General features: G+C 42.4%; 1 protein-coding gene across 6 annotated transcripts; it reads left to right on the top strand.

Annotated features, from left to right (window-relative positions):
• The first annotated feature begins 69,407 nt into the window (after positions 1-69,407).
• On the top strand, positions 69,408-132,140 carry psmg3 (proteasome (prosome, macropain) assembly chaperone 3). 6 transcript variants are annotated; one of them, XM_059979797.1, is made up of 4 exons: positions 112,050-112,090; positions 114,823-114,875; positions 120,120-120,408; positions 131,569-132,140. In XM_059979797.1, the coding sequence occupies exons 3-4, from the start codon at positions 120,193-120,195 to the stop codon at positions 131,719-131,721; spliced, it is 369 nt and encodes a 122-aa protein (XP_059835780.1). In that variant the 5' UTR covers positions 112,050-112,090; positions 114,823-114,875; positions 120,120-120,192; the 3' UTR covers positions 131,722-132,140. The 6 variants fall into 6 exon arrangements, with proteins under 6 accessions (XP_059835782.1, XP_059835779.1, XP_059835781.1 ...); XM_059979793.1 differs by lacking the exon at positions 112,050-112,090 and adding an exon at positions 112,091-112,158; XM_059979799.1 differs by lacking the exons at positions 112,050-112,090; positions 114,823-114,875 and adding an exon at positions 69,408-69,529.
• The last annotated feature ends 12,039 nt before the right edge of the window (positions 132,141-144,179 follow it).

The raw sequence follows: 144,179 nt of genomic DNA, 5'->3' as shown, positions 1-144,179 counted from the left end.
ATGACGGTGAAGCCAATAAGGTGCGCTGTTTCATGTTTGTTGATCCCATTGCTCAGATCATCTAAAGCCTGATTGGCATTCGTCTGAGCAAGGATGTATACTGCTACCAAAATGATTACGGACATCTCCTGTGGTAGGTAAAATGGACTGCACTTAATTGCGAGAAACAAACTGTGCAAAAAAAACTTCTATGTTCATGGTCATCACATTCAGGAATGTCAACTTTTTTTAAAAAAGCAAACGTAGCCTCAAGCCACTTGTGTGGTCTCTGGGGTGATAGACCCTTTTCACTGTTTGAGAGGCTTTCTGCACTGACCCACCCGTCCATGTGCAGTTGGGGAAGAAGTTAGTCCGTGGTCCTTCACCCTCAGGATTAACGTTGGCTGCAGCGAGCTTCAATGTGCCCCTCAGCAGACACTGCTGCAGTCTGCAGAATTCCCTTAAGGACACCTCACTGTGCTGGAAGTCCAACAGGTTTTGGGCAGACCAAAGGGCATCTTTCACTGCGTTGATGATTTTGCAGCAGCACTTGATTTCTGTCTCAGTGTGTGTCACTGGGAATGGCCCTTAGATTACTCTGTTTTGCAGCTGGTGGGGATGAACTAGAACAAAGGCTCCTCCACACCCTCTTAGCAAAGCAACAGTCAATAAAGAGGCGGCTGATCATTTTTCACCACTATCGCCATCCCAAAGGCAGCATACATTAGTGGGGAAAGGTTGTTTGTACAGGAAGGCTCTGACTGGGAGGTAATCTCTCATCAGAAACCAAATGAAGTCTTGGCACTTGTTAGACTAATCTGGAGATGAAGTATTCTGCCCCATGACTTGGACCATTTGCTCAAGAAATGTATAATTCATAGTGTCCGTGTCCCACAGTGCCTGAAAGACATTCCACACTGACTACTGTCTGATGAACTTCAGGTCAAAGGTGCTTGCTTGGAAGTGCTCTTGCACAAAGGACAGGTAGTGCAGCAACATGTAGCTAACTGGAATCCTGTGTGGTAGAGGAGCCAGGCCTGTCTTCTTCAACTCCAGAGACAGATGGAACCTCAGCATGTTGTGACATTTTGTGTTCATTTACTCTTGGTCCACACACTGCCTGATACAGCCACCATGAAGGTGGTCATCAGGCTGAGGGCAATGTTGGGTACACTTTAGCCCCATTCCTGGGAACTTATGAATACTATCCCATCAGGTTTTCTCCATCTTGGACCCCGGATCAAGTGCAGGAGGCTCTGAGTGTTTACTGAGGCAGAAGAGCAAATAACAGACCATACCTGTATCAAGTACAGCAGTACAGAGCATATCATACCTGATAACCATATTCGTCCCAGTTCTTCACAAAGAATGACATTTCCATAAACCCAATTTTCATTTTATCTTACCAGTCCACTTCAATCAATTCCTGTTACACACCTCAGCCCCTTTGAACTAGATCCCCAGCACCTTCAGATAGGAGCCAGTTATCAAAAAGCATGATTCACTCTTCCTGCGGTTTGACACTGACCACTGTTGTAAACTCAGGTGGTTGCAGGTTCTGGTAATTCTGTGTACTGACCATGGATCTGAGCAGAAGACAGTGACACTACCCATGTACAGAGAGATTTTGATCAGCATGGGCAAGACATACACAGTGATTAGATTGAGCAGAGTGTTTTAGTACTTTACATCTGCCACAAGGAGCCCCCTTCGGCCTTTTTTGACTTCAATAATTGAGCACTTGTTTCCCTGCAGCAGTATCCCCTGGCCAGATGTGAGACTATCATTCCACTCCCTCCTCCACCCAACTATATAGACAAGTCAAGGGGCCAACTTCACAACAACCTCTGATTGTTGTGGAGGTATAAAAGCCCAAACTCCTTTAAAAAGGTCACATCTACCTTGACCTTGACAAACTATAGCAAGGTGTTAACATATTGCATGGTGCTTTTCACACTGCCCATATTTAGAGATGCCAGTTTTATCTGCATTGTTATACTCACTTGACTTCTGCGATCTCAAATACAGCTCATCTTCAATCAGCTTTAGCCTTGGTTTTGGGCTCAGATACTGGGATCTCAAGGTGTGGCAATAGTAGATGTCTCAGTGGGGGAAGGTTAGTCTCTGTTCCAATCCCTAGCTCTGGCTGTTCCTAACCCTCCATCTCTCAGAGCTGGGGTGCATCAGGCACAGTTCTGCTCACAGCTGGACGTTGGCAAGCTGAGTTTCTTCCTCACCCCTATTTGTCTGTCGGCACCCCTCCTCTTTGTCCCCTCCATTTAGACTCTTCTGCATGCACTGTCATTTTGCAATGTTTGCTTCATTCTCCAGTGAAATGTTGTCCTTACCTGTCCATTGCATTGCTCTTTTCTTCCCTCTACGTTTACTCTCAGAACCTGTCATCTTTTGTGCGGTGTCATCTGGGACGCTTTCATTTTCACCATCTGCCATTCTCCTTCTTGTCCCTCTGTCATCTCATCTATGTTATTTCCTCTTGGAGATGGGCCTGGGGGCTTGTGATTGGAGTTTGGGAGCCAGATGTGCCTGGCCTTTCCTCAGTCTCTTCAAAGGTCTTTGCACTGATTCTTATGGGGAACCAAATTCCTATGGGGGTTGTAGGTTCCTGCTTGCCCTCTTATTGTCTGGGCATAATTACAGGGGTGTTTTGGGCAGACCCTGTACAAGTTGCAACTTTTGCTTTCGCTGCAGTTCTTGGTCTGACCAGAACTGTTGGATGTTGTGGTAGTGAATAGTTTTCTTCCTGTGCCACTCAGCTAGCCACTCCCATATGGGAGGAGTTCACATCTGTACAAGCAAAGATATCAATGAAGTTCAGTCACAAATCCTACATGCTGCTGTCCAGGTGTGGTCTGCACCATCCTTCAGTAACAAACACAACATGGTGGTTGATCATTGATGTATTAGTGTTACAGACAAAGTGAAATCCCAACAAGAAACACCTTACAGTAAGACTGTTCTTTTTCACGTATATCTATGAAAAATATCCAGAGACTTATCAACCCACACTGCCTCCGCTAGTTTGCTAAATGTATGCACCATGAGACTGAGCTGAGTAAGAGCCAAGGTTGCCAGGCAACGCCTTCGAGCAACACCCAAAAGTGGATGTACTGTAATAATCCGTAGGCCACTAGCCTGGGGAAGTGCACCGAGACACAGAGACAGCAGAGAAGTCAGTCAAACTCTCAGGGTGAGAAGAAAGGACTTTTGTAGTCTAAATAAATAAAATAATAAATAAACAAACAAATAGGGAAATGGAGCAAATAACTGCAGTAATTACAACCACTTGACTAATAACCACTTCCCCCCCCCCCCCCATCAAGACATTTGATTCCTCTAAACCAGGGTACTTTAGAGATGGCTCAGACACTTTGAGAGATTTAAGCTATCTCACTCAGCTTCAGAGGAGCATCAAGTAAGCACACTGATATACTGCATGGGTGACAAAGCAAATGACATAATAATTGGATTAGGACTGACTCATGCTCAGAAAAAGGGGTACAAAACAGTGCAGGACAAATTCAAAGAATATTTCACAGGAAAACGAAATGTGATATATGAGAGGGTAAAGTTCAACTTCAGCAAACAGGAGCCAGATGAAAACGTAAATGAGTTCATCATGGCATCGTATATCCGCTCAGACAGCTGTGCATATGGAAATCTGAGAGATAAGCTCATTAGAGATAGGATTGCTGTCAGGTTAATAGATACAGATGCTCAGAAAAGGGACAAACTGTTCAGGACAAATTCAAAGAATATTTCACAGATAATATTCAAAGGGCGGAGCTTAGGATGATGGCATCTAATGGCAACTCCTTCGCTTGCGTCTTTGGAAACAACTCTATTTCTACCTTTAATATATCTTTTTTCCTTTCAGGTTTCTGTTGAAGACCCTGACCTGGAGTTATACTCTGACATCGGTTCTTTGCAGGAATGGGACCCACTCTCATGGCCTCATGACCGGCCAATTTTTGATATGTCAAGAACACGGCCTGGAAGACCAGCGCACCTTCAGGGTGCCACGGTTTCGTTGCTCTGGAGGGGCGCAGATTCCAGGTCCGTGCTGCCGCAGAAAACTGGTGTGTTGTGGGAGATGGAAGATCAAAAGCAGCAAGCTGGCTGTTGGCTGTGTGCCCAGAGACTCAAGATTATCGGTCACAGAGCTCAGGAAAAACGACGCAACAGACCTTTAACACCATAAATTGGCGAGTTGTTTTGTCATGTCTCCCCTCTCGCTGTGAAACGGGGGCACCTCTTTTTCCCTTATTAGGGAGACAGAGCCTGTGGTATGTTGAATTACCAGGTGAACGACTGGTCTTTGGGGTACTGTGAGTCTGTCTTTATTGATGCTTTGCTGCACACTTAAGTGCTTGGTGGAGAGTGCAGATTCTTTTTTGCTGGTGGGAGGGGGGGGTCATCACTTTGCTGCTGCTTATGTGTGGGAGCAAGGAGCAGAGGGGTCTTTGGCTATTCTTATGCTACCAATTGTCCTCAGAGCGAGTGCAACAAGATTCAGAGAAGCAGGCAGGAGATAAAAAAAACATGGAACAACCTATGAATGTATCAGAGATCCACAGTTTCCTTGGCATGGAGAACCAGCTGGTAAAGTTCATTCCAGATTGGGCGAAGAAAACAAAGCCATTATGAGACCTCTTCTCTCAGAAAAACTTTTGAGGCTGGGACACACCACAGCAGAAAGCATTCTCATCACTTAAAGCAGAACTTATCTCTCCGCAAACATTGGTATTCTTTGATCTGAAATAAGTAACCAAGGTCTCAGCAGATGCCTCATCCTCTGGCCTAGGGGGAGTGCTCACGCAAACCTGCAGTGGTGTGAGGAAACCGGTGACATATGCATCAGGAGCATGAAGCCCCTTTTGACCAGTGGTATACCCAAATCAAAAAGAAGATGTTAGCTCTCGTGTGGACTTGTGGATACTTCAGATGCTGCTTGATGAAGACTAAATTCCCATTTGAAGCAGGCCACAAGCCACTTGTCTGCCTCTTCAGCTCAAAACACTTGGCTGACTTGCCTCCATGTCTGCAGAAATTCAGAATAGGGCTTATGTGATAGTGTTATGACCATATAACAATTACAGCACAGAAACAGGTCATCTTGGCCCTTCTAGTCCATGCCGACACTTACACTCACCTAGTCCCACTGACCTGTAATCAGCACATAACCCTCCATTCCTTTCCTGTCCAGATACCTATCCAATTTTACTTTAAATGACAATACCGAACCTGCCTCTACCACTTCTACTGGAAGCTCGTTCCACACAGTTACCACTCTCTGAATAAAGAAATTCCCCCTCATGTTACCCTTAAACTTTTGCCCCCTAACTGTCAAATCATGTCCCCTTGTTTGAATCTCCCCTACTCTCAATGGAAAGCCTATCCACATCAACTCGATCTATCCCCCTGATTATTTTAAATACCTCTATCAAGTCCCCGCTCAACCTTCTACGCTCCAAAGAATAAAGACCTAACTTGTTCAGCCTTTCCCTGTAACTTAGGTGCTGAAACCTAGGTAACATTCTGGTAAATCTTCTCTGTACTCTCTCTATTTTGTTGATATCTTTCCTATAATTCGGTGACCAGAACTGTACACAATACTCCAAATTTGGCCTTACCAATGCCTTGTACAATTTTAACATTACATCCCAATTCCTATACTCAATGCTCTGATTTATAAAGGCCAGCATACCAAAAGCTTTCTTCACCACCCTATCCACATGAGATTCCACCTTCAGGGAACTATGCACCATTATTCCTAGATCACTCTGTTCTACTGCATTCTTCAATGCCCTACCATTTACGATGTATGTCCCATTTGGATTATTCCTACCAAAATGTAACACCTCACACTTATCAGCATTAAACTCCATCTGTCATCGTTCAGCCCACTCTTCTAACTGGCCTAAATCTCTCTGCAAGCTTTGAAAACCTACTTCATTATCCACAACGCCACCTACCTTAGTATCATCTGCATACTTACTAATCCAATTTACCACCCCATCATCCAGATCATTAATGTATATGACAAACAACATTGGACCCAATACAGATCCCTGAGGCACACCACTAGTCACTGGCCTCCAACCTGACAGACAGTTATCCACCACTACTCTCTGGCATCTCCCATCCAGCCACTATTGAATCCATTTTATTACTTCAATATTAATACCTAACAATTGAACCTTACTAACTAACTAACCTTCTGTGCGGAACCTTGTCAAAGGCCTTACTGAAATCCATATAGACAACATCCACTGCTTTACCCTCATCAACTTTCCTGGTAACCTCTTCAAAAAATTCAATTAAGATTTGTCAAACATGACCTTCCACGCACAAATCATGCTGACTATTCCTAATCAGACCCCGCCTATCCAGATAATTATATATACTATCTCTAAGAATACTTTCCATTAATTTACCCACCACTGACGTCAAACTGACAGGCCTATAATTGCTAGGTTTACTCTTAGAACCCTTTTTAAACAATGGAACCACATGAGTAATACACCAATCCTCCAGCACCATCCCCGTTTCTAATGACATTTGAAATATTTCTGTCAGAGCCCCTGTTATTTCTACACCAATTTCCCTCAAGGTCCTAGGGAATATCCTGTCAGGACCTGGAGATTTATCCACTTTTATATTCCTTAAAAGTGCCAGTACTTCCTCCTCTTAAATTGTCATAGCTTCCATAACTTCCCTACTTGTTTCCCTTACCTTACACAATTCAATATCCTTATCCTTAGTGAATACCAAAGAAAAGAAATTGTTCAAAATCTCCCCCATCTCTTTCAGCTGCACACATAGCTGTCCAATCTGATTCTCTAAGGGGCCAATTTTATCCCTCACTATCCTTTTGCTATTAATATAACTGTAGAAACCCTTCAGATTTATTTTCACCTTACTTCCCAAAGCAACCTCGTATCTTCTTTTAGCTTTTCTAATTTCTTTCTTAAGATTCTTTTTACATTCTTTATATTCCTCGAGCACCTCAATTACTCCATGCTGCCTATATTTATTATAGATCTCCCTCTTTTTCCAAGCCAAGTTTCCAATATCCCTTGAAAACCATGGCGCTCTCAAACTTTTAACCTTTCCTTTCAACCTAACAGGAACATAAAGATTCTGTACCCTCAAAATTTCCCCTTTAAATTACCTCAATTTCTCTATTACATCCTTCCCATAAAACAAATTGTCTCAATCCACTCCTTCTAAATCCTTTCGCATCTCCTCAAAGTTAGCCTTTCTCCAATCAAAAATCTCAACCCTGGGTCCAGTCCTATCCTTCTCCATAATTATATTGAAACTCATGGCATTGTGATCACTGGACCTGAAGTGCTCCCCAACACATACCTCCATCACCTGACCTATCTCATTCCCTAACAGGAGATCCAACACTGCCCCTTCTCTAGTCGGTACCTCTATGCATTGCTGCAAAAAGCTATCCTGCACACTTTTTACAAACTCCAAACCATCTAGCTCTTTTATAGAATGGGCTTCCCAGTCTATGTGTGGAAAATTAAAATCTCCCACAATCACAACCTTATGCTTACTACAAATATCTGCTATCTCCTTACAAATCTGCTCCTCGAATTCTCGCTCCCCAGTAGGTGGTCTAAAATACACCCCTATACGTGTTGATACACCTTTCCCATTCCTCAATTCCATCCAAATAGCCTCCCTAGATGATCCCTGTAATCTATCCTGCCAAAGCACCGCTGTAATATTTTCTCAGACAAGCAATACAACACCTCGTCCTCTTGCCCCTCCGGTTCTATCACACCTGAAGCAACAAAATCCAGGAATATTTAGTTGCCAATCACACCCCTCCAGCAACCATGTTTCACTAATAGCTACAACATCATATTTCCAGGTATCAATCCAAGCTCTAAGCTCATCCACCTTTCCTACAATGCTCCTAGCATTAAAATAGATGCATTTAAGAAACTCTCCACCTCGTCCTCTCTGTTTATCCCTAACGATGTGATCAACTTTATTATCTTTCTCATCCTTCTTCCCTACAACTTCAGTCTGAGCACTCCCCTTCCCTATCACCTGCCTATCCTCCCTCACACACTGTCTACTAGCTTTCTCTATTTGTGAACTAACCTCCTCTCTCCTAGTCTCTTCAAATTGATTCCCACCCCCATCCATTCTAGTTTAAAGTCTCCCCTTAGCAAATCTCCCCGCCAGGATATTGGTCCCCCTAGGATCCAAGTGTAACCCGTCCTTTTTGTACAGGTGTCACCTGCCCCAAAAGAGGTCCCAATGATCCAGAAACTTGAATCCCTGGCCCCTGCTCCAACCCCTCAGCCATGCATTTATCCTCCACCTCATTCCATTCCTACTCTCACTGTCGCGTGGCACAGGCAGTAACCCTGAGATTACTCCCTTAGTGATGAAACAGTGAGTGGACGGAAGCTGACTCCACCTCATGGAAGACACCAACATCTACTTAGCTCAGGAACAGTACCTGAAAGCTTTCCTGCCTCACAGAGTAAATTCACACTGAATTGAAAAGGGACCAAATCTGCAGCGAGGTAATGCAATACTGTGAGCTTGGATGGATAGCTGTTCAAAAGGAGCTCATGAACTCAGACCTTACTGGCCTGAAAGAGACACACTCACCATTCTTCATCATTTGCTGCTAAAGGGCGACAGACTCATCATTTCTGCTTCAATGCTCACCAAATCCACCAGGAAGTCAAAGCATTGAAACCAGCATCCTTGTGGTGGCCTGGTCTGAGGTCACAGCTCAGAGATTATGTAAATCAATTCAGGAAACTGCACAAAATCACGCTGAGTCTCTCTGTCCCACGGAACTCCCAGACTTCCCAAAGCAAATTGCAAGCTCAGGCATTATTGAGCTGAAAAGCGACAAATATCTTCCCACTGTGAATTGCTACTCATGGGATGTTGAGGTGTCCGAGCCGTCATCTACAATCTCAGCAGCAGTTACACGGCACCTGAAAGTTGTATTCACTCACCATGGAATACCAGGGACACTTGTGACTGACAATAGTCCACAATTCAGCAACTCAGAATTGAAAGCCTTTGATTGGAGCCATGAGTTCAAACACCAGACAGGCAGCCCACCTTACCTACAGGCCAACGGGGAAGTGGAAAGAGCTGTGCAAACTGTTAAAAGTCTCCTACCAAAGGAAAAAGACCCCTACAAAGCACTGCTAGCTATCGCTCTTCACCTCTTACGACAGCTACAGTCCATCAGAGCTGTCAATGGGCCAGAGACTGAGAACAAGCCTGTCTGTTCCTCCTTCCCTTCTCCACCTCACTTACCAGACTTAGACAAAGTGAGAAATTTTGAGACAACAGTGTGAGAAAATGAAGAGCATGCATGATCTCAGACACAGAGCAAAAACTTCGTTGTCACCCAGGAATGGTGAAGCTGTTTGGGTTTCAGACCCATTCACAAAGGAACTACAGTCCATCAAAATTGTTTCTGATCAGAACATCGCCAGGTGAAATCAGGTGGAACAGACGTGCATTTATGTGCCTTTGAAATCCATGAAAGGTAGAGAAGGAAATAGAGTGGCCTAATCCCTTTGACAAGGATCTCTTACCTGTGGTGGACACAACTGTTCAAGAATCTTTATCCACTCCCAAGCTTCCAGGACCTTATACCAGATCGGGCCGTTTATCTGCCCACCACAGAGGTATACTCCATAGCCTAATACCTGAGGGCAAGTGACTGAAGAGGCAGAGTAATCCTTTCATTTTGCCATAGTGCTCGGATAGTCTACCCTGACCTCCATTAGATTTAGTATTTTTTAAGTTCTAATGTTGAAAATAGCTTGCAAAATGAAACTAAAAGGAATTGGTGAAAATAGGAGTAAAGCAAAGAGAGAGAGACCATTAAAAACAAAGAGAAAGACAGTTATAATCTTGGGCAAATCGTTTTTATGTTTATGCAAGGAGCATAGGTTATGAGGGGCAATTGATAAGTTTGTGGTCTAAGGTAGAATGAGTCAATTTTAGGAAACCTAGAACATTTATTTTTCAGCATAGTCCCCTCCTACACTTACACACGTAGTCCAGCGGTTGTGGAGCATATGGATCTTGGACCTCCAGAAAGTATCCACAGTACGGGTGATTGATATGTTTGTGGCCTAAGGTAGAAGGAGATGAATTATTAACTTCAAACTTTCTGCAAAATCACTCAATGAGTTGACCTGCATGTTCATGTAACGTGAGCTGTATCTTCTTCTACCTTAGGCCATGAACTTCTCAATCACCCCTTGGATGTGCTATTTGTAAAGTGAATTGAATTGCGCCATTTCACTGACTTTAATTTCAAAACAGTGCTATGGACAAGAATTAAATACTTAGTTTTCATTTTTTTTCAAGAAACAGAGATGTAGTGCTAGTTAATGGTACTGCACGGTTAGCCACTCTCATATGGGAGGAGTTCACATCCTGTACAAGCAGAGATATCAATAAAGTCCAATCGCGTATCCGGCATGCTGGAGTCCTGACGTGCTTTGCACCATCCTGCAATAACAAACACAACAGCGGAGATCAGAGATCATGGAGAGCTGTAGGAAGTTAAAAACATGAGCGGGTGTGGCAATGAAAGGACAAGGGCAAGGGATGAGAATATTATAACCAATGTTTGGCTTAATAATAAAGCAAGAACAGTGCTGACGCTAAATTGGATATACTTATCGAAGTCTTATGAGCTTGTGTTGGATAGAGCTAATGTGCTTTGTAATAAATTACATGAATAAACTAATAACATTAAGACACAAAGATTCAAAATATACTTCTTATCAAAATCTGAATGCAGTCTAGAACCCTGAGAATCATATTCCTCACAGACAGCATACAACAATCAGAATCAATTTCCCCACAAACAGTATACAAACGTCAGAATCATGCTCCCTACAGAGAGCATACAACTGTCACAATCATCTTCTCCAGAGGCAGTATACAACACAGAGAATCATTTTCCTCATATACAGTATATAGCGGTCAGAATCATCTTCCCCACAGACAGTGAGTACACAACTGTCAGAATCATCTTCCCTACAGAAAGAACACAACCATCAGAATCATCTTCCCTACTGACAGTACACAACCGTCAGAATCATCTTCACTACAGACAGTACACAACCGTCAGAATCATCTTCCCTACTGACAGTACACAACCGTCAGAATCATCTTCACTACAGACAGTACACAACCGTCAGAATCATCTTACCTACAGAAAGAACACAACCATCAGAATCATCTTCCCTACAGACAGAACACAACCATCAGAATCATCTTCCCTACTGACAGTACACAACCGTCAGAATCATCTTCACTACAGACAGTACACAACCGTCAGAATCATCTTCCCTACAGAAAGAACACAACCATCAGAATCATCTTCCCTACAGACAGAACACAACCATCAGAATCATCTTCCCTACTGACAGTACACAACCGTCAGAATCATCTTCACTACAGACAGTACACAACCGTCAGAATCATCTTCCTCACAGACGGTATACAATCGTCAGAATGAACTTACCCCAGACAGTATACAACCCAGAAAATCATCTTGCTCACAGACAGCATACAAACAACTGAATCATCTTCCCTACAGACAATATACAACCATCAGAATCATCTTCCCCCCTGACAGTATAAACCAAGAGAATCAACTACTCCACGGACATTATTCAAACGTCAGAATCATCTTTCCCACTGACAGTATATAACCATCAGAATCATCTTCACTACAGACAGCATACAACCATCAGAATCATCTTCACACAGACAGTACACAACCGTCAGAATCATCTTCCCCATAAACAGTATACAACCTTCAGAATCAACTTCGCTACAGACAGTATAAAAATGTCAGAATCATCTTCCTCACGGGCAGTAAACAACAATCAGTATAATTTTCCCTACTAGCATTATGCAACCATCAGAATCGTCTTCCCCACTGACAGTATACAACCGTCAGAATCATCTTCCCCACTGACAGTATACAACCGTCAGAATCATCTTCTACTCTGACAGTATTCAACCAAGAGAATCAGATTCCACACAGATAGCGTACAACCGTCAGAATCATCTTCCCTACAGAAAGAACACAACCATCAGAATCATCTTCCCTACTGACAGTACACAATCGTCAGAATCATCTTCACTACAGACAGTACACAACCGTCAGAATCATCTTCACTACAGACAGTACACAACTGTCAGAATCATCTTCCCTACAGAAAGAACACAACCATCAGAATCATCTTCCCTACTGACAGTACACAACCATCAGAATCATCTTCCCTACTGACAGTACACAACCGTCAGAATCATCTTCACTACAGACAGTACACAACTGTCAGAATCATCTTCCCTACAGAAAGAACACAACCATCAGAATCATCTTCCCTACTGACAGTACACAACCATCAGAATCATCTTCAGTACTGACAGTACACAACCGTCAGAATCATCTTCACTACAGACAGTACACAACCGTCAGAATCATCTTCCTCACAGATGGTATACAATCATCAGAATGAACTTACCCCGGACAGTATACAACCCAGAAAATCATCTTGCTCACAGACAGCATACAAACAACCGAATCATCTTCCCTACAGACAATATACAACCATCAGAATCATCTTCCCCCCTGACAGTATAAACCAAGAGAATCAACTACTCCACGGACATTATTCAAACGTCAGAATCATCTTTCCCACTGACAGTATATAACCATCAGAATCATCTTCACTACAGACAGCATACAACCATCAGAATCATCTTCACACAGACAGTACACAACCGTCAGAATCATCTTCCCCATAAACAGTATACAACTTTCAGAATCAACTTCGCTACAGACAGTATAAAAATGTCAGAATCATCTTCCTCACGGGCAGTAAACAACAATCAGTATAATTTTCCCTACTAGCATTATGCAACCATCAGAATCGTCTTCCCCACTGACAGTATACAACCATCAGAATCATCTTCCCCACTGACAGTATACAACCGTCAGAATCATCTTCCACTCTGACAGTATTCAACCAAGAGAATCAGATTCCTCACAGATAGCGTACAACCATCAGAATCATCTTCCCTACAGAAAGAACACAACCATCAGAATCATCTTCCCTACTGACAGTACACAACCGTCAGAATCATCTTCACTACAGACAGTACACAACTGTCAGAATCATCTTCCCTACAGAAAGAACACAACCATCAGAATCGTCTTCCCTACTGACAGTACACAACCGTCAGAATCATCTTCACTACAGACAGTACACAACCGTCAGAATCATCTTCCCTACAGAAAGAACACAACCATCAGAATCATCTTCCCTACAGACAGAACACAACCATCAGAATCATCTTCCCTACTGACAGTACACAACCGTCAGAATCATCTTCACTACAGACAGTACACAACTGTCAGAATCATCTTCCCTACAGAAAGAACACAACCATCAGAATCGTCTTCCCTACTGACAGTACACAACCGTCAGAATCATCTTCACTACAGACAGTACACAACCGTCAGAATCATCTTCCCTACAGAAAGAACACAACCATCAGAATCATCTTCCCTACAGACAGAACACAACCATCAGAATCATCTTCCCTACTGACAGTACACAACCGTCAGAATCATCTTCACTACAGACAGTACACAACCGTCAGAATCATCTTCCTCACAGACGGTATACAATCGTCAGAATGAACTTACCCCGGACAGTATACAACCCAGAAAATCATCTTGCTCACAGACAGCATACAAACAACCGAATCATCTTCCCTACAGACAATATACAACCATCAGAATCATCTTCCCCCTTGACAGTATAAACCAAGAGAATCAACTACTCCACAGACATTATTCAAACGTCAGAATCATCTTTCCCACTGACAGTATATAACCATCAGAATCATCTTCACTACAGACAGCATACAACCATCAGAATCATCTTCACACAGACAGTACACAACCGTCAGAATCATCTTCCCCATAAACAGTATACAACCTTCAGAATCAACTTCGCTACAGACAGTATAAAAATGTCAGAATCATCTTCCTCACGGGCAGTAAACAACAATCAGTATAACTTTCCCTACTAGCATTACGCAACCATCAGAATCGTCTTCCCCACTGACAGTATACAACCGTCAGAATCATCTTCCCCACTGACAGTATACAACCGTTAGAATCATCTTCTTTACAGAAAGGATACAACCGTCAGAATCATCTTCCCCACTGACAGTATACAACCGTCAGAATCATCTTCTTTACAGAAAGGATACAACCGTCAGAATCATCTTCCCCATAAACAGAATACAATGCTGACATTCATCTTCCTCACTGACAGTATACAAACATCAGAATCATCTTCCCCACTAGCATTATACAACTGACAGAATCATCTTCCATACAGACAGTATACAACTGTCAGCATCATCTTCCCCACAGACAGAATACAACTCTGACGTTCATTTTCCCCACAGACAGAATACAACTCTGACATTCATTTTCCTCACAGACAGTATACAACCATCAGAATCATCTTCAACACAGACAGTATACAACCATCGGAATCATCTACCCCACAGACAGTATAGAAACATCAGGATAATCTTCCAGACTAGCAATATACAATCGTCAGAATCATCTTCACCACAGATAGTATACAACCGACAGAAAAATCTTCCCTACAAAAACAGTATACAATCATCAGAATCATCTTCCCCACTGACAGTATACAAGCATCAGAATAATCTTCCCTACAGACAGTATAGAACCATCAGAATCATATTCCCCACTGACAGGATACAACCATCAGAATCGTCTTCCGCACTGACAGTATTCAACCCAGACAATGATCTACCCAACAGACAGTATATAACCGTCAGAATCATCTACCCCACAGACAGTATACAACCGTCAGAATCATCCTCCCTACAGACAGCATACAACCGTCAGAATCATCTTCCCAACAAACATAATACAATGTTGACATGCATCTTCCACAGAAACAGTATACAATTATCAGAATCATCTTCCCCACTAGCATTATACCACCGTCAGAATCATCTTCCAACAGACAGTATACAACCGTCAGAATCATCTTCCCCACTGACAGTCTACAACTGTCAGAATAACATTCCCTACAGACAGTATACAACCATCAGAATCATATTCCCCACAGACAGTATACAACTGTCAGAATTGTCTTCCGCACTGACAGTATTCAACCCGGAGAATGATATTTCTCACAGACAGCATAAAACCGTCAGATTCAACTTCCCCACTGACATTAGACAACTCAGAGACCAATCTTCCTCACAGACAGCATACAACAATCAGAATCATCTTCCCTACAGACAGTATACTAACGTCAGAATCACTTCCCTGCAGTCAGTATACAACAGTCACAATCATCTTCCCCACAGACAATATACAACCATCAGAAACATCTTCCCAACCTACAGTACACAAACATCAGAATCATCTTCCGAACAGACACAAGCCAACTGTCAGAATCGTCTTCCCCAGAGACAGTATACAAAAGTCAGAAACATCTTCCGCACTAACAGTTTTCAACCCAACAAATCAGATTCCTCACATACAGCATACAACCATCAGATTCGCCTTCCGCACTGACAGTATACAACCATCAGTATCATCTTCCTCACAGACAGTATACTACAGTCAGATTCATCTTCCCCACAGTCAGTATGCAACCCAGAGAATCATTTTCCCAACAGACAGTATACAACCGTCAGAATCATCTTTCCCACTGACTGTATACAACCGTCAGAATCATCTTTCCCACTGACTGTATACAACTGTCAGACTCATCTTCCCCACAGACAGTATACAACCGTCAGAATCATCTTCCCAACTGACAGTACACAAACATCAGAATCATCTTCCGAACAGACACAAGCCAACTGTCAGAATCGTCTTCCCCACAGACAGTATACAAAAGTCAGAAACATCTTCCGCAATAACAGTTTTCAACCCAACAAATCAGATTCCTCACATACAGCATACAACCGTCAGATTCGCTTTCCGCACTGACAGTATACAACCGTCAGTATCATCTTCCCCACAGACAGTATACTACAGTCAGAATCATCTTCGTCACAGACAGTTTACAACCCAGATAATTATCTTCCCCACAGACAGTATACTACCCAGAGTGTCATCTTCTCCACAAACTGTACATGTCCGTCAGAATCATCTTCCCCACAGATGGTCTACAACTATCAGAATCATCTCCCCACAGACAGGATACAACCCAGAGAATCATCTTCCCCACAGACAGCATACAATCATCAAAAATACCTTCCTCACAGACAGTATACAGCCATCAGTTTCATCTTCCCCACAGACAGTATGCAACTCTCAGATTTACCGTCCCCACTGACAGTATACAATCGTCAGAATTATCTTCCTCACAGACAGTATACAACCATCAGAATCAGCTTCCCCACAGACAATATACAACCATCAGAATCAGCTCCCTCACAGACAATATACAACCGTCAGAATGATCTTCCCCACTGACAGTATACAACCTTCAGATTCACCTTCTACACTGACAGTATACAATCGTCAGAATCATCTTCCTCACAGACAGTATACAAACGTCAGAATCACCTTCCCCACTGACAGCATACAACCGTCAGAATCATCTTCCCCACAATCAGTATACTACAGTCAGAATCATCTTCCTCACAGACAGTTTACAACCCAGATAATCATTTTCCCCACAGACTGTATACAACCCAGGGAGTCATCTTCCCCACAAACTGTATATGACCGTCAGAATCTTCTTCCCCACAGACGGTCTACAACCATCAGAATCATATTCCCCGCTGACTGTATACAATCGTCAGAATCAACTTCCTCACATACAGCATACAACCGTCAGATTCGCTTTCCGCACTGACAGTATACAACCGTCAGTATCATCTTCCCCACAGACAGTATACTACTGTCAGAATCATCTTCTTCACAGTTTACAACCCAGATAACTATCTTCCCCACAGACAGTATACTACCCAGAGTGTCATCTTCTCCACAAACTGTACATGTCCGTCAGAATCATCTTCCCCACAGATGGTCTACAACTATCAGAATCATCTTCCCCACAGACAGGATACAACCCAGAGAATCATCTTCCCCACAGACAGCATACAATCATCAAAAATATCTTCCTCACAGACAGTATACAGCCATCAGATTCATCTTCCCCACAGACAGTATGCAACCCTCAGATTTACCGTCCCCACTGACAGCATACAATCGTCAGAATTATCTTCCTCACAGACAGTATACAACCATCAGAATCAGCTTCCCCACAGACAATATGCAACTGTCAGAATCAGCTCCCTCACAGACAATATACAACCGTCAGAATCATCTTCACAACAGACAGTACACAACCGTCAGAATCATCTTCCCCACAGACAGTACACAACCATCAGAATCATCTTCCCCACTGACAGTACACAACCATCAGTATCATCTTCCCCACTGACAGTATACAACCGTCAGAATCATCTTCCCCACAAGCAGTATACTACAGTCAGAATCATCTTCCTCACAGACAGTTTACAACCCAGATAATCATCTTCCCCACCAACTGTATATGACCGTCAGAATCATCTATCCCACAGATGGTCTGCAACCATCAGAATCATCTTTCCCACTGACTGTATACAATTGTCAGAATCATCTTCCCCACAAACTGTATATGACCGTCAGAATCATCTTCCCCACAGACGGTCTACAACCATCAGAATCATATTCCCCACTGACTGTATACAACCGTCAGAATCAGCTTCCTCACAGACAGTATACAACTGTCAGAATCATCTTCCCCACAGACAGGATACAACCGTCAGAATCATATTCCCCACAAACAGTATACAACCGTCAGAATCAGCTTCCTCACAGATGATATACAACCGTCAGAATCATCTTCCCCACAGACAGGATACAACCCAGAGATTCATCTTCCCCACAGACAGTATGCAACCCTCAGATTCACCGTCCCCACTGACAGTATACAATCATCAGAATTATCTTCCTCACAAACAGTATACTACCCTCAGAATCATCTTCCTCACAGACAGTTTACAACCCAGAGATTCATCTTCCCTACAGACAGTATGGAACAGTCAGAATCATCCTCCCGCAAACAGTCAGAATCATGTTCCCCACTGACAGTATACAACCCTCAGATTCACCGTCCCCTCTGACAGTATACAATCGTCAGAATTAACTTCCCCACAAACTGTATACAACCATCAGTATCATCTTCCCCACAAACAGTATACTACAGTCAGAAAGATCTTCCTCACAGACAGGATACAACCCAGAGAATCATCTTCCCCACAGACAGCATACAAACATCAAAAATATCTTCCTCACAGACAGAATACAGCCATCAGATTCAACTTCCCCACAGACCGTATGCAACCCTCAGATTTACCGTCCCCACTGACAGTATATAATCGTCAGAATTATCTTCCTCACAGACAGTATACAACCATCAGAATCATCTCCCTCACAGACAGTACACAACCATCAGAATCATCTTCCCCACAGACAGTACACAACCATCAGAATCATCTTCCCCACTGACAGTACACAATCATCAGTATCACCTTCCCCACTGACAGTATACAACCGTCAGAATCATCTTCCCCACAAGCAGTATACTACAGTCAGAATCATCTTCCTCACAGACAGTTTACAACCCAGATAATCATTTTCCCCACAGACTGTACACAACCATCAGAATCATCTTCCCCACTGACAGTACACAACCATCAGTATCATCTTCCCCACTGACAGTATACAACCGTCAGAATCATCTTCCCCACAAGCAGTATACTACAGTCAGAATCATCTTCCTCACAGACAGTTTACAACCCAGATAATCATTTTCCCCACAGACTGTATACAACCCAGGGAGTCATCTTCCCCACCAACTGTATATGACCGTCAGAATCATCTATCCCACAGATGGTCTGCAACCATCAGAATCATCTTTCCCACTGACTGTATACAATTGTCAGAATCATATTCCCCACTGACTGTATACAACCGTCAGAATCAGCTTCCCCACAAACTGTATATGACCGTCAGAATCATCTTCCCCACAGACGGTCTACAACCATCAGAATCATATTCCCCACTGACTGTATACAACCGTCAGAATCAGCTTCCTCACAGACAGTATACAACTGTCAGAATCATCTTCCCCACAGACAGGATACAACCGTCAGAATCATCTTCCCCACAAACAGTATACTACAGTCAGAATGATCTTCCTCACAGACAGGATACAACCCAGAGAATCATCTTCCCCACAGACAGCATACAAACATCAAAAATATCTTCCTCACAGACAGTACACAACCATCAGAATCATCTTCCCCACAGACAGTACACAACCATCAGAATCATCTTCCCCACTGACAGTACACAACCATCAGTATCATCTTCCCCACTGACAGTATACAACCGTCAGAATCATCTTCCCCACAAGCAGTATACTACAGTCAGAATCATCTTCCTCACAGACAGTTTACAACCCAGATAATCATTTTCCCCACAGACAGCATACAAACATCAAAAATATCTTCCTCACAGACAGAATACAGCCATCAGATTCATCTTCCCCACAGACCGTATGCAACCCTCAGATTTACCGTCCCCACTGACAGTATATAATCGTCAGAATTATCTTCCTCACACTCAGTATACAACCATCAGAATCAGCTCCCTCACAGACAATATACAACCGTCAGAATCATCTTCCCCACAGACAGTATACAACCATCAGAATCAGCTCCCTCACAGACAATATACAACTGTCAGAATCATCTTCACTACAGACAGTACACAACCGTCAGAATCATCTTCCCCACAGACAGTACACAACCATCAGAATCATCTTCCCCACTGACAGTACACAACCATCAGTATCATCTTCCCCACTGACAGTATACAACTGTCAGAATCATCTTCCTTACAGACAGTATACCACCGTCAGAATCATCTTCCCTACAGACAGTATACAACCGTCAGAATCAGCTTCCTCACAGACAAAATACAACCATCAGAATTATCTTCCCCACAGACAGTATACAACCGTCAGATTCATCTTCCCCACTGACAGTTTACAACCGTCAGAATCCCCTTCCCCACTGACAGTATACAACCGTCAGAATCATCTTCCCCACAATCAGTATACTACAGTCAGAATCATCTTCCTCACAGACAGTTTACAACCCAGATAATCATTTTCCCCACAGACTGTATACAACCCAGGGAGTCATCTTCCCCACCAACTGTATATGACCGTCAGAATCATCTATCCCACAGATGGTCTGCAACCATCAGAATCATCTTTCCCACTGACTGTATACAACCGTCAGAATCAGCTTCCTCACAGACAGTATACAACTGTCAGAATCATCTTCCCCACAGACAGGATACAACCGTCAGAATCATATTCCCCACAAACAGAATACAACCGTCAGAATCATCTTCCCCACAGACAGGATACAACCCAGAGATTCATCTTCCCCATAGACAGTATGCAACCCTCAGATTCACCGTCCCCACTGACAGTATACAATCATCAGAATTATCTTCCTCACAAACAGTATACTACCCTCAGAATCATCTTCCTCACAGACAGTTTACAACCCAGAGATTCATCTTCCCTACAGACAGTATAGAACAGTCAGAATCATCCTCCCCCAAACAGTATACAGCCGTCAGAATCATGTTCCCCCCTGACAGTATACAACCCTCAGATTCACCGTCCCCTCTGACGGTATACAATCGTCAGAATTAACTTCCCCACAAACTGTATACAACCATCAGTATCATCTTCCCCACAAACAGTATACTACAGTCAGAATGATCTTCCTCACAGACAGGATACAACCCAGAGAATCATCTTCCCCACAGACAGCATACAAACATCAAAAATATCTTCCTCACAGACAGAATACAGCCATCAGATTCATCTTCCCCACAGACCGTATGCAACCCTCAGATTTACCGTCCCCACTGACAGTATATAATCGTCAGAATTATCTTCCTCACAGACAGTTTACAATCCAGAGATTCATATTCCCTACAGACAGTATAGAACAGTCAGAATCATCCTCCCCCAAACAGTATACAGCCGTCAGAATCATTTTCCCCCCTGACAGTATACAACCCTCAGATTCACCGTCCCCTCTGACGGTATACAATCGTCAGAATTAACTTCCCCACAAACTGTATACAACCATCAGTATCATCTTCCCCACAAACAGTATACTACAGTCAGAATGATCTTCCTCACAGACAGGATACAACCCAGAGAATCATCTTCCCCACAGACAGCATACAAACATCAAAAATATCTTCCTCACAGACAGAATACAGCCATCAGATTCATCTTCCCCACAGACCGTATGCAACCCTCAGATTTACCGTCCCCACTGACAGTATATAATCGTCAGAATTATCTTCCTCACAGACAGTATACAACCATCAGAATCAGCTCCCTCACAGACAATATACAACCGTCAGAATCATCTTCCCCACAGACAGTATACAACCATCAGAATCAGCTCCCTCACAGACAATATACAACTGTCAGAATCATCTTCACTACAGACAGTACACAACCGTCAGAATCATCTTCCCCACAGACAGTACACAACCATCAGAATCATCTTCCCCACTGACAGTACACAACCATCAGTATCATCTTCCCCACTGACAGTATACAACTGTCAGAATCATCTACCTTACAGACAGTATACCACCGTCAGAATCATCTTCCCTACAGACAGTATACAACCGTCAGAATCAGCTTCCTCACAGACAGGATACAACCATCAGAATTATCTTCCCCACAGACAGTATACAACCGTCAGATTCATCTTCCCCACTGACAGTTTACAACCGTCAGAATCACCTTCCCCACTGACAGTATACAACCGTCAGAATCATCTTCCCCACAGACTGTATACTACAGTCAGAATCATCTTCCTCACAGACAGTTTACAACCCAGATAATCATTTTCCCCACAGACTGTATACAACCCAGGGAGTCATCTTCCCCACCAACTGTATATGACCGTCAGAATCATCTATCCCACAGATGGTCTACAACCATCAGAATCATATTCCCCACTGACTGTATACAACCGTCAGAATCAGCTTCCTCACAGACAGTATACAACTGTCAGAATCATCTTCCCCACAGACAGGATAAAACCGTCAGGATCATATTCCCCACAAACAGTATACAACCGTCAGAATCATCTTCCCCACAGACAGGATACAACCGTCAGAATCATCTTCCCCACAGACAGGATACAACCCAGAGATTCATCTTCCCCACAGACAGTATGCAACCCTCAGATTCACCGTCCCCACTGACAGTAGACAATCATCAGAATTATCTTCCTCACAAACAGTATACTACCCTCAGAATCATCTTCCTCACAGTCAGTTTACAATCCAGAGATTCATCTTCCCTACAGACAGTATAGAACAGTCAGAATCATCCTCCCCCAAACAGTATACAGCCGTCAGAATCATGTTCCCCACTGACAGTATACAACCCTCAGATTCACCGTCCCCTCTGACAGTATACAATCGTCAGAATCAACTTCCCCACAAACAGTATACAACCATCAGTATCATCTTCCCCACAAACAGTATACTACAGTCAGAATGATCTTCCTCACAGACAGGATACAACCCAGAGAATCATCTTCCCCACAGACAGCATACAAACATCAAAAATATCTTCCTCACAGACAGAATACAGCCATCAGATTCAACTTCCCCACAGACCGTATGCAACCCTCAGATTTACCGTCCCCACTGACAGTATATAATCGTCAGAATTATCTTCCTCACAGACAGTATACAACCATCAGAATCATCTCCCTCACAGACAGTACACAACCGTCAGAATCATCTTCCCCACTGACAGTAAACAACCATCAAAATCATCTTCGCCACTGCCAGTATACAACCGTCAGAATCATCTTCCTCACAGACAGTTTACAACCCAGATAATCATTTTCCCCACAGACTGTATACAACCCAGGGAGTCATCTTCCCCACCAACTGTATATGACCGTCAGAATCATCTATCCCACAGATGGTCTGCAACCATCAGAATCATCTTCCCCACTGACAGTACACAACCATGAGTATCATCTTCCCCACTGACAGTATACAACTGTCAGAATCATCTTCCTTACAGACAGTATACCACCGTCAGAATCATCTTCCCTACAGACAGTATACAACCGTCAGAATCAGCTTCCTCACAGACAGGATACAACCATCAGAATTATCTTCCCCACAGACAGTATACAACCGTCAGATTCATCTTCCTCACTGACAGTTTACAACCGTCAGAATCACCTTCCCCACTGACAGTATACAACCGTCAGAATCATCTTCCCCACAGACAGTATACTGCAGTCAGAATCATCTTCCTCACAGACAGTTTACAACCCAGATAATCATTTTCCCCACAGACTGTATACAACCCAGGGAGTCATCTTCCCCACCAAAGGTATATGACCGTCAGAATCATCTATCCCACAGATGGTCTACAACCATCAGAATCATATTCCCCACTGACTGTATACAACCTTCAGAATCAGCTTCCTCACAGACAGTATACAACTGTCAGAATCATCTTCCCCACAGACAGGATAAAACCGTCAGAATCATATTCCCCACAAACAGTATACAACCGTCAGAATCAGCTTCCTCACAGACCATATACAACCGTCAGAATCATCTTCCCCACAGACAGGATACAACCCAGAGATTCATCTTCCCCATAGACAGTATGCAACCCTCAGATTCACCGTCCCCACTGACAGTATACAATCATCAGAATTATCTTCCTCACAAACAGTATACTACCCTCAGAATCATCTTCCTCACAGACAGTTTACAATCCAGAGATTCATCTTCCCTACAGACAGTATAGAACAGTCAGAATCATCCTCCCCCAAACAGTATACAGCCGTCAGAATCATGTTCCCCACTGACAGTATACAACCCTCAGATTCACCGTCCCCTCTGACAGTATACAATCGTCAGAATTAACTTCCCCACAAACAGTATACAACCATCAGTATCATCTTCCCCACAAACAGTATACTACAGTCAGAATGATCTTCCTCACAGACAGGATACAACCCAGAGAATCATCTTCCCCACAGACAGCATACAAACATCAAAAATATCTTCCTCACAGACAGAATACAGCCATCAGATTCATCTTCCCCACAGACCGTATGCAACCCTCAGATTTACCGTCCCCACTGACAGTATATAATCGTCAGAATTATCTTCCTCACAGACTGTATACAACCATCAGAATCATCTCCCTCACAGACAGTACACAACCGTCAGAGTCATCTTCCCCACTGACAGTACACAACCATCAAAATCATCTTCGCCACTGCCAGTATACAACCGTCAGAATCATCTTCCTTACAGACAGTATACAACCGTCAGAATCAACTTCCCTACAGACATATACAACCGTCAGAATCAGCTTCCTCACAGACAGTATACAACTGTCAGAATCATCTTCCCCACAGACAGTACACAACCATCAGAATCATCTTCCCCACTGACAGTACACAACCATCAGTATCATCTTCCCCACTGACAGTATACAACTGTCAGAATCATCTTCCTTACAGACAGTATACCACCGTCAGAATCATCTTCCCTACAGACAGTATACAACCGTCAGAATCAGCTTCCTCACAGACAGGATACAACCATCAGAATTATCTTCCCCACTGACAGTTTACAACCGTCAGAATCACCTTCCCCACTGACAGGATACAACCGTCAGAATCGTCTTCCCCACAGACAGTTTACAACCCAGATAATCATTTTCCCCACAGACTGTATACAACCCAGGGAGTCATCTTCCCCACCAACTGTATATGACCGTCAGAATCATCTATCCCACAGATGGTCTACAACCATCAGAATCATATTCCCCACTGACTGTATACAACCGTCAGAATCAGCTTCCTCACAGACAGTATACAACTGTCAGAATCATCTTCCCCACAGACAGGATAAAACCGTCAGAATCATATTCCCCACAAACAGTATACAACCGTCAGAATCAGCTTCCTCACAGACTATATACAACCGTCAGAATCATCTTCCCCACAGACAGGGTACAACCCAGAGATTCATCTTCCCCATAGACAGTATGCAACCCTCAGATTCACCGTCCCCACTGACAGTATACAATCATCAGAATTATCTTCCTCACAAACAGTATACTACCCTCAGAATCATCTTCCTCACAGACAGTTTACAACCCAGAGATTCATCTTCCCTACAGACAGTATACAACCATCAGAATCAGCTCCCTCAAACAGTATACAGCCGTCAGATTCATGTACCCCACTGACAGTATACAACCCTCAGATTCACCGTCCCCTCTGACAGTATACAATCATCAGAATTAACTTCCCCACAAACAGTATACAACCATCAGTATCATCTTCCCCACAAACAGTATACTACAGTCAGAATCATCTTCCCCACAGACAGTATACAACCATCAGAATCAGCTCCCTCACAGACAGTATACAACTGTCAGATTCACCTTCTCCACTGACAGTATACAATCGTCAGAATTATCTTCCTCACAGACAGTATACAACCATCATAATCAGCTCCCTCACAGACAATATACAACCATCAGAATCATCTTTCCCACAGACAGTATACAACCGTCAGAATCATATTCCCCACAGACTGTATACTACAGTGAGAATCATCTTCCTCACAGACAGTTTACAACCCAGATAATCATTTTCCCCACAGACTGTATACAACCCAGGGAGTCATCTTCCCCACCAACTGTATATGACCGTCAGAATCATCTATCCCACAGATGGTCTGCAACCATCAGAATCATCTTTCCCACTGACTGTATACAATTGTCAGAATCATCTTCCCCACAGACAGTATACAACCATCAGAATCAGCTCCCTCACAGACAATATACAACCGTCAGAATCATCTTCACAACAGACAGTACAGAACCGTCAGAATCATCTTCCCCACAGACAGTACACAACCATCAGAATCATCTTCCCCACAGACAGTACACAACCATCAGAATCATCTACCCCACTGACAGTACACAACCATCAGTATCATCTTCCCCACTGACAGTATACAACCGTCACAATCATCTTCCCCACAAGCAGTATACTACAGTCAGAATCATCTTCCTCACAGACAGTTTACAACCCAGATAATCATTTTCCCCACAGACTGTATACAACCCAGGGAGTCATCTTCCCCACCAACTGTATATGACCGTCAGAATCATCTATCCCACAGATGGTCTGCAACCATCAGAATCATTTTTCCCACTGACTGTATACAATTGTCAGAATCATCTTCCCCACAGACAGTATACAACCATCAGAATCAGCTCCCTCACAGACAATATACAACCATCAGAATCATCTTCACTACAGACAGTACACAACCATCAGAATCATCTTCCCCACAGACAGTACACAACCATCAGAATCATCTTCCCCACTGACAGTACACAACCATCAGTATCATCTTCCCCACAGACAGTATACCACCGTCAGAATCATCTTCCCTACAGACAGTATACAACCGTCAGAATCAGCTTCCTCACAGACAGGATACAACCATCAGAATTATCTTCCCCACAGACAGTATACAACCGTCAGATTCATCTTCCCCACTGACAGTATACAACCGTCAGAATCATCTTCCCCACAAACAGTATACTACAGTCAGAATCATCTTCCTCACAGACAGTTTACAACCCAGATAATCATTTTCCCCACAGACTGTATACAACCCAGGGAGTCATCTTCCCCACCAACTGTATATGACCGTCAGAATCATCTATCCCACAGATGGTCTGCAACCATCAGAATCATCTTTCCCACTGACTGTATACAATTGTCAGAATCATCTTCCCCACAGACAGTATACAACCATCAGAATCAGCTCCCTCACAGACAATATACAACCGTCAGAATCATCTTCACAACAGACAGTACAGAACCGTCAGAATCATCTTCCCCACAGACTGTATACAACCATCAGAATCAGCTCCCTCACAGACAGTATACAACCGTCAGAATCATCTTCCCCACTGACAGTATACAACCGTCAGATTCACCTTCTACACTGACAGTATACAAACGTCAGAATCACCTTCCCCACAAACAGTATACTACAGTCAGAATCATCTTCCTCACAGACAGTTTACAACCCAGATAATCATTTTCCCCACAGACTGTATACAACCCAGGGAGTCATCTTCCCCACCAACTGTATATGACCGTCAGAATCATCTATCCCACAGATGGTCTGCAACCCTCAGATTCACCGTCCCCACTGACAGTATACAATCATCAGAATTATCTTCCTCACAAACAGTATACTACCCTCAGAATCATCTTCCTCACAGACAGTTTACAACCCAGAGAATCATCTTCCCTACAGACAGTATAGAACAGTCAGAATCATCCTCCCGCAAACAGTATACAGCCGTCAGAATCATGTTCCCCACTGACCGTATAGAACCCTCAGATTCACCGTCCCCTCTGACAGTATACAATCGTCAGAATTAACTTCCCCACAAACAGTATACAACCATCAGTATCATCTTCCCCACAAACAGTATACTGCGGTCGGAATGATCTTCATCACAGACAGTTTCCAACCCAGAGAATCATCTTCCCTACAGACAGTATACAACTGTCAGAATCACTCTCCCCCAAGCAGTATACCGCCGTCAGAATCATCTTTCCCACAGTCAGTATACAACCCAGAGGATCATCTTCTCGACTGACAGTATACAACCGTCAGAATCATCTTCCCCACTGACAGTATACAACCGTCAGAATCATCTTCCCCACTGACAGTATACAACCGTCAGAATCATCTTCCTCACAGACAGTTTACAACCCAGAGAGTCATCTTCCACACAAACTGTATATGACCGTCAGAATCATCTACCCCACAGATGGACTGCAACCATCAGAAAAATATTCGCCACTGACTGTATACAACTGTCAGAATCAGCTTCCTCACAGACAATATACAACTGTCAGACTCATCTTCCCCACAGACTGTATACAACCGTCAGAATCATCTTCCCTACTGACAGTATACAACCGTCAGAATCATCTTCCCCACAGACAGTATACTGCAGTCAGAATCATCTTCCTCACAGACAGTTTACAACCCAGATAATCATTTTCCCCACAGACTGTATACAACCCAGGGAGTCATCTTCCCCACCAAAGGTATATGACCGTCAGAATCATCTATCCCACAGATGGTCTACAACCATCAGAATCATATTCCCCACTGACTGTATACAACCGTCAGAATCAGCTTCCTCACAGACAGTATACAACTGTCAGAATCATCTTCCCCACAGACAGGATAAAACCGTCAGAATCATATTCCCCACAAACAGTATACAACCGTCAGAATCAGCTTCCTCACAGACTATATACAACCGTCAGAATCATCTTCCCCACAGACAGGGTACAACCCAGAGATTCATCTTCCCCATAGACAGTATGCAACCCTCAGATTCACCGTCCCCACTGACAGTATACAATCATCAGAATTATCTTCCTCACAAACAGTATACTACCCTCAGAATCATCTTCCTCACAGACAGTTTACAACCCAGAGATTCATCTTCCCTACAGACAGTATAGAACAGTCAGAATCATCCTCCCCCAAACAGTATACAGCCGTCAGAATCATGTACCCCACTGACAGTATACAACCCTCAGATTCACCGTCCCCTCTGACAGTATACAATCATCAGAATTAACTTCCCCACAAACAGTATACAACCATCAGTATCATCTTCCCCACAAACAGTATACTACAGTCAGAATCATCTTCCCCACAGACAGTATACAACCATCAGAATCAGCTCCCTCACAGACAGTATACAACTGTCAGATTCACCTTCTCCACTGACAGTATACAATCGTCAGAATTATCTTCCTCACAGACAGTATACAACCATCATAATCAGCTCCCTCACAGACAATATACAACCATCAGAATCATCTTTCCCACAGACAGTATACAACCGTCAGAATCATATTCCCCACATACTGTATACTACAGTGAGAATCATCTTCCCCACAGACAGTTTACAACCCAGATAATCATTTTCCCCACAGACTGTATACAACCCAGGGAGTCATCTTCCCCACCAACTGTATATGACCGTCAGAATCATCTATCCCACAGATGGTCTGCAACCATCAGAATCATTTTTCCCACTGACTGTATACAATTGTCAGAATCATCTTCCCCACAGACAGTATACAACCATCAGAATCAGCTCCCTCACAGACAATATACAACCGTCAGAATCATCTTCACTACAGACAGTACACAACCATCAGAATCATCTTCCCCACAGACAGTACACAACCATCAGAATCAACTTCCCCACTGACAGTACACAACCATCAGTATCATCTTCCCCACAGACAGTATACCACCGTCAGAATCATCTTCCCTACAGACAGTATACAACCGTCAGAATCAGCTTCCTCACAGACAGGATACAACCATCAGAATTATCTTCCCCACAGACAGTATACAACCGTCAGATTCATCTTCCCCACTGACAGTATACAACCGTCAGAATCATCTTCCCCACAAACAGTATACTACAGTCAGAATCATCTTCCTCACAGACAGTTTACAACCCAGATAATCATTTTCCCCACAGACTGTATACAACCCAGGGAGTCATCTTCCCCACCAACTGTATATGACCGTCAGAATCATCTATCCCACAGATGGTCTGCAACCATCAGAATCATGTTCCCCACAGACAGGATACAACCCAGAGAATCATCTTCCCCACAGACAGCATACAATCATCAAAAATATCTTCCTCACAGACAGTATACAGCCATCAGATTCATCTTCCCCACAGACAATATGCAACCGTCAGAATCAGCTCCCTCACAGACAATATACAACCGTCAGAATCATCTTCCCCACAGTCAGTATACAACCATCAGAATCAGCTCCCTCACAGACAATATACAACCGTCAGAATCATCTTCCCCACAGACAGTACACAACCATCAGAATCAGCTTCCTCACAGACAATATACGACCGTCAGAATCATCTTCCCCACAGACAGGGTACAACCCAGAGATTCATCTTCCCCATAGACAGTATGCAACCCTCAGATTCACCGTCCCCACTGACAGTATACAATCATCAGAATTATCTTCCTCACAAACAGTATACTACCCTCAGAATCATCTTCCTCACAGACAGTTTACAACCCAGAGATTCATCTTCCCTACAGACAGTATAGAACAGTCAGAATCATCCTCCCCCAAACAGTATACAGCCGTCAGAATCATGTACCCCACTGACAGTATACAACCCTCAGATTCACCGTCCCCTCTGACAGTATACAATCGTCAGAATTAACTTCCCCACAAACAGTATACAACCATCAGTATCATCTTCCCCACAAACAGTATACTACAGTCAGAATCATCTTCCCCACAGACAGTATACAACTGTCAGATTCACCTTCTCCACTGACAGTATACAATCGTCAGAATTATCTTCCTCACAGACAGTATACAACCATCATAATCAGCTCCCTCACAGACAATATACAACCATCAGAATCATCTTTCCCACAGACAGTATACAACCGTCAGAATCATATTCCCCACAGACTGTATACTACAGTGAGAATCATCTTCCTCACAGACAGTTTACAACACAGAGAGTCATCTTCCACACAAACTGTATATGACCGTCAGAATCATCTACCCCACAGATGGACTGCAACCATCAGAAAAATATTCGCCACTGACTGTATACAACTGTCAGAATCAGCTTCCTCACAGACAGTATACAACTGTCAGACTCATCTTCCCCACAGACTGTATACAACCATCAGAATCAGCTCCCTCACAGACAGTATACAACCGTCAGAATCATCTTCCCCACTGACTGTATACAACCGTCAGATTCACCTTCTACACTGACAGTATACAAACGTCAGAATCACCTTCCCCACAAACAGTATACTACAGTCAGAATCATCTTCCTCACAGACAGTTTACAACCCAGATAATCATTTTCCCCACAGACTGTATACAACCCAGGGAGTCATCTTCCCCACCAACTGTATATGACCGTCAGAATCATCTATCCCACAGATGGTCTGCAACCCTCAGATTCACCGTCCCCACTGACAGTATACAATCATCAGAATTATCTTCCTCACAAACAGTATACTACCCTCAGAATCATCTTCCTCACAGACAGTTTACAACCCAGAGAATCATCTTCCCTACAGACAGTATAGAACAGTCAGAATCATCCTCCCGCAAAGTATACAGCCGTCAGAATCATGTTCCCCACTGACAGTATACAACCCTCAGATTCACCGTCCCCTCTGACAGTATACAATCGTCAGAATTAACTTCCCCACAAACAGTATACAACCATCAGTATCATCTTCCCCACAAACAGTATACTACGGTCGGAATGATCTTCATCACAGACAGTTTCCAACCCAGAGAATCATCTTCCCTACAGACAGTATACAACTGTCAGAATCACTCTCCCCCAAGCAGTATACCGCCGTCAGAATAATCTTTCCCACAGTCAGTATACAACCCAGAGGATCATCTTCTCGACTGACAGTATACAACCGTCAGAATCATCTTCCCCACTGACAGTATACAACCGTCAGAATCATCTTCCTCACAGACAGTTTACAACCCAGAGAGTCATCTTCCACACAAACTGTATATGACCGTCAGAATCATCTACCCCACAGATGGACTGCAACCATCAGAAAAATATTCGCCACTGACTGTATACAACTGTCAGAATCAGCTTCCTCACAGACAATATACAACTGTCAGACTCATCTTCCCCACAGACTGTATACAACCGTCAGAATCATCTTCCCTACTGACAGTATACAACCGTCAGATTCACCTTCTACACTGACAGTACACAAACGTCAGAATCACCTTCCCCACTGACAGTATACAACCGTCAGAATCATCTTCCCCACAATCAGTATACTACAGTCAGAATCATCTTCCCCACAATCAGTATACTACAGTCAGAATCATCTTCCTCACAGACAGTTTACAACCCAGATAATCATTTTCCCCACAGACTGTATACAACCCAGGGAGTCATCTTCCCCACAAACTGTATACGACCGTCAGAATCATCTATCCCACAGATGGTCTGCAACCCTCAGGTTCACCTTCCCCTCTGACAGTATACAATCGTCAGAATTAACTTCCCCACAAACTGTATACAACCATCAGTATCATCTTCCCCACAAACAGTATACTACGGTCGGAATGATCTTCCTCACAGACAGTTTCCAACCCAGAGAATCATCTTCCCTACAGACAGTATACAACCGTCAGAATCATCTTCCTCACAGACAGTATACAACCATCAGATTCACCTTCTACACTGACAGTATACAATCGTCAGAATCATCTTCCTCACAGACAGTATACAACCGTCAGATTCACCTTCTACACTGACAGTACACAAACGTCAGAATCACCTTCCCCACTGACAGTATACAACCGTCAGAATCATCTTCCCCACAATCAGTATACTACAGTCAGAATCATCTTCCCCACAATCAGTATACTACAGTCAGAATCATCTTCCTCACAGACAGTTTACAACCCAGATAATCATTTTCCCCACAGACTGTATACAACCCAGGGAGTCATCTTCCCCACAAACTGTATACGACCGTCAGAATCATCTATCCCACAGATGATCTGCAACCCTCAGATTCACCTTCCCCTCTGACAGTATACAATCGTCAGAATTAACTTCCCCATAAACTGTATACAACCATCAGTATCATCTTCCCCACAAACAGTATACTACAGTCAGAATCATCTTCCCCACAGACAGTATACAACCATCAGAATCAGCTCCCTCACAGACAGTATACAACTGTCAGATTCACCTTCTCCACTGACAGTATACAATCGTCAGAATTATCTTCCTCACAGACAGTATACAACCATCATAATCAGCTCCCTCACAGACAATATACAACCATCAGAATCATCTTTCCCACAGACAGTATACAACCGTCAGAATCATATTCCCCACAGACTGTATACTACAGTGAGAATCATCTTCCTCACAGACAGTTTACAACACAGAGAGTCATCTTCCACACAAACTGTATATGACCGTCAGAATCATCTACCCCACAGATGGACTGCAACCATCAGAAAAATATTCGCCACTGACTGTATACAACTGTCAGAATCAGCTTCCTCACAGACAATATACAACTGTCAGACTCATCTTCCCCACAGACTGTATACAACCGTCAGAATCATCTTCCCTACTGACAGTATACAACCGTCAGATTCACCTTCTACACTGACAGTATACAATCGTCAGAATCATCTTCCTCACAGACAGTATACAACCGTCAGATTCACCTTCTACACTGACAGTACACAAACGTCAGAATCACCTTCCCCACTGACAGTATACAACCGTCAGAATCATCTTCCCCACAATCAGTATACTACAGTCAGAATCATCTTCCCCACAATCAGTATACTACAGTCAGAATCATCTTCCTCACAGACAGTTTACAACCCAGATAATCATTTTCCCCACAGACTGTATACAACCCAGGGAGTCATCTTCCCCACAAACTGTATACGACCGTCAGAATCATCTATCCCACAGATGGTCTGCAACCCTCAGATTCACCTTCCCCTCTGACAGTATACAATCGTCAGAATTAACCTCCCCACAAACTGTATACAACCATCAGTATCATCTTCCCCACAAACAGTATACTACGGTCGGAATGATCTTCCTCACAGACAGTTTCCAACCCAGAGAATCATCTTCCCCACAGACAGTATACAACCTTCAGAATCACTCTCCCCCAAGCAGTATACCGCCGTCAGAATCATCTTTCCCACAGTCAGTATACAACCCAGAGGATCATCTTCTCGACTGACAGTATACAACCATCAGAATCATCTTCCCCACTGACTGTATACATCCGTCAGAATCAGCTTCCTCACAGACAGTATACAACCATCATACTCATCTTCCCCGATGTAGTAAACAACCGTCAGTGTCATCTTGCCCTCAGACAGTATACAACCATATAGAATCATCTTCCCCGCAGACAGTTTACAACCATCAGAATCATCTTCCTCACAATCAGTATACAACCATCAGTATCATCTTCCCCACAAACAGTATACTACGGTCGGAATGATCTTCATCACAGACAGTTTCCAACCCAGAGAATCATCTTCCCTACAGACAGTATACAACCGTCAGAATCATCTTCCCCACTGACAGTATACAACCGTCAGAATCACCTTCCCCACTGACAGTATACAACCGTCAGAATCATCTTCCCCACAATCAGTATACTACAGTCAGAATCATCTTCCTCACAGACAGTTTACAACCCAGATAATCATTTTCCCCACAGACTGTATACAACCCAGGGAGTCATCTTCCCCACAAACTGTATACGACCATCAGAATCATCTATCCCACAGATGGTCTGCAACCCTCAGATTCACCGTCCCCTCTGACAGTATACAATCGTCAGAATTAACTTCCCCACAAACTGTATACAACCATCAGTATCATCTTCCCCACAAACAGTATACTACGGTCGGAATGATCTTCCTCACAGACAGGATACAACCCAGAGAATCATCTTCCCCACAGACAGTATACAACCCTCAGATTCACCGTCCCCTCTGACAGTATACAATCGTCAGAATTAACTTCCCCACAAACTGTATACAACCATCAGTATCATCTTCCCCACAAACAGTATACTACGGTCGGAATGATCTTCCTCACAGACAGGATACAACCCAGAGAATCATCTTCCCCACAGACAGTATACAACCGTCAAAATCACTCTCCCCCAAGCAGTATACCGCCGTCAGAATCATCTTTCCCACAGTCAGTATACAACCCAGAGGATCATCTTCTCGACTGACAGTACACAACCGTCAGAATCATCTTCCCCACTGACAGTATACAACCGTCAGAATCATCTTCCCCACTGACAGTATACAACCATCAGAATCATATTCCCCACTGACTGTATACATCCGTCAGAATCAGCTTCCTCACAGACAGTATACAACCATCATACTCATCTTCCCCGATGTAGTAAACAACCGTCAGTGTTATCTTGCCCTCAGACAGTATACAACCATATAGAATCATCTTCCCCGCAGACAGTTTACAACCATCAGAATCATCTTCCTCACAAACAGTATACAACCTTCAGAATCAGCTTCGTCACAGACAGTATACAACCCTGATATTCATCTTCCCCACAGACACAAGGAAAAGCATGGAACCCATTTAAAGATAAAACATCAACTGCACCTCACCACACACAAGGGCAACAAAAGAAAACTGAGTGAATAATACAGAACATAAATCAAAACTGAGAGTCTGGGCATATTCGGATGTACTCCGTGTTTGTTATCTGCAGGCCAGCCCACATGAACATTCCCCAAAATATCATGAGAAAAGGAGCGACCAGAATCCAATGACCAAACTGAGAGGTCAAATCTTGCCCAAGACCCACTACTCCAGCACCACCCTCGAACTTCATGGAGGGACAAAGAGATCATTCGAATGCAGGTGTCTGCCTTTGGAACGAGAGAGAGAGAGAGAGAGAGAGAGAGAGAGTATCACACACAGACACCTTCGTCTGGCAAAAGCAAGAAGCTGGTAGATGGCACTGAACACCTGCTCACCTTTGTCATTCACCTCAATGATTTCAATCTTCCTCAGTGCTTTAGTTGATGAGATTGGTGTCAACGGAGTCGATCACTGGCTCACACCACATCTCCAGGTTTCTTGGCCTCGAGGCCAGACACTTTTCTTAACAGTCACGGGGCATCCTCAGCCATAGCAAAGCACCAGATCGCACAATCAGCCTGAAAACACACAACCAATATGTAGATCACAGGCTCCAACAATAGCAGAGCTACATTTGAAAGAAAAATGAACTAAAAGAACTTGTTTCAGGAACCAGCTGGAGTGTATCTCCCTTGGTCACATTGTTCACTGGCGCCACCTTCTTCCAGGAAACATTAGTCAACATTTGAATGGACAAGATATGCAATGACTAGTAATTGCATATCTAGTCATTTATACAAAGTTTAAATCTGAATTCAACATGCCAACTTCAAAAATGTCAAAGCCTGGTATTGCATCCTGCTATACACTCAGTGGCTACTTTATGAAGTGGTTTTCTGCTGTTATTGACTTCTTTCTTCAGGTTCAGTGTATTGTGCACACATGGATGCTCTTTAGCACACCACTGTGGTCATGCATATTTATTTGAGTTGCTGTCGCCTTCCTGTCAGCTTGAATCAGTCTTGCCATTCTCAGTTGACCTCTCTCATCAACAAGGTGTTTTTCACCCACAGAACTGCCACACACTGAATTTTTTTGTTTTGTTTTTCACACTATTCTGTTCTCTCTAATGCTAAAAACCGTTATATGTGAAAATTCCAGAAGATTAGATGTTTCTGAGATACTCAAACAGCCTCGCCTGCCACCCATAATCATTCCGTGGTCACTTAGATCGCATTTCTTCCCTATTCTGAGTTTGTTCTGAACAACAAATGAATCTCTTGTCTGTGACTACATGCTTTTTCATATTGAGTTGCTGGCACATGATTGGCTGATTTCATATTTACATTAATAGGTAGTGTACAGGTGTATCTAATATAGTGGTCACTGAGTATACAGCCAATCCTCTCACCAATTCGTCAGTTTGCTCTGGTTTTGCACTCAAGCCCCAAAGATAGAATTCTACTGGACTATAGCAGAAATAAAAATTGAGGAAAAGTGTTTAATACAATGTTTCCTCAGAAATTTTGTGAAACCTAATTATTGTTTCATTGAAGTGAAATTTTCTGTTGTACATTATCTCATTCAGAAATGGCCCTGTCTCAATGTACACATCACCATGTCCCAATATACAGAGCAGTAACTTCAACAAGAACCGTAGAGGAATACAGCTATTGGATAATGCCCTGATCTCTACAATTTCTATTGACGTTATTTTACCATTTCCTGTGGCTTTGCAGATGGGACATCAAAGGGCAACAAAGACAACTTAAGCCATTGGATTGAATAGGGGAAAACTGGTTAATTGCAACGCATACTTCCTTTGTTTGGCCTATCTTATGATACAGAGATTGGCCTTGAATTTAGGCTGCCTGAGTGTTAAGGGTATAAAGCTTAAAGTCCCCTGAGCCAGCATTCAGAACTTAAGAGTCCAGGACCTCTCAAAGTCAAGTAATACTCCAGCAGTGGATATATTAAGGGAATAAATCAAATGGAAGGATGATTCCATAGCTAACTTGCATTGTTTTCAAAAAATTATTCCTCTACCTTCAAAAGACCTCCCACAAGAAAAGTGTAAATGTAAAATATTTGATTGGTTGAGATTGTTTTTCTCTGTTTGGGAGTGTATAATGCTGGCATAATGATTTCATCTGTCTATCCTACGTTCACCTATATGGTCAGACCCCCGGAGGCTGCAACTAGTTCTTGTTAAGAACATTTTTATGAAATACGTTTTCATAACTTCGGCACTGAGAAAAATTATCCAAAGCAATCCTCTGACTATACTCAATCAAACGTATTTAAAAATTACTAATATAAAATGCTGCAGGAGCTGGACATCTTAAAAAAATTCATCAGAACAAATGCCTAAAATGTGAAAAAAGTCAGTGTGTGCCTATGGAGGGAGAAAGTGAGTCCATGTTTTGGCTTGGTAACCTTCCATCAGAACCGGAAAGCATCGAGATTAAATGAGTTTTAAGATGTGGAAATGTATGCGGGGGGGGGGGGGGAGGGTGTTAGGAGCGAGTATGAATGACAAGTCCTGCTGTAGGGCAGGAGAATTTACATGATAAAGAAAATGACTGTTCAAAGTAACATAAGCCTAGAGGAGGTGAAAATGTAGAATTGTAGCGGTGTGCTACAAGCAGCGCTAGAATTACGACACGGAGTCGGTAACTGCAGTCGAAGGAAAAAACTTTATTCGAAAACTTCAGCCTCACTTTTAAGCCTCTGTCAACCGGCCCCCCATGGCGAAGAGGCTCCAAAGCTCTGTGCTCGCAAACCCCCGTAGGCTATCTAATTGTGAGTCGGTTCGCATACGCTAGGAAATGAGCCGCCACATAACCCCCCCCCCCCCCCCAGAACCGGCGATACACCCCCCAATGTCCACAGCCTGGGCCAGAACCTGCTTGGGAGGTCGGCCTCTGCGCCGGTGTGGTAGCCTCGTTCAGCCTGCGGTAGTCGCCGCACGGTCTCCAGCCCCCCCCCCGTCGCTTTGGGCACCATGTGCAGGGGGGAAGCCCAGGGGCTGTCGGACCGCCGGATGATCCCCAATTCCTCCATTCTCTGGAACTCCTCCTTCGCCAGTCGGAGCCTGTCCGGGGGAAGCCGCCGAGCACGGGCATGGAGGGGTGGTCCCTGTGTCGGGATGTGGTGCTGTACGCCGTGCCTGGGCATGGCTGCTGTGAACTGCGGTGCCAGAACCGATGGGAACTCCGCCAGGACCCTGGTGAAATCGTTGTCGGACAACGTGATGGAGCCGAGGTGAGGGGCTGGCAACTGGGCCGCGCCCAGGGAGAACGTCTGAAAGGTCTCGGCGTGTACCAGTCTCTTCCTGGGCAGGTCAACCAGCAGGCTGTGAGCCCGCAAAAAATCCGCACCCAGAAGCGGTTGGGCTACGGCGGCCAGTGTGAAGTCCCACGTGAACTGGCTGGGGCCGAACTGTAGCTGCACCTGACGGGTGCCATAGGTCCTTACTGTGCTGCCGTTCACGGCCCTCAGGGGGGGACCCGGTGCCCTGCTGCGGGTGTCGTAACTCGTCGGAGGTAAAACGCTGACCTCAGCCCCAGTATCGACCAAAAACCGGCGTCCCGACCTGCTATCCCACACATACAGGAGGCTATCCCGATGGCCAGCCGCCGTAGCCATCAGCGGCGGCTGGCCCTGGCGTTTCCCGGGAACTTGCAGGGCGGGCGGCAACGGCGGGCTTCTGCGCCCCACCGCTGGTGGTAGAAGCACCAGTGGTCATTGGGCCGGGGGTTAGCGGGCTCTGCGGCCGGGCCTGGACTGGTTTGCTGCCGGGAGCGTGGCTGGGAGATCTGTGCGATGGACGCCCCGCTCACCTTTTTGGCGTTCCACAGCAAGTCCGCCTGGGCTGCCACCTTCCGGGGGTCACTGAAATCCGCGTCGGACAGCAGCAGGCGTATGTCCTCGGGCAGCTGCTCCAGGAACGCCTGCTCAAACATGAGGCCTGCGTGCCCCTCGGCCAGAGACAACATCTCATTCATTAAAGCCGATGGAGGTCTGTCGCCCAAGCCGTCCAGGTGCAGTAAACGGGCAGCCCGCTCGCGCCGTGAGAGTCCGAAAGTCCTGAGGAGCAGGGCTTTGAATTCCGTGTACTTGCCGTCTGCCGGGGGCGACTGTACGAACTCCGCGACCTGGGCAGCTGTGTCCTGGTCGAGGGAGCCCACCACGTAGTAGTAGCGGGTGTCTTCTGAGGTGATCCGGCGAACGTGGAATTGGGCTTCGGCTTGCTGGAACCATAGGTCCGGGCGCTGTGTCCAGAAACCCGGCAGTTTCAACGAAACCGCATGAACAGAGGCGGCGTCGGTCATTTCTGGTCCAAAAATCGTTTGGACCGTCGGGGTCACCAATTGTAGCGGTGTGCTACAAGCAGCGCTAGAATTACGACACGGAGTCGGTAACTGCAGTCGAAGGAAAAAACTTTATTCGAAAACTTCAGCCTCACTTTTAAGCCTCTGTCAACCGGCCCCCCATGGCGAAGAGGCTCCAAAGCTCTGTGCTCGCAAACCCCCGTAGGCTATCTAATTGTGAGTCGGTTCGCATACGCTAGGAAATGAGCCGCCACAGAATGATGATCTGAAAATACAAAGGAATTGGATGGAATGGTGGAAATCCAGAATAAAATATTGGAAGTGCTTCATGTTGAAAAATGTTGAATGCAGGGTGGAGTCAGGAAGACTGGAATGTGTCCAATCTGAAGGTGAAGAGCCAATGATCAGGTTTATTTTAACCTACTTGGGAATGTTGCAGGAAGTTGAATTCAGAATAGTCAGATATGATTTCATAACACTACAAATGAACAGACTAGACGATACTATGAATGTCAAAAAATCCATGAACAGTTTTGTATTTATTGTATTTTTTATAAATAAGGTATATTTTTGAAATAAAAAATAGAGTTCAGAGATAGAAAATTAAAGTGACAAGTGGCTTGCAAACTGAAGAGAAAATTGACATGGACAGTCAATTTATGTTTGGTCTCTCTTCTAAAGAATGAACACATCTCAAGCAGTGAACACAGCAGGAAACTAAAAGAAGTACAAACAAGTTGTTACTTCACATAGAAAAAGTGCTTGGGGGCTTGTACTGTTACGAATTCCCGTAACTGGGTCACTTACCAGCAAAGATAGAGAGGTCCGTTGAAGTCTGATGGTACTATTTTTAAGTCTTTATTTATAAGGGGGCACAAAAATAAGATTAATGCAGACATTCAGATAAAATACGTCATCAATACTCAATCGAACAACGCGGGTATAATAATAATCATCAATTAAGCAATAGCTCTATTGTTGTCTAGGGCAGGGGTCAGCAACCTTTACCACTGAAAGAGCCACTTGGACCCGTTTCCCACAGAAAAGAAAACACTGGGAGCCGCAAAACCCGTTTGACATTTAAAATGAAATAACACTGCATACAACGTTTTGTTTTGCCTTTATGCTATGTATAAACAAACTATAATGTGTTGCATTTATGAAATTGATGAACTCCTGCAGAGAAAATGAAATTACATTTCTGCATGCAACAAAAACATTTTGAACTCCGAAAAAAAGATGTTGGGTTGAAGGTTACTTTTAAGTAAAATACTCAACGTCTATTTGAGTCCTTCTTGTATTTATGAAAAACGCCAAACTTAAATTTGCCACCAGCAGCAAACCAAAAATAACGTCAGCCAGCTGTCAACCTGAAAAATAAAAGGACTATTTCACTGAACAATGAAAACATATGAATATACGTAAAATAATAGGCAATTAAAATATTTATCATACTTGTTCAGGTTGACTCACACCTGACAATGCAGTTGTATTCAGTAGGGATGGATCGATGCTTAGGGGAGTGACCGGGAAGGATAATGTGTTTTTTTCCTCTCTGAACTCACAGAAGCGTTTCCCAAACGATGTTTGCATTGCAATGATTGCAGAATGTAAATACTCCGAATTTATCATGTCGTGACCTTGTTTGAACTCTCTCAAATTGGGGAAGTGAGACAATGTGCCTTTCTGTAAATCTCTGGCAAGCAACGTCAACTTGCGCTCGAATGCCAAAACATCCTCCAACATGTGCAGGGCTGTACGTCCTTTCCCCGTTGAAGAGCTGTGTTCAGCGTGTTCAGGTGCGCTGTCATGTCTACCATGAAGTGTAGCTTTTCCAGCCACTCTGGCTGTTCCAGCTCAGGAAAGTTGAGCCCTTTGCTGCCCAGGAAAGTTTTCACTTCTTCCAGACACGCGACAAAGCGTTTCAGCACCTCCCCCCTGGACAACCATCAGACTTTGTTGTGCAGCAGGAGATCAGAATATGCAATTTCCAGCTCGTCCAGTAACAAACGGAATTGACGGTGATTTAAACTTTTTGCCATTATTTTATTGACAATCTGAATGACAACATCCATTACTTCTGTGCATTCCGGAGGAAATGTTTGAGCGCACAGTGCCTCTTGGTGCAAGATGCAGTGAAAAGTCAGCAGCTTTCTGTCCAGCGACTTCTGCAGTAAAGCCACAATTCCCTTGTGCGTTCCCGTCATATTCGGTGCCCCCATCAGTAGCTACTGACACCAGATGGGTGGTCTTTATTCCTTTGGCTCTTAAACAATTCAAGACAGCCTCACAGATGTCCTCCCCCCGTGTTTGGTCTTTTAGAGGTATCAACTCAATCAGTTCTTCCTGTGGCCCGGCAGAGTTTACATACCGGCAGAACAACGCTATTTGTTCAATATCACCTTTGTCTTTAGACTCGTCACAGGCAATCGAGTAGGCCACAGCTGAATTGATGTCTTTAATTTGCTGTCTTGTGATGTCTTCTGCCATTTTTATGGTTCTGTCTTTGACAGTCTTTGCAGAGAGGGGCATATCCCTGATTTTCTGCACAATTTCACTCTTGTTTTTAAAGTCCGTGAATAGATGTTCTGAAATCTTAATGAAAGATTCTTTTATATATTCACCATCTGTAAACTGCTTCCCGTGCCTGACTATTTCCTGAGCGGCAATATAACTGGCATATGTCGTTGATTTTCCAGACTTCATCCATTTCTGGAAATGATTTTTGCTCAGATCAACCTTCCGCATCAGTTCCGAAACGGCTTTTTTTCTCTCATCTCCATCCGGATATTTTTGAGCAAAGGCTGCGTGTTTATTCTGGAAATGCCTTGCGACATTTGACTTTTTGTTGTTTGCTAGTTTCTCATTGCACATTAAGCATACCGGTAAACCAGTCTCGTCAACAGTGAAAGCAAATGAATCTGTCCACGTATCATTAAACGTTCTGTTTTCTTCAGTCACTTTTCTTTTTTTAGAATTCTCCATAGTTGGCTTACCTTGGATCGAAAAATTAAAGAAATCGCGCACTGACGGGTGTCAGGTATTGGCAGTGGTGACGTATATTAATAGCGATAAAAACACGTTGTAGCGGTGTGCTCACGCAGTCAGTAAACTGCAGTCGAATAACTTTATTCGAACTAAACAGCCTTGCTTTTAAGCCTCCCTCAACCCAGCCCCCATGGACGCAGATGCTGCAAAAGACGCGTACTCACAAACCCCCGTAGGCTATCTCCCTTAGCCGGAATGCTGGCTAATTGTGAGGAAATGTGTCGCCACACTTAGATTGTACAAGATCACCATAATCTTCAAATTTAGAATTACATTTCAAAAGCTAACAAACTAACATAAAATACATTTTAATTAAATACTGACCAATTATTTCCCAAAGCCACAGGGAGCCGCAGCACTGAGGTGAAAGAGCCACAAATGGCTCGGGAGCCGCAGGTTGCCGACCCCCGGTCTAGGGGATATTGTATTGTCCGATGGAAAGATAAAAGTCACTGTCCTTTCAAGCTGCAGTTTTTTGGGTTTAAGAGAGAGACAGTTTTAAACTTGCCCGGGACTTTTATGAGGCCAATCCGTTGTGTCGGGGGAGTGGGTTCCCTGTTGTTAGTTCCAAGCCGTTTTCCGTGGTACCAGCCACCAGCCCCCAGGCAAGGGAACCGAACGCATGTGGCTTCCTTCAAATGGCTTCCCGCTATTATGGGATCGCTAACGTTTCTTCTGGTGCGTCTGAAGGGGTTGTTCCCCAGACCTTCTTTTATACTTCCTCATGGGGTCTCCAATGTCAATCAGGTTGGGATGAAGCAGTCTCAACCTCAACCAGCCCACCTCGCCCGAGGGCTTGCACATAGCATAGTCCCCAATCCACAAACGTGGTCTCCAGGAGACAATGGCCATGTCTCTCTCTCTCATTTCCTGGGTCCTCTGAGCCAATCCAATAATGCTCTTGCGATTCTCACAAAGGAGGGGGCTCCCCCTCCCCTTCGGCCCCTCAGAGCTGTGGTGCATTCATAACACTCCCTTTCTTCAAAGCGTTTTCACCAGCGGTGAAACGAAGTAGTACAGAGTCTTACAGGGTTTTAGATTCTAACACAATACAAAAGTTGTTTTTTACAGAGTAATACAGTGATACATTCAATTCAGCATCTAGATAAACAATCCGCTAGCACATTATCACTTCCTTTAATATGCTGTATCTTAATATCGAACTCTTGCAGCATCAGACTCCAACTCAATAACCTCCTGTTTTTATTTTTCATATTGGCCAGGAATACCAACGGGTTGTGATCAGTATAGACAACTAGGGGTTTTTGCGCTAGACAAATGTACACTTCAAAATGCATTATCGCCAACACAAGTGCCAACAATTCTTTTTCCATGGTAGAGTAATTCCTCTGGTGTACATTGAACTTCCAAGAGAAATATGCTACCGGGTGCTCCACTCCATCCCCCGCTTGCTGTAAGAGGACCGCTCCTGCAGCCTCATCACTGGCGTCCGTTGCCAAGGAGAAGGGTGCTGACAAATCAGGTGCTTTTAACACAGGGTGATGGTACAGTATGGCTTTTAACTTTTCAAAAGCATTCTGACAAGAATGACCCCATTCAAATCTTTCCTCCTTCCGTAGGAGTTTTGTAAGGGGGAGCGCAATATTCGCGAAATTTTTGCAGAATTTCCAATGGTATCCCACCATGCCCAAAAACCTCCTCAGGGCCCTTTTATTGTAGGGTACAAGAACCTCAGAAATAGCCTGTACCTTCCCCTGCACAGGAGCCACTTGTCCCTCTCCCACCACGTACCCCAAATAGGTGATCGTGGCATGACCAAATTCACTCTTTGCGAGGTTTACTGTAAGTTGGGCTGCCGACATTCGGGTAAACAGGTTTTCTACAGCCTCCAGGTGCTCCCCCCAGGTGTCATTCCAAACTACCACATCGTCAAGATAAGCCTTGGTGTGGGTTAACCCCTTTATCACTGTGTCTATCATCCGCTGAAATGTCCCTGGTGCATTTTTCATCCCAAATGGCATAACGCTGTACTCGTACAACCCGGATGGGGTGACAAAGGCTGAAATCTCCCGAGCCCTGTCCGTCAAAGGAACGCACCAGTACCCCTTTAACAAGTCAACTTTAGTGATGTACCTCGCCTTCCCCACTTGGCCAATGCAATCATCCACCCTGGGGATAGGGTAAGTGTCTGTCTGGGTGACAGCGTTGACCTTCCGGTAATCAGTACAGAACCTTATGGTACCATCCAGTTTCGGGACAACCACGCAAAGAGATGCCCACGAAGAAGAGGATTCGCGGATTATCCCAGCAGCTAGCATATGTTCAATCTCCTTTTCTACTAGCTGGTTCTTTTCGGAATTCATCCGATAAGGGGCCTGTTTTATAGGCAGGGTTGAGGTAACTATCACATCATGTGTCGTCCCACTACACCTTCTTGGGACATCTGGACATAAGTCGGTATGCCGGTTAATGAGCTGTATCGCCTGCTCCCGCTGTTCAGGCTTTAAGTGGCTAACTTTATCCGCAAGGCTTGCCAATACGACAGAGTTCTCCAATCTGGTGGGGACTATACGTATCTTTTCAAACCGCTCTAGTTCCTCCTTACCACCCCCCTCTACCTGATCGGTTTTCACGGCCGCACCGACCACCGCGGGGGTGGTTTCATGGTACCCTTTCATCATGTTCATGTGAACTAACTGGGTCGGTTTTCGCTGATTGGGGGTTTCAATCACGTAATTCAGCGAGTCTATTTTCTTATGCACTGTATATGGTCCTTGAAACCTCGCCTGAAGAGGGTGGGTAACTACCGGAAATAGGATCAAAACCTGGTCGCCTACATAAAACTCTCCTTCTCTCGCTCTCGGGTTTTACCACTGGCTCATTTTTTCCTGGGAGTCTTTCAGGTTTTCTTTTGCCAAGGTGCATACTTTCTGCAGCCTTTCCCGGAATTCAGAACATAGTCGATCACACTGACTTGAACGGTCGGGCTAGACCACTTTTCTTTCAGTAGGGTTAGAGGTCCCCTGGGCCTGTGACCGAAGACGAGCTCAAACGGACTGAACCCCAGTGAGCACTGGACTGTATCCCTGACGGCAAATAACAGAAGGGGTAAGGCCTCATCCCAGTCTCGAACTTTTTCCTGACAATAAGTTTTAAGCATGGTCTTTAGTGTAGTGTGGAACCTTTCCAACGCCCCTTGGGATTCCGGATGGTATGCTGAGGCTAGAATTTGTTTGACCCCTCGCTGGGTCATCATTTGCCGAAATGCTCTGGACGTGAATGTACTCCCCTGATCCGACTGTATCTCCTTAGGCAGCCCAACTGTGGTAAAGAATTTAATGAGAGCCTTCACCACCACAGAGGTCCTAATATTCCCCAGAGGCACAGCCTCTGGAAATCGCGTAGCGGCACACATCAGGGTCATGATATACTGCCGCCCACTCGCAGTCTTTGGTAAGGGACCCACAAAATCTACAATGATTCGAGAGAAAGGCTCCTCACATGCGGGGATGGGTCGGAGGGGTGCCTTAGGGATAACTTGGTTCGGCTTACCCACCACCTGACACATATGACATCTTTTACAATACTCAGTAATATCTTTCCTCAGGTTTGGCCAATAGAACTCTCTCCTAACCCGATCCATTGTCTTCGTTATTCCCAAATGCCCACCCAAGAGTCCCTTATGAGCTAAGTTCAAAATTTTGTCCCGATACACTTTCGGAACTACTATCTGGTGTACCACCGCCCAGTCCTCATCGACCGGCACCGTGGGGGGCCTCCATTTTCTCATCAACACACCCTCTTTCAGGTAGTAACCCTCGGGCTCTGCCTCAATCTCGGTCTCAGAAAGAAGCAACTCTCTCAACGCCACCAGCTCCTCGTCACCTTCCTGTTCCCATAAACCTCTCTTCTGGCTAAGGGCAGGACTACCTCCCCCCGTTTACTCTCTCTTCCTTCCCTACTCTTTCTCTCTCTCGGCCCTCTCCCTCTCTCGCTCTCTCTCGGCCCTCTCCCTCTCTTTCTCGGCTGCTTTCAGCTGCTTTAACTTGATTTCCTGTTCCAGCCTTAATTTCTCCAACTCTAACTGAGCCATCCCACTAGCTGGTACCTTTTCAGGGATATTTTCCAATACCTCAGCTGCAAACACATTCTTCCCAATATAATACTGAGTTATGGCCCTTCGCACCTCCCGCTTTTTCATGGATGACCCCACCTCTGCGAGGTTTAACCCCTTCGCCAAATTTATCAAGTCTGATTTTGTGGCCGCCTCTAGCGCCTCCAGAGTCAGGTTTTCTATAAATTCATCCACGTCCATCTTTGCTGGTTTCCCATCTGGCTACCCGCGTACCAGATCCAAGTTTTGGACTTACAATCCCGATTCACTGGCCTCCCAATTTGGTGTCAAATCTCAAGACGAGAACCCCAACTTTGTTACGAATTCCCGTAACTGGATCACTTACCAGCAAAGATAGAGAGGTCCGTTGAAGTCTGATGGTACTATTTTTAAAAGTCTTTATTTATAAGGGGGCCCAAAAATAAGATTAATACAGACATTCAGATAAAATACGTCGTCAATACTCAATCGAAAAACGCGGGTATAATAATAATCATCAATTAAGCAATAGCTCTATTGTTGTCTAGGGGATATTGTATTGTCTGATGGAAAGATAAAAGTCACTGTCCTTTCAAGCTGCAGTTTTTTGGGTTTAAGAGAGAGATGGTTTTAAACTTGCCCGGGACTTTTATGAGGCCAATCCGTTGCGTCGGGGGAGTTGGTTCCCCGTTGTTAGTTCCAAGTCATTTTCCGTGGTACCAGCCACCAGCCCCAGGCAAGGGAACCGAACGCACGTGGCTTCCTTCAAATGGCTTCCCGCTATTGCGGGATCACTAGCATTTCTTCTGGTGCATCTGAAAGGGGTTGTTCCCCCAGACCCTCTTTTATACTTCCTCACAGGGTCTCCGATGTCAGTCAGGTTGGGATGATGCAATCCCTCTCTCAACCAGCCCACTTTGCCCGAGGGCTTGCACGTAGCATAGTCCCCAAACCACAAACGTGGTCTCCAGGAGACAGTGGCCAGGTCTCTCTCATTTCCTGGGTCCTCTGAGCCAGCCCAATAATGCTCTTGCGATTCTCACAAAGGAGGGGGCTCCCCCTCCCCTTCGGCCCCTCAGAGCTGTGGTGCATTCATAACAGTACAATGGAAAGGGAGGACATTACAGGGAGGCTTTGCATCTCCTGCATTTGCACAGTGATAACTGATAATTAACAAATTGGTAATTAGTTTATTATTGTCACATGTACCAAGATACAGTGAAAAGCTATTGCTTTGAGTGCCATCGAGACAGCTCATTTCATTCATAATTATATTGAATCAGTAAAAAATAAGCAGAGTACAGAATATAATGCTACAACTAGAGAAAGTGCTATGCAGGTAGACAATTAAGGTGCAAAGGCAAAGACTGGATAGATTGAGAGATCAATAGCTCATCTTCTATCATGTAAGAATTCTTTTCAAGAGTCTAATGACAGTGGAATAGAAGCTACTATTGAGCCTGGTGGTATATGTCTTCAAGTTTAGATTAATAGTACATCTTTTATCATATAAGAGGTCAATTCAAGAGTCTAATGTCAGTGGAAAAGAAGAGGTGCTTGAGTCTGGTGGTATGTGTCTTCAAGCTTTTGTATCTTCTGCCGAGTGAGGGAAGGTGGGGACAAGAGACCAGGGTGAGAGGGGATTCTGTTATATTGGCTGCTTTACCAAGTTAGCAGAAAGTGGAGAGAGAGCCAATGGAGGGAAGGCTCAGTTGTGCGATGGATTAGGCTCCTTTCATAACTCCTGGCAATTTCTTGTGACTTTGGGCTGAGAATTTGCATACCAAGCAGTGATGCAGCTGGATAAGATGCTTTCTCTGCTGTATCTTGGTGGGGAGTGGGTGCTGGAACAGATAATACAGAGTTAAAAGCAGAGTATGGAAACCATTTGATAAAACCATGGCTATACAGACTGCAACCTTAGCTCTGCATTCCCACCCTATCTTTAATCAAATGTTGAACAAGTGGAAGAATGAAGCAAGGCACTCCAGACAGAATGCTGGAAGTGACGATGAAAGGTACTTCTGAAAACGACATTTGGGTTGAGGAATCAGAAATTACTCTGGATAATTCATTACTGCTGAGGATAAAAACAGACAAGCAGAATCCTATCCTTGAGAGTGAGATGGAACATAATTCAGGAACTGGAACAGATGTAGTTGAGGACCTGCCAACTACAATTTTTCAGTTTCTCTAGATTTTGTTATCTTTCATTAACACTTCTTCTGTTACTTGATCTCTCCTGTGTAGTATGGTGTGACAGATCTTCCCTTTTGTTCTTTCTATCTCAACACACCTTCTCCTAGCTTCTAACTCTCTCCAATCTTCACAGGTTTTGTCTCCATGTTACTGAATCAGACTTGAAGATGAGAGGAAGGCAGTTTGAGGATACAGGGGCACACCTTCACATTAGTTGTCACACTGAAGCTCCGTCAGCCCATAACCTACCTTCTGGTGTACACAGAGGTGATCTGGTCAATTAACGATGAAAAAATTTACCCTGGCACCCACCACCGATACAACTCAAGATTTAAGTCTGTTGTTCCCAGCATGAAAGAGAATGAAACCATTTTTACTTTGATCCAATGCAGAACAAAAAAAACCCAATAAAGACTATAATAAGAAAAAAACAGAATAAATATAAATACGTAGCTAATATATATAGATTGCATCCAAAAGATGATGCTAGGCACTAGGGTCTCTGAATATAAGGTGACTCTGACAGAAATGATAAGGTAGTGGTGGGAGGGTGGATTAGTAGGAAGAGGTGTTGAACTACCTTACTGCTTAGGGAAAGTAACTGTTTTTGCGTCTGGTGTTTCTGGTGTGGATGCTTCATAGCTCCCTACCTGATGGGACAGGGATTAACAGTGCATAAGCAGAGAGCGAGGGATCCTTCATGATATTACTGGCCTTTTTCAAGACCTTTCTGTACATATGTCTTTAATGGTGGAGCTTAGGAAACGATGGCACCTAACAGCGACTCCTTTGCTTGCATCTTCAGAAACGTTTCTATTTCTATCTTTAATTTCTCTATTTTTCCCTTTCAAGGTTCTTTTGAAGACCGGACCTGGAGTTCTTTGCAGGGTCTCACTACTGGCTGCTAATCAACGTACCAAGGACGCAGCCTAGAAGACTAGCACACTTTCAGGGTTATGGGATCTCGTGGCTCTGGAGGCAGGCAGACTCGAGGTCAGTGCCTCTGCAGGAAATCAGTGTGTTGTTGCAGACCGAAGATCGAAAGCAGCAAGCTGGCTGCTGGCTGTGTGCCCAGAGACCAGAGTTCTTTGGGCACAGAGCTCAGAAAAAGTGACGCAACAAACTTTTCATATTGTAAATCAGTGAGTTGTTTGTTATGTCTCCCCTCTCGCTGTGAACTGGAGACATCTCTTTTTCGCTTATTAGGTGAGAAACAGAGCCTGTGGTATGTTGAATGACTGGGTGAATGAGTAGTCTTTGGGGTACTGCAAGACTTGAGTGCTCAATGGGGTGTGCTGATGCTTTTTTTGCTGGTGGGAGAGGGGGGTTGTTGCTTTGCTGCTGCTTACACGTGGGAGGGGGGAGCTGGTGGGGCTTTGGGGTTCTAACATTTGACTGTCATTCATTCATTGGGGCATCCTGTTTTTGTGGATGGTTGTGAAGAAAAAGGATTTCAGGATGTATATTGTATACATTTCTCTGACATTAAATGTACTTTTGAAACCTTTGAATGGTGATTGGCTGTTGCTAGTGATGCATGAGGGAGTTTTGCCTACCTGTTGTAGGACCTCCCTGTCTGCTGCAGTGCTGTTTCTGTACACTGCAGCATGCTGGGGTGCTCTTTACTGTGAGAAGTGATGTGCAAGGCCCAGCTCACTTCAGCCTCCTCAGAAAGTAGAGGTGGTGCTGACCTTTTCTGATAGTGTAGGATGTGTTCTGGGACCATGAGAGGTTGTGTGAGATGTGTACTCCCAGGAGTTTGAAACTGCTCCCAGTTTTCACTGCTGTGCCACCAAAGTAAAGAGGGGTGTGAGTGGTGTGTTCTCCTGGTCGATAACCATCTCCTTTGTCTTGTGATGTTGAGGAAGACATTATTTGCTTGGTGCCAGGTCTCGAGCTCTTCCACCCTCTCTCTGTAGGCCTTCTCATCGTTGTTGGTGATGAACCCTGCCATTGTGTCATCGGCAAAGTTGACAATGTGATTACTCGGGTGTTTAGCTGTGCAGTCATGTGTGAGCAGAGGTACTGCAACGGGCTCAGCTCATGTTGAGAATGATGGGGTGGGGGTGGAGTGGTTGTGCATCCTGACTATCTGAGTTCTGTTCATTAAGAACTCCAACACCCAGTTACACAGTAGGGTATTTAGACCGAGGAGCAGGAGTTTATTCACCAAGGTCTGTGGGACAATAGTGTTGAACACCAAACTGAAATCCAGAAGCAGTATAAGTGTCCTTGTTTTGTCAGTGTGTCAGGGCCAGGTGCATGACAGGTGCTTTAGCATCTATCGTAGAGCGTTTCTGTCAGTAAACAGATTGGTGAGCATCTATTGTGACGGGAACGGAGTTTTTGATGTGTGTCTTTATGAGCTAGCTGTTCAAAGCACTTCATGATGATCGGTCTCAGTGCCACCAGGCCGTTCTCTAGTCTGATGCTGTAGTTCTTTGGTACAGGGATGATGGCAGCTGACTTGAAGCACATGGAGACAGCAGCCTGAATGAGTGAAGTGTTGAAGATGTCTGTGAAGACGTCAGTGTGCTATTGTGCACACTCCCTGAGTATTCGACTTGGGATGATGTCTGGCCCAGCTGCCATCTGGTGGTTGGTTCTCTGCAGAGTGTCTTCACGCTGGCTGCTGTTACAGACAGCGGCTGTTCACCTGGGAGAGGGTTAGCTTTTGAGGCTGGTGTTACATTGCATGCTTGAAGCTTGCATAAAATTTGTTTAGAGCATCAGGGAGGGAGGTGTCAACACTGTTTTTCCCCATGTTAAAGTCAAGTTCATGGGTACAAGTATTTATAGGTACAATTAAAAACTTACAACAGCACCACAAGCATCTAGCATGAGATACACAATATTGACAAGAAAGGTCAAAACTAAATATAAACTAAACACAAATTTTACAAGAAAGAACTCAATTAGAACAAAAACCAAAGTCCATTGTAGTACAAAGTTCTCATAGTGTTGCAGTACTGAGATAATAGTTAGGGTGGTGTAGGTTAGTTCAAGATTGTTTAAGGGAAGCAGCTGTTGCTGAACCTGGTAGTGTGCAACTTCAGCCTTCTGTAACAAGTGAGCTTCTCTGGTGTGCAGTCCCTATGATTCTATGAAACACTTATCACTTCTGTGATGAAAGAGATACAAGTTCCCTAAATATCAGCGTGACAAATAACCAGATTATATGCCCTAAGTATGTCTATGAATAAGCATATCTAAACACAGATAAATGGGATACATGCTTGCCTACTGCTCTACTCTCTCTATGCTCATCACTTTGAGCCTAGGCACAAAGTAAATGCCATCTTTAAAACTGCCAATGACACAACTGTTGTTGGCAGAATCTCAAGTGGTGACGAGGAGGCGTACCAGAATGTGATTGATAGTCTGGTTGAGTGGCATCACAAAAACATCCTCGAATTCAGTGTTGATAAGACCAAGGCGTTGATTGTGGACTTCAGGAAGGGGAAGTTGAAGGAACACACAACAGTCCTTAACAAGAAGTCAGCAGTGGAAAGGGTGCAAAGTTTGAAGTTTTTGCATGTCAACACCTCTGAAGATTTATCCTGGGTCCAACATATTGATGCAATTAAGAAGAAGACACACCAGTGGCTATACTTCATTAGGAGTTTGAGGAGATTTTGTTCATATTAATTTTCTCTCTCTCTCTCTCACTCCAGTTCCCAGTACTGTTGGAGGATATTACCAAAGTTCTGGGTCTGCGATTTATGGACTGCACTGTGGTTCACTTGGACTCTTCAACTTTTATATTTTAAATATTCTATGTTTTCACCTATTCTTTCTTGTTGCCATTTGTGCAATTTGTTTTCTTGTGCGGTGGAGGAGTTTGATGTTTTTTTTGAACGGCATCCATGTTTTCCTTGTCTCATGGCTATCTGGAGAAGTTGAATCTCAGAGTTGTACACTTCATACGTACTTTCATAATAAATGTAGCTTGCACCTTTCTTTATTGCCCAGTGTGTCAGGCATGATTTTAGACTGAAGGATCTTGCAAGGAGCTGAAAGGGTTCCACTCAAGCAAAACTTGCCTTCTAACCATTCTCGTATCTTTTTCTGAACTTCCTTCTGGAGTTATTAGTGACATCAGTTTCTGTTTTAATCTGCAGAAGCTCTAGAGAAAATTTATTCCTTCTGTTACAGATTCCCATGTTTGCTGAAGTTTCTTTTTTCTCTGCCCTGAACTGAAACATTAATCAGATCCAAAAAAAATCCAGAGGGCAGTTAAGATTAAAAGAAAATATTCCTTTGTTTCTTTTATTCCAAGTTAATCATTTCCTGGAACCTGATGTACCATCTTCTGAAAATTTGATTAACCAGAAAAAAATCTTTTAAAAAAAGTTTGTCTTTGATATAACTTGACTACAAGTTGTGAATATCGGTGTTTAATCAATCTGAGAATGATATTGAAAAATGTATCTAGAAGATTCAGCTGTCTGCTCTAAGATCAAAATGGCATAACATGACATTTAATAAATCTTAACACAATTTAATTAAATCCTGTTAATAAATCTGAAACCAAAGAATGCGCCTGAACATATTTTATCCAACTCAAAACAAGATTTACTATATTGAAGTGAAGTTGGATCGATTGAAATGAGTTAATTAATTGTAAACTAGTTTTTAAAGCTTTCAATAGTGACATTACTGAGCATATCTCTTGATATGTTGGTACCTTCGAGACCTATCATAAATCAATATTTATGGCAGACCTGTTTTTGATTTTCTGTCAAATCCTTACAAATAATTTGCTTCTTGATGGGATGCTTTGACTATATGAAGGATGACTAAGAACTGGGGATTTTATCTCTGCCTCTGACCTTCTGCTGTTGATGTTGATTCGTGTTTGGGAGCCAGTCTTCCAGTGGTGGCAAGCCCTTTAGTTTCTCATCCCTCCAATCCATTTACGACATGAGCTTCTTTAGGTTATCTGAGCTTGGAAGGCATATGTGCTTCATTTCTACAAGATTGTGAAGTCCGTACATTAGCAGGGAGTGAGGGCGACATTATTTGACGAAGCAAATGAAGCACACGGCACTAGGAATTTAACTGATGGCAATAAAATATAGATCAGCTGTGTGATAGAGAAGGTCCAACCTCAATAGAAATACAGGGAGTAAGAGAGGGCTAATAGTTTATCCAAATTAGTCATTTTGATCATGCATGGGAGTTGGGCTAAGAATGGAAATAACACATTAATATACAGACTATAGAGTGTGTGGGGTATTTCATAGACTGACAATTCAAGAGACATGTATTATCCTTTGAAGAATCATAATCAATGACAGGGCATGATCAGGAAGAATTATTGATCCTAATAACGTGTCAGGATTAGATTATATTCAGCAGCTATACAGTTATTAATTGTATAGTGCATTCAACTCTAACCATGAAGGCACAAAGTCCAAGAAGCCACAAAGCAGCAGTTAGTCTGCAAAATTGCTGAACTTTACCCCTTGCTAAACAGGATCATAAAATTCACTGGCTGCTAGATGGCATTGACCTAACTTGCCACAGCTGCAGAGATATTACAACGTTGTTTAGAAACTGAAGTCCTAGGGAAATACTGACACAAGTCTAAAGGGAAATACCAATGAGAATCACTAATGAAGGAGATGTGAGACACTGCAAAGTTTAAGTTGGATCCAGAGCCACTCTTAAAATCATAACTTTATCACTGATACTTGGAGAAATTGCAGGAAAAATACTTCTATTTTTAAAAGCTAAAGTATTTGAAAGTAAATTCAGGAGCTATTCAGAAACTGTACAGAATAGTTGCAAAAGAAGACAATATTTCAGAAATATCCTTTTCTGGTAAGTGGTAACTCATGACAAATATAGGACCAGCCCAGGTTACAAATACCTGACTTCTGGAGAATTCATTCATACAATTGAGTGGGAGACCGACAAGATACAGTTACCATCTGCTTTAGGGCTGCAGGTATCTTCTTCATTTGGGAGGTTTCAAATTTGGGTGAAGGACAAATCACAATAGGACAAATAGGAGAGGATTAAAAACAAGTAATCGGCAGAGCTGCTATTTACCCCTCATGAACTGCTGGTTGAGAACTGGCATGAGCTGTAAATCAGATCAGGTATCAATAGGCTGAGATGTAAATCAGATCAGGTATCAATAGGCTGAGATGTAAATCAGATCAGGTATCAATAGGCTGAGATGTAAATCAGATCAGGTATCAATAGGCTGAGATGTAAATCAGATCAGGTATCAATAGGCTGAGATGTAAATCAGATCAGGTATCAATAGGCTGAGATGTAAATCAGATCAGGTATCAATAGGCTGAGATGTAAATCAGATCAGGTATCAATAGGCTGAGATGTAAATCAGATCAGGTATCAATAAGTGGAGATGTAAATCAGATCGGGTATCAATAGGCGGAGATGTAAATCAGATCAGGTATCAATCGGCTGAGATGTAAATCAGATCAGGTATCAATAGGCGGAGATGTAAATCAGATCAGGTATCAGTAGGCGGAGATGTAAATCAGATCGGGTATCAATAGGCTGAGATGTAAATCAGATCAGGTATCAATAAGTGGAGATGTAAATCAGATCGGGTATCAATAGGCGGAGATGTAAATCAGATCAGGTATCAATAGGCTGAGATGTAAATCAGATCAGGTATCAATAGGCGGAGATGTAAATCAGATCAGGTATCAGTAGGCGGAGATGTAAATCAGATCAGGTATCAGTAGGCGGAGATGTAAATCAGATCAGGTATCAATAGGCGGAGATGTAAATCAGATCAGGTATCCATAGGCGGAGATGTAAATCAGATCAGGTATCAGTAGGCGGAGATGTAAATCAGATCAGGTATCAATAGGCGGAGATGTAAATCAGATCAGGTATCAGTAGGCGGAGATGTAAATCAGATCAAGTATCAGTAGGCGGAGATGTAAATCAGATCAGGTATCGGTAGGCGGAGATGTAAATCAGATCAGGTATCGGTAGGCGGAGATGTAAATCAGATCAGGTATCAGTAGGCGGAGATGTAAATCAGATCAGGTATCAATAGGCGGAGATGTAAATCAGATCAGGTATCAATAGGCGGAGATGTAAATCAGATCAGGTATCAGTAGGCGGAGATGTAAATCAGATCAGGTATCAGTAGGCGGAGATGTAAATCAGATCAAGTATCAGTAGGCGGAGATGTAAATCAGATCAGGTATCAATAGGCGGAGATGTAAATCAGAAGGTGTATTCAATCAGGATCAGATTGAAGCAGTGAATTTAATGATGGTGGCAAGCCAGGCAAGGATGTGTGAATCAGGAGAGGGAGCAGGAGCTAGGCAGACCATGAAATTGAATAAAAGAAATGTAAATCAAGGAGAAAGCTAATTGAGGAGATACTGTGTAAATCACAGGAGGGCAGATAAATGATTGTAAATAGAAAGATGGGTATAAATAAAGCAAAGAGGAGCAATGCAGATGAGAGTGGCTAAAACAGGGAAGTGGGAGTAAAGCAAGTAAATGGGTGTAAATCAGGGGAAGGGTTGTAAATCCAGCATAATGTGTAAACCAGATGAGAGGAGAGTAAATCAGGTGATGTAGGAAATCAGGAGAAGGGGATGTGAATCAGATAGGAGAGAGTAAATCAGTGGAGGTTTGGAAATTGGGTAGTGTGGGAGCAGGTCGGGAAAAGCTGTAATTCAGGGTGGGGGTGTAAATCAGGGTGGAGGTGTAGATCAGAGTGAGGTGTAGATCAGGGTGGGGTGTAGATCAGGTTGAAAGTGTAGATAAGAGTGGTAGTGTAGATCAGAGTGGGGTGTAGATCAGGGTGGGGCTGTAGATCAGGGTGGGGTGCAGATCAGAGTGAGGGTGGAGATCAGAGTGCGGGTGTAGATCAGGGTGGGGGTGTAGATCAGAGTGGGGGTGTAGATCAGGGTGAAGGTGTAGATCAGAGTGGGGGTGTAGATCAGAGTAGGGGTGTAGATCAGGGTGAAGGTGTAGATCAGAGTGGGGGTGTAGATCAGGGTGAAGGTGTAGATCAGGGTGAAGGTGTAGATCAGAGTGGGGTGTAGATCAGGGTGGGGGTGTAGATCAGTGGGGGTGTAGATCAGGGTGAAGGTGTAGATCAGGGTGAAGGTGTAGATCAGAGTGGGGTGTAGATCAGGGTGGGGGTGTAGATCAGTGGGGGTGTAGATCAGGGTGGAGGTGTAGATCAGGGTGGGGGTGTAGATCAGAGTGGGGGTGTAGATCAGGGTGAAGGTGTAGATCAGAGTGAGGTGTAGATCAGGGTGAAGGTGTAGATCAGGGTGAAGGTGTAGATCAGAGTGGGGTGTAGATCAGGGTGGGGGTGTAGATCAGTGGGGGTGTAGATCAGGGTGAAGGTGTAGATCAGGGTGAAGGTGTAGATCAGAGTGGGGTGTAGATCAGGGTGGGGGTGTAGATCAGGGTGGGGGTGTAGATCAGAGTGGGGGTGTAGATCAGGGTGGAGGTGTAGATCAGGGTGGGGGTGTAGATCAGAGTGGGGGTGTAGATAAGGGTGAAGGTGTAGATCAGGGTGAAGGAGTAGATCAGAGTGGGGGTGTAGATCAGGGTGAAGGTGTAGATCAGAGTGGGGGTGTAGATCAGGGTGGGGGTGTAGATCAGAGTGAGGTGTAGATCAGGGTGAAGGTGTAGATCAGAGTGGGGTGTAGATCAGGGTGGGGGTGTAGATCAGTGGGGGTGTAGATCAGGGTGGAGGTGTAGATCAGGGTGGGGGTGTAGATCAGAGTGGGGGTGTAGATCAGGGTGAAGGTGTAGATCAGAGTAAGGTGTAGATCAGAGTGTTGTGTAGATCAGGGTGGGGGTGTAGATCAGAGTGGGGGTGTAGATCAGGGTGAAGGTGTAGATCAGGGTGAAGGTGTAGATCAGAGTGGGGTGTAGATCAGGGTGGGGGTGTAGATCAGTGGGGGTGTAGATCAGTGTGGAGGTGTAGATCAGGGTGGGGGTGTAGATCAGAGTGGGGGTGTAGATCAGGGTGAAGGTGTAGATCAGAGTGAGGTGTAGATCAGAGTGTTGTGTAGATCAGGGTGGGGTGTAGATCAGGGTGGGGGTGTAGATCAGTGGGGGTGTAGATCAGAGTGAGGCTGTAGATCAGAGTGGGGGTGTAGATCAGAGTGAAGGTGTAGATCAGAGTGAGGTGTAGATCAGAGTGAGGTGTAGATCAGGGTGAAGGTGTAGATCAGAGTGGGGTTGTAGATCAGAGTGGGGGTGTAGATCAGGGTGAAGGTGTAGATCAGTGTGGGGGTGTAGATCAAGGTGAAGGAGTAGTTCAGAGTGTTGTGTAGATCAGGGTGAAGGTGTAGATCAGAGTGGGGGTGTAGATCAGGGTGAAGGTGTAGTTCAGAGTGTTTTGTAGATCAGGGTGGGGGTGTAGATCAGAGTGGGGTATAGATCAGAGTGAAGGTGTAGATCATACTGGGGGTGTAGATCAGAGCAGGGTTTAGATCAGGGTGGGGGTGTAGATCAGAGTGGGGGTGTAGATCAGGGTGGAGGTGTAGATCAGGGTGGGGGTGTAGATCAGAGTGGGGGTGTAGATCAGAGTGAGGTGTAGATCAGGGTGAAGGTGTAGATCAGGGTGGGGTGTAGGTCAGAGTGGGGGTGTAGATCAGAGTGAAGGTGTAGATCAGAGTGAGGAGTAGATCAGAGTGAGGTGTAGATCAGGGTGAAGGTGTAGATCAGAGTGGAGGTGTAGATCAGAGTGGGGGTGTAGATCAGGGTGAAGGTGTAGATCAGAGTGGGGTGTAGATCAGGGTGAAGGTGTAGATCTGCGTGGGGGTGTAGATCAGGGTGAAGGTATAGTTCGGAGTGTTGTGTAGATCGTGGTGGGGGTGTAGATCAGAGTGGGGGTGTAGATCAGGGTGGAGGTGTAGATCAGGGTGGAGGTGTAGATCAGGGTGGGGGTGTAGATCAGAGTGGTGGTGCAGATCAGAGTGAGGTGTAGATCAGGGTGAAGGTGTAGATCAGGGTGGGGTGTAGGTCAGAGTGGGGGTGTAGATCAGAGTGAAGGTGTAGATCAGAGTGGGGTATAAATCAGAGTGAAGGTGTAGATCAGAGTGGGGTATAAATCAGGGTGAAGGTGTAGATCAGAGTGGGGTATAGATCAGGGTGAAGGTGTAGATCAGAGTGGGGGTGTAGATCAGAGTGAAGGTGTAGATCAGGGTAGGGGTGTAGATCAGAGTGGGGTTTAGATCAAGGTGGGGGTGTAGATCAGAGTGGGGGTGTAGATCAGGGTGGAGGTGTAGATCAGGGTGGGGGTGTAGATCAGAGTGGGGGTGTAGATCAGAGTGGGGTATAGATCAGGGTGAAGGTGTAGATCAGAGTGGGGTATAGATCAGAGTGGGGGTGTAGATCAGAGTGGGGTATTGATCAGGTTGGAGGTGTAGATCAGCGTGAAGGTGTAGAAGAGTGGGGTTTAGATCAGGGTGGGGGTGTAGATCAGAGTGGGGGTGTAGATCAGGTTGGAGGTGTAGATCAGCGTGAAGGTGTAGATCAGAGTGGGGGTGTAGATCAGAGTGAAGATGTAGATCAGGGTAGGGGTTTAGATCAGAGTGGGGTTTAGATCAGGGTGGGGGTGTAGATCAGAGTGGGGGTGTAGATCAGGGTGGAGGTGTAGATCAGGGTGGGGGTGTAGATCAGAGTTGGGGTGTAGATCAGGGTGGAGGTGTAGATCTGGGTGGGGGTGTAGATCAGAGTGGTGGTGCAGATCAGAGTGAGGTGTAGATCAGGGTGAAGGTGTAAATCAGGGTGGGGTGTAGGTCAGAGTGGGGGTGTAGATCAGAGTGAAGGTGTAGATCAGAGTTGGGTATAAATCAGGGTGAAGGTGTAGATCAGAGTTGGGTATAGATCATTGTGACGGTGTAGATCAGAGTGGGGTATAGATCAGAGTGGGGGTATAGATCAGGGTGGAGGTGTAGATCAGCGTGAAGGTGTAGATCAGAGTGGGGGGTGTAGATCAGAGTGGGCTTTAGATCAGGGTGGGGGTGTAGATCAGAGTGGGGGTGTAGATCAGAGTGAAGGTGTAGATCAAGGTAGGGGTGTAGATCAGTGTGGGGTTTAGATCAGGGTGGGGGTGTAGATCAGAGTGGGCTTTAGATCAGGGTGGGGGTGTAGATCAGAGTGGGGGTGTAGATCAGAGTGAAGGTGTAGATCAAGGTAGGGGTGTAGATCAGTGTGGGGTTTAGATCAGGGTGGGGGTGTAGATCAGAGTGGGGGTGTAGATCAGGGTGGAGGTGTAGATCAGGGTGGGGGTGTAGATCAGAGTGGGGTTGTAGATCAGAGTGGGGTATAGATCAGGGTGAAGGTGTAGATCAGAGTGGGGTATAGATCAGAGTGAAGGTGTAGATCAGAGTGTGGTATAGATCAGAGTGGGGTATAGATCAGGTTGGAGGTGTAGATCAGAGTGGGGTATAGATCAGAGTGAAGGTGTAGATCAGAGTGTGGTATAGATCAGAGTGGGGTATAGATCAGGTTGGAGGTGTAGATCAGCGTGAAGGTGTAGATCAGAGTGGGGTTTAGATCAGGGTGGGGGTGTAGATCAGAGTGTGGGTGTAGATCAGGGTGGAGGTGTAGATCAGGGTGGGGGTGTAGATCAGAGTGGGGGTGTAGATCAGAGTGGGGTATAGATCAGGGTGAAGGTGTAGATCAGAGTGGGGTATAGATCAGAGTGGGGGTATTTGATCAGGTTGGAGGTGTAGATCAGCGTGAAGGTGTAGATCAGAGTGGGGGGTGTAGATCAGGGTGGTGTCATTTTGGTAGGTCAAATATGATGGCAGAATATAGTATTAATGTTAAGACACTTGGCAGTGTGGAGTTCTTGGGGTCCAAAGGACAGTCAAAGCTACTGCACAGGTTGACTGTGTGGTTAAGAAGGCACATGGTGTACAGTATTAGTCTTCATTAACCGTGGAACTGAGTTTAAGATCCGAGAGGAAATATTACAGCTATATAGGAGGCTGGTCAGACTACCCCCCACCCGCCCGCCCCACCACCTTGCAGTACTGTGCTCAGATCTGGTTGCCTCACTACAGGAAGGATGTGAAAACTATAGAAAGGGTGCAAAGGAGATTTACAAAGATGTTGCCTGGATTGGGGCACATGCCTCTCAAGAATAGTTTGAGGAACTTGGCCTTTTCTCCTTGAAGCGACGGAGGATGAGATGTGACCTGATAGAGGTGTACAGGATGATGAGACACATTGATCATGAGGATAGTCAGAGGCTTTTTCCCAGGGCTGAAATGGTTAACATGAGAGAGAACAGTTTTAAGGTGCTTGGAAATAGGGGTGTTTTTAACGCAGAGAGTGGTGAGTGCGTGGAATGGGCTGCCGGTGACGGTGGTGGAGGCAGATACGATAGGGTCTTTTAAGAGACTCCTGGATAGGTACATGGAGCTTAGAAAAATAGAGGACTATGGGTAACCTGAGGTAACTTCTAAAACAAGTACATGTTTGGCGCAGCATTGTGGGCTGAAGGGCCTGTATTGTGCTGTAGGTTTTCTATGTTTCTATGTTTCTATGACATCCAAGTCACTTTGCAAATTTGATTTCTGAATTTTCTCCCTTTTAGCAAATGATTTGATTTCTCCTGCCAAAGTACATGACCATATACTTCAAAGTTCAACATTTATTATCAAAGTATATATACTTTATACAAGCTTGAGAATTTTCTCCTTACAGTCAACCACAAAACAAAGAAGCCCAACAGAACTCATTTAATAAAGACCATCAAACATCTATCATGCAGGAAAAAATGAAATTATGCAAATAACAAAAGCATGCAAACAACTGAAGTTCAAGAAAGTGAGTCCACAGCTGATCCAGTGGCCCGTTAGTTGCAAGCCACAGCAACAGTTCAGTGCAGAGATGAGGAAACCTTTCAGAGCAGCCTGTCCCTCATCTCCAGCCCCAACACTCTCTCTTCACAATCTGGACCGGCGCTTAAATCTTCCAAGCCTCGGGTCATCCCTCACTCTCAGACTCGGGGCCGAGTTGCTTTGCTGCACCCTAGAGCCCAGGCCCTGCCACCTCTATTCAGCCTGTACACGCCACGCTGCAATCATCCCCAGACGGTATTCTGCCACTTCTTGTCGTTAGTCAACGTGGTTCACCCTTTCTACTATCAATGTTATGTCCAGCCCAATGCTGCTTCCTGTGATGTTGGAACGGTTGCAACACGCTGTGTGGGATTCATATCTTATACTGAATAGCAAGTGTTTAGGCTAAAAATGACATTATTGGGTCAATATCTGGAGTTGCAAAACAGAACATATTGTTGGTAAAACTGCTTGCAAAAGATTTGTGAGTAAGTTTACATTGCCCTGCCGCCAACCTTACCCTGGCCCAAATGCAGATGAGTGATGATCATGAGGATCATTGCACAGGAGGTAGTAGATTTAAAGTCAAAGTCAAACTCATGTGAAAAACTTGCAGCAACACCATGGTCACATAGCTTCGTATGGGCAGAATTCACAAGAAAAAACATAAACTAGACTTAAATTAAACAATTTTAACATCAGAGAACACAATTAGAATTCTTAAACAGTCCATTTTATTGCAAAGTTATCATAGTGTTGTTCAACTGTAGTGATTAGCATTGCACTGGTTGGTACAAGAACCGAATGGTTGAAGGGAAGTAGTTGTTCTTGAACCTGGTGGTGTGTTTTGTATTTCCTGCCCGATGGTAGCTGTGAGGTAGTGACATTCTGTTAGGACCTGAGATTTATAGAGAAGCTTTACAGACATTAAGCTAAGAAGCATAGGGTAGTTTTCCAACCCTCCAAAAGTCAGCTAGTTAAGTAACTGGCTGTGGGCAACCAGACGGTACATCCCAGTGCTAATCCTTTAGCCATATCCGATCCAGCTTCTCAACAAAACTCACTCAGGTGTAAAACTCTAACTGTCCCAGAACAGCATTCATTAAATGATCTTTCTTGTTCTCCTTGTTCTGTTGATAATTATTGAGTCTGTTCATATGTTCACATTTATTTAAGTTTGAATATTGACCTTTGTGCTAATTGTTGATTGCTCATGGCTATTTGCACTATTGTCTTGTAAGTTGTTAGTTGCTGTTGTGTGGTCTGTTATGATTTTGTCCTGTGCTTTATGGTTGGCACCCAACCACAATCAATTCTGGTATGTTTCATATAAGAAAGTGATTCTCATTCTGATTCAGATTCTAAGACACCATTTCTACTGCACTAACCGTGCACAGAGGGCTGACCAAACAGCCTTGGTCCCAGAGACTGGAGCAGTCCACAAATGAAGACTAGGCATCAAGAGGTGGTTCCTGAAGCCCCGTCCCAAGAATTCCCTGAGGACCTTCAGAAAGCTGATGACAAAAACCTCTGAAACAATTTTTAATGTAAATGACAGACTCATTCAACAATTGAACTATTAAAATAAATAATAAATGTAGTTAAAACAAATGATGTTCTTTAATTTACAGTACTCAAAATATTGATAAAATGGAATAAAGAATTAAACCTGCACTGACATTTTCCACTCAATGTTTGGCAATTCCATTCAATTCTTTGTGGCCAGATAAAAGTATTATTCAATTGCGATCTCATGATGTTTGTGAAACCTTGCCTTGTGCAAATTGACTGCCGTATTTCTGTCCAATACAATAACTACACTTCAAAAAAAGTACTTAGTTGGCTATCAAGCAGTATAGGACATTCTGAGATCATGAAAAGACACTGAAGAACTTCAATTCTTCAGAACTGTCATGTGGAATGTAAGCTCCACCAGATAGTGCTCTTTGAGAGAGAATCCCATGCTTTCCTTTAAATGGGTTTCCAGAATTACACATTATGTAAGGAAAAGTTTTTAAAAGTTGCTAAAACCCAAAGTCATGTCACATGATTTTCCAACCGTAGAAAAAGACTGTATGTATTCACCCTGTCTATGCCTATATAGAATATAAAACTGAAAGAAAGACAGCCTGGACTTTATCAAAAGTCTCTCCCATCCTGCTTTACCAGTGAAATAGATCATGATGATACTGTGCTTCATCCACTGTACAATTCAATTCCCACATTCCTTGATTTTCTCTTGGAGCTAAAAGCTGAAAGTATGAGTCCTGATCTTGCTCTGGGATAGTCCTTTGAGATGCAAAGTTCCAAAGCTCTGTAAACCCCTTGAGTCATGATATATACTCTCAGCTCAACATCATATACCCTGCAAGATCCCTTAAACTGAAATTATAAATGAATTCATCTCATGATATAGAAGATTGCTCTGGATATTTTGTCATCCAGTGCATCATCTTGTGTATTGTATGATTGGGTTTATTAAAAGCCAAATCACAAGTACCTCTGGAAATATGGACAAAATTCTCCATGTCTGTGATGTGCACGTGCCCAGGAGCAGCTGGTGGTCAAACAGAAGGCAACTCATACTATGAGCAATACTCAAAATGCTGGAGGAACCTAGCAGTTCAGGGAGCAGCTATGGAGGGAAATGGAAAGTTGAAGTTTCAGTCAAGACTCCTCATCTGAACTATATCCTATTCAGATGAAGAGTCTTGACCCAAAACATCAGCTATCCATTTTTCTCTGCAGATGCTGCCTCACCTTCTGGTTTCCTCCCATGGTTGTGGCGTTGCTCCAGATTCCAGCATCTGCAGCCGCTTGTGTCTTGATTGTGAATCCACACTACGATGACACTTCCACAAAGTACTTCTGCCCAGATCAGATCCACTTAAGGACTGGCACTGCACACAGAAGCAGGCCTAAGTCATAGAGTTGATGCCAGCTTTGAAATTAGCTAAAGGGCTCCTAGCCTTACCTGATTTACTACATGGAGATTCAAAATGTCCAGTGTATTCCTTAAGGTGTCTACTCCTGCTTGCCTCTCTTCTGGGTCTTAGTTGTCAATTTGCCTCTATAGTTGAGTGCCCCCCACCCAACTATTCCCAATTGATTACCTAAAATATACCCCCTCCGGAAATGGGCCCTGATTGCCTTTTCATCTGATCCCAAACACCAACTGCCTGCTCAAAGAGTCATAGCCCAAACAGTAAATTCCTCTTTTATCTAATAAAATCCCTCATGCTCCCTTCACTTGACCTTATTCTCCAACCTATCTTCACCAGACTCCACCTTCTTCCTGACTACTAATCACTCATTACCCAACCTGATTTCTGATCTCTTCTTAAATAGACCTTAACTCCAATCCCATTCAGCCAATCCTAACTTCTATTTCTTGACTTGACTTCTAAACCTTCTCACCTGACCTATATAGATTTTTATTCCTCCATTCATCGCAGCTCAATACCTCTTCATCTGATTTTCCTCTTAAACCTTTCATCATCTTTCAGCATCCCTCTTGACCCCATACCCCACACCCCACATTCAGTCCCAACTCCAATCCTTCTTCACCTGGCACCAACTTCTAATTTCTTGTAATTTGGCATTGATCTAATACTTTTTTAACTCACTCCTACCATGTAATACTTTCAGTCAGCCTCAACTCTGATTCTCTCATCAGCTGACTTAACCACCAATCTTTTCCATTTTCTAACTCCAACCTTCAATTACCTAATCCTGCCTGAAAAGTCCCACAAGCATATTTAAACACATATTTTGCTGATGTGTCAGTTTGAAATTGTAATTTTCATATCCAATATCTTAGGTACTGGAACCTTAGGTACTTCTCTGTGTTAAAGTACAGTTAAAAATGAGGATTTTTAAAATTAGAAATCTTTTTTATTAGTGTTATGACCCAGTAATTTGTGTTGCTCTGTTGGAAACATCCATCAACCGTTCTCTGTTTCCATCCACTGTGCCATACTGCCCTCTAATGATATACATGGGGATTCCAATACAATCTATTCAGCATTAGAATTATAGGGGAACACACTGACCCTTCCTTTCTGGTGGACTCTTGGAGTCAAGGATGGCTTTTTCCATCTCAAATTAAGGCACTCCAAGATGGCTTAAGAGTCCTTGTGGGATCCACAGACTGCCAAAGGTAAAGCACGTAATGATAGGCAGCGGTGTGACGTGTGAGTGGATTGGAACATTTTATACAAGGCCTCAACATGCTTCTATCAAAGGGGTGCTCAGTACTTTCCCAGATACTCCTCCATTTTGACAAGTTTTGGGGTGGAGGATATGAGTTTTCAAGGAGAACACCTTTGAAACATTTCTCCTGCCCTCCTCAAAACTTCTTACCATGATGAAGCTCAGAGCAGAAAATCTCAGGAGTCTGGGGCCAAGCTTGCCCTGTCCACTGGTGCTTGTCAGACGTCATCAGAGTGCCAATGCTGGGGACGAGTATCGGTCTGATACTGATACCCGGTCTGAGTGCCATGCTTGCACAGGGAAGCACCTCCCAGTTTCCTCCCAGCTAACAGGAGTTCCCTGCCCCTTGTTTCCGACTCATCGCCTGCCACCTATTTAAAACCATCTCTCAACCACAGCACTTGACATGATCCTCATGTTCTTGATATTCATTGCTTATTTTTTAAACTATTCTTTCTTTCTTTTGTATTTGCACAGTTTATTGTCTTTTGCACATTGGTAGAATGCCCAAGCTGGTGTGATCCTTTATTGATTTTATTATGGTTATTATTCTGTGATGGATTTATTAAGTATGCCTGCAAGAAAATGAATCTTAGGGTTGCGTATAGTGACATATATGTACTGTACTTTATAATAAATTCACTTTGAACTTTGAAATTTGTTCACATATCGAACCAGCCAGCCTCAACCAGTTGCTCCCAACCTTCAGTTAACTTGTTGCCTTGTTCTGTTAAGTATCTGTTCTCTCTGGTTTTGGGGTCCCTTGTGGCTTGTTATTTTGCAGATTATTAGTAAACTATCACTTACTGCTAAATTGTCTCCACTGTTCTGCTTTTGAATCAAGCCTCCTCTACATTTCCTGACAAGAAGGTGAAGCCACAACTGACCCAGCAGAGAACAATCGCCTAAAGGAAGTCATCCATTGACAGGAGTACATGATCCCGAAGCAGTAGGAAATCTTTGACATCTACTCGCCACTCTCAGCTAATTCTCCCTGTCTATACAGAAACTCTTCATCATTCAACCTCCTACGTCAGAGCCCCAGATTCCAGTGCCTGAGCACTTTGACAGATCCCCAACCCGACTCTGCAACTTGCTGTCCCAGTGCACTTTACACTTCGAGCTCCAGTCATCTCCGTATTCTAAGGACCGAACCAAGGTTGCCTCAGGCATCTCTCTCCTGACCTGGTTCACTGCTAACTAGGGCAAAAAAAAAACACCATTTGCAATAAGTATGAAGAATTCACTGCTGAGATGTGCCAGGTTTTCAACAATCTCGGAAGTGAAAGGGGGCAGTTGATCAGATTCAAGCCTGTATCAAGGCTCACACCTGGTGCTGGATCACACCATGGAATTCAGGAACCTCGCAGTGAAGTGTGGCTAGAATGTGGAAGAACAGCTGGCCCATACCATCACAACCTCTTGAAGTGCTTGAAAGACAAACTGTCCACTGACCTTGAAAGCCCTAGCACTCTGGCCCTTTGAATTGACAAACATCTTATGGAAAGACCCTCCAGTTCACCAGCCAGAACCCATTTCAGTTCCCGGAATAATTTCAGGCTGTAGAACCCTCATCATCAACACCTTCAGAATACAAGCAGTTCGAGAGAGCACCCTGAAATCACTCATCCATCCCGCCAAGAGCTTGAGCATTGGTGAAGAAACAACTTGTGTACTTGCTGTGGAGCCGCCGATCACCCACACATCATATGCCCACTGCGTCTAGGAAACAAGTAGAGATGAAGGACCTTCTATCTGGTAAGATCCTCCCAAGCCTCTCATTCCACCACTCCAGCCAGAGTCACTCTCTCTGTCCTACTCCACACCTTGTTGGGTGCATACATACAGAAGACTCGGGTGGATTCCGGTGCAACTGGCAACTTTCTGGACCAGGCTCTGTGTGTGCAACTTGAGCTCCCTACTGAGCTTATCTCACACTCCTTTAGCATCATGGATGAACATCTCTTGGGGTCTAGGATGGTCAGAACACATATACAGCCTGTGCACATGAGCATCATAGAGCACCGCCAGTCCATCCAATTCCTCCTTATCAACTCATCTCACAATTCACTCGTCTTGGGTTACCCCTGGCTCTCCACTCACAATCCTCACAACTTCATTTGACCATCCAAGTCCTCAGTTGGTGCAGGATTCTTCTTTGTCAACAAGAAAGATGGGATCTTCGTCACTGCATTGACTGAGTGGACTTAACAGAATCAATATAAAGAACTGCTCCCCTTTCCCTTTGATGGATAGCACATAAAGCATTCCATGTAGCCTAGGTATTCATCAAATTGGATTTATGGAACATGTTGAACCTGATCTGCATCTGCCAGGGAAGAGTGGAAGACAGTATTTACAACACCCACAACATCATCTGCGTAGTGTAAATCAGAGATGAAGGTTGGGATGACCTTAGCATTAGACTAGAAATGCTGAAGGTTCATTTACTTTTTCATTTGACCTTCAGATTCAGAAAGTGACTATTTAACATCTGACATCTTGCAATCAACATTCCAAAGCAAAGGGAGCCTGGGACAGATTTCAACAATAATGGAAATGTTGTTGAAATGGGGGATAATGTCACATAACTGAGTATTGGTACAAGACCAGTGGTCAGCTGGGGAAATTGGAAAACAGTTTTCAAATCATCAAATCATCATCCTGCATCATGGATTCTGCTCTCGAATTTCAGGATGTTATGAAGGTCCTTAAAGATTAAAAATAGCTTACACAAGCTCTATTATGAAATGCATCAGATGCCAAATTGGTAAAAAGTGTGCAGCAAATGCATTTAATATGAACTAGAGGTATGTAGAACCAACTGATATTGACATCATTCCATGATTTATTATCAGCACTGTAATTTTGGAGATCCATTGGCCACCTTACAGCTTCTCTTAACCAGCCATATTTGCATCTATGCTGATTAACAGCAAAGAACACTACCGGTGCTATTTAAAGCCATTATCCATCACTTACATATTTATTGCTATTGGTTTCTTGTTTTGTTTCTGCAATTTGTTATGTTTATGGTGCTTTTCCGTATCTTAAAAATTTCTATAACCTACTACTGGAAATATTTTTTTGATGATCTGTAAACTGTTTCCCATTTTCCCCAGCAGACCTCTGGCCTTGCACCAATGTACAGCTGTGGCATTATCAGCTATTTCATGCCACCACACAAGTGAGTTGAAGATGGTTCCACCTGGCACAATGGAGCACCATGTGGCCTCACTCCATTTACAAGCTGAGTCTCCATCACAAGTGAGCTGTAGAACTTTAACATGGTTAATTTACACGTTTTAATGTTCTTTCTGTTAATAAAGTCAATCTGATTTTTTTCTAATTATCAAAATACCATAATAATATCAAACAGCCACCCCATTCACAGTCTGGCCTACATCTACAGGTAAAAGGACCTTAAGAATTGGGGGGATGACTTACAGTGGACTGAAATGCTTGAATATATAGACATTAAAGAAGGTGAATGTGCTGGAGCTTTTGAAAAGCATTAAGTTAGATGAGTCACCAGAACCAGATGAGATATACCCCAGGCTGCTCTGGGAAGAAAAGGAGGAGATTGCTGAGCCTCAGACAATGATCTTTGCATCATCAATGGGGATGGGAGAAGTATCGGAGGATTGGAGGGTTGCAAATGGTGTTCCCTAGCTCAAGAAAGGAAGTAGACATAACCCAGGAAATTATAGATCAGTGAGTCCTACTGGGACCCTCCTCTTTGTGATTTTTATGAATGACCTGGATGAAGAAGTAGAAAGCTGGGTTAGTAAGTTTGCTGGTGACACAGTGGTGTTGTGGATAATCTCGAGGCGTCACATGAACATTTACAAAATCTTTTTCTACCCAGACGACCACCTCTTCCCTCCCTCAGCCCCATTTGAACAAGGGTTTTTCCTGGTACATAACTGTCTTGTCATTATATTTTATTGATGTTTGCTGAAAATTAATATTTAACAGATATCCAGGATAATTTCCCTTCTTTTCATATAAAGAAGGATATATGGAACAAAACATTAACTTGACAACTTTGCATTCACCAGAGTGGAATTAATTTGACATCTCCTCCGAAAGATAGCATCTCTGCCAGAGCACCTGTTATTCAATACAATATCAGGAATGGCATCCCAGATTTTGTGCAGATTTTTGGAGCAGCTGTTGAGTCAACTACCTACTGACAAACACTGACAATCTCCATCCAACAAGACAGAAACTGACCATGATGTTCAACAGTATCACCCTTACCAAATCTCCTTTCATCAACAACTGGGAGTTACAATGGTCCAGAAACGCAAGCTGGAGCAGCCACATAACCACAATCCCATCCACAATCTGAGCTGTCAGTCTTTTCATTGCTTTACACACTGTTCATTGTAATCTCGAGGAACAGCATCTCTTACACACAGTTAGGACTTGTATTATCAAGTTCAATCATTTCAGATAAACTGTCTTTCCAGTTTGTATCAGAACTGGCCAGATCTGACATAAAGTCATTCATTAGTATTAAACTAGTTTTGATTTTTCCCTCCACTGCCAATGCCTGAACTGCTGAGCACTACTATTGTCCTGGTTTCTCGTGCCCCACAAACGACCAGGAGACGCAGAAGATTTTTCAAGAAGAGATTAAACTTTAATTTGCAAATCAAAGCTGAGACAGTCAGTGAGCTAGTTGCTGATTGCCCACCAATCCTTGTACATAGTATTTTTTATAGCAATCTCCTGGTTTAGTTGCATTAGCATATCCAATCGGTCTATAGGTTCGTATCACAAGTACATCCGCCACTATTGTTTCTACCTATTGACTTAATCATGTTCTAATCTACATCTCTTAGCTACCTCTCATTAACACACCATTGTCTTCTACATTCTTAAAATTTCATTCTCCTACTAAATTGGGTACATGCATAGCAAATAGCAAACTCAGACTACATAATCCACATCTCTTAGCTTCCTCTTCTTAAGATTTCATTCTCTAGCAAATAGCAAGTTGCAACTTTTATACTCCAATACTATCTCTTGAATTAACCATTTCTGACACATTTTCTATGTTGCACAGTCATGACATTATTTTTCTTTCTACTGCTCTGTCATCTTTCTCTAAATTGCAATCCCCCAGCTATTGCAGACATTCCTTCAATCTCTAAATCTCTCTCCCCTTGTCAACTTCAAATGTTTCTTAATTTCCATTTCTGATGAAAATTTGACCTGAAACATTAACTGTTTCTCTCTTGACAGATGCCACCTGATCTGCCAAATATCCCCAGCTGTTTTCTGTTTTTATTAATATCTGGTGTTAATTTGGTTTTGATACCAAAGATAACCATGCATGCCTGAATGACATAAACAGTTGTACCGCTCTAATGCTCCTATAGTATGTCTCCAAATTGGTTTCCTAATTACAGCTAATGTATGATAATTTGCTCTGCTTTTGTCAAGATTATTTTTCCTAAATATACAGGAGTGGGCTCAAATGCCATCTATCAGACATTTTATTTAAAATGTTTATACTCATCAGGAATGTCATTAAATAATTTCATGCATCTATCAAATTCTTCCAACTGACATACAGCACAAGCTAGATTCAGATTAAAACTGCCTTTTTGCTATCCCACAAATGTTTCTAAGCAGTAGCTTGCCTAGGGCAAAATTGGTAGTGATGAATAATTCATGTAGTGACTTTCTAGCTTTGTTAAAAACCAAATGCAGAAGGGAACAGGATGTTACAGTAATTATAGATTCGCTATTTAGTTCTGGCACTTGGGTTCAAAATCAGCCAAATCCTGGAGGTTAAATTGCAATATCTTCTTGTTGTGATAATGTCAACAAATGCCCCTTAATTGAGAGTACATTAGCAATCTCATTGTGAGTCCAAAGAACAGCAGTTAAGGGAATAAGAAATAATATTCTGGGAAATACTATATGTCATAAAATGATAGACTTATCGGCATGGAAACATTTGGCCCACCACATCTATGCTGATCATATTAATCCCATCTTTCATGGTCTTCTGTGACTAAGTGATTCAAATGCTTGAATCACTTGATGCTTCTTAATGTCTCTAAAATGCCATCAGCAACTCTTCTGCCACCATCTTCTTGGGCAATAATGCTTTGACGTTAAGAAAGGTTTGCACTTATATAGCACCATTTTCAATCATGAGACATCAAAAAATTCTTCACTGTTTATGAAGAACAGTAGCCTTTGTAGTAACAGAAGGAAAGCAGCAGCATTTGTGCACAGCAAGCTCCCTTAAATAGCAATTTGAAAAATTACTGGATTACTTATTACCAGAGCCGGGGTATCTGCATCTGCATTTGTTGGAGACCATCTCAGATGCCATTATCACTGCATCTTGCAATTAACCTTCCCTGCATCCCCTCTGATAAGAATTCTATTAAAAGCATAGGGCCTGTAAATTGCTGTTGTCTCTTTCCTTAAACTTGAACATAATATCTAGACTAAAACTCCCAATGCAATACAGAGCATAAGGTGCATATTTTTCTTCCTCTTGGGTAGTCTCTCAGAATTCAGTGAAAATCAGATAAGCTCAAAGTTCAAAGTAAATTTATTATCAAAGTACATATATGTCACCAGATACAACCCTGATCTGAGATTCATTTTCTTGCAGGCAATCAGTGTACTGTATATAAGAAACACGATAGGATCAATGAGAGACCACACCCAACAGGATGGACAAGCAGCCAGTGTGCAAGACAACAGACTGTGCAGATACAAAAAGAAAGAAAAATAGAAACAATATTAATAATAATAAATAAGCATTAAGTATCAAGAACATGAGATGAAAGTGAGTCCATACGTTCTGGGAACAGTTCAGCAATGGATGAGTGAAGTTATCCCTTCTGGTTCAAGAGTCTGATGGTTGAGGGGTAATAAATTTTCCTGAACGTAGTGGTGTAGGTCCTGATATTCCTGTACTTTTTTCCTGATGGCACCTGCAAGAAAAGAGCATGGACGAGAAGGTGAGGGTCCTTGATGACGGATGCTGCTTTCCTGTGACAGTGCACCATGTAGATATGCTCAGTGGTGGGGAGGGCTTTACCTTTGATTGACTGGGCCATATCCACTACATTTTGTAAAAGCCGCAGATGTGGGAAATCTAAAACAAAAGCAGAAAATGCTGGGAGTACTCTACAGATGAGGCTGCGGGTCGAGAACAGAGTCAACATTTCAGGTTGGAGACCCTTGATCAGCCTCAAAAAGCAGATAGAAGAAGCTTGTGAAGCTGCAGGGAGGATACAGGAGGGTGGATGTCTCTAGGGATAAGCTGTAAACACAGTTATCTGGTCAATGACTGAAATGGGGCAGTGAAAGAGTGGGAATGTTGACAAAACAATGTGGGAGTTGTGAAAAGCAGATGAGGAGGACAAAAACAACAGGTCATGATGGGCATGACCTCCATTCCAAGAGAGAAAAACAGACATAAAGAAGGAAAAGGAAAAAGTACAAGCTGAGGGAATAATACCAAGGATGACTGATAGAGACTGGGAGTTACCTTAAGCTGTAAAATTCAGAATTGAGTCCAGAAAGCTGCCATGTGACTAGACTAAGGATGAGGTGCTGTTCCTCCACTGTGACTGTGACCCAGAGGTCAGGGTGAGTGTGGGATGGGGAACTAAATTGACAAGCTCAGGGTCATCGCTGTGGATTGTACACAAGTGCTCTGCATTTGGTTTTAATCAGAACATGGGGCCATTCCTTCAAATCTATTTATATTACCTCGATACCGCATTGGTGCTGCTGCCTGCACACACGCAGAACTTAATAGTTTCATTACCTTGCTGCCTCAGCTTCACATGGACAATCTCTAATTATTCCCTTCAGTTTTTGGATCTCAGGAGATATGCTAGCTAATGTTGGATTAGAGTGTAGAATGGTTATTTTTCTACTATATTCCTTGTTGTTCATCTTTCTAATGCTTGCTTATAATTTTTATATAGTCACCTATATGCATGAGATTGTTCAATGATGTTTGAGTAGTTGGAATATTGCTGCTTCTGTATTCTTTAGCAGTTTTTCTGCAGCACTTCAACCTGGTTATTTAACAGTTATCACTGGAATGCTGTTATCTCTGTTTGAGTATAAGCCGATCATAACTTCTTTTTCTTTATCTTCTCTTTGTTCATGCTTTATTCTTGTAATACTTATAAAACAGGGTTAACCACCAAATTTTATGCCTCATTCTTGATTTCCAAAGAACTTCTGGATCAATTTCATCAAATCCAACACTACTTAACATGCACTAATTCTGACTCACACAGCGAATATACCTACCTTGTCTTCTATAACGACTCTAATCTGTCCTTCCAGTATCCCTGTCTCTGTTGTATTTACTCTAAAGATGAGACTTTCCTTACAGGTGCCTCTGAAATGCCTTCCTACTTTCTGAACCATAGCTTCCCCCTGCCATTGTTAAGAGAGCACTTGACTGCATCTCAACCACTTCTTGATCCTCTGCTCCCTGGATTGGCCAAGGATTGAATTCCACTGATTCTCATCCTCCATCTCACATTCAGCAGGTCATTTTCCACAATAACCGCCAGCTTTAAAGAGATTCCACGACAAGATATACCTTTCCAGCTCCTCTTCTTCTTTTGTCTCCGTTTCAGTTTTGATGAAGGATCTCCAATCTGAAGTTCTGACTCTTTTTTTCCTTACCAAAGATATGGCTTGGTGTGCTGTGTGCTTCCAGCAGTTTCATCATTTGTCCTTGGATTCCAGGATAGCTGTCTTCCTTTCTGGTTTGGTTGGTTTTTGAAATGGCCTACGAAGCTATGTGGGACCATGGTCTCTTCCACAGGGTGGATGGGGGTACACTCCTTTCATCACTTATGCACTTTGCTGTATGCATGTTATGCCTGGCCTCAGTGTTTGCCATACTGATGCACCATCAATAACTCTCGGAGACTGGAAGTGAACAATAGGATTTTATTAGCAGCAAAAAGGGAGCATGACATCTCAGAGACTGAGGGAGGAGCAGTGCCCCAATCGCCTTCATACAGGGGTCTGTGGGAGGAGCCACAGGAGCAGTCAGCAGAAGGGCATGTCCAGACAGGTATACATAGTTTACCACACATACTGTCTCCAATACCCTTTCCAGTATTGGCACTAGAAAGTCCCAGCAGCCAGGGGAGATGTTTCAATTCTTCAAGGAGGTTTTGAACACATCTTTTCCCTCTGTCCACCTAGTACTAGAATCAGAATCAGAATCAGGTTTATTATCACTGGCATGTGATGTGAAATTTGTTAATTTACCAGCAGCAGTTCAATGCAATACATAATATAGAAAAAAAAGATAAATGAAATAAAAATAATAATAATAAACAAGTAAATCAATTACACATATTGAATAGATTTTAAAAATGTGCTAGAAACAGAAATACTGTATATTAAATAAAAGTGAAGTAGTGTCCAAGGGTTCATTGTCCATTTAGGAATCGGATGGCAGAAGGGAAAAAGCTGTTCCTGAATCGCTGAGTGTGTGCCTTCAGGATTCTGTATCTCCTACCTGACGGTAACAGTGAGAAAAGGGCATGTCCTGGGTGCTGGAGGTCCTTAATAATGGATGCTGCCTTTCTGAGACACTGATCCCTGAAGATGTCCTGGTACTTTGTAGGTTAGTGCCCAAGATGGAGCTGACTAGATTTACAACCTTCTGCAGCTTCTTTTGGTCTGTGCGGTAGCCCCTCCATATCAGACAGTGATGCAGCCTGTCAGAATGCTCTTCACGGTACAACTATAGAAGTTTTTGAGTGTATTTGTTGACATGCCAAATCTCTTCCGACTCCTAATAAAGTATAGCCACTGTCTTGCCTTCTTTATAACTACATTGATTATGTTGGGACCAGGTTAGATCCTCAGAGATCTTGACACCCAGGAACTGGAAGCTGCTCATTCTCTCCACTTCTGATCCCTCTGTGAAGATTGGCATATGTTCCTTCATCTTACCCTTCCAGAAGTCCACAATCACCTCTTTCGTCTTACCAGTTGAGTGCCAGGTTGTTGCTGCGGCACCACTCCACTAGTTGGCATATCTCACTCCTGTACACCCTCTCATCACCATCTGAGATTCTACCAACAATGGTTGCATCATCAGCAAATTTATAGATGGTGTACCTAGCCACACAATCATGTGTATATAGAGAGTAGAGCAGTGGGCTAAGCACACACCCCTGACGTGCACCAGTGTTGATTGTCAGTGAGGAGAATATGTTATCACTAATTGGCACAGATTGTGGTCTTCCGGTTAGCAAGTCAAGGATCCAATTGCAGAGGGAGGTACAGAGGCCCAGGTTCTGCAACTTCTCAATCAGGACTGTGGGAATGATGGTATTAAATGCTGAGCTTTAGTTAATGAAAAGCAACCCGACATAGGTGTTTGTGTTATCCAGGTGGTCTAAAGCCATGTGGAGAGCCATTGAGATTGCGTCAGCTGTTGACTTATTTTCCTATCGGAACAGAGCTCAGAGCAAGTGTCTGCTTCAGGAGTCTGTAAACAAGGATGTCTGTTGCCCAGGTAGCCAACAAAGTGCAACAAGGAACTCAGCACTGACAAAGATGTTATCCCTGGAGACAATGTTAAATTATCCCTCTGGTGTATTTGGGGGATTACGTGGAGACAGAATTCATGGCAACACTCTAGTGCTTTGAGATAGCTGTTGTCCAAGACCAATTCAGGTCTAAAAAGGAGTGATCAAGTTCATGCCACGTCTGAGGCCTTGATCTTAAATATCTTTTTACTAAATTAACCAAGGGGTAGGCTAGCATCTTGAATGTGATGCTGAATTCATCATTAACGGCTGTCTTGTCAATAGTGGTTCCTGAGATATGAAAGTGGTTCATTTTTACTTCCAAGTTCCTGTCGTAAAAAATTATTGCTAGAATGCAGTGAAGAGCAATGGGGACAAGTTGGTAGAAGACTTGGCCTTCCGAGTATTGAGTCTCTAATATGGTTCAGTGAATGAGTCAATGATGTCTTGGAGCTTAGTCTCCATGCCTTTGTGAAAAAGAAGTATCATTTGCATACAATAACTGAGGACTGGCACTGGAGTGTAGTTGCCATAGGTTAAAGCTTCTCTTTAGGTGATCTGATGATTAGCTCCACCTTCACAGGAGGTTTGTTGAAGGTAAGGCACAACATTGACACAAAATTGAAAAAAAAGTGAGGGAGTCAAGAATGGGTATCTGGAAGAGCTACTGAACAAAGATCTTATTTGCTGTAGTGGGTAGAAGTAAAGATTCCCATGGCACTATTCAAAGAGCAGGGAAACTCCACCTTCTCAATATCGCAGCCAATATTTGCCCCTCAGGAAACATCACTAAGAAGAGTTTATGCAGTGATTATCACATAGGTGTTATGGAATGTGGCAGGGAGCTATGTTTCCCAAATGACATTTCAAAACTAATTCATTGGCAGTAAAGTGCTTTCAGACGTTCTGAGATTGTGAAAGCTGCCATAGAAATGTAAATTCTTCCCTCTTCAGCAACACAAAATCTGCAAATTAATGCAGGGCTCGGTAGATATGTTCTGTACCTTAAATAGGTGATGCTAACTCAGCCATGAATTTATTAGATGGCAGTTCAGGCTTGAGGGGCTGAATGGCCTGTTCCTGTTCTCAATTCATATATAAATTACACAGGAAAATAAACAAAAGTTACAGACAAGCAACATACACAAAACGTTGGAGGAAATTTGCAGGCCAGGCACAATCTATGGAAAAGAGTACAATTGACATTTTGGGCCAAAACCCTTCAGCAGGACATCCAGCATTTTAAGTGTGTTTGAATTTCCAGCATTTGCAGATTTTCTCTTGTTTGTGAAAAGTTATAGACAAGAAAGATGAAAAGAATGAGTTAATGTGATTGTTATTCTTTGTAGCTCTTGCATCAGGCAGCATGTTTCCCTGATGAATGGCTTACAACTCAAGCTAATTTTACAGCCAGAGTGTGTCTTAAATTGATGGTTTCATGTCCACAGTGCAGAGATATGATTCTGAGGAAAGGGAGAAACAACAGCATGGAACCATAGACTATGGATGAGGTCATTTAGTTCATTGTGCTTGTCCTAGCTCTTTAAAATTAATCTCTAGTTAGTCCCAATGCTCCTTTTTAAATATTTCGGATATGAGTATGATGAGTGGAGCTATCTCTACATTAAGTCATTGCATTGTTTCAACCTAATGGTACACTATCCTTCATTAGTCCGAGGTATTAACACTAATCTCTGGCAACTTCAAACAGCAAATTATTCTCAGGTCTGCATCCCATTAAACATTAACAAATTATAAAGTTATTCTAATATAATTTATTAAAGCAATACATCACACAGTCCAAACAACCTCCCCAATGATCCAGCCCAACTTTTGTTTGGATACTTAAATACTTTGTGCTAACTGTGAGTGCGCTGCTTGTTCTAATTGAGTACCACAATGTCACTAAACAAAACAAACTAATTTTTCATGTCTAACATACAATGTCAGAACCTTATTCTCCCAGGATTAATAAATTGCTGCATCAGGTCCATCGCATACTTCCTTCTGACCAATCACAAACCAAGTACACAATAAGATCAGTAAAGACTAAAGCACTTTCTATCTTACCCATATATCACTCCCATAAATACAGTTTGTGGTTAATATTGGTTTGGTGCAGAACAAGGTTCCTTCCACTCTGCCTCATTTGTCTGTTCAATGTAATAGTCCCTCTAACCTTCTATACTAATCAACAGCAATCAGGAATATTTTATGCCTTGTGCTTTGTAGTGTCTATCATGTCGCGAATGAAAGTAGGCCCACATCAACTGACCACCCATCTGAAATGGCCTAACAACTTTCCATTGTGACTAAGTCATCAAAACGTATACACCAGGACCCAAAACCAACTCCTCAGAGCAGCTAAGAATGGTAAATAACCAGTGGGGCCCATATTCTAAGAATATATCTCCCAAAAGCATGCTTCCAGAAATCAGTGGATTTCCAGCATTTTATACTGAGAACGCATTACAAGGTACTTTTTCCAGCTAGGCCTGGGCTGGGGGTGGGGGGTGGAATACTGGCACGGTTTTTAAGGTTCAAGTTACACCACGGAAGCAGATCACAAAGATGAATTTTATATGCAGCTATTTATGATCCACAAAATGCTCCTCTTGCATTATTTCTTCTAACTCTATCAAATAACCTTCCATTCCTTTCTTACACATTTGATTTTCTTGCTTCTTATGTGGAAGTGCATGTCATTCTCAAGAATGTGGGTAACAAAGATTTGGCTGAGACCCTTATTAATACCTTCAGTATATTTATGATAGCTGGGATCAGATTCTCTCTGAAGCAAAAACATTTTCTCTGCACCTGTTGTATTAAACTCTGTGCTGTCTTTACGACAGTTATTTAGTTTATAATATTTTTGCTTAGTAATTCATTCGATAGTATTTTCTAGTTAGAATTAGAAGTGTTTAAAGTATATTCATTGCATGTAAAATATATCGGCATGCGATGACGTCACATCCGGTTTCGCCGCGTCTTGTGGGAAAGTACTGGTTTGAAATTAGCGCGAGGGTGGAGGCTCACCACGAGGCACACCTGAGCAGAAGTTGTTTTGCAGGCATGAGAAATCACAGTGAGAGCAACGCTGTAAGTTAATAGATAATCGATATATTGAACTAAGATGTTAATGCCGATCCTGTTAGAAGTAACGACGGTCGATAATGTTTATGCTTTCGTTAGTTAAAGAGTTGCGGATAGTTTGCATGGAAGTGTATTTAAAGTAGTCAATGGAGCAGGTAAACTCTGCCTGTATACTGCACCTTAGTGTAATGTAGTTATAGTCACCTTTGCAAGTATTTACAATTGAAATGTGATATTAAGGAAGGAACAAATACTGTATCAATCTTGTATTGTTTTATCAACAGTTTTCACCATATGTTAATGTGAAGAGTGAACAGTAAATGGTTAATCTTACTGCGATCTGGTTCTTATTGACTGTGGTTTATCTCGACGTTTAATTCGGCGTTTCGTTACACACGAAGGAGAACGTTACAAACTCACTATAATTTTGAAAACCAAAAGGCAAAATCCTTATAATTTAGAAAAGTGGTGGAAATCTAAAACATGAACAGAAAATGCTAGAAATAATAAGCCAGAGAGCCAAAAAGTAAGTTACTCTTACAGCTTTCTGATGAAAACTTATTGACCTGATATGTCAACAATTTCTCCCCACTGATGCTGCTTGACCTGTTGTGTATTTCCAGTATCCTCCTTTTAGTTTTTTTTTCCCAGATCATCTCTTGCTCTATTTTTAAAGGGAAATTGTTGAACCTATTCAGTCCTTCTGTCCAATGGAAACTGGTCTTTCTAATTATGCTTTGAAGTATTACTGACAACTTTATATATTTTATAAATTGGAAATCAGATCAATTGAAACTTCCAAGAGTAAAGTCAATAGAATTTTGACTGGAAAGAGGGATGAATAGTACGGAGAAAAGATAGGTAAATTGTGGAATGGTGTGCCTCACTCGTGATCCGTATGCGTTGGAGAAGGTTTGATGAACTTAATAACTTCCTCTTGGATGAGGTTGAGGAGGGAAGGGGCATCATAGTCACTACCATGAAAGATGTAACTTTGCCTAGGGGAATGAGTCCTTATCTGCTCAGCCTTAGCTGATAATTATAGCCTGGTATCATCCTTGTATATCTTTGTTTCAACTACTGTAGTGCCTCTCTATTCTCTTCATAAGCTGGTGACCTATAATCTGTGACAAAAACAAAAGATAATGCACAAAGGAAAGAAAGAAAAATGCCATGGTGGTACATTGCCAAGTGAAAAAGTGTAGGAGCATTCTATTCTCTGCCTGCACACAAAGACAGAGGAGTGTTGTTAAAGCTTTTATGATGCCCATCATATTGTTAAAAGTCACCCACACAATGAATTTATGAGAGCTTTCCCAGTAACACATTTAAATGTCTTTTGCAGAGTAGTAGCAGTGGTGGGTGAAAATATAAGAATAATTAAAGAGAATCGGAAAGCAGAATCTTGTCAATTTCAAAATGCTGGAGGCAGAATAAGATAACCATCTCTACCAGCAGGTCATGTGGAGACAAGCTGATGACGCATGAAATTGCAAAAAATATATCAGGGTGTTTTATTTTAATTATATATTGCTGCTGAACCACATAGACAAGTAAATCAATTCCTTAACCAAAGAGAAACATTTTTTTCATAACTCTCTTCCCTTCAATAATTAAAATATTTTTTCAACTATAAAATGCTTAACATTCATTGAAAAACTATTTCAGTTAAGCTCACTTCTTATTTATGGAGATAGCACATGCTCTAGTCAGATTTATCATATCAAAATGCGATGCAATTGCACCTGACTGAGATTAAAATGCCATTTTGCTGACTTCCCAGAGCAAATAAACATAATTGCTTGTCAAATATTGATATGTTGCAACAGTTTCTTTTAAATCTGTACATTAAAAATTTTAACATCTGGGCTCAGCTACATGTCTACAAATATTACTTTGTTTTGTCAGCATACATTCGAGCAGTACAATCTTATTGGCAGCATACATCAGGGAATATTGCAAACCCTCCTCGTCTGTGATAATCCATTCATAAATTTTAATGTACAATAATTGTCTTTGACAAAACCAACAGACCTAATGTACTAATTCTGTTTCATTCTTTACAGATGCTATCAGACCTGTTGAATATTTTCAGCATTTTTTGTGCTTATTTTAGGAGATGTGCATGTAGGTATACTTAATATACAGAATCACAGGGGTGGGGGGCAGAGAGCCTGACAGTTCAAAAGGACCTAAAGTTAGCTTCAGGGTCAGTCCTCAAACAGTGCAGACAAACTTCTTCGAAACACAATGTCTGCTGCACCTCAGACATTCTTTTCGTCAGTCTGTTCCAACTTGTCCTCACCTTCAGATTCAGTAACTTGCCCTCAGTGCTTACAGATATTTTGATTGGATTTCCTGTGTGTCCTTTGCTCATGTCTAACCATATGCTTTCACAATCAGTGACTCACTCCAAATTGATTTCAACTGTCAGGCTCCCTCTATGAAAGCTCAGAGCCAACCTGCACTCCTAAAAATCTTTTCTAGTTTGGTCCATTTTGCTCTGTACAAAAAAAAAGTATCTCCTACATCTTTCTATAGTTTAATATATGTGACTCTAATTGGGGTTTAATGGACAGCACTTATACATCTAAATCAGGAAACAATGCGGCCTGGTCCTACTCCAGATACCTGAGTAGAAAATCTATGTTGGCATTCCACATGTAGTATTGAGCAGAGCTCTGCACTGTCAAAGGTATCTTTTTTAGGACGAAGCATTAAACCCATGCCCTTATCGTGCAAAAGATCCTATTGTATCGTATGGAAAGTGCATGGAAGTTGTCATTGTTTTCTTGTCCAAAAGTCCAACCTTCCATTCAATCCAATATCATAGAAATATAGGAATTTACAGTGCAGAATGAGGTCACTCAGTGTCCTTAAACTTGTGATGGTTTAGATGCACACAGACAAGTTGGAGTGAGAAGGTTTAAGTTAATTCCACATACTAGATATCAGCCCCTATCCTCGGAGGTTAAAACTCTTCAAGTGTTAATCCTGATACTTTTCAAATGTGCTGTCCCTCTGTCCATGACAATTTCAGGTTGTGATTTCCAGGCCCTCACAACTCACTGTGTGAAATAACATTTCCTCCCCTTTTAGTTCTTCCACCAATTAACTTAAATCCGTGACCTGGTTACTGAACTCATTGCTCAGCCAAAAATGTTTTTACTGTTTGCCCTTTTAGACATCCCGTAATTTTATAAACCTCATTTAAATCTTCTCTCATTCATTTATCCCTAAGAAAGAAATACCAACCATGACACTTCTTGTAATCATCTTTCTTCAGCCGGCAAAATTATGAAAAAAGTCAGAAATTTATCTCTGTTCCGTTTGGAGGGAGATGGGGTGAGAGCAGATAGCTGTGAAAAAGAAGAAATGGAAGAGGGGGCTCCATCATCCGCAGTAGAAGGGAAGGCATGTTTCCTGAAGAAGGAGGACATTTTAGATGTCCTGCAATAGTAGGTCCCATTTTGACAGCAGGCGCAATAGGACAGAGAAAATGGATGGCATCCTTGTAAGAATCCTCATTATCCTTCTGAGTGTTATCATGACCTTTCTGCAGTGACCAGCACTCTACACAGTGTCCCAGCAGTGGCCCAACTAATGCTCATGAGTGAATTCATCTGGTCATTGTCACATTGCCAATTGTGAAACCTTGCCTTGTTTCCTTATAAAACTAAAAGCACTTTTGGATATCCAGTTTACAAAAGGTGCTACATGCAAGCCTGTATATTTTTAAGATAAGGTGATCAATGTCAACAACTCCCAGTCTTGATTTGCTGCATGTGACACAAAGTTTTACGCTGCAGATTTAATTAGGTTATTTTCTGTGTTTTCTCTCAAGGTTATTCAAAGCTCCTTCAGTCAGAGGAGAAAGGAACAGCAAGAAAAATCAAATAACCTTGATATGTGTCCAACAAGGGAAATCTGCTTGGATAGTTTGGCTCATTGAGAGTCATGAAAGGGCATAGATGTTGCTATAAAAGGCAATACTGCTGGACAAGAAAATGTTTTTATGTGCAACATGCTCCCAGACTTACACCAGATGCTTCTGGTTTTGACAACTTCTCAAATGAAACAGTTAGAACTAAAGAACCCCAACACATCCAGTTTTTACAGTCATGGAAAGGTACAACACTGAATCAGGCCCTTTAGTCCACCACGGTCTGCACTGACTCATTTACACTAATGCTACATTTATACCAATTTTTTCTGCACACCTTCCCTAGATTCTACCATTTATTTGCACATTAGAGGCAATTTACAGTGGTGAACTAACTGAGCAACCTCGCATCTTTGAGATATGGGAGGAAACCAGAGCACCCAGAGGAAACCTGCATGGATCAGGGAAAACATGAAAACTCCACAGCAACAGCATCAGAGATCAGGACTGAATGCCTGGTCTCTAGCACTTTCTCATAGACTCAGAATCAGGTTGCTTATCATTAATATATGTCGTGAAATTTGATGCTTTGTGGCAGCAGTACAGTGCAATACATAAAATATACTATAAATTATATATTAAGAAAAATATGTATATATAACAAAAAAATAAGTAGCACAAAAAGAAAGCAAAAATAATGAGGTAGTGTTTATGGGTTGATTGTCTGTACAGAAATCTGATGACAAAAGGAAAAAAACTGTTCCTAAAGCATTGAGTGAATGTCTTCAGGCTCCTGTACCTCTTTTCTGAAGGTACTAATGAGAAGAAGGCATCTCCTGAGTGGTGGAAGTTTTTAATGATGGATGTGTCTTCTTGAGGCATTTCCTTTGGAAGATGTCCTCTATGTTGACTCTCAGGAACTTGAAACTGCTTTCCCTTTCCGTTACTTACCACTCAATGAAGACTAGCGTGTGTTCCCTCGACCTCCCCTTCCTGAAGTCCACAATCCCTTCCTTGGAACTTACTGATGCTGAATGTAAGGCTGTTGTTATGACACTACTCAACCAGCCGATCTATCTCACTCCTGTACGCCTCCTTGTCACTGTCTGAGATTCTGTCGACAATAGTTGCCTCCTTGTTCTTGGACACAGAATGGCAATGTCAACAATGAATACCTTTACCCACAAATTATATACGAGATGTGACAAGAATTCTGTGGGTAGAAGAAAACGTTGTTCAAGATCTAGAAGATAAACTGTCAGGAATACTGAAAATTAGAAATCTAAGTAACTAAAAGCAATTTAAAATACAATACCGTCTAACTGTCATCTAAAGAAGCATTGCAGGATAATACTGCAGCTTTGGACAAAAATGTAATGTCTTTCGGCATATTTTAAAAATTCCTGCTTCAACCTGTTCATCACCAGCTACATCTACCCCTCATCTGCGTAAAGTCTTCAACATAAACACTGGGGATTTCATAGAATTTCAGAGCACAACCCCTCATGCCTGCAGTAGCATTTTGCAACTGCATTTGCCTCTGCTTTTGCCTTCCTGTCTTTGAAATACATTGAAAGACATCTGGTTATAAAGCTATTCAGGATCCTGATATTCCTAGTATTTCCTCCCAGGCTTTCCACTCCCTAATTAATCTACTTTAAAAGATCTTACTGCTTTTACATCTATTTCTGTTTCTCTGGTGCTAGTTATCAACTCACCAAACAAATGTTATTTTGTCAATGTGAATCATTTGTGAATAATATCATGCTGAATGGCACGTGAGCACACTTAGGTCAAAAATGACTTGCAATTATTCAGGACCTGTGGATGTTACAAAGGTTTTCACAGCCAATGAGCATCTTTTAAAGCATTATCACTATTTAGATAAAGACAGCAGTTAATGTGCTAACAACAAAGTCTCCAGAGTAGAAAACAGATAATGAGCAGGTCAACAAAGACTTACAGAAAATGTAAAACTCAAGCTATTTCATACATTATGCCAATGCCAATATAAAATAAACTACCTGATCCTGTCTTGATCTACACCCCTGCAGGTCATATTTTTTCAAACCCATATTCAACCCTTGATAAATTTGGTGAGAGTCTCTGCATATTTGAGATCCAGCTATCATCCTCATTTTCTCTGTTAAGCCTTCCACCAATTGCTTTAAATGTAGCCTCACCGTGTTTTTAATAATTCCTCTAATGAAAGCAGGCCCTTTCTATTTGCTCTGTTTAGTCCCTGATAATCTTATTCTCATCACAAAGTCTCTCCTCAGCCTCCCGTTTAAAGAAAAACAATCGCCAGTTAGTCTTTCTTCAAACCTGCAAGTTTCCTGTCATTAGAACATCATCATGTCCCCTGTGCGCCCTTTCCCATAATGAGGTGACCAAAACAGCGTGCAGTATTTGAACTATAGTCAACTAGTATTGTATACCGTGATAGCATAACCAATTTGCATTATGTTCTATGCCTAAAATAGAAAAGAGAAAAGAGAAAAGCTGGTGGAGGGTAAATTGGATGGTTGATGATCAGTGTAGTCTCAGTGACCTTAGAGAGCTTAAGGAATAAGAACCCTAAGGGTAAAGTGATCTTAATATGATAGAATTCACCCTGTTATATGAGAAGAAATTAAAGTCAGATGTATCAGTGCTACAGTAGAGTAATGGGAATTACAGAGGCATGAGCATGTTGATCAGAATTGATTGGAAAAGAACACTGGCAGAGATGATGGCTGGAAATTCTGGAAGCAATTCAGAAGGCACCGGATATATACATCCCAAAGAGGAAGAAGTATTCTAAAGGAAAGATGACACAATCATGTTAACAAGAGAAGTCTAAGCCAACATAAAAGCTAATGAAGCACAGGAATTTAGAGGATTGGAAAGCTTTTAAAAACCAACAGAAGGCAATTAAGAATATCAATAAGGAAGTAAAGACTGAATACAAAAGCAAGCCATTAAAGCTATCTTAAAGAGGATACCAAAGTTTCTTCAGATACACTAAGTGTAAATGAGAGGCGAGTGTTGATATCAGACCACCGGAAAACAATGCTGGAGAGGTATAAATGAGAGACAAGGAAATGGTGGACGAACTGTCTAAGTATTTTGCATCATCCTTCACTGTGGAAGACACTAGCAGTATGGTGGATGTTCCAGGTGTCAGGGGTCATGAATTGTGTGAAGTTACCATCACTAGAGAGAAGGTTTTTGGGAAACTGAAAGGTCTGAAGCTAAATAAATCACCTGGACCAGATTGTGTACACTCCTGGGTTCTGAAAGAGGTGGATGAAGAGATTATGGGGACATTAGTATTGATCTTTCAAGAATCACTAGATTCTGTAATGGTTCCAGAAGATGGAAAATTGCAAATGTCATTCCACTCTTCAAGAAGGGAGAGAGGCAGAAGAAAAGAAAATATAGTCTGACCTCAGTGGTTGGGAAGATGTTGAAATCGATTATTAAATATGAGGTCTCAGGGTACTTGGAAGCACGTGATAGAACAGGCTGTAGTCAAGGGAAAATCTTGCCTGACAAATCTGTTGGAATTCTTTGAAAAATAACAAGCAGGATAGACAAAGGAGAATCTGTTAATGTTGTGTACTTGGATTTTCAGAAAGCATTTGACAAGGTGCCACACATGAGGCTAATTAATAAGCTATGAGCCCATGGTATTACAGGAAAGATTCTAGCATGGATAAAATAGTGGCTGATTGGCAGGAGGCAAAGAGTGGGAATAAAGGGAGCCTTTTCTGGTTGTCGGTGACTAGCGGTGTTCCACAGAGGTTTGTGTTGGGACTAACTCTTTTTACATTATATGTCAATGATTTGGATGATGGAATTGATAGTTTTGTTGCATAGTTAGCAGAAGATATGAAGATAGGTTGAAGGGCAGGTAGTTTTGAGGAAGTAGAGAGGCTATAGAAAAACTTAGATACATTAGGAGAATGGGCAAAGAAATGGTAGGTGGAATAGTGTTGGGAAGTGTATGGATATGCACTTTGGTAGAAGAAATGAAAGAATTAACTATTTTCTAAATGAAGAGAAAATACAATAAAAATGAGGTGCCAAGGGACCTGGGAGTCCTTGTGCAGGATTCCCTAAAGATTAATTTGCAGGGTGAGTCTGTGGTGAGGAAGACAAATGTGATGTTAGCTTTCATTTCAAGAGGTCTAGAATATAAAAACGCGGATGTAATGCTGAGACTTTATAAAGCACTGGTGAAGCCTCACTGGGAGTATTGTGAGCAGTTTTGGGCCCTTTATCCTAGAAAGAATGTGCTGAAACTGGAGATCGTTCAAAGGAAGTTCATGAAAATGATTCATATTATTGTATGAAGAGTGTTGGATGATTCTGGGCCTTTACTAGAATTCAGAAGAATAAAGGGTGACTCCATTCAAATCTATCAAATAGTGAAAGGTCTTGATAGAGTGGATGTGGAGTGGATGTTTCCTATGGTGGGACAGTCTAAGACCAGAGGACACAGCCTCAGAATAGAGGGGCATCCTTTTAGAACAGAGATGAGGGGATACTTCTTTAGCCAGGAGTGGTGAATCTGTGGAATTCTTTGCCACAGGCAGCTGTGGAGGCCATGCCTTTATGTGTAATTAAAGTAATTAAAACAGAGGTTGACATAATCTTGATTGGTCAGGACATGAAGAGATTGGGGCTGAGAGGAAAATTCGTTCAGCCATGATGAAATGGCAGAGCAGATGCGATGGGCCAAATGGCTTAATTCTGCTTCTATATCTTATGGTCTAAACCCGGGTCAATATAATACTGACTCTTCTAGCTGTGCCAGTGTGTACTGTAGTGTATTCTCTCTCCTCACCTTTGAGGGCATCTACTGGAAGCAATGTCTCAGAAAGGCCACTTCCATCACCAGGCAACCCCATCTGCACTGTACCCACTTCTCGAAGCTGCAATCAGGCAGGAGGTACAGGAACCTGAAGCTTCTCACCTCAGGGTTCTACAACAGCTTCTTTCCCTTTCCCAGCAGGTTCTTGAACTGATCTGTAAAACCCTATCAGTACCACTGTGTATTTAATATTTGTGAATTGCATACAGCATCATGCTACCACGTGATACGTGTGCGCCTTGCTTAACGTAAACACAAAGCTAGACTCGCATTTCAGACTGAAGTGTCTTCCTTAGAATTAGTTTAATGTTTTGAAGTTCCAAAACATAACAGTGGTGATGAGATATTCTTAAAACCAACCCAAGATAGCTAGCAACCTGTTGAAACACAGCGAGCCTTTTAAACGAAAAAAAATGGAGCAAGGAACAATTGAGTTGAAAGCAGTGCAACACATTTTCTTAGAAAGGGTAGACAAAAGTCAGAAATGAAAAAATTCAGGGTTTATAAACAGAGAGTACCAGGTGATAATAATAATAAAAAAGAGAAGAAATGGCTATGTCAGAAAAATTGATACATCTTATTTGATAAAGGGTAACTGGAATATGTATACAGAGCTAATTTAATAATATTTTGAAGTAAATGAAATAACCAATGAGAAATGAGTACCAATTTTTCTGCGTTCATTGGGTTGAAAGGCATACAGTTTGTTTTAAAGCTTAACTGCTCTAACCAAACCAGCAGAAATGAGCTTTGCTGCTATTGTAAAAGTAATGAAGGAACACTTAGAACTGAAACCATTGTTGATTGCAGAATGCTTTAGGTTTCATCAAAGGGAAGGGGAGTCTATTTCAGCATATGTGGCTGAATTGAAGAGATTGTCTGAGCATTGCCAGTTCAATAATGGGCCTAATGATGCACTGAGAGATTGTTTAGTTTGTGGAATCTTACAAGAAAGCATTCAAAAATGGCTCCTAACTAAAGCACGACTTACATTTAAAAGAACAGTTGAAATCTGTTTCAATGGAAACCACAGACAGGGACACAATTGAGTTGCAGTCATGAATGAAAGTGAACATGAACAAAATTGTAGTGTCTAAACATAAATCAGTTTGGCTGAACAAATTGTGTTACAGCTGCGGCAGGGGCTCACATACACCAGACAAGTGCAAGCTTAAAGGCAAAACTTGCAGAAAATTCAACAAAGCAGAACACATACAAAGGTCAAGTCGGGCAGACAAATATAAGTGAACTGCGCAGAAAAGAAAAAGATAAAAAGTCTAGTTGCAGTTTCAAAATGAGCACTCATCTGCATCTTGTTGAAGAAAAATCTGATGAGTGCGTAGTGTGGGGATATGGCTTACGTATTTGTCATTCGAAAGACACTTCCGCTGTGCTGATTGTTGATTGGTTAGTTTAAAAACTGCAGCCACTCTTCCTATTGGTTGCCTTATGTGCCATGGCAGTTAGTATCTGGTTTCAAACACCACAGGTATAAGAGTAACCATTGGGAAGGTATGCTGCATGCGCACTTTTAGCTAAGTATCTGTTTGTGGAATATTTAGTTTTGTAGTTTGTGTTACTTGGTGGAACTTAAATGTTTGGTTGAAATTTTTACTGTCTGTAAATAAATGCTTCTTCATAGTCGGTATTTTCTGTCTCACTCAGCAAACCTGTGAACCTGCTTCCACATTACAGAGCGGCACAGGACTGCGTAGCCTTGAGACTTACAAAGTGAATATTAACAATAAACAAGCAATATGGCTTACACCAGAAGTGAGTGGCAAATTAATTAAAATGGAATTGGACACTGGCTCAGCTGTTTCAGTCATTCCACAAAATGAATTTGAATGGCATTTCAAAGATACCAAACTGAAAACTGCAGATATTCAACTAAGACCTTATAGTGGAGAAAAGATAACTGGTGTGAGAATAACTGTGAAATAAACAAACAATAAGCCATACTGAGCTTGTAAAAACAGAAGAGCCAGCATTGTGGGGGCGTGATTGGCTGAAACAATTACAACTTGATTGGAGATCCACACACCATTTTCATGCCACATCCCTGCAATGAAACCAACTGAAAGTGAATTAAGAAAGTTACTGGATGATGCCATAAGACAAAGGAGCAGAATTCGGCCATTCGGCCCATCGAGTCTGCTCTGCCATTTAATCATCAGCTGATCCATTCTCCCATTTAGTCCCTTTCCCCTGCCTTCTCACCATAACCTTTGATGCCCTGGCTACTCAGATACCTATCAATCTCTGCCTTAAATATACCCAATGACTTGGCCTCCACTGCCACCTTTGGCAACAAATTCCACAGATTCACCACCCTCTGGCTAAAAAAATTTCTTTGCATCTCTGTTCTGAATGGGCGCTCTTCAATCCTCAAGTCATGCCCTCTCGTATTAGACTCCCCCACCATGGGAAACATCTTTGTCACATCCACTCTGTCCATGCCTTTCAACATTGGAAATGTTTCTATGAGCTCCCCCATCATCCTTCTAAGCTCCAAGGAGTGCAGTCCAAGAGCGGTCAAATGTTCCTCATATGTTAACCCTCTCATTCCCGGAATCATTCTAGTGAATCTTCTCTGAATCCTCTCCAAAGTCAGCCCATCCTTTCTTAAATAAAGAGCCCAAAACTGCATACAGTATTCCAAGTGAGATCTTACCAGTGCCTTATAGAGCCTCAATATCATATCCCTGCCCCTGTACTCTATTCCTCTAGAAATGAATGCCAACATTACATTTGCCTTCTTCACCACCAACTCAACCTGGAGGTTAACCTTAAGGGTGTCCTGCACGAGGACTTCCAAGTTCCATTGCATCTCAGAACAACAATTCCATTGAATTCTATCCCCATTTAAATAATAGTCTGCCCATTTATTTCTTCTACCAAAGTGCATGACCATACACTTTCCAACATTGTATTTCATTTGCCACTTCTTTGCCCATTCTCCCAATCTACCCAAGTCTCTCTACAGACTCTGTTTCCTCAGCACCACCTACCTTTGTATCATCAGCAAACTTAGCCACAAAGCCACCTATTCCATAATCCAAATCGTTGATATAACCATATAACAATTACAGCACAGAAACTGGCCATTTCAGCCCTTCTAGTCCGTGCCAAACAATGGACCCCTGTGGAACACCACTGGTAACTGGCAGCCAACCAGAATGGAATCCCTTTATTCCCACTCTCTGTTTCCTGCCAATCAACCAACGCTCTATCCATGTATGTAACTTTCCCGTAATTCCATGGGCTTTTATCTTGTTTAGCAGCCTCATGTGCAGCACCTTGTCAAAGGCCACCTCAGTCTACTTACTGAACACGATAAACCATTGCCCAACAGAGGACAAATCTCTGTACCTCTATTTGGGAAGTATTTTGGACCAAGGAAGGGCCATGCTGCTCAGAGGAATTGTCGAAGTGACAAAATTAGTTTTCTGACTACAACAGTTTTTGTAGACAACCTACCAGAGAAAGGCTCTGATATGTTAACCAAGCAGTTACTTACGAAATGTGGTTTGGTTTTAAAATGGGAGAATGTTCAAGAAGTTTCAGAAAAGTTGCAGTATTCAGCTTTTGTGAGTATAAAGCATCAGAATCTACAGTAAGGTTATTGCACGAACTTCAACTGGGAGACAAAAGGCTGCTTGTAAAAATATAGGCAAAGACCAAAGCCCAGCTGGATGAATGGAAGTTCAAAAACAAAAGAGTCAATGGAGATACAAAAACAGAGGGCTCATCAGACGATGTTATGAATAAGGAAACCAAGAGGAGAGATCAAATCGTAAAGGAAGGAATAAAATTAATAATTGAATACTCAAGTGAACTATATGTATCATCCAAAGATCAAGATGCACAAATTAGAAGAATCAGAATCAGGTTTGTTATCACCAGCATGTGATGTGAAATTTGTTAACTTAGCAACAGCAGTTCAGTGCAATACATAATATAGAACAAACAAACAAACAAACAAATAAATAAACAAACAAACAAACCAACCAACCAACCAACCAATCAATCAATTGTATGTATATTGAATAGATTAAATACTGTGCAAAATCCAGAAATATTATATATTAAAAAAGTGATGTAGTGTCTAAGGGTTCGACGTCCATTTAGGAATTGGGTGGCAGAAGGGAAGAAGCTGTTCCTGAATCACTGAGAAGCCAAAGGAAGAAGAAGAAAGGTGGCTACCACTGTCAGAACCACTTCCTGCAGTCTCAGAGTCAACTCCTACAACCAGCATGGAGGAGGGCCCAGAATCTGAGATCCTTTCACAGCTTCGTCTCACCTGCCAAGGAGAGTGACCTCCTTGTCAGGAAAGATGTTATCGCATAAGAGTAAGAAACCATCCACAATGATCACGTCTTTAGGCTTGAATAGGACAATTTAAAATTTACTATGCTGTGGATATCTGCATACACTAGTTGTGTTATATAGTATACTGTGTAGATAGTTGAGGTGGATTCTCTATTGAGTTGGAGTTTGTAGCTAGGGAGGGAGGAGTGTGATTTAATATTTCAGTAATATTTGGGTAATGTTGTATACTCTGTACATTGTTATATTAAGCTTCCTTGTTAGTTTAAATAATTAATTATGGGTTATATGCATAAATATGTGAATTGCATATGTCATCACCCTACCACATGATACGCATGTGCCTCGCTTAAAGTAAACATGAAGTTAGACCCACATTTTGGACTCCTGTGTCTTCCCTTATGAATATTTAATGTTTTTAAGTTACAAAACATAACAAGCACCTGATAGAACACAGAAGAACACAGCATAGGAACAGGCCATTCGGCCCACATTGAACCAACTCAAAAGCAAATCAAAAACACCCAAACACTAATCACTCCTACCTACACCATGTCCATATCCCTCCATTTTCCTTACATTCATGTGCCTCTCTAAAGGTTTCTTAAGAGAAACCTAGTGTGTTTGCCTCAGCCACCATATCAGGCAGCACATTTCAGGCATCCAAAGCTCTCTGAGTAAAGACCTTACCCCTCACATCCCCCTTGAGCCTACTCCCTCTCACCTTCAATGAATGCCCTCTGGTATTAGACATTTCATCCCTGGGAAACAGATATTCTTTGATCACTCTATTTATGCCTCTCATAATCGCTATCAGATCTCCCCTCAGCCTCTGGCACTCTAGCTAAAACAACCCAAGTTTATCCAGCCTCTCACGATAGCACATGCCCTCTAAACCAGGCAGCATCCTGGTAAACCACTTCGGCACCCTCTCCAAATCCTTAACATCCTTCCTATAGTGGGGCAACCAAAACTATACACAATACTCCAGATGTGGCCTAACCAGAGCGCTATATTTCTTTAACACATACAAACAAGCTGGATGAACTCAGCAGGGCAGGCAGCATCCATTGAAATGAGCAGTCAATGGATGCTGCCTGACCTGCTGAGTTCATCCAGCTTGTTTGTATGTGTTGATTTGACCACAGCATCTGCAGTGTACTTTGTGTTTACTATATTTCTTTATCTCCCTCTTTATCTTACATTAATGTCACTAGGTTTATTGATTTTTACACATATTAAATATTATTTATATATTATTTTAACTTTAGTTGGTGTTAACTTATGTTTGTCATGTTCATAAATGAACTGCGCTACTACTGCGAAAAGCTACCTTTCATGGCATTTACTGTATACCCTATGTATGTATACCAAAAACAACAATAAACTTGAACTTTAACTTGATTGTAACTAAATAAATTCAACTCTGTATTTTAATCATCAGTATCCCTGAGGAAATAAAAGTCTATCAATCTTGGCTTTGAAATTTTCAATTCAGCCCTGAGCACTCAGAGAGAGTTCCAGATTTCCATTCCACTTTGTGTAGAGAATTGCTGCCTGACATCACTCCTAATGGACTGGCAGAAGAATATAAAAGCTTAAGAACTGGAAGCCAGGGAAGGCCACTGCGCTCAGTCTCAGTCTGCTCAGTCTCTACAAGATCATTTACTTCAATGCCACTCTCCTGCACTAAACCTAAACCCCTTGATTCTTTAATATAAAAAAGCTATTGTTTATCTAATTTAATACACTCAGAGCCTGAGCCTCCGTAACTTCCTTGGATGAAGACTTCCAAACATGCACCACCCTCTGGGTAAAGAAACCTACTCATCTCTGTCCTGAATGGTTGACCCCTTTATTTAAGATTATACCCGTGATTCTACACACCCACCCAGGAAGAAAAAAGAATCTGTTCATCTATTCCTCCAAGCCTGGAAAGTCTTTTGCATGTTTCAATGGAATTACCACTTACTGTTCTAAACTCTGCAGAGCATAAAACAATCCCTACAGCCCATGAAAAATCTTGTTAAATTTAAAATCATCCTTCCTTATTTTGCCCTTTCCTTGCCAGAGAAAGTTGTTCCTGTCTATCATCACCCTTAATCCCTCTTGTTACATGAAACACATCAATTAGACCAACTCTCAATCTTTGTACTCAGTGGATTTAAGATTAATCCTCCACCCTGTCCTCAGAGTTTAGCTCTGGTATCATTCTGTCTAACAGCAACACTTGCACGACATTAATATTTCTGCAAATTATGCAAACTCAAAAAAGTTGGGAAGAAATATTGAGTGGCGTTCACCTCACAAAGTTCTCTTCAAATTGCCACATAAGGTATGAAGGTAAAAGGCAAGGAATCAAATTACTCAGTAGGCAATAGAAAACAAAGCAACAGAAAACTTGGCGGAAAGCCTTGAAGGGAGAATTTTGTTAAAGAGCCAAAAGCTATAACAATACTTTCTTCAGCAAGGCAGCATTAAAATAGTTTGTGCATTGCAAACCTAAAATGATTTTGAGCACAATGGAGCTGAACAGTCTTGAAATTACTGTGGTTCTTCGACTACCTTTGATGGTTATTATACTACTAAGCAGTCATCGTTCTACAATATCAGGAAATACACAACTGCATTGCTCAGTTAATGTTCAGCAAATATAATTTTTCACAGGTGTTAGTTGGAATATAGTCCTTCTTAGCCATGATGACCAGGCTATTAAAATGTCAAAATAATCCACTGTAGCCACAGGCATAAGGCACCACCTGGGCTGGGTCCTCAATTACAGCAGATCTAATAAGGCTTTGCTCCAGGTAAGACCATAAGAGATAGGAGTAGAATTAGGCCATTCAGCCCATCGAGCCTGCTCTGCCATTCCATCATGGCTGATTTCAGATCCCACTCAACCCCATACACCTGCCTTCTCGTCCTATCCTTTGATGTCCTGACTGATCAGAAAGCTATCAACTTCTGCTTTAAACATACTCATGGACTTGGTCTCCACCATAGTCTGTGGTAGAGCATTCCACAGATTCACTACTCTCTGGCTAAAAAAGTCCTCCTTACTTCCATTCTAAAAGGTTGCCTCTCAATTTGAGGCTGTGCCCTCTAGTTCTGGATAACCCCACCAGAGGAAACATCCTCTCCGCATCCACGTTATCTAGTCCTTTCAACATTCAATAGGTTTCAATGGGATCCCCACACATTCTTCTAAATTCTAGTGAGTACAGGCCCAAAGCTGCCAAACGCTCCTCATATGTTAACCCTTCATTACCAGAATCATCCTTGTGAACCTCCTCTGCACTCTCTCCAATGACAATACATCCTTTCTAAGATACGGGGCCCAAAACTGTTAACAATACTCCAAGTGTGGCCTGACTAGAGTCTTGTAAAGGCTCAGCATTATCTCCTTGCTTTTATATTCTATTTCTCCTGAAATAAATGCTAACATTGCATTTGTCTTCTTTACCACGGACTCAACATGTAAATTAATCTTCTGGGAGTCTTCCTCGAGCACTCCTCGGTCCCTTTGTACCTCTGATGTTTGAATTTTCTCCCCATTCAGGTAATAGTCTGCGCTATTATTCTTTTTACCAAAATGCATTATCATCCATTTCCCAACACTGTATTCCATCTGCCACTTTTTTGCCCATTCTTCCAATTTCAATTGTGAGACCAAATGAGTTAATGCAGCAACTGAAATCAGATTAAACTTCCTCTTTTCGACATGTTGCTAATAACAGGGCTGTTGGACATCATCAGTAGGTAAAGCCCTCTGTTGGTCGAGGTTGGTCTTGGATGTTGCAACCTAACTGCATCGAGTCAGTACCCAAGCCAGGGCAGAACTATATGGAAAGCCAGCTGTTGCCCAGCTGCAGGTTCCTACTCTCCACCCAACTGATGGATCCAAAGGAACGCTGTAACCGATACAATTTGGCGCCTGCTACATCAATGTAGGGCAGCCTGAGGGACTCCAGCTCCAGATTTTTCCTTATTGTTTACTCCCAAAACCTTCCTAATGAGTGGGTAAAGCATTGAGATCAGAGTTTTCCTTCTCCTAGAAGAGCTGCCAACCATGGCTGACTAGCCCCTCAGCTTGAAATGACTGGACTTAAGGTGCCAATAACCCATCTTTGCCCCTTCTCCTGTCAGTCAAAATGGTTCTGCAGAGCTTAGTAACTAGGCCACGCGTGAAGGCCAGGAGCTGGACTTGGCTGTAGTTGACACATGCCATAGGGAGCATTTTAATTGGTAGTGGGAGCTTATCCCTTCTACTACCTAGGAACGAGACTACACTAATAGAAAGAGAAAAATTGATCCCACATCACAGGTGGAAAAGGCCATTTCTGATACAAACAGAAATGAATAGTGAGTCAATCAAAGTTGGAGAATTTGACATTGAGACACACACAAAAAACTGGAGGAACTCAGCAGGTCAAGCAGCATCAATGGAAAGGAAAAGTCCTAATGAAGGGTCTCGGCCCAAAATGTCAACTCCATTCCTCACTATAGATGCTGGTTGACCTACTGAGTTCCTCCAGCATTTTGTGTGTGTCGCTCTGGATTTCCAGCTTCCGCAGAATTTTTTGTGTTGAGAATGTGACATTGAGTGTCTGATCTGCAGAGTACTTCCAGCAATTTCTGTTTTTGTTTTAGCTTCCCAGCAATAAGAACCATTATCTTTTAGTCAAGGTGGGCATTTTACTCAGACAAAATTTTCATATTACACTAGTATTGCATACAACTGAGTCAGTTTTATACTGAAAAAGGCTTACTGGGCAGAATAAATTCCTGCCCAAAGTAAGGTGACAAATATTAGAATCAAAATTAGGTTTGATATCACTGGCAAACATGCTGAAATTTGTTGTTTTTGCAGCAATAGTATATTACATAATAATAAAAACTATGTATTACAATAAGTGTATGCATATAATAGTTAAACTAAATAAGTAATAAGTAATAAGCAAAAAAAGTAATGAGAAAGTGTTCAAGCATTCAATGTCCATTCAGAAACCTGATGGCAGAGGGACCACAAACGAAACTCAAATTGTTCTCCTTCACAGGTGTGAGGGATTAATTTCCAGATATTTACTCACAAATTGAACTAAGGTAGGGTTAAATAAGTACCTTTTAACCACAGTACTCCATTTTTTTTCAGAGCTTACTGGAATATGAAACCATTCATGCTAAAATTTTAATTTTGCAGTGGCAAATTGGAAAGCATTTTATAACTACTGGACCCAGTGGCCTAAAACTCGATACCTTGTTACATCAGTATTGTTTTTAGCTTCTGGTATTCATGTCTATTTGGTAAACTTGTCTCGAAGTTTAGTACCAGAATCAGAATCAGGTTTAATATTACTGGCATATGTCGTGAAATTTGTTAACTTTGAGGTAGCAGCACAATACATGATATAGGAGAAAACTGTAAATTACAATAAATATCTATGTACGTCAAATAGTTAAACTAAGTGAGTAGTGCCAGAACAGAAATAGAAAAGTAGTGAGGTAGTGTTCATGGTTTCAATGTCCATTCAGAAATCGGATGGCAGAGGGAAAGAAGCTGTTCCTGACTTGCTGAGTGTGTGCCTTCAAGCTTCTATACCTCCTTCCTGATAGGAACAGTGAGAAGAAGGCATGTCCGAGGTGGTGCAAGTCCTTAATGTTGGATGCTGCCTTTTTGAGGCACCTCTCCTTGCAGATGTCTTGGATACTGTTGAAACCATGATGGAGCTAACTAATTTTACAACTCTCTGCAGCTTACTTCGCATTGATGGTCAACTCATTCATTAAGCTTTTAACATTGCTGGTGTCTGCATTAAGGCTGTAAACATCACAATTCTCTAGTCCTGACATTTGGTAAGCAAGCAATATGTATTTACAGGACTTTTCTCAAATATCAAATTTGAAGGGCAATTAATTTAAACTATTCAACCATCCAAAACAAATCTAGGTATTAAAGGTCCTTGCAAAAACAAAACAAGCAAACAAAATATTAGCTTTCTTAGGGATCAAACTAGGATTTGACTGTACTTGGCAGTTTGTTTGAAGTGTGAATTGAAGTGTATAGTTTAAAAATAAATCTCAAGAATGGAAGGATTCTTTGAAAATACTGTGTAAAGCTGCCATCTTCTGGCAGTATAACTTTATTGCCAGCAAGCCACATATTTATTTTTAACTGAACTCACAACATTCAGATCTGGAATAGAAGTGTGGAGTCATGTCAAGATTGGATTTACAATCTCTGCATAAAGATTAATAACCAGAGGGAAGAGTAGTGAAATAGTGTAGTGAAGGATTAGGAGTTTGAGAAAGTATTTTTGCTCAGAGGGTTGTGTAGATCAAAAGGTTACAGCATGAAAAGATGGTAACGTTATCAGCCACCACTGTATTTAAAATATGAATGAGCACAAAGTTTTGTAATCTGCAGGGCCATGGACCTACAGTTGGATAGTGTAATCAGGAGGGATGGTTTTGGTTAGTCAGGAGGGAGGGTTATTTTTGGTTAGTCTTGGTATCTAAAAGGGGTGGCCTCACAGTGCCAAAAACCCAGATTTAATCCTAACCTCAGGTGTTGTCTGTGGGGAATTTGCATGTTTTTCCCGTGATCATAAGGGTTTCCCTGGGGTGCTCCATTTTTTCCCACATCCCAAAGACTCGGAAGTTGGTAGGATAATTGGATTAATTTCCTTTAGTGAGTAGGTGAGTGGGAGAATCTGGGGAAAATTGATGATAATGTGAGGAGAATAAAATGAGATTAATACAGTTAAGTGTAAACAGATGGTTGATGGTAGGTGCCAAAGGGCCTATTTACATGCCGTATTTCTCTGTGGCTCTAATAAGCTTCATGGCCTCGTCCTCTGGCACTAATATATATATGACTCATGTGGAAAAATATAAAAATATTAAACCGTCATTGGTTCTTACATAGTTCATAAACTGCTGAGTGGTCAGCAGTGAAAAGAGGGAGCAGCTTCAGGTTCTTGGGTGTCAGCATCTGAGAAGATCTATCCTGGGCCAACATATTGATGCAGCCATGAAGAAATACCAGCAGATATAGTTATTTGTAAGTTCGATGAGATTTAGCATGTCACCGAAAACACCAGCAAGCTTCTACAAATGTATTGTGAAGAGCATTCTGACTGGTTACATCACTGCTTGGTAAGGAGATTTCAATGCACAGGATCGGAAGGCTGTGAAGTGTTGTGGATTCAGCCAGCTCCATCGCCTGAACAAGACTCACCACCAGCAAGGACATCTTCTAAAGGCAATGCCTCAAGAAAACGGTAAACATCATTAAGGACCCTCACCATGTGGAATGCGCCCTCTTCTCATTACACCCATTTAAGAGGAGGTACAGAAGCAAGAAGATCTACACTCAACGTTTTAGGAATAACTTCTTCCTCTCTGCCATTAGGTTTTTGAACAGTCCATGAACCCATGAACTTGCTTTTCCACTTTTCACTAGGAGAGTCCATTTCAACTTAAATGGCTGAATTGAAGAGTTTCTGAGCATTATCATTTCAGAGATGGGCTCAATGATGCACTGAGAGATTGTTTACTAAAAAATGACTCTCAACTGAAGCACAAATCACATTTAAAAGAGTAGTTGAAATCATTGCATCAATGGAAACCACAGACAGAGACACAATTGAGTTGTAGTCATGAATGAAAATGAGTGTGAACAAAATTGCAATGTCTAAACAGTAATCTGCCTGGCCAAACAATTTGTGTTACTGTTATGTCAGAGGCTCACATGCACCAGACCAATGCAGGTTTAAAGGTGAAACTTTCAGAAAATGCGAAAAGTAGGACACATACAGAAAACATGTCAGACAGACAAAAACAAATGAACTGCACAGGGAAAAGAAAAAAATAAAAAGTAAACTTGTGGTTTCAAAAAGTGCACTAATCTGCATGATGTTGATGAAAAACCTGATAATAATGAAAGTTATGCAGGACTGAGTAGCCTTGGGATTTACAATGTGAAAACTAACAACAGACAAGCAATGTGGCTTACACCAGAAGTGAATGGCATATTAATTCAAATGGAATTGGACACTTGCCTGGCTGTTTCAACAGCATTTCAAAATAACTGCCCTGAAGCCTGCAGATATCTAAGGACCTACACTAGAGAAACTCCTATGAGAATGACATTTATAACAGTGAATACAACAACAACAATGACATCATTGTTACTGCTGAGGAAGACAAGGAACATCTCCAAAATCTCAAGACAGCATTAAAAAAGGTTAGAAGGTTATGGGCTCAGGGCACAATGCAACGTGTGAATTCTTTCAACCAAGCATCACTTACCATAGTCACACCACGGACACAAAAGATTTACAAGTGTGCTGAGAAAATTCAAGCTGTGGTGGATGCCCCAAGGCCAAAGAAAGTACCACAGTTGAGGTCATTTTAGGGTTTGTCAATTATGATAACAGGTTCTTGCCAAACCTGGCTACTGTGCTCCACCCCTTGATCTCATTACCACAGATCAGGAAGAAATGGTAATGGATAGAGCAGTGTGAGGTGGTTCTCCAAAAGGCAAAGGAAATGGTGACATCAGACACTGTACTCATACATTATGATCCACGTCATCCAGTGAAGCTTGCCAGAAACTTGAAATTGCTCACTCTCTCCACTTCTGATCCCTCTATGGTTTGTGCTCCTTCATCTTACCCTTTCTGAATTCTACAATCAGCTCTTTGATCTTACTGATGTTGAATGTAAGGTTGTTATTGCGACACCACTCAACTAGTTGGCTTATCTTGCTCTTGTGTGCCCTCTCATCACCATCTAAGATTCTGCCAATAATGGTTGTGTCATCAGCAAATTTATAGATGGCATTTGAGCTATGCCTAGCCACACAGTCATAGGTATAGAGAGAGTAAGGCAGTGGGCTAAGCACACATCCCTGAGGTGCACTTCTGTTCTAAATTTTTTTTAAATTTACAGTTTACTATCATTTGCACATTGGTTGTTTGTCTGTCCTTGTTCATATACAGTTTTTCATACATTCTAATTTATTCTTTAATTTTTCCTATAATTGCCTATAACAAAATTGAAAGCTGAAATTCATGTTCCAGAGGCACTGGAAAGAACAGGCATCACTTCCCCACATTATTTTAACACAAATATTTAAGAGGAATTTTTAGTCCAGAAGGTCAAGGTGTTGCAACATTTACTCAAGTGTGTAGGTTCTAATAGCACCTTTTATGTTCTGCACATTCAGCTAAGATAATACCAGTGTAGCAGTATATTAGATAGATTAGAGTCACTAATTCACAGTCATATTTAAGTCCCATCATGGAGCTTAGATCATTTAAATTCAAATTTAAGCAACTAACTAAATAAGGAATTTAGATGTTAAAAAAGCTAGTCTCAATGACATGAGTCATGAAACTACTGGATTATTGTAAATAATCTGGTACATTTAAGAAAAGGAAATCTGCTATCCTTATTCATTCAAGTCCCAAGAATTGATGTGAATGAACTAAGATTCAACCATAATTGTAAATCTCTTCTGTACCCTCTCCAGCTTGACACCTTTCTTATAACAGGGTCTCCAAAACTCTACACAATACTCCAAATGCAGCCTCACCACTGACTCAACAGGTACATTTAATGTCTGAAAAATGTATACAATATACATCCTGAAATTCTTTATCTTTGCAAATATCCATGAAAACAGGAGTGCCCCGTAGAATGAATGACAGTTAAATGTTAGAATCCCAAAGCCCTCCTACCTACCCCTTCCCACGTATAAGTAGCAGCAAAGCAATGATCCCCACCCCCCACCAGCAAAAAAGCATCGGCACTCCCCCACTAAGCACTCAAGCGTGCAGCAAAGCATCAGCAAAGCCATAAACTTGCAGTACTCCAAAGACTACTTGTTCATCCAGAAATTAGACGTAACTACAGGCTCTCTCTCTCCCTAATAAGGGAAAAAGAGGAGTTCTCCCACTTCACAACTTACGTAACTGCATCATCCCTTGTAAAAATAATCAGGGAAGCACAGAGAGAATCTGTAATTACTGACAAGTACCTTTATTGTCTCAATAGAAGAAGATGTGAATTTACACAGCTGAAACACACCAACTAAGTTTGCCTGACCTTCCATGAACAGTCAAAGAAAAGAAAATATTATACCAGTTAAAAAGGAGTTTCTGCTACTGGCGACATGTTCCTCGTAGTTCTATTTCAAATCTACAAGTGTCCATAGGACACCTCACATCCGTGATAGTTAGTCTCCTACAGAGTTAACACCGCCAGCACACTTGAAGCATCTACTTTTATGTTCATCTCTTACCAATTCAAATATTGCATTCCAGTGTCATTGGCTGTAGGTCATATGCCTGACCTTTAACACCTTTTTATTGACTCTGCTCCAGTCCAGCATCCATTTATTGCTCTTTTCCCAGCAAGTAACAATCTGTAATTTATGGCTCCTTGTTCTCAATCAGCAACCAGCTTGAATCACACAGAACAGATACAGAGTTCAACAGTCACAAACTTGCATCCAACCAAAGAACACTTCACAAATAACTCCTCATTTGGAAATGATCCCTTGTTCAGTAGATTACCTGAGGCATCATTGTGTCAACTTTAAAACAAATGTAACTCAAGATGGAGAACAGAGTGGCTTCATCTTCTCCCTTATGGCAAGAACAAAGGCAATTGGTCTGTCTGCTTCCACTGTCCTTGATTCATTCGAACTCACTGATTTGTAGGCTGTAGTTCTTTCTGGCCAACAAAGGTCAACGTGCTTAACGCCTTCTTCATCACCTTGTCTAGTTGTACAGCTGCTTTAGGTGAACTGTGCATGTCAGTAATCCCAGTCTCTCTGCTCCATGACACTTGTCAGTGGCCTGTAAAGGTCCTAAGCTGGTTTAAGTGTCTAAAATGCAGCACCTCACACTTAAATTTTAAAATCCATTTGTTATCTAGTAAGACCGTAAGACATAGAAGAAGAATTAAGCCATTCAGTCAATCAAATCTACTCCACCATTCCATCATGGCTGATTCATTAATCCTCTCAGCCCCATTATCCCATGACCTTTAATGCCCTTGAGAGTCTAGCACCTATCAACCTCCACTTTAAATCTACTCAGTGATCTGGCCATGAATTCCACAGATTCACTACCCTCTCGCTAAAGAAATTCCTCCTGATCTCTGATCTAAATGAACGTTCATTTATTCTAATCTGGAGTATAAATATTCCGACTCCCTACCCTATCAATGCGTCTTACAGTTTTATAAACTTCTGACAGGTTTCACCTCAGCCTCTTACACTCTCTGGAGAAAACAACTCCGAAAGAAGCACATGATAACACAAAGATAGAAGCAAAAAGTGCCACAGTGCAACATAATGCTGTGAGAGTTAAGAACAAAGTCTGAAACCATTGTGCCTTAATGCACAGCATCACAATGAGATAGATGAATAAGAAGTACAGATAGACCTAATAGGTTATGATATAGTTGCCAAAATATATTATTTTGTTTAGAGATACAGCATGGAAAGGCCCTTCCGACCCTTCAAGTCACACCGCCCAGCAACCCATCAATTTAACCCCAGGCTAATTATGGATAATTTACAAAGACTCATTAACCTACAATGGTTACGTCTTTGGGTTGTTGGAGGAAACTAGGCACCCAGAGCAAACCCATGCGCACACAGGAAGGAACATACAGACTTGCTAACAGAGGACACTGGAATTGAACTCCAAATTCTGATGCCCCCAGCTGTAATAGTGTCCTGGAAACTGCTGCATTACTGTGGTGCTCCATATGGAGACAAGGCTGCAGTAAAACAAAGGACTGAATATCCAGAGGTTTGCAATAACTAAGACAGACAGGTAAAAAAGGAAAGAAGCGATGGTAGTGTTTTTAGTAAAGGAGCAACTCAATGCAATGGTAAGGGTGGGCATTGGCTCAGTAACGTGTGGAATCTGTATGGGCGGAGCAGATACACTACAGGGCGAAAAACATAGGTGGGGTCATCTACATGCCCCCAGACAGTGATGATGACATCATTATCATCATCATGTGCCGTGTCGCGTGATGTAGGCAATCATGGCCTCATGACCATGATTGTTCTTGGCACATTTTTCTACAGAAGGCACTTCATGATAACTCAGGTCATTTGGGGTTTGACAAGACCTGTGGATTGGTTTGTGATTAGTTCTTTTGACGCTGAATGAAGCTTGAGTTTGAAGAGTACTGTAGGTTGTGCATCCTATGCATTCAGAGCAAGATGTTGCCATGAGAGTTGCTCCATCATCTCACTTGCAAAGTATGGGACCACTTGATTTTGGGTGTATATATTATCTCTCCATAAAGCCTGATTCCAATAACTTTGTGAATGTCTTGGTCATCACTGATCACTACACCAGATATGCACTAGCCTTCCCCACAAAGGATCAGAGAGCATCCACAGTTGCCTAAGAAATACTTTGTTTATTATGACCTCCCAAGAAGGTTACATAGAGATTAGGGAAGGGATTTTGAGAGTTAGCTCATACATGGGCATGCCTGGAGTTGAGAAGTCAAGGACCATGCCATATCACCCTCAGGGTGATCCTCAGCCTAAAAAGTTCAACCAGACATTGCTAGGTATGCTTGGAACCCTGGATGCCAACAAAAACAGCAAGTGGCACCAGCATATTGGATATTTTCAAATGCCATCTATAAATTTGCTGACGATACAATCGTTGGTAGAATTTCAGGTGGTGATGAGAGGGCATACAGGAGTGTTTATGCCAACTAGTGGAGTGGTGCTGCAGCAACAACCTGACATCAACATCAGTAAGACAAAAGAGCTGATTACTAACCTTCATAGAGGGGTTAGAAGTGGAGAGAGTGAGCAGCTTCAAGTTCCTGGTTGTCAAGATCTCTGAGGACCTAACCTGGTCCCAACATGTCAATGTAGTTATAAAGAAGACAAGACAGTGGCTATACTTTAATAGGAGTTTGAAGAGATCTGGCATGTCGACAAATACACTCAAAAACTTCTATAGTTGTACAGTGGAGAGCATTCTGACAGGTTGCATCACTGTCTGAAATTGAGGGGTTATTGCACAGGACTGAAAGAAGCTGCAGAAGGTTGTACATCTAGTCAGCTCCATCTTGGGCACTCGCCTACAAAGTACCCAAAAACAACTTTAGGGAGCAGTGTCTCCGAAAGGCAGCTTCCATTATTAAGGACCTCCAGCACCCAGGGCATGCCCTTTTCTCACTGTTACCATCAGGTAGGAGATACAGAAGCCTGAAGGCACACACCCGGCGATTCAGGAACAGCTTCTTCCTCTCTGCCATCCAATTCCTAAATGGACATTGAAGCTTTGGACACTACCTCACTTTTTATTAACATATGAAGTATTTTTGTTTTTGCATGTTTTTAGTCTATTCAACACATGTAATTGATTTACTTATTAATTTATTATTATTGTTTTATTTTATTTTTTATTATTATTTCTCTCTGCTAGGTTATGTATTGCATTGAAGTGCTGCTGCTAAGTTAACATATTTAATAAACCTGATTCTGATTCGGTACACTGCTACAACTGTACTCAGAATGAAGTATCTGGCTATTCTCCTTTCTATTTGACGTTTGGACATGAAGCGAGATTGCCTGTAGATCTCTGTTTTGGATCTGGCAGTGAAGACTTGCCACAGAAGACATATCTGAAGTTCATGTCTGACATGAGGAAAGAACTGCAACAAGCTTATGAGCTAGCAGCTGTTTCTGCTACCAAGTAAAACCAAGGAAACTAGAGGAGACAGGATCAAAATATTAGGTTCTCTCAACTGATGCCTGGAGATAGAGTTTCAATAAAAAAAATTGAGGCTATAAGGGAAGCCTATTTGGCCAACTGCTGGGTTTCTACGCTGTACATAGTGGAGAGCCAGATGCCGAATTTGTCAGTTTTCCAGGTTAAAATTATCCTGTCAAATTCTCCATTGGAATGACCATAGGCAAGGAAGTACATGTGGATAGGGAACCTAAGCCTAGTAGGAAAACTCTGCATAGGGGTCCTCGGTCTCCAAGGGGTCAGTGTGGACATGGTGGAGGAGTACAAATACCTGGGGATACGAATTGACAATAAACTGGACTGGTCAAAGAACACTGAGGCTATCTATAAGAAGGGTCAGAGCTGTGTCTATTTCCTGAGGAGACTGAGGTCCTTTAACATCCGCCGGACGATGCTGAGGATTTCTATGAGTCTGTGGTGGCCAGTGCTATCATGTTTGCTGTTGTGTGCTGGGGCAGCAGGCTGAGGGTAGCAGACACCAACAGAATCAACAAACTCATTTGTAAGGCCAGTGATGTTGCCGGGGTGGGACTGGACTCTGACGGTGGTGTCTGAAAAGAGGATGCTGTCCAAGTTGCATGCCATCTTGGACAATGTCTCCCATCCACTCCATAATGTACTGGTTAGGCACAGGAGTACATTCAGCCAGAGACTCATTCCACCGAGATGTAACACTGAGCATCATAGGAAGTCATTCCTGCCTGTGGCCATCAAACTTTACAACTCCTCCTGCGGAGTGTCAGACACCCTGAGCCAATAGGCTGGTCCTGGATTAATTTCCTCTTGGCATAATTTACTTATTATTGTTTAATTATTTATGGCTTTATGTTGCTATATTTCTACACTATTCTTGGTTGGTGTGACTGTAACAAAACCCAATTTCCCTCAGGATCAATAAAGTATATCTGTCTGTCTGTCATAGAAGGAGAACAGAAAGGCAACAAGCTGACAAAAGAATGATTTCAATGTAAAGACCTGAAGAGGAATCAACCACTGAGTACAGTGGAGTGTCAGAGGATGAGGAAATGGGAGATGGTATGCTTTACCTTATCCAAACTCCCCAAGAATTGATGAAGAGATGTCTGAATCTCCCAGCCCTGACTCAGATATAGCTGGGAAGACTACCAGTGGACAAGTCAGACGTGATGGTAGACAGTGAGGGGATGAAGCCGAGTTCTGTCGGGTAGCAGGGGGACCTGAGCCACCAGAAGATATGACTGATAGACAGGGGAGGCATCCCCTAATAAGCAGGAATGGTCACAAGGAGAACCTTAAACTGCAGAAGGTTTCAGAGTGTCTGGAGACTCCCAGATAGGCTGGCATATGATGCACTGGGGAAAGAGAATGCTGCATCAATCCCACAGTGAAATACAGTATATTACTTCACTTACAAATAGACTGGGGGTCCTGAAATCACAACGTTCATTTGAATACTGTTATTAATAATGGTTTAATGGTCCAAAGTCATGAGGACATGACTATTTTTGCTGGGTGGAGAATGTAATATCCTGGGTAAGAGTTCTATTGCTATCTTGGGAAGTATTTTTATTTTAGCAATTTTCTGTAAAAGCAGTGTGTCCTGCAGTTGCTGCTTTGGCTAAAGATAAGGAGCCATGTTGTCCAACTTAGAATTGTGGTGTCAGCCATTCGGGATTGGCTTAGTATGTGTTGTAATTTTCTGCCCAGTGAAACATCTGGGAGTGCTAGGTCGGAGCAGATTTCTGAAGGACAGTAGTCTAGTTTGGGGTTTTCTTTTGCTGGGAGTGACGGAGTGGGTCACAAGGGAAGATGCCGCAGAATGCCGTTCAAAGGAGAGTCCCCGTTGTAAGAAGTGCTTTGTGCAGATGAATGTCTCCAAGGAGACATTGTTTGAGATGGTCTTTGAGGGAAATTTGGACTGTGGCAAGTGCTTTCATGTGGGTTCAGTGCATGAGTAAAGTGATATACCCAACTACTCAAGAAATGAGCTCCAATGTTTATATGCACATTTAGATTGGTTTAACTGTAATGGATCCCTATAATTTTATTTTCCTTTTCTGTAATTGTTTGTTGAAGTTGGAAATTTAGAATATTTATTTACGAGCCCAGTGAGAGGGTTGCAGATGTTTCCCACAGCTGTGGTGTCTAGAACCAGCAGTCAAAATCTCTGAATATGTGATCAGCCATTCCTGACAGACATAAGACAATTCTTCACCTAGAGAACATGAATCTTTGGAACTTTCAACACAAGTGATCTGAAGATTCAGTTGCTGAGTAGGTTACAAAGAAGATGGATTTTTAGATATGAAGGTAATCAGAAGATGGGGTCTGGTGCAGAAATATGGCCCTGAGGTACAAAAAAAGTTAACCGTGATTTTATCTAAGGGCAGAAGAGGCACAAGAAGCCTAATTGCCTACTTCTCCTTTTTATGTTCATATATGCACAGAGTTTGTTGAAGATAGATAAAAGGACACATGTTCTGGACTTGTAAAAAGGTGTTAACCACAAATGGAATATTGTGCCAAGTTCTAAGGTCAATACTTTAGAAAAGATGTAAAGGCTTTGGTAGGTTTACAAATGTATCAGCATTAATTCCAATAATGGAGGACTTTAGACTTTAGTAGTCACACTGGAGAGGTTGAGATTGTTTGGGAACAGGGGACTTGGTAAGGGGAACTGATAAAAGTTTTAAATTATAAATGGCATTGATAAAAATTGATCTCACCCACTGACATTGCTTTTGAGATGGTGTGTGTCATTCACAAGGCTTGTTTTCATTTCTCATCCCACTGCCCTTGAGAAGGTGGAGCAAGTCACTTGGTTGAACTGCTGAAATCCTTCTGCTAAGAAATGACTGTACTTTCATTTTGGCAAGAAGAATAACAGCAGGTAATTCAAGGTAGAATGTGTGATTCTATTTTGAGAGGGACAGAAGATAAGACATATGCAATGATCATCGTATGTGTTCTGCTAAGCTTTATAAACAAAGGCTGAGAACTGAAGTATGGAAGTCATGAAGAACCAAACTATTAGTGGGGTGAATGGCATCTGTGTGGGGGTGTCAAAGTACCTCTACTACAGGGCAGAGAGTTGATGGGAAAAAGGAATAATTTAAAGGGTAAAAATAGAGGGCATATCCATTGAATCTATATTCAGATGCAAATTCAGATTTATTTATTGCATGTACATTGAAACATACAGTGAAATGCATTGTTTGTGTTAACAACCAACACAATCAAAAATAAGAAAGATGCAATCAGTGTGATGGGACTATAGAGGAACAGATAAGCAGAAGGAAGTACAAGGATGGCAAGGTAAAGGAATATTGGATGTTGAAAGAGGTAGTAAATTCAGTCAAGGAGAAAGGCAGCATATGTAAGGTTTAGGACAATAAAATCAAAGAACTCCCAGGATTATAAAGGAGTGAGGAAACAAAATTAGAGAAGGGAACTATGAGTGTCAGGAACAGCCATGATAAATTCTTGGCAAGTAGGATTAAAGAGAATCCCAAGGCATTCTAAGCAACAAAAGCTAAAGGATAACTAGGAAGCAGGTGGGACCACTCAAGGATAAAGGAGAGAATATGTGCTTGGAAGCAGAAGATGTGGGTGAGGTCCTAGATTAGTAATTTACATTAGTATTTGCCAAAGAGGATGTGGAGGATTGGGTGATCAGTGTGGAATGTGCTCATCAATATAAAGGAGGAGGTAGGCTGAGTCTCCTGAAAGGTGGTTAAATCCCCAGGTCATAATGGGATATACAACAGATTATGAACAGAAGCAAAAGATGAGATTTTTGGAGCCTTGGCCACTACTTCGTGTGCTCTCCAGCCACACACAAAGTCCTGGAGGACTGGCAGTTAGTTAATATTGTTCCATTATTCAAGAAGGAAATAGGGATAATGCTGGAAGCTACAGAGCAGCAAGTCTAGCGGTAGTGGTAGGGAATCTATGCAAGAGGAATCAAAGAGGTGATGAAGGTGATATATGTTGTCTACTTGGGCATCTTAGTAAGGTGTATTAATTAATATTGTGGCCATTAATGACAAAACCCTTAAGCTCTTAGATATGTTGCAGTTTTATAAAACTCCAGTTAGGTTGCAACTGGAGTATTGCATTCAATTCTGATAGCCCCATTATAGGATGGATGCTGAGGCTTTACATAGGGTGCAGAAGAGGTTCACCAGGATGCAGCCTGGTTTGGAAGACATAGGGAGAAATTGGACAAATATGGCTTGTTTTCTCTCGAGCAGCAGATGCTGGCGGACATCGCTGTTTTTAAAGTGATAAAGATAGGATCGACAGCCAGCATATTTTCTCCAGAGTTGAAATGTCTAATATCAGAGGGCACGTATTTAAGGTGAGTGGGGCAAGATCAAAGGAGATGTGCAGGACAAGGTTTTGTTTTACAGGGGGGGGGGGGGTGCCTGCATAGCACTGCAGGGGGTGGAAGCAGGCGACTACATCGGAGGAAGCTCAAGAAGCTCTTAGATAGGCAATGAAGGTGCAGGAAACGGAAGGATATGGACATTGCGTATGCAGAGCGATTAGCTTGTCTGAACATTTGATTACTAATATAATTAACTGGGCACAACTTTTGACAAGGGACTGTTCCAGTGTACTGTTCTATGAACATGGGGCAACTGCTTCACACTGAGAGTGGTGTAAACTTCCCAAGAGTAGGGTAGGGTAAAATGATCCCATTTAGACAGGTACATAGATAGGAAAGGTTTGGGGGGGGGGGGGGGGGGGCTGAACAGGTCAATAATAAGCAAGTGCAACTAACTCGGCTCGGCAGCATAGACCAGTTGGGTTGATGCTGTTTAACACTCTAGGTGTCCCGATGCAGGGTTTCAACCAGACACATTGACAATTCCTCCCCACACACCCACCACAGCAACTGTTTGACCTGCTGAGTTGCTAGACCCTTTACTTTCCCGTCCTGATGAATGGTCTTGGCTTGAAACCCCTCCATGGATGCCAAATTCCTTGAGCAATTTGTGTTTGCTACTCCGAACTCCAGCGAGGCGAATACTTTCCAGGACTACTGCCATCCAGGAGGGAACCGGAGTCTTTGAGCATGCGCATTTCCGTTACGCCAGCCCGCGTGTACGCATGGCCGTACATACCGAGCGGGCGCGTGTACGCGTGGCCGTACGTACCGAGCGGGCGCGTACGCGTGGCCGTACGTACCGAGCGGGCGCGTGTACGCGTGGCCGTACGTACCGAGCGGGCGCGTGTACGCATGGCCGTACGTACCGAGCGGGCGCGTGTACGGCATGACGTGACGTGTGGTGTCGGGTCGTGGTGCAGGTTCGTGGCCTCCGTTGTTTGCGGGAAGTGAGTGAAGGTTCGCGGTCGGTTCCGGGGGCTGCGAGTAGGTGAGCGTGGGTAGAAGGGATGGGGTAGAGGAGGAGAGAGGAAGCGATGGATGGGGTTTGGGCAGGGCAGGGGCACTTGGCCCTTCCGCTGTACTGCACCAGTTCATTGGTTTATCGTCACATGCACCGAGATACAGGGCAAAACTTAACTTTGCAAACTATCCACACAGATCATTTCAAAAGATGTTCATTGAGGAAACACAATAACAATGCAGAGTATAGTGTTACGTAAATGTTTACAAAGAGAGCAGGGTAGGCAAACAAGGGGCATGACAGGTAGATTTCGAGGTCAAGTGTTCATTATTAACATACAAGAGGTCCATTTAAAAGTCCAACAACGAGCAGATGGAAATTATCCATAGCTAAATTGATAGTAACATCATTTTGTATTTACACCATCATCTTTAACCTCTTGCTTATCTACATTTACCACTGCCTTGAAAAGATTCAAAGTCTCGGCTATCATTCCTTCCATTTTTATTAAAATATGCTGTTGCCCTCCCTCCCTTACCCCTCCCCCATAGTTCTGGATTCTCTCATGAGGATATATCTGAAGTACCTTCTCCAAATCCACTCTGTTAAGAATGTCTGAAACATGTACATTTCAAACACATTCTTAAACAGTTTCCTAAACCAACACAAAACCAAATGTAGTCTGTACAGTCTTTCCTTATAAGCAATGGGCCCACTACAGATGTTATTTTAATATGCAACACATTAACATCCAACTATAGTTAGAGAGCAACAGAGTACATAATGCACCAGGTTGGTCTTCTTACTGCCTGTTAATGCAGCTGGTGTTCAGGGTCCTCTGTCACTATCTGTCTGTACTGTACTGTCACACATTGCTGTTTTCTTAACAATTTTGTTTGACCAGTCAGGGTTGTTAGGCCTGAGCTGAACCCCTGAGCCTGGTGGCCTCTACCCTTTGACCTGTTTGGCACGGTTGACCCTACCAAGTGCACAAGGCCCTGACTCCAGCCAACATAACTCTGGGTCATTGAGGCGTGCAAGCCTCCAAACACTACGATAAAGTTGTGGCCCTCTTGAAGGAGGTCAGAGTAGTTGCCGGTATCAAGCTGTGATGCATCTGAATAGATGCTTTCTGTGGTGCGTATATAAAAATCGGTTAAGAGTCACCAGGGAAATTCAGAATATCCTTAGCTTATTGAAAAAGTAGAGGTATTGATGTGATTTTTAAGACCATAGCATCCATGTGGTTGGACAAGGGCAAATTATTAGTGCTACTTATACCTGGGAATTTGGAGCTCTCAACCTTCTCCACCTCAGCACCTTTGGGACAGACGGGAGCCCTGCTTCCTGAAGTCGGAGGCAAGCTTCTTCAACATAAGAGATTCAGCAGATACTGGAAATCCAGTGTAACTGACACAAAATGCTGGAGGGCCTCAGTAAGTCAGGCAGTAACTATGGAAGGTAATAAAGAGGTGATGTTTCATCAGAACTGGAAAGGAATGGGGAAGAAGCCAGAATAAATAAGGTGGGGGAGAGGAATGAGGACAAGCTAGAAGGTGATCGGTGAAGCCAGTTGAGGCAGAAGAGCTTTTTTACACAGAGAGTGGTGAGTGCGTGAATGGGCGGCTGGTGATAACGGTGGAGGCGGATACGATAGGATCTTTTCAGAGACTCCTGAATAGGTACATGGGGTTTAGAAAAATAGAGGGCTATGGGTAACCCGAGGTAATTTCAGCATTGTGGGTGGAAGGGCCTGTATTGTGCTGCAGGTTTTTTGTGTTTCTATGTTAAGATAGGTGGGTGGGGAGGGGGTGACGTGACAAGCTGGGAGGTGATAGGTGGTCTTATATGTTCCTGTGTTAAGATAGGTGGGTGGGGAGGGGGTGACGTGACAAGCTGGGAGGTGATAGGTGGTCTTATATGTTCCTGTGTTAAGATAGGTGGGTGGGGAGGGGGTGACATGAGAAGCTGGGAGGTGATAGGTGGTCTTATATGTTCCTGTGTTAAGATAGGTGGGTGGGGAGGGGGTGACATGAGAAGCTGGGAGGTGATAGGTGGTCTTATATGTTCCTGTGTTAAGATAGGTGGGTGGGGAGGGGGTGACATGAGAAGCTGGGGAGGTGATAGGTGGGTGGGGAGGGGGTGACGTGAGAAGCTGGGGAGGTGATTGGTGGTCTTATATGTTCCTGTGTTAAGATAGGTGGGTGGGGAGGGGGTGACGTGAGAAGCTGGGGAGGTGATAGGTGGTCTTATATGTTCCTGTGTTAAGATAGGTGGGTGGGGAGGGGGTGACGTGAGAAGCTGGGGAGGTGATAGGTGGTCTTATATGTTCCTGTGTTAAGATAGGTGGGTGGGGAGGGGTTGACATGAGAAGCTGGGGAGGTGATAGGTGGTAAAAGACTGAAGAAGAAGGCAGCTGATAGAAGAGGAGGAGGAGAAGGAGGAGGAGGACCAGGAGGTAATGGGCAGATGAGAAGAGAAGAGGTAAGGGGAGCCAGAATGGGAAATGGAATACGGGTGAAGGAGGAGGGGGAGAAATTACTGGAGGTTAGAGAAATTTAATGAGATAAAATGCTGAATAGGTCCTTCAAGCCATGTCACCTAGCAAACCCCTGATTTAGTCCTAGCCTAAACATGGGGCAATTTACAATGACCAATTAACCTACTAATGGGTATGCCTTTGTACTGTAGGAGGAAACCGGAGATTGAGAGAGGTGACAGAAATGGACCAAATGAATTTGAGGGTAGGTTGGAAGTTGGAGTCAATGTTGATGAAATTGACAAATTCAGCGTGAGTGCATGAAACAGCACCAATGCAGTCATTAGTGTAGCATAGAAAGAATTGGGGAGTGTTACTAACGAATGCTTAGAACATGGACTGTTCCATGTAGCCTATGAAAAGGCAAATATACAGTAACGGAGCCCATGCTGGTCCCCATAGCTTCACTTTGGGTTTGGAAAAAGTAGGAGGAGCCAAAAGGGAAATTGTTGAGTGTGACTGCTAGTTCTGCCACAGGGGATAGGGTGATGGTGAAGGGAAACTGGTTAGGTCTGTTATCTAGAAAGAAGCAGAGAGCTTTAGGGCCTTCTTGATGGTGGATGGAAGTGTACTGGGACTGGACATCCACAGAGAAAACAAGGTGATCAAAGTGAAAATTGTTGAAGAGATCGAGAGTGTGTGAAGTGTCACAGATGTAGGTGAGGAGGGACTGAAATAAGGGGGATAAACTGGAGTCGAGGTATGTGGACATGAGTTCATTGTGTTGGAGTAGGCCCACAGGGACAGTCTGGTTTGTGTATTTTGGGTATTAGGTAGAAATGAGCAGTTGGTGGGAGAGGATGGCAGCTTTTTCATTTTGCTGACATTGCCATGCTAATAGACTCCCATCTCTTTCTCATTGGGGTAGGGATGGTGAAGCGGATGAGAAAAGCATATTGGGGAAGGGAAGGTAATCGAAGGATATTAAGGGATGGTGGAAGTAATGAGGGTGTCAGGAGGATTCAGGGGACTGGAGTCTTTGGAAGGATGTAGGTTTGTATATGCCTTGGAAGGATTAGATTGACTAGAAAAATAAACGCTGCAACAAAAATTGTGGGGGAATTGGAAAAAGAATATATGATGCATAAAGGGTTGACAGAAATGTGATGGAAGTGGAGAGATGTGCAGCATCAAACCACAAGCATGGGTTGAATTGGAAAAGGACTTTGGGGTGTGTATTACTGGCAGCAAGCGATGGCATCTCTGCCAGTGAGCAGCCCCGTCAGGACATTTGTACCCACCGCAGGCCGGCAGACCTTCATAGATGCCTGATGTTAAGGTGTTTACGCCGAGGAAGATCTCACAAAGAGAAAGGTTGTAATGATACCACAACCTCGGGGTAGAACATAGAAGAGTTGAGCACAGGAAAGAACAAGTCCTTTAGCCCACAAGGTTGTGCCGAACCATTTAAATCAGTAATCAAATGGCCAACCAAACCAGTCTCTTAAAAACATCTAATGTTTCTGTCTCTGCCACCACCCCAGCCAGTGCATTTCAGGCACCCACCATTCTTTGTAAAAAAAAAATTTGTCTCTCAAAATCTCCTTTGAAATTACCCCCCTCACCTTAAATGCATGCCCTCAGGATTTAGTCATTTCCAATATCTGAGTAAAAGATACTGTCTGTCTACTCTATCTGTGCCCTTTATAATCAGATAGACTTCTATCAGATCTCCTCTCGGCCTCTGCTGTTCCAGAGAAAACTCAAGTTTGTTAAACCTGTCTTTAAGGCACATGCCCTCCAATCCAGGTAAACCACTTCTGCACCCTTTCCAAAGCCTCAACATCCTTCCTCCAATGGGGCAACCAGAACTGTGTACAATACTCCAGATGGGGCCCAACTAGAGTTTAATAAAGCTGCAACATAACTTCCTGACTTTTGAATATTAACGCTTCAATTAATAAATGCAAGGATATTCAGTGTCAACCTTTTGTTCACATAAGTGCATATTACAACCAGGGATTTTGATCAATTTAACTGAAAATTTTTATTTTTGAATCACATGCTCCTTTTTTTCCTGGTAGAGCCGAAAAAATGTGGAAAATTGTAAAACATGATAAACTAAAAATTGAAAAACTGAAATGTCAGTGATTCTAAAATAATCCTCCTCCTTTGCTCAGTACTTGGTTGTAGCACCTCTCACAGTTATTACAGCCTGTAGTCTTCTTGGATAAGTCTTTACTAGTTTTGCACAACATGATGGATTTCCCCATCTCTCCTTACAAAACTGCTCAAGCATGCCAGGTTAGTTAGGGAGTGGCACTTAAAGTTCACTTAAGTCTCATCTGACCTTGGGACATCTTTATAGTATCGTCTAAGTGACACTTTTGCAAAGTCTTGACAGGCAAGAACATGCTTTCTTTTTAGCCAGGGCTTCTTCCTTTCCACCCTTCCATAAATACCCTTTTTGTGCAAGGCCTTAGAGATTATGGAGCCATGACCTTCATCTCCAATTGCAGCCACTGACTTCTGTAGCTCATTCAGAGTGGCTCTTAGCATCACAGTAGCTGCTCCTACAAATACTATTCTTCTCCAGCAGCTAAGTTTAGAGAGGCAGGCTGTGGTTTTATATTTTTTCCACTTTTTCACAATGAACTGCACTGAGGTCTGTTCAGTGCCTTTGAGATGGTCTGGCACCCTTCCCCAGATCTGTGTTTCTCTGTTATCATTTCCTTGACTTGCCTTGAGTGCATTTTTGTTTTCATTTTGGTTTGGTCTATTGAAAATCTAATGTACTGTTGGACCTTACACAGAGAGGGTATTCAGTCAGGTAACCCTGCAATTTTCTACATCAGCAAATTGGGTGAGGTGGTAAGGTAGTTCAGTATTATACCTGAGGAAAGTTAGCGTTGTAATTACAAAGGGGTGAGTACTTCTCCAGCCTGGTTTTAGATTAAAGGTCTTAGTTAAAGTCTAAGTAGGAATAAATAACATATGTAATGTTGATTTTAATAGTAAGTTTTATTTTAGGTTTAGTAGCTGTAGCATCAAATCCTTCTTATTTTGCTGCATTAGGGTTAGTGGTTTCTGCTGGGGTAGGTTTTGGAATTTTACTTCTGATTTGACCTAATACGCAATGTTTTGTAGATTAACTCGAAAATCCTATTTAGAAATGAGACAGTAAAATGTGAAAATAGTTGTGGGGGCTGAATACTTTTTCAAAGCACTTTGTATCTTCATAACCACTCTATCAACCCATTTAGCCACTTTTATGAACTTGGGTAACCAAGATCCTTCTGCTCATCAACACTGTTAAGGTTCATGCACTTAGCAGTGTATTGTCTCTTTACATTTCACCTACCAAGGTGTAGCACTTCACATTTGGCCGGGTTAAACTCCACTGCTATCTGCAACTGATCTATATCCTCTTGTATTCTTTGCCACTTTTCTACACTATCCACAACACCACACTAATCTTCATATCATCTGCAAACTTACGAACATACCCATCTATATTTTCATAATTTATATGCATCCAAAACAGCAGAGGACCCAGTAAACATTCCTGTGGAAAACCACTCATCACAGATCTCCAGCTGCAAGTAGTCACTTCAACCACTAGCCTTGTCTTCTGACTGCAGCTGTGATATTGTCCCTAATTCGTCGTGCAACTGCCTCACCTCATTTACCTCCCTCTCTATCTTTTCTAAACCATCAAAACCCCGAGACATTAAGCATCCATTCCTGTCCCTCTCTCAACCAAGTCTTTGTAATGTCCACAACATCATAGTTCCATGTACTGATTCATGCTCTAAGTTCATCACCTTTACCCATAATGCTCCTAGTGTTAACGTACACATATTTCAAAACTACTCACCGTGTCGTGTCTATTACTTTGGTTCTACCTGTTTTTACTGGTTCTATCATCTATCTTTCTCTCCATGCCTCCACTTTATGACCAGGTTCTCTGGCTTCCATCCACCTGCCAAACTAGTTTAAACCTACCCAAGTAGCACGAGTAAGCCTTCTGGCCAGGATATTGGTTTCCTTCCAAGTCAGGTGCCGCCCATCCCTCTTGTGCATGTCACCCCTGACCCAGAAGATATTCCAATAACCCAAAAACCTGAAACCCTGCCCCCTTCACCAGTTACTCAGCCACTTATTCATCTTTACTATCATCTTATTATTGCCCTGACTAGCATGTGGCACTGGGAGTCATCCAAAGAGGAATACCTTGAAGGACCTGCTCTTTAACCTCTCTCCTAACTCCTTATGTTCACTGCGCAGGACCTCTTACTCCCTTTTTCTCTATGTCATTGTTGCCAATGTGCACCACGTCCTCACTAGGGCTACTCACTATCCCTCTTCAAAATATTCTGCAGCCAGTCTGGATTCTAGCATCAGAGAGGTAACACAGCATCCAGGCATCTCTTTTGTGGCCACAGAATCTTCTGTCCATCCCCCTAACTATCGAGTCTCCTATCGCTATCACTCTGCCTGACTTTATTCTTCCCCATGAGCCCCCGGGCCGGTTACAGTGGCACTGGCCCAGCTGCTGCTGCTGTTGTGCCCTGATGTGTCTTTGCCCTCAGCAGGATCCAAAGGAGTCTACTTATTACAGAGGGGAACTCTTCACTGACTGCTTACCACCCCCCCTTTAACTCTCCTGATGGTTACCCATCTACCATCTGAAGCCTGTACTCTGTGTGTGATCAAAGTTTCATTTGTGAGGTTTTAGCCCCCCAGATGGTCCTGCGTAAGTCCAACTTCCTTGAGCTTGTTCGTCAGGAGCTAAGGTTTGGTGCATTAGGGAGACCCTGTGGTACCATACAATCAGCTAGGGGATTGCAAGTGACTCAGCACCCTTGGCCTCTGCCTGTTGATCCAAAGTCTGACCACTCTAACCCTGGTCCACTCGCACAATGACCATTCTGGTTACACCTCACTTCTTCTTATTGGCCCTTGTTAAGTTACTAATGCCTTGCTCTGCAGACAAGTTCCAACAGGCCCCGCTCACTTGACTGGTAAACTGACTGGTAAAGTCCATAAGGAACTGTCTCCTTTGCTTTTTGAAATGATGTTGGGAAATTCTTTGTGTCTACCTGCGAGAACCAGTGTGGCCTGTGTTTAGATTTTCCTCAGATGGATGTACTTCTGAGGCAGCACTTCTCACTGACACTGAGCTGCCAGTCTAGATTTATCTTTCGAGTCTCTGGGGAGTGTCTTAAAGCCATAACGTCTGGGCTTCAGGGAATGGAAAGACTGGATTACTTCCATGTCTGACACCAAAAACTTGGACTGCTAAACTCAATGTGAACTTATTGCACAATTGTGTGAAATTATTTTCCTGCCACCCACCAAATGTACAGCCTGAGACTTAAGGCAAATGAAATCATATGTTTTGTCTAAGAATCTGTATATTTTACTTATATTATGGGTGAAATGCACCCGGAATAGGAATTATCTGATATCTTCAAAATACATTGATATGAATCTCTTCTTAATTTAGATAATGATCTTTTGAATACTGTGGCTCTGTGCATTGGATTTGAAACGGCCTGCGTGTCAATCTCAGAAGTTTTATGGCAGCAAAAAGTATCATCCAGTCTAAGCAGGCTGCAGAAGCCATTGGTGGAATCCTGACAGAGGTCGTATGTACAATATTCAGTGATCATGTCTTTCTTTTGGTCACACAGTATGGCAAAATGGGGACTTTGATTTCTGTGACACCACATGTTGTTGCAAATGAAATCGGCAAACCCACTTTTAGTACAAAGATCTTAATGGGGAAAGATGAGGTAAGAAGATTTTTAAGAGATAGAAGCTATAAGATGAGTTCTAAAAGTTTCTCCTTTTTTATGGCATCTTCAATGTAGTATAAGTGACCCTAAAAGAAATCCAGGTGAATACCAGCCTTTCATTGTAATAGCTAGAATGTATTTGACCCTCAAGTTCCTGGAGCTATTCACATATTCCTACAACTATCATGACATACAGTGTCCATTTCTGACTTAGAATAAAAAAATATTGAAATACTGGAAAATCTCAGATACCACTTAGAAGAATGATACTGAACTAGCTTCTGAAAGGTTTCTTTTGGCTGATCTTTTAACCTAGTCGTAAGATCAATCTAACCCTTCCCTCATACATAGCCTTCCATATTTCTAACATCCATTTGCCTATCTAAGAGGTTCTACACTCAGCAGGATATTCCACTCACCCATCCACTCTCTGTATAAAAAATTACCTCTGACATCCCCCCCTATAGTTTCTTCCACTCATTTTAAAATTATGCACCCTGGTATTAGCAATTTCCACCCTGGAAACAATATTTGGCTATCCACTCAATCTATGCCTCTTATCAGCTTGTACGTCTGTCAAGTCACCTCTCATCTTCCTTTGCTCCAAAGTGAAATGCCCTAGCTCTCACAATCTGTCCTCATAAGACATGCTGTCCAATCCAGGCAGCTTCCTGGTAAATCCCCACACCCTCTCTAAAGCTTCCCCATCCTTCCTGTAATGAGATGACTGGAACTGAATTCAATATTCTAAGTGTAGTCTAATCAGGGTTTTATAGAGCTGCAACTTTATTCTGCAGCTCTTGATCTCAATTCTCCTGACAAATGAAAGCCAACACATTATTCACCTTCTTAACAACTCCCAGATACACTGTACATGTAGAACTTTATTTGATGCTTTAGTAGTTCTGTTCCAGTGGAGAGCTTATTTAACCAAGCAATGTAATCACATTAATTGTCTCTTCATCAGTCTCGTGCAGGATATCTGATAAAAGAATGTCAGTCTTATTAGAATGTAGGTAAGGATTGAATGTATCAACTATTTGAACTTAGAAGTGCTTTGAGGTCTCAGATTCCTGTGTCACATGGTCAGTCTCAGATAGATCAGAATCAGGATCTTTGAAATAAGATTGCATTAATTCAATGCATAAGCTGAGCCTCTAAGAAAAATTGCTGAGAGCATTGGTGTTCTAAAATTTTGTTAGAACTAAATACTGGAAGACAACTGAGTGATATAATGAAAGTAAGTAAAACTTGACCAAGGTTGGGTTATTCACTGTTAGTGATAGGAAGGTAGGCAGAGGGGGTGGCATGGCTCTACTGGTAAAGAATGGCATCAAATCAGTAGAAAGATATGACATAGGATCAGAAGATGTTGAATCCTTGTGGGTTGAGTGAAGAAACTGCAAGGGTAAAAGGATCCTGATGGCAGTTATAAACAAGCCACCCAACAGTAACAGGGATGTGGACCACAGATTACAATGGGAAATAGAAAAGGCGTTTCAAAAGACAATGTTATGACCGTCATAGGAGGTTTCAACACGCAGGTTGATTGGGAAAATCAGGTTGATTATGGATCCCGAGAGTGAGTTTGTTGAATGTCTATGAGATGGCCTTTTAGAGCATTTTGGCATTGAGCCTACTAGGGGATCAGCTATACTGGACTGGGTGTCATGTAATGAACTGGAGTTGATTAGGGAGCCTATGGTCAAAGAACCCTCAGGAGGCAGTGATCACAATGTGATTGAGTTCAACTTGAAATTTGATAGGGAGAAAGTAAAGTCTGACGTAGCAGTATTTCAGTGGAGTAAAGAAAATTACAGTGTAATGAGAGGGGAGTTGGCCGAAGTACATTGGAAGGAGATGCCTGCAGGGATGTTAGCAGAGCAGCAATGGTGTGAGTTTCTGGGAGGAAGTTGCAGGATAGGTGTATTCCAACAACAAAGAAATACTCAAATGGCAAAATATTATAACCACAGCTGACAAGGAAAGTCAAAACAAATGTAAAAGCTAAAGAGAGTGCATACAACAAACAAAAAATTAGTGGTAAGACAGAGGATTGGGGAGCTTTTAAAGAACTATGGAGAGCAACTAAAAGAGTCATTAGGAGTAAAGTTGAAATATGAAAGCAAGCTAGCAAACAATATCAAAGTGGATAGTAAAAGCTTTTTCAAGTATGTAAAAAATAAAAAAGGGATGTGAATGGGTGTAGAATCACTAGAAAATGAGGCTGGAAAAATAATAACGGGAGCCAAGGAGATGGCAGATGAACTTAGTGGGTATTTTGCATCATTCTAAACTGTGGAAGACTAACAGTGTGTTAGATGTTGAAGAATGTGAAGGAAGAGAAGAGAGAGCAGTTATATTACAAGGGAGAAAGTGCTCAAAAAACTAAAAGATCTAAGGGTATATATGTCACCTGGGCCAGATGAACTGTACCCCTAGGTTCTGAAAGAGGTAGAGATTTTGGAGGCATTAGAAATGATCTTTCAAAAATTATTGGACTCTGGCATGGTGCTAGAGGACTGGAAATTTGCAAATGATACTCCACTCTTTAAGAAAGGGGAGGAAGGCAGCAGAAAGGAAATTGTAGACCAGTTAGCCTGACCTCAGTAACTGGGAAGATATTGGAGTCAATTGTTAAGGATGAGTTTATGGAGTACTTGGTGACACAGGACAAGATAGGACAAAGTCAGCATGGTTTCCTTAAAGGAAAATCTTGTCTGACGGACCTGCTGGAATTCTTTGAGGAGATTACATATAGATGCCATACATGAGGCTGCTTACCAAATTAAGAACCCATGGTATTACAGGAAAGTTACTGACATGGTTAGAGCATAGGCTAGTTTGTAAGAGGCAGTGAATGGGAATAAAAGGATCCTTCTCTAGTTGGCTGCCAGTGACTAGAGGTGTTCAGTAGGGGTTGGTGTTGGGACCGCTATTTTATGTTGTATGTCAATGATTTAGTTGCTGGAGTGGCTTTATTGCCAAGTTTGCAGATAATACAAAGATTGGTGGACGGGCAGGTAGTGTTGAGGAAACAGGTAGGCTACAGCAGGACTTAGATTAGCTGAATGGGCAAGAAAGTGACAAATGAAATGTAATGTTGAAAAGTGCATGGTCATGCACTTTGGTAGAATAAATAAATGTGCAGAAAATTTTCTAAATGGGGAGAAAATCCAAAAATGGACGCAAAGGGACTTTGGAGTCCTTGTACAGAACAACATAAAGATTAACTTGCAGGTAGTCGGTAGTGATGAAGGCAAATGCAATGTTAGCATTCATTTCAAGAGGTCTGGAATACAAGAGTAGGGATGTGCTGAGGCTTTATAAGGTACTTTTGCAGCCTTACCTTGAGTATTGTGAACAGTTTTGGCCCTCATCTAAGAAAAGATGTGCTCACATTGGAGAGAGTTCAGAGGAGGTTCACAAGGATGATTCCAGGATTGAAAGGGTTATCATATGAGGAATGTTTGATAGCTCTGGGTCTGTACTTGCTGGAACTTAGAAAGATTGGGTGGGGGGGGGGTGCATTTCATTGAAACCTTTCGAATGTTGAAAGGCCTAGACATGGTAGATATGGAAAGGATATTTCCCATAGTGGGGGAGTCTACGACAAGCAGGCACAGCCTCAGGATAGAGGGGTGTTTATTTAAAACAAATGCAGAGGAATTTCTTTAGCCACGTGAACTTGTGGAGGCCAGGTCGTTGAGTGTATTTAAGGCAGAGCTTGCTGGGTTCCTGATTGGACATGGCATCAAAGGTTATGGGAAGAAGGCTGGGTAGTGGGGCTGAGGAGGCGAAAAAAAGATCAGCCATGATTGAATGGCAAAATAGACTGAATGGGCCAGCTGGCCTAATTCTGCTCCTGTGTCTTACGATCTTATGGTCTAAAAGTTAACAAAATTTACATACAACACCTATAGCAATAAAAACATTTATTCTGAGGTGCTCCACATCACATCCAAACCATATTGAATGAGTATGGAGGTGGGATAAGGAGGGATTTGGTCAGAGCTAGGTTTTATGCAGTGTTTAAAATTGGCAGATGCTTTGAGAAGAAATTTTGGAGCTTCGAGTCTTGGCTATAGAAACCACCATCACTGCAAATGAAGCCATTTAACATCTGAGAATGGACAGAGGTGCATATTTTGGTAGATTATGGAATTTTTGAGATAAAGAAGGGTGATTTTAAGAAGATGGCCAGTTTTCTGTAAAAGAGAACTATTAACTATCTCAGCCAAGGGGCAGGAGGGAGGTTGAGAAGTCAAGAGTATAGTGGGACTGGAAGTGGCTGAGCAGGAGCATCTTTCTTTGGCAGGAAGTTTGGAGAAAACTGAGAGAGCAACAAAAGATGAGAGTTGGGATTGGTGAAGGAATGTGATATCTAAAATTTATCCTGGTGGATTTGCGAAGCAGAGAAAGATGGCATAGCAAAAAGATAACAAAAGCAGATGGCACCTTCTCAGTCTTAATAATGAGAAGATCCATCATCAAATTATTAATGGACACATACAGTAGAGTTTAAGAAGTCTGAAGTTACAGGTTGATTCTGGAAAAGTCAACAGTTTTAGTAAATGAAAAAAGTTTTAACATTGTTTTATTTGTGATTCAACCAAGTGATAGTGGATGCCTAAACCAGTATTACCAGTTTAAGCTTGTAGTGTTCTCGCTCAGGTGTAAGAGAACTCTGAATTAAACACTGAGGTAAACCGTAGTCAACGTAGTCCTGAAAACAGGATCGCAGTAAGATTAACCGTTTACTGTTCACTCTTCCGCATTAACGTATGGTGAAAACTGTTGCTAAAACAATACAAAATGTATACAGTATTTGTTTCCTTCTTGATATCAGATTTACATCGTAAATACTTGCAAAAGTAAAACTACAACAACTACATTACATTAAAGTGCAGCATACAGTCAGAATCTACCTACGCCATTGACTGCTTTAAATACACCTCAACACAAACTATCCGCAACTCTTTAACTAACGAAAATATAAACCTTATCAACCGTCATTACTTTTAACAGAATCAGCGTTAACATTTTTAATTAACACATCGATTATCTCATGAACTTACGGCATTGCTTCACTGATGTTTCTAGTGCGTAGAAAGAAAACTTTTCTTACGCTGATCCTGCACATGTGAGCCCCCTCCTTCCCGTTTCTCCAAACCGGTATTTTCCCACAAGACGCGGCGAAACCGGGTGTGACGTCATTGCATGCCACGATATATTACAGACAACGAATTTACTTTAAACGATCTTAACTTTAACTAGAAAACGCTAACAAATGAATTACTAAAGCGAAAATATTATAAACTAAACAAATGCCATAAAGGCAACACAAAGCTTATGTCCCTTATATGTCAGAGAGTGGATGTGAGAGGTGCATCTGCGGAGTAGTTTGGATAAGAAATGCAGTTTTAATGAGAAATAGAGATTTACAAGTACAGGCATGGGTTTGGATCTGTAACCGCACAAAAGTTAAGCTGAATGAATTGATAAGGGCTGGACAATTGAGTGTTTGAAAGTCTAGGTGTGTAGTTGCAAGAAACAGTTCAATTACTCATAAAATGTGGTCTGAACTTCATCTAAACCACAATAGTAGAGAAACACAATCAGCCTAAACTAATAACACAGGAACAATTGTATTTTTCATGTCTTTATTGAGCACGTGGTTTAGTTATTCAAATCCCTGGAGGAGGAATTCAAAGTAACAAGAGCCAGACAAGTTTACAGTGCAGGGACTCAAGTGATCCTTCACCTCCTTAAGCATTGCAACATTGTGCTCTCACCTCACCTAGGGAGAGTAGCAACAGGAATGAATTTCCTTCATTTGTAGACAATTTCTCTTACTGTGAACTGATGAACACTGAGGTCTTTAGTAATGCTTGTGTAGCCTTTTCCAGTTTCATGCATCTCTAGAATTCTTCTTTTAAGGTCTTCTGAAAATTGTTTTGATCGAGGTATGGTGCCCATAAGCAGATCTTTCTCTGTCAGCAACCTGACTTTGTGTCTTGTTTATAGGACAAGGCACCTCTACACTTCCAAACTCATCTCACTGATTGGAATACCTGACTCCATATAACTTTTGTAGAAGGCATTACCCCAGGGGTTCACATACTTTTTTGAACCTAGACTGTGAATGTATACATGATATACTCAGTATTGATGAGAAGAAATACAATTGTTTGTGTTATTAAATTTAGGCAAATTGTGTTTGTCCATGACTGTGACTCAGATGAAGATCAGACCACTTTTTATAGGTCATTAAACAGAATACCAGGTAATTGCACAGGGTCCACAAACTTGTAACTATATATGGATTGGGGTATATTTTTTCAGTAGCAAATAGAATATTATTGAAGAGCAAAGGTTATTGTGGCTAGAGAACAACTCATGGAATTTCAAAGATGTAATTTATGAAAATAGTTGGCTAAAACCCAACTATTAAAATGGTGCTGGTGAATCATGGCGACATTCTGAGGGCTTTGTGATTTATTAGAATGTCTGCAAGAAAGTGAAACTCTGAGTTGTATATGGTGACATACTTTGATATTAAATTTGCTTTGAACTTTGAAAACATCTGTACGGTACGGAAAGTACTAGGAATGAAGTGTTGTCAAGAGAATTGTACAGAAGTGTTAAAATTTTGCAAGAGGAAAACATTTTTTTGCAAAAACATCAGATAAGACAAGAACAGAAATTTCTACAATAGGTAGTATTGTTACAAGACCTTCATTTGGATACAGACCATAACGCTTTGGAGCAGAATTTGGCCATTCAGCCCATCAAGTCTTCTTGGCCATTCTATCATGGCTGATCCCAGATCCCTCTCCATACACCTGCCTTCTTGCCATATCTTTTGATGCACTGACCAATCAGGAAACTATCAACTTAAGCTTTAAATATATCCACGTACTTGGCCTCCACCACAGTCTGTGGCAGAGCATTCCACAGATTCAGTACTCTCCAGGTAAAAATAAAATCCTCTTTATTTCTGTTCTGAAAGGTGATCCTTTCATTTTGAGGCTGTGTCCTCAAGTTGAGAATACCCTCACCATACAAATCATCTTCTCCATATCCAACCTATCTAGTCCTTTCAACATTTCAAGGTTTCAATGAGATCCCTTTGCATTCCTCTAAATTCCATTGAGTACAGGCCCAAAGCTGCCAAACGCCCCTCGTATGTTAACCCCTTCATTCCTGGAATTATCCTCATGATCCTCCTCTGAACTTGTTCCAAAGGCAAATACATCCTTTCAGAGATATGGGGCCCAAAACTCTTGACAATAGCCTGACTAGTGTCTTATAAAGGCTCTGCATTATCTATCTGCTTTTATATTCTATTCACCTTGGAATAAATACCAACATTGCATTTGCCTTCTTTACCACAGACTCACCCTGTTAAGTTAACTTTCTGGGAGTTGTGCATGAGTATTCCTAAGTCCCTCTGCACCTCTGATGCTTGAGCTTTCTCCCCATTTAGATAATAGTCTGCACTATTGTTCCTTTTACCAAAATGCATTATCATACATTTCCCAACACTGTATTCCATCTGCCACTTTTTTGCCTATTCTTCCAATTTGTCTAAGTCCTGCTGCAATTGCAATGCATCCTCAGCACTTCCTTCCCTTCCACCTGTCTTTGTATCATCCACAAACTGTGCCACAAGGCCATCAATTCCATTATCCAAATCAATGACAATGTGAAAAGTAGCTGTCCTAATACTGACCCCGAGGAACACCACTAGTCACAGGTAGCCAACCAGAAAAGGCCCCTTCTGTTCCCACTCACTGCCTCCTGCCTGTCAGCCATTCCCCTATCCATGCCAGCATCTTTCCTGTGTCGCCGTAGGATTTTATCTCGTTAAGCAGCCTCATGTGTGGCACCTTATCAAATGCCTTCTGAAAATCCAAATAACTGACATCCACTGCCACTTCTTTCTGCACCATATTTGTTACTTCCTCAAAGAACTCTAGCAGATTCGTCAGGCAAGATTTCTCTTTACAGAAACCATGCTGATTTTGACTTATTTTATCATTAGTCTCCAAGTACCCCAAAACCTAATCCTTAATAATGGACTCCAACACCTTCCCAACCAATGAGGTCAGGCTAACTAGCCTATAATTTCCTTTGTCTTGCCTTCCTCCCTTCTTAAAGAATGGAGTGACATTTGTAATGTTCCATTCTTCTGGGACTATGCGAGAATCAATTGAGTTTTGAAAGATTATGATCAATGCGTCAGTTATCTCTTCAGCAACCTCTCTCAGAACTCTGGTATGTAGTCCGGGCGACTTATCCAGCTTAAGACCTTTGAATTTGCCTTGCACATTTTCTCTGTAATAGCAATGGCACTCACTCCTGCTCCCTGATACTATAGACCTCTGGCACACTGCTAGCATCTTCCACAGTGAAGACAGATGCAAAGTACTCATTAAGTTCATCTGTCATTTCTTTGTCACCCATTACTACCTCACCAGCATCATTTTCCAGTGGTCCGATATCAACTCTCACCTCCCTTTTACTCTTCATATTACTGTAAAACCTTTAGTATCCTGCTTTATATTATTGGCTAGTTTGCCCTTATATTAAATCTTTTCCCTCTTGTTGCTTTTTTTAGTTGTTTTTGTTGGTTTTTAAAACTTCTCAATCCTCCAACTTTTCACTCACTTTTGCTACCTTTTATGCCCTTTCCTTGGCTTTTATGCAGTCTTTAACTTACCTCATCAGCCACCGTTCTCTACCCCTGCCATTTTAGAACAGCTTCTTCTGTGGGTCATATCTATTCTGCGCCATGTGAAGTATTCTCAGAAGTTTCTGCCTCCACTGCTCTCCCATCATCCCTGCCAGTATTCTCCTTCAATCCACCTGGGCAAGCTCCTCTCTGCTGCCTCTGTAACTCCCTTTATTCCATTGCGATACTGATACGTGTGACTTATGCTTCTCCCTCTCAAATTGCAGTATGAATTTATCATATTATGATCACATTCTCCTCAGGATTCCTTTACATTAAGCTTCCTAATAAGATGTTCCTTATTCCTAATGTTCCTTATTACGCAACATCCAATCTAAGATAATCTTTCCCCAAGTAGGCTCAAGGATAGGCTCCTCTAAAAAGCCATCTTGTTGGCATTCAACAAATATCCTCTCTTGCAATCTGACACCAACCTGATTGTTCTAATCTCCTTGCAAATTGAATTCCCCCATTACAGTTGTGACTTATTACATGCCTTTCCAGCTCCCTTTGCAACCTCTACCCCACATCTTGGCTACTATTTGGAGGACTTCATACGATTCCCATAATGGTTTTTTTACCTTTGCAGTTTCTTAACTCAGCACACAAAACATTCAACATTCTCTGACCCTCTGTCACCTCTTTCTAAAGATGTAATTCCATCTCTTACCAACAGAGCCACACCACTGCCTGTGCCTTCCTGTCTGTCCTTTCAATACAAAGTATATCCTTTGATGTTATCACCCAACTATGTCCTCCTTTCAGCCACGTCTCAGTGAGCCCACAACATCAAACTGACCAATTTCTAATTGAGCCATGAGTTTGTCCGCCTTATTCTGAATGCGATGTGCATTTAAATACAGCACCTTCAGTCCTACATCCTTTGCTGTTTATGCATCATTGGCTTGTCCTTCCTTACATTCATGTTACACCCATCATCTACTTGTAAACCTGCTGGCTCATCCTCAGCTCTGTCATAGTGGTTCCCATCCCCCTGCTATATTACAAACCACTCCCAACAGCTCTAGTAAACCTACACAGAATACTGGTCCCTCTCGGATTCAAGTACCCTAGAAGAGGTCCAATTATCCAGAAATCTGAATACCCACCCCTGCTCCAGTTTTTCAGCCACACATTTATCTGCCACCTCTTTCTATTCCTATTGTCACTGTCCGGTGGCACAGGCAGCAATCCAGAGATTACTACCCTTAAGGTCTGCTTCTCAGCTTCCTTCCTAACTCCCTGTATTCTGTTTTCAGGACCTCTTCCCTTTATGTACCTGTGTCGTTGGAACCAATATGGACCTTGACTTCTGGCTGCTCACCCTCCCTTTTCAGGATATTGTGGACATGGTCAGAAACTTTGCAGACTCTGGCACCTGGGTGGCAAACTACCATCTGTGTTTCATTTTTGCGTCCACAGAGTCGTCTATCTGTCCCCCTAACTAATAGAGTCCATTATTACTGCTGCTATCCTCTTCAGTTCCCTATCCTTCTGAGCCACAGGGCCAGACTCAGTTCTAGAGGCACGGCCACTGTTACTTCCCCCACCCTGCCCCTCCCCCCCAACAGTACTCATAAGCAAGTCCTGTAAGTGGGGAGGACGTCCTGCCCACAAAACACCTCTGAAGGTCTTCAACAGGCAGAGAATCTCCACCTCTATGTCGTCTATCCTTCAAAGCTGTCCAGGTTTTGAAGTGTTTCTGGATGTTATGATATCAGAAGGCAACACTTATTAAAATGAAATAAATTTAAGGAACTAAAATCAACAGGATAGGAATTGTTAAAAGTATTAAACCTAAATAAAACATAATTGGTTAATAAAGAACGAATACCCTATTTGTATCTTTCCTCTGTGCAGATCTTGAATCTCCATTCAAGTACATGGGCTCTCTACTTCTCGCCCAGGTCTAACCTGGCACTGAGTCTGAGAGCAGATTCTTCAGATTAGGTGCTGGAGAGTCTCAGCAAGCTCCTGCTCTGCCATTGGATTCTGTACAGATTCCAGATCAATGGGGTTCATATCTGGGAAATAGCTGACAGCTATTTAAAACTTGAGGATTCACTTGGAGTCCTAATCTTTTTCGGTCTTCCTACATCCCAGATTTCTAAAAAATGCTTCATAATTTTTCAATTAGTTATCATGCTTTTCTTTCCCTTCCAATCACATGGCCTTCTTTTATTCTGTTCTAATATCTAAGTACAGCTTACTTGTCTTCCGGTTCTGATTCAATCCATTTAGGAGTGTTGCTCATGCTCTGACCTTGCAAAAGATAACATTATGTATAGTTTGTATCATATGATCAGTGCATTTGGCCACTTTCTCACTTCAGTCTTCCCTGGTCCCCTTGTGGAATGCTGTGTATATCTTTATTGTCAATCATTCTGCTGGAGTAATTAGAAAATCTGTTTTCTTTACAGCCTTTGACCCATGTGTATGCAAAGCACCTTGTAACATTCGTGTGTGAAGAGTCTGGCAACAAACCAGTGCTACTTGCGTTGGCTCTGAAAGACCCAAACCTAGAGAATATTAAATCCATCAAACAGTTGATTCAGAGTTGCCGACTTTGGTGAAAATATTTGCGAAATGTCATGGCTGAAACGGATAAAATATTAGTAAAAGAGCACTGACTTTATTCCACCTTGGTAAGGACATCAAAACAAAATGTGTTTCACAATTCAAATAAGATTTTTTTTAAAGCAGAGGACATATGTTCCTAATGGAAAAGAGGAGCAGTCTTGAATTCTTATTTCTGATAGTTTGGAGTTCAACAACAGGTTAACCGGAACACCACTTTTCAGAGATATCAACACTCTCCTGAAGTTATAATTAATTCTTTGCTGTACCTGGGAGTGGGAGGTCCAGATGGAACATTAATAATGGCCAGACCACTGACTTTTCATTCCATGCTCCGGTGTTCAAGATGAAAAGAAGAGAAATTGATGAAATGTAAATCTCAAATATATTGGAATAAAATGATGGGTGTAATGTCCACTGTTGACTCAGTTATTGCCAGTTGTCTGACATTTGCAATCTCTACTTTTATCAGCTGATGAACTAGTGCTTTCTGCTGCATTTTGTTTCTTATGTTCTGTATTGACTTAGTAGATGCCCATCTCAAGGCCATGTTTGGGTGCTCCTGATTTTATATTGTGATTTAAGGAAAAGATCACAAGACTTATTAACTCTTTTCACCTTACTCAGCTGTGGTGTTCTACAATTTCAAATGGTATTGACCCAGGCTCTTCAGCAGGCAATGAGACAATAGACAGTAGGTGCAGGAGTAGGCCATTTGGCCCTTCTAGCCAGCACCGCCATTCACTGTGATCATGGCTGATCATACACAATCAGTACCCCGTTCCTGCCCTCTCCCCATATCCCTTGACCCCGCTATCTATAAGAGCTCTATCTAACACTCTCTTGAATGCATCCAGAGACTTGGCCTCCACTGCCTTCTGGGGCAGAGCATTCCACATATCCACCACTCTCTGGGTGAAAAAGTTTTTCTGCATCTCTGTTCTAAATGGCCTACTCCTTATTCTTAAACTGTGGCCTCTAGTTCTGTACTCACCCATCAGCGGGAACGTGCTTCCTGCCTCCAGTGTGCCCAATCCCTTAATAATCTTATATGTTTCAATCAGATCCCCTCTCATTCTTCTAAATTCCAGTGTATTCAAGCCCAGTCACTACAATCTTTCAACATATGACAGTCCCGCTATTCCGGGAATTAACCTTGTGAACCTACGCTGCACTCCCTCAATAGCAAGAATGTCATTCCTCAAATTTGGAGACCAAAATTGCACACAATACTCCAGGTGGGGTCTCACCAGGGCCCTGTACAGCTGCAGAAGGACCTCTTTACTCCTATACTCAATTTCTCTTGTTATAAAAGCCAGCATGCCATTAGCTTTCTTCACTGCCTGCTGTACCTGCATGCTTGCTTTCATTAACTGATGTACAAGAACACCTAGATCTCGTTGTACTTCCCCTTTTCCTAACTTAACTCCATTTAGATAGTAATCTGCCTTCCTGTTCTTACCACCAAAGTGAATAACCTCACATTTATCCACATTAAGCTGCATCTGCTATATATTTGCCCACTCACCCAACCTGTCCAAGTCACCCTGCATTCTCATAACATCCTCCTGACATTTCACACTGCCACCCAGCTTTGTGTCATCAGCAAATTTGCTAATGTTACTTTTAATCCCTTCATCTAAACCATTAATGTATATTGTAAACAGCTGCGGTCCCAGCACCGAACCTTGCAGTACCCCACTGGTCACAGCCTGCCATTCCGAAAGGGACCCGTTAATCACTACTCTTTGTTTCCTGTCAGCCAGCCAATTTTCAATCCATGTCAGTACTCTGCCCCCAATACCATGTGCCCTAATTTTGCCCACTAATCTCCTATGTGGGACTTTATCAAAAGCTTTCTGGAAGTCCAGGTATATTACATCCACTGGCTCTCCCTTGTCTATTTTCATAGTTACATCCTCAAAAAACTCCAGAAGATTAGTCAAGCATGATTTTCCCTTCATAAATCCATGCTGACTCAGACTGATCCTTCTACTGCTATCCACATGTGTCGTAATTTCCTCTTTTATAATTGACTCCAGCATCCTTCCCACCACTGACGTCAGGCTAACCAGTCTATAATTCCCTGTTTTCTCTCTCCCTCCTTTCTTGAAAAGTGGGACAACATTAGCCACCCTCCAATCAGCAGGAACTGTTCCTGAATCTATAGAACATTGGAAAATGATTATCAATGCATTCACGATTTCTAGAGCCACCTCTTTAAGTATCCTGGGATGCAGACCATCAGATCCCGGGGACTTATCAGCCTTCAGACTCAACAGTCTATCCAACACCGTTTCTTGCCTAATATAAATTTCCTTCAGTTCATCCTTTACCCTAGTTACTTTGGCCACTATTACATCTGGGAGATTGTTTGTGTCTTCCCTAGTGAAGACAGATCCAAAGTACCTGTTCAACTCATCTGCCATTTCCTTGTTCCCCATAATAAATTCACCCGTTTCTGTCTTCAATGGCCCAATTTTGGTCTTAAATATTTTTTTCTATTCACATACATAAAGAAGCTTTTACTATCCTCCCTTATATTCTTGGCTAGTTTACCTTCATACCTCATTTTTTCTTGGCATATTGCCTTTTTTGTTATCTTCTGTTGCTCTTTAAAAGCTTCCCAGTCCTCCGGTTTCCTGCTCATCTTTGCTATGTTATACTTCTCTTTTACTTTCATACTGCCCTTTACTTCCCTCGTCAGCCACGGCCACCCCTTACTCCCCTTAGGATCTTTCTTCCTCTTTGGAATGAACTGATCCTGCACCTTCTGCATTATTCCCAGAAATACCTGCCATTTTTGTTCCACTGTCTTCCCTGCTAGGGTATTGTGCCATTGAACTTTGGCCAGCTCCTCCCTCATAGCTCCATAGTTCCCTTTGTTCAACTGTAATAATGACACATCCGATTTTCCCTTCTCCTTCTCAAATTGTAGGTTAAAACAATAATATTATGGTCACTACCTCCTAATGGTTCCTTTACCTCGAGGTCCCTGATCAAATCCGGTTCATTGCACAACACTAAATCTAGAATTGCCTTCTCCCTGGTAGGCTCCAATACAAGCTGTTTTAAGAATCCATCTCGGAGGCACTCCACAAACTCCCTTTCTTGGGGTCCAGTACCATTCTGATTCTCCCAGTCTACCTGCATGTTGAAATCCCCCATGACAACTGTATCATTACCTTTGCGACATGCTAATTTTAACTCTTCATTCAACTTACACCCTACATCCAGACTGCTGTTTGGGGGCCTGTAGATAACTCCCATTAGGGTCTTTCTATCCTTAGAATTTCTCAGTTCTATCCATACTGACTCTACATCCCCAGATTCTATGTCCCCCCCCCTCGCAAGGGACTGAATATCATTCCTCAAAAACAGAGCCACCCCACCCCCTCTGCCAGTCAGTCAGTCTGTCCTTTCGATAAGATGTATATCCTCGAATATTCATTTCTCAGGCCCTGTCCGCTTGAAGCCATGTCTCAGTTATTCCCACAACATCGTACTTGCCAATTTCCAACTGCGCCTCAAGCTCATCTACTTTATTCCTTATACTTCGTGCATTCATAATATAATACTCTTAATTCGGTACTCCCCTCTCCTTTCATATCAATTCCTATTTCACTTGGCCATATTGTATGATCTCTTCTTGAGCTTTCTACTCCATTGATTCTGTTGTCCTTTTTAACTTTCCTTATTTTTACTTTCCCTTTAACTCCATCCTTATATTTCCAGTTCATCCCCTCCCCCCACTATTTAGTTTAAACACATCCGTGTTGCAGTGGCAAACCTGTCTGCCAGAATGCTGGTTCCCCGCCTATTAAGGTGCAACCCGTCCCTTTTGTACAAAAGGAGTTGAACGCACAGTCTAGGGTGGCACTGTGTTTTAATGAGGCACATTTTTAAATCAATATTACGTGTACTGACTTACAGTGAAAAGATTGTCTTGCGTACTCTTCATACAGATCAATTAATTTCACAGTGCAAAGTAAAACAATAAGAGAATGCGTAATGAAGTGTAAGAGGTACAGAGAAAGTGCAGTGCAGATAGACCATAAGGTGCAAGATAGATTGTGAACTTAAGAGTGCATCTAATCATAGAGGATCATTAAATGGTATGGCAGTGGAATAGAAGCTGTCCTTTAGCCTCGTGTTATATGCTTTCAGATTTTTGTTATCTTCTGCCAGTGGGAGAGGGAAGAAGCGAGTGTTCAGGTTGGGCATTGTCTTTGCTTATGCTCACTGCTTTACTGAGATAGCAACAAGTATAGACAGAGTATATGGAGGGAGGCTGATTTCCGTGATCTACAGTTTCTTGCAGTCACAGGCAGAGCAGTTGCCATACCAAGCCACGATGAGTACTGATAGGATTTATTTTACAGTACATCAATAAAAATTGGTAAAGGACAATGGGGACATGCCAGATTTCTTTAGCCTCCTGAGAAAGTAGATGTATAGATGAGCTTTCTTGGCTGTGCAATTGGACCATGGCAGGCTCTTGATGATTTTCAGTCCTGGGAAGTTGAAGGTCTCAACTCTTTTGACCTCAGTACCATTGATGTAGACAGAAGCATGTGCATCATTTTATGTATCAGTTTGATTGAAGGAATGATGTGCATGCACATTTGGGCAATCAATTGTGCAGTGAATCGATTGAACCTCCTATGTACAGGAGGCTCTCTCTTTTGGGCACAAGCTTTGGAGCACAAATGTCTTTTCATCTCAGGGTCATGGGTGATTGCTCACATACTGTAAGTTGCCCGGTGTGTCCCATTTCTAACATAACTCAGTAAAAATGTGTAACACTGCTCTCTTTTATTTCTTGATCAGCCAAATACATGGTGTTTTAGCGGCAGGTATCAAAAAAAGAATGGCCACTCTACTCCAAGCACCAAATCCATTTTGGGCTGTAAAACCAATTCCTGGCTGCAATGGAGGACAACCTTCCTGGACTACATCAAACTCCTACCAATTTTAACACCAGAGCGAAGCTGGAGGGAACAGTGAAGGTCGAGGTGATCCACTGGATTTGGCCAGAGTACTTTGATGCTTTGCGCCTGCAGAATGAACCTGAACTGATGGATGCATCTGAGGCTTTGGACAACATTTGGAGGAGGCATGGCAATGTCTTTATGGCACACTTAAGATTCTCACAGCTACGGCAGACTGCCAATCAGAATGTAGATAATTTCATAACAAGACTGATCTAAGTACAAAGTGTTACGCCTGTGCCCCAACTCTGAGGGGCCGAAGGGTACAAAGTAGCCCCCTCCTTTTTGAGAATCGCAAGATCGCTATTAATTCAGGTCAGGAGACCCAGAAAATGAGAGAAAGACACGCAGAATCCACAAGGGGTTTGGAATGTCCTGGCCCCTCAGCGATACAAAGCCACGGGAAACGGCCATTGTCTCTTGGAGACAGAATTGTGTATTGAGTACTGTACTATTTATTTGAAGCCCTCAGGGAATGACCAAAGTGGGCTGGGTTGAGGGATGGCACCATCCCAAGCTGATTGACATCTGAGACCCCGTGAGTAAGGATAAAAGAGGGTCTGGGGAACAACCCCTTTAGATGCACCAGGAGAAACGCTAGAAATCCCGTGACAGTGTTTACTAGTAACAGCCGGTGGGGCTCGCATGCGTCCTTTTCCTTTGCCTCGGAATTGGCGGGCTTCCACAGAACGGCTTAGCTAAAGGACCGATTACAAAAATGGAACTCTGAAAGGATTGACATCATAAAAAGGAAAAGCTGGCAAGTTTTAAAAATCTGTCTCTTGACCAACCAAAGGCTGCAGCCCGAATGAACTAAGTGACTTTGATATTTCCATCGGACAATACATTACCCCCTAGACAATGATAGAGCTATTTCTTATTGATTATTATTATACCCGCGCTTTTAGATTTAGTATTGATGACGTATATTATCTGTATGTTTGCATTGATACTATTTTTGTGTATTTTTATCAATAAATACTGTTAAAAATAGTACCATCAGACTTCAACGGACCTCTCTATCTTTGCTGGTAAGTGACCCATTTACGGGGTTCGTAACAACTGATACTCCTGAGCAAATTTGAAGAAACAATGCTTATCTAAGCATTGACTGCTCAAGTCCAAAGCCTCCTGTCTGAAAAACACAATTTGTCCTGGGATAAAGACATCAGAAGAGGCCTTACACAGATTCAGACCCCTCCCGAAAATTTCAATGTTTGCCAGCAGCTGCTGACCCGCAACCCACAATTAACATCATGTAAGCCTTCACAGAGATGCCACCATTCTGGGGAAAGTCACGTCCAATGGTTCAATTGGAAGCTTCAGAAGACAGTCTGCCAGTTCTGTCAGAAGATAGGCCAGCTTGAAAAAGTGTGCTTCATTAAGCAATGCACAGTGAGAAAATGACAGAATTCAACCTTCAGCTCCTTGCAAGGAGTCATCCAGAGTAAAGAAGTGTTTTCCAAATCCATGACAGGGCCACCGAAACTGGCCTCTCTACTTGGCTGCATTCACATTGGACAACAAGCCCGAGAAATTTGTGTTAGATACAGTAAATTATACTTATGCCAGATTCCAGAATTACAACAGCTGAACTTGGTTTTCTGCAGCTACACTGGAGATAGCATGATGGTACATGGTTTCTTTACGGCAGAAGCGGTTCACCAGGGGACCGGTTTCATTTACCTTCATCTGGGGAATTCCTGCATTGAATTCTCTTTTGCAAAAGCACCATTGGGTTTTCCAAGCTGATGCTTCAGGTCAATACCATGGTCTGGCATCTAAGTTCAAGTGTAAGGAGAATTGCCAGCTGATGTTTTACAAAGCCTGCCCAGTTCCATTGTGCAGTGGACCCAAAGGTAGAAAGAATTTGACCATCCACAGAGAGCAGATCTATAGCCAACTGAACAGGAATGAATTTGTGGCAAGCAAGAGACCATGAAGCAAAAATATGATCTGCACACCAGGCTGTGAATGTTTGGTACAAGACACAAAGTTTACACGCACTAGTCGCAGGATGAAATCTGGCTACTAGCTGTCGTCTGGCATAGTCATAGTCAAGTAGCAGAATTTGAGCTGACAGATGGACAAATTGTTTGGAGACTTTTGGATCATATACATCAGTGAACTGACAGGGACCCAGGGAAGCTACAGAGGTGGTGCTCAGCTGTTGAGGCCAGTGTCCCAGCAGATGAATCAATGTAAGCTTCATCGAGAGAAGAGGAGATTCACAGTCCACTGCCCTTGATAACAGATAAACTGGAAAGGGAGGCTGCCCACTGTGGTAGTCGATAAGGGTGTGCCGGACGGTTGACTGCCACTTAAGTGGGGTAGTCATTTCATTTTTCTCAGTTTACCTCATTTATTCCCTAGCTCTGCAGTTCCTATCTATAGAGGGAAGAGATGTGCCTAATCAAATCATTTGTGAGAATGCAGTGAATGTGCGTGCAGCTGAACTGTCACATGGTGAATCAATTGAGCCTCTGCATGGGAAGCATTGTCTTTTGCGTCAGTCCTGACGAAGGGTCTCGGCCTGAAACGTCGAAAGTGCTTCTTCCTATAGATGCTGCCTGGCCTGCTGTGTTCCACCAGCGTTTTGTGTGTGTTGTTTGAATTTCCAGCATCTGCAGATTTCCTCGTGTTGACTGTCTTTTGGGTGTGGGCTTTTGAGTAAGTACATCTTTTTGTCTTAGGGGCACAGTTCATTGCTCCCGTATTGTGGGTTATCCAGCCTGTACTATTACTAGCATGACTCAAAAGAATGTTTAAGTATATTATTGCTGTAATTCTTGCTGCATGCAACACATAGCACACTGCCCCCCCACCCCACACACACCTTCCTGAAGCCAATAACCAGTTTTATTTTGCTGGTGTTGAGGGAAGATTGTTGTCGTGAAAACATGTTACTAAACCTACTACCTCCTTCCTGTACTCCGACTTACCACTCTTTGATATACTTGTAAATGGAGTTAGAGTGGAATCTGGCCACGTACTCAAGTGTGTAGGAAGTAGAGTAGGCGACTGGGGACACGACCTTGTGGGGCACTAGTGTTGTGACAGAGGTGTTGAGATTTCCCGTTGCAGAAAGAGATGTTGACTCCCAGTATTGGAGTTTGTTTGGAATTATAGTATCTTTGGTCAAGATGGTGCCACAGTACAATGCTCCCTCAGTTGACATCTTCCAGGTAGCTCACAAAAATATCTTTTTTACCTCTTTTACATCTGTTTTTCACCTCTGGGACTGTTAAAGCCTGCAATTTTACAGTTTGGAGATCATGCGAGTGTCCAGCACTTTGCTGTCTCCGAGAAGATTCTGGAAAACATACACGTACTCAGACGATCTTGATGCAAAGAGATTTCGAGATGGGGTGCAAGCTGATGTTTCACTCTATTTCGCTGGTGAAAGCATCCAGTAATCGGTGACATCGAGGTGAACGTGGAAGGAGAGCAAAGAGTTCAGTGCTGACTGGCTGCTGCCTTTTGATTGCTGCCAGAGAAGGAGTCTGTAAGTGGTTTATCGCTGTGGCAGGCGGGTAGGCATTTCTGCCTAGTGGGGCATCCCTCTCTCTCAGTGAATGTGGATGATATCAGTGGACAGTATCATGGCTGCATTTATGGATTGGACTATAGACTTTCCCGGACTTTTGTGTTTTATATTCTATGATTTTTGTCATCTGGCCTTTTCCGTTTTGTTGTGTGAGGGGAGGGTGCTTGTGGGATGATGTTCTGTTTTTTAGGCAGGTAGGGGTTGTTTGTTGGGGGGGTCAGTGTTACTGTTCCTTTTTGTGCGGGAGGAGGTGGATTGATGATTGGGATGCCATTCTTTTGTGCATGGAGGGTGGGTATGATGTTTCTCTCTGAATGACTTTCATGTTCTTCCATTGTTTCATGGCTGTCTGGTGGAGACAGATTTCAGAGTTGTATATGGATACATGGTTTCATAATAAATGCACCTTTGAACCTTCTTCGAACCTTTGATCTCATGGCTCCATCCTCGGTCCTTCACCTTTTACACAGCTGACAGATATTGAGAATGACAGAACTGCAAAATTTTGTGTTACCTTGTTAATGCTGTTTGTTAGTCCCTCCACGTTAACTAAAATGCACATACAATTTGCTGTGATGTAAGCACACAGTTTGATGCAGTTGTATCTATGGTTGCTGCTGATAATAAAACTGATTTCAAGGAAGATTCTTTTTCCAAAGGCAGAAGGAAATGTTTCTTTATATTAATTGTAAACTAAAATTGAATTATTTAATATTTATACACTTCTCTGGTCTGCAATTTTAATTTTGTTTTATACCAAGAATTTGCCCATTAGGATTTCGTATCTCAAGTTATGAGCTACCAGTCATGCTTACTTTCTCTGGTGTATTGAGTACAGCCTGATTTCATGCTTTAGCTAACACAAACCTGTTAAATTCCCTGATAGATTACTGGATGCGGTTGCATATTGCATATTTCCCAACAATGAATCAGAATCATCAGGACTAAGCCAAAGGCTAAAAGTATGAAAATTTTGCATAAATGGAAATAATTATTCAATGTAAGTGTATTGTATAAACTGCAGTATAAGGTGTACAGTGTTCACATACACCCTATGTCTTCTACCAGATGACATTTATGTGATTATAACATATTGATTCTGTTTAATTATTTTTGCAGAACAAAAGTATCGTATCTATGCTCTTTTGCTTATTATGGAGGTTTGTTTCAAATTGAAAATACTGGAAAACATTTTCAGACCAATATATTTGTGTAAGGGAAATTATCATAATGTATCCTTCAATATCCTTTGGTTTATTTTTAACAGTTTTTATGGCAGCAATGAATGTCCATCTCTGGTGGTGTTTTTTAAAAAATATTATTTATTTATTTATTAAATTTTAGAAATTACAAAGAATAAATGTGGTAATAAAATAGTAAGAAAAATAATATTAACCCTCCCCCCTCCCCTTAACCCTCCCTCCCTTAACCCTTATCTAAAGAAAGAAAAAAGAAAGAAGAGAAAGATTGCCTGGATATCGGAGGATCCCATGCTCCATGGTGTTCAAAATAATTTTGATATTTATTTTTACTTTCCCCAATTACTATAATTTTATCTTCAAAGGACCTATGTATTTAATCCTATTTTTGTAAGTATGGGAACAAAATTTTCAAAAATATATCATAGTCATTTCTTAGATTATACGTAATTTTTTCAAGTGGAATACAACTATGTATTTCATTATTCCAACGATCCATATTTAAATATAAATCAGATTTCCAAATAACTGCGATAACACATTTAAGTGGTGTTCAGAGCTTCCTTCATCATGTCAGTAGCTTCTTCTCAAGTGTTCTTCTCATTTAAGGCAGCAATGAAGATCCTCCATCTCTGGTGGTATTCAAAGCTTCTCTCATTATGTCAGTAGCTTCACCTCAGTTTTCAGTGCTGTCAGTCATGCAAGTCCCAGCTGGAGACTCAGCAATACCATCGCACTCAGATGAGAAAGGATTCTTCATTGTTGTTCTCATAACAATTTTGTTTAGCAGAAGGAGTTGTTAGCCCTTACCTGTACCCCCGAATCTGGAGGACCGGTGGACCACTCTTACTTTGGCCTCTGCCCTTTTGACCTGTTCGGCAGGGGGACCCTACCAAGGGCCAAAGCATAAAGCCCGGGCTCCAGCCCATGTAGCTCTCCAGGTCCTTGAGGCACGCAAACCATGACAAGGTTGTGGTCTTCTTGGAGGATTGTGCCATAAAAGGAAACTGAGGCAGATGACAAAGCTTCAACAGAAAAATTAGATTTTAAGGAGCTTCTTTAAGAAACAGGTAGATCAATTTAGGGGAAAAAATCTACACCTGGGAATCTGAAACATGTCTTGATGGTAAAAAGATTTAGTTCAAACATTCAAGTGGCTGGATTTGGGAGAGGCATAATCATCTTGGAGGGCCAAAAGAGATTTCAGTGATGGGTAGAGAAATGCCCAAAGAGAGATTTGAAACAGGGTGCACCTTGTAAAGTATTCCTCGCCAAGATCCATAGTGGCAAGTGAATGAATAGTGAAGTTCCAAGATCAAAGTACATTTATTATTAAAGTACATATATCTTACCACATACTGCCCCCAGAGAGGCAACTGGTTCATGTCACTGACCTTGGAGTTACTTGGTTGGAGTTATTCCCTCAGATGCTCTTGATGAAGTCATCGAAATTCTGAGGTTTATGGATTGGACTTTAGCTAATTTTGGCTTCTTTCAGTTCAATCACGAACAAAGGAAAATCTGCAAATCAGCAGATGTGTGTGTTCCAATTTCAGTTTTTTTCATGTTCATGTCCATTCTTGTTGCCAATTGACAGGCTGGGGGTTTGGGTGATCTGTTTTTGTGCAAGGGAGGGGTTAGGGGTTTGTGAGTTACTATTCCTTTTTCTTTTAGCGTGGGGGGGGGGGGTTGATGTCTTTTTTCAACTGCTACGGTTTTCTGTCTTTTATGGCCATCTTGAGAAGGCCTCAGAGTTCTATATACATGCATACTATGATAATAAAATGAAGCTTCTGTGCCAGTTCGCCCTCGTGGCAAACGGACCGGCTCCAGCAGTCACGGGCGAGTCCACAGCCAGCGGCAACCGAGAGGGCTTTGAGTGCGGGGCAGACCTCGGTCTGGAAGCCGACGTCACTTCCGCCCCGCAAAGAGCAGGGGATGCTGGGAGCGGGCACTTCAGAGCATGCGGATTGAAACAGTAAACAGTTCAACCAGATTCTGCTCGACTCAGTGTGTTGCTCTTACTCGTTGCGTATCAGCGTGACCACATTGGTAACCACGACGGTCAAACAGCATTTGGACCCAGCAAGAACGACTCGGCTCTGCAGAATGTAGTTTCCCTTAAACTGCCAACCTTCTGGACCACTCAACCCCTGGTCTGGTTCGAGCAAGCAGAGGCCCAGTTCCAGGTCAGGCAAATCGTCTCAGACGCCACCAGGTGGGCGCCCTCGACCAGGAGACAGTGGGCCGCGTTATCAACTTTCTGCATCAACCCCTGACAACAGACAGGTACGAGGCACTCAAGGCCCTGTCCATCTGCACCTTTGGCCTCTCCCGTCGCAAATGGGCCACGCGGTTACTGCATGTGGACGGCCTGGGCGACCGCGCGCCATCAGCCCTGATGAGCGACATGCTAGCCCTGGCAGATGGCCATAAGCCTTGACTTCTTTTTGAACAGATCTTCTTGGAGAAAATGCCAGAAGACATCCGCCTCCTGCTAGCAGATGAAGACTTCGGAGACCCGCGCAGGGTGGCAAACGTGCTTTGGCGTGCCAAACAAAATGGTGGAACCACCATCAAAATTAGTGCTGCGGCACGGCCGAAAGCCAAGCCCTCCCGCACCCCAGCAGTGGGGCACATAACAAAGGGCGGCACCACTTCTGGGTCTTGGTGTTTTTATCATCAAAGGCGGGGTTCGGGGGCCCGCTGCTGCCCAC

The sequence above is a fragment of the Hypanus sabinus genome, chromosome 9, assembly GCF_030144855.1.
Source record: "Hypanus sabinus isolate sHypSab1 chromosome 9, sHypSab1.hap1, whole genome shotgun sequence".
Lineage (NCBI taxonomy): Eukaryota > Metazoa > Chordata > Chondrichthyes > Myliobatiformes > Dasyatidae > Hypanus > Hypanus sabinus.
Note: the sequence above shows the minus strand (reverse complement) of the source record. Positions and strands in the feature narration are given on the sequence as shown.

Excerpts from the sequence above, each read along its gene's own strand:
- psmg3 (XM_059979799.1), top strand. The coding sequence starts at position 120,193 with ATGGCAGCAAAAAGTATCATCCAGTCTAAGCAGGCTGCAGAAGCCATT. Across the intron at positions 120,409-131,568 it reads TCTTAATGGGGAAAGATGAG|CCTTTGACCCATGTGTATGC; the intron begins GTAAGAAGATTT and ends TTTTCTTTACAG.